The 125920-nt window shown below is 40.8% G+C and overlaps 8 protein-coding genes, 1 long non-coding RNA gene and 1 pseudogene across 27 annotated transcripts; 5 read left to right on the top strand and 5 right to left on the bottom strand.

Moving 5' to 3' along the window:
• The first annotated feature begins 21925 nt into the window (after positions 1-21925).
• On the top strand, positions 21926-30029 carry LOC103713774 (uncharacterized). Of its 8 annotated transcripts, none has more exons than XM_088713995.2 (8): positions 21974-22066; positions 22979-23035; positions 24015-24092; positions 24555-24596; positions 27243-27313; positions 28509-28558; positions 29197-29342; positions 29423-30029. In XM_088713995.2, exons 4-8 carry the CDS (start codon positions 24577-24579, stop codon positions 29622-29624), a joined length of 489 nt encoding a protein of 162 aa, XP_088570121.1. In that variant the 5' UTR covers positions 21974-22066; positions 22979-23035; positions 24015-24092; positions 24555-24576; the 3' UTR covers positions 29625-30029. The 8 variants fall into 8 exon arrangements, with proteins under 8 accessions (XP_038987274.1, XP_038987277.1, XP_088570121.1 ...); XM_088713994.2 differs by having other exon boundaries at positions 21976-22066; positions 22979-23040; XM_039131346.3 differs by lacking the exon at positions 22979-23035 and having other exon boundaries at positions 21926-22066.
• Positions 30030-31048: 1019 nt separating this feature from the next.
• On the bottom strand, positions 31049-39476 carry LOC103713776 (uncharacterized). Of its 3 annotated transcripts, XM_089928371.1 has the most exons (7): positions 38718-38968; positions 38497-38629; positions 37128-37231; positions 33309-33588; positions 33061-33205; positions 32832-32972; positions 31049-32699 (listed from the first exon to the last, which is right to left on the bottom strand). In XM_089928371.1, exons 5-7 carry the CDS (start codon positions 33184-33186, stop codon positions 31308-31310), a joined length of 1659 nt encoding a protein of 552 aa, XP_089784497.1. In that variant the 5' UTR covers positions 33187-33205; positions 33309-33588; positions 37128-37231; positions 38497-38629; positions 38718-38968; the 3' UTR covers positions 31049-31307. The 3 variants fall into 3 exon arrangements, with proteins under 3 accessions (XP_089784497.1, XP_026663007.4, XP_089784496.1); XM_026807206.4 differs by lacking the exon at positions 33309-33588 and having other exon boundaries at positions 38718-39476; XM_089928370.1 differs by lacking the exons at positions 33309-33588; positions 38497-38629; positions 38718-38968 and adding an exon at positions 37538-37652.
• A 4684-nt stretch (positions 39477-44160) lies between these two features.
• LOC103713777 (ras-related protein RHN1-like) lies at positions 44161-53599 on the top strand. 2 transcript variants are annotated; one of them, XM_088714628.2, is made up of 7 exons: positions 44161-44542; positions 49972-50049; positions 50141-50308; positions 51017-51065; positions 51822-51895; positions 53131-53224; positions 53325-53599. In XM_088714628.2, exons 2-7 carry the CDS (start codon positions 49987-49989, stop codon positions 53423-53425), a joined length of 549 nt encoding a protein of 182 aa, XP_088570754.2. In that variant the 5' UTR covers positions 44161-44542; positions 49972-49986; the 3' UTR covers positions 53426-53599. The 2 variants fall into 2 exon arrangements, with proteins under 2 accessions (XP_088570754.2, XP_008799023.4); XM_008800801.5 differs by having other exon boundaries at positions 44277-44538.
• Positions 53600-54340: 741 nt separating this feature from the next.
• Positions 54341-62665, bottom strand: LOC103713778 (grpE protein homolog 2, mitochondrial-like). Of its 2 annotated transcripts, XR_015974767.2 has the most exons (6): positions 62359-62639; positions 60436-60939; positions 60140-60307; positions 57134-57179; positions 56787-56915; positions 54681-54700 (listed from the first exon to the last, which is right to left on the bottom strand). XR_015974767.2 is itself a non-coding variant. In XM_008800803.6 (5 exons), exons 1-5 carry the CDS (start codon positions 62500-62502, stop codon positions 54605-54607), a joined length of 1041 nt encoding a protein of 346 aa, XP_008799025.4. In that variant the 5' UTR covers positions 62503-62665; the 3' UTR covers positions 54341-54604. The 2 variants fall into 2 exon arrangements, 1 of the variants encoding a protein (XP_008799025.4); XM_008800803.6 differs by lacking the exon at positions 57134-57179 and having other exon boundaries at positions 54341-54700; positions 62359-62665.
• Positions 62666-64937: 2272 nt separating this feature from the next.
• Positions 64938-69460, bottom strand: LOC103713779 (grpE protein homolog 2, mitochondrial-like). Of its 2 annotated transcripts, none has more exons than XM_026807207.4 (7): positions 69293-69460; positions 68958-69124; positions 67377-67605; positions 67102-67289; positions 66834-67001; positions 65832-65960; positions 64938-65244 (listed from the first exon to the last, which is right to left on the bottom strand). In XM_026807207.4, the coding sequence occupies exons 1-7, from the start codon at positions 69294-69296 to the stop codon at positions 65149-65151; spliced, it is 981 nt and encodes a 326-aa protein (XP_026663008.4). In that variant the 5' UTR covers positions 69297-69460; the 3' UTR covers positions 64938-65148. The 2 variants fall into 2 exon arrangements, with proteins under 2 accessions (XP_026663008.4, XP_008799027.4); XM_008800805.5 differs by having other exon boundaries at positions 69249-69449.
• A 6462-nt stretch (positions 69461-75922) lies between these two features.
• On the top strand, positions 75923-76287 carry LOC113463160 (uncharacterized). Its single transcript, XR_003386907.4, has 2 exons — positions 75923-76063; positions 76182-76287. It is a non-coding gene; the product is annotated as an uncharacterized LOC113463160 (long non-coding RNA).
• A 6292-nt stretch (positions 76288-82579) lies between these two features.
• LOC103713780 (putative methyltransferase PMT9) lies at positions 82580-90459 on the bottom strand. 5 transcript variants are annotated; one of them, XR_015974722.2, is made up of 8 exons: positions 89609-90459; positions 89319-89483; positions 89032-89214; positions 88326-88920; positions 84486-84598; positions 84158-84378; positions 83700-83763; positions 82580-83613 (listed from the first exon to the last, which is right to left on the bottom strand). XR_015974722.2 is itself a non-coding variant. In XM_008800807.6 (7 exons), the coding sequence occupies exons 1-7, from the start codon at positions 89882-89884 to the stop codon at positions 82974-82976; spliced, it is 1860 nt and encodes a 619-aa protein (XP_008799029.1). In that variant the 5' UTR covers positions 89885-90456; the 3' UTR covers positions 82580-82973. The 5 variants fall into 5 exon arrangements, 3 of the variants coding, with proteins under 3 accessions (XP_008799029.1, XP_008799028.1, XP_088570548.1); XR_015974721.2 differs by having other exon boundaries at positions 82705-83613; positions 84486-84601; positions 89609-90045; XM_008800807.6 differs by lacking the exon at positions 83700-83763 and having other exon boundaries at positions 82580-83280; positions 89609-90456.
• A 1640-nt stretch (positions 90460-92099) lies between these two features.
• Positions 92100-100658, bottom strand: LOC103713781 (O-fucosyltransferase family protein). Its single transcript, XM_008800808.6, has 11 exons — positions 100285-100658; positions 99872-99922; positions 99655-99745; positions 98116-98192; positions 96883-96971; positions 94589-94708; positions 93694-93810; positions 93317-93460; positions 93098-93221; positions 92795-92986; positions 92100-92622 (listed from the first exon to the last, which is right to left on the bottom strand). The coding sequence occupies exons 1-11, from the start codon at positions 100609-100611 to the stop codon at positions 92263-92265; spliced, it is 1692 nt and encodes a 563-aa protein (XP_008799030.4). The 5' UTR covers positions 100612-100658; the 3' UTR covers positions 92100-92262.
• A 4019-nt stretch (positions 100659-104677) lies between these two features.
• On the top strand, positions 104678-117011 carry LOC120112332 (25.3 kDa vesicle transport protein SEC22-1-like). 2 transcript variants are annotated; one of them, XM_039131353.3, is made up of 6 exons: positions 104678-104868; positions 109842-110074; positions 110692-110852; positions 110951-111097; positions 113273-113349; positions 116826-117011. In XM_039131353.3, the coding sequence occupies exons 2-6, from the start codon at positions 109887-109889 to the stop codon at positions 116907-116909; spliced, it is 657 nt and encodes a 218-aa protein (XP_038987281.1). In that variant the 5' UTR covers positions 104678-104868; positions 109842-109886; the 3' UTR covers positions 116910-117011. The 2 variants fall into 2 exon arrangements, with proteins under 2 accessions (XP_038987281.1, XP_038987282.3); XM_039131354.3 differs by having other exon boundaries at positions 116783-117011.
• Positions 117012-117387: 376 nt separating this feature from the next.
• On the top strand, positions 117388-121780 carry LOC103724115 (nuclear transcription factor Y subunit B-2 pseudogene; annotated as a pseudogene). The gene is made up of 2 exons (XR_015974574.2): positions 117388-119999; positions 120869-121780. The product of XR_015974574.2 is annotated as a nuclear transcription factor Y subunit B-2 pseudogene (transcript).
• Positions 121781-125920: the final 4140 nt, after the last annotated feature.

Below are 125920 nucleotides of genomic sequence, written 5' to 3'. Positions count from 1 at the left end.
TAATTCCTCTTTTCTACCTAAAAGAAATTCAATTGATATGTAAATATCTGGTAACTAGGCTTGATGGTTGTCCTATTACACACACTATGTATAATATAATTTATAATGATGAAAAAGTAGATGTCTAATACGTACAAGTTTTTATTTTTAATTCTCCTACTTCATAATGAACTCATCTTGAACTTGCATGTCTTTTTTAGTTCTAATTGGGCTATAATGAACTCAAATTTCGACTTACAACTTCCACTTGTATAAATTCTAATTAGGCTAGCAATCCCATGACCAGGCATTCGGCAACTACTTATCTTACTTTCCTTGGCAATAGTCCCATCTCACGATGAATTAAGAAACAAACCATTATTTCTCGCTCTTATGTCTAAGCAGAATATTGTACCATGGCTAACACCACATGCAAATTTCTATGGTAACGATACTTGCTATTTGATCTTGGTATGTCTCATCCATAGCCGATGCAACTCCATTGTGACTATTAAGCGATCTTACACATCATATCCAATCTGATGTTTCATGATAGAACCAAACATATCGAGCTAAACTACCATATTATTTGAGAGAAGCTACAAGATGATGTCATCATCACTTCTTTTGTTCAATCTCAACATCAACCAACAGATATCTTCATCAAACCACTTAGTAAAGTATAATTTCATATAATAATACATAAGCAGGATATTTTTACTCCATGAACACCAACTTATGGAGGAGCATTGGCAATCAAGTCAGGCATGCATGTCCTTATTTCTTGATAATTACTGGGATCCATTTTCATACTTATGTTCTCTACAGTTATAAGAATCTTTTTCTATATCTTTATTAGACAACTTAGACAAATATATGTATTTTCGTCTCTCTATAATTATCGAAATCCATCTCCATATCTATGCACTCTAAAGTTATGGGATCTATTTCTATATCTGTGCTACCTACAATCACGAGCAGTCATTAGGGATGCTATGATCGTGGAATTTATATTTCTAGATATTTTAGAAATTATAAAATTTATATTATATGAGATTATATATATCTAATAAATAGTTTAGACAAGATCAATTCAATCTTCCCACCTATTTTTTTCAAAAAGGGAAGGGTAATCCCATATTCAAAGTAGTAAAAAAGCATTTGGTATAGCCTAATAGCCCCCCATCATCGTCCGCAAAAAGGAGATCTAATTCTTCAGCATATATTCTAATTGATATATGAGACTTAGGTCACCACCGTACGTTCTTGCGCCCGCATCTCACGTGCCTGTCGCCCGTTGGAAAACCGGGTGCTACCGCACGGTCCGCACCTACCAAGCTAGGAGGAAAAGATCTGCGTAAGGAAAGAGAGGAGGAAAAAAAAAAGGAGGTCGCGGAGGACGATGGGCGCCCGCCGTTGTGGCCGCCAACTGTTTGCGATCTGCAATAGTTCCTACGACCCTGAAAACCGACCATCCGCCTCTCGGATCCCCCAGTCTCCGACTGCCTTCTTTTACTTCTCGTATATACATATATTTTTTCCCCCCCAAAGTCACGGCCCAACCCTCCCTTAATTTCTTTCTCTAGGAACTCCTCTTTCTCTCTGTGTCTATATATAGTATTATATATATGAATATATGTATGTATGTGTGTGTGTGTGTATATATAGTTCTAGCTCACTCCCCCCTGTCCATGCCCCAAGAAGACTAGCAGGTCTGAAGATTTGGACCGGCCGGTGGAGGAGAGGAGAGCAACTACTCCAGCTATTAGCCCATAGCCACTCCTCTCCATCCATCCTTATCCCCCAACACAAATCATCTCTCTCACTGCGACTCCTCTCCTCTTCTCCAAACCATGGTACGTATATACCATCTCTCTTCATGACAGGGATATCCTGTATTCATGTGCCATTTTGATTGAGTTTGACATATTCTCTTCATATGGTGCTCCTGGATGCAAGTTTTTTTTTTTTTTTTTTTTTAAAAAAAAAGATCAGGTAGAATAAGAATAAAATGGAAAAAGAGGCTTGAGGGAGATTTCTCTAAATATTATTGTCTGTGTTTGGGTGCAGACTCTTTCGCCGCTGTTTGTTAAATCTGTGATGAGGCTGGTGGGGTTGCTGGTGAGTCGGCCGGCGGCGTCGGTGACGACCATCCTCTACTACAGCCGAGCGCTGCCGAGGAACCGCAGCTTGGAGCGGCTGGTCCGCGTCGATCTGCTCGACGATGAGAACTACCTGTTCCATTTCCTAATCGGCATGCTGAGGTGCTTCTGGTAGAATATTCATCGGTGTCCTCTCCACATCGCATACTGGGAAGCTGGTGGCGATCGACTTAATTGTATTCGTGCGGGATGATGAATTCTTGAGCTTTAATTAAGTTCTTGTTGGGAGATGAAAATCCTGTATTCTTCTATCGTCTTTTCTTGTTTTCAGTCTTCCATACAGATTAAGCTAAATTGATTTCCTGCAAGCATGGCTGCTATGTGGGTTCTCTCCTTATTCTTAATGAGAAAACTGGTTGGTAAAGTGACAGTTTCTTTATTCTTATTTTATTTGCCGCTCGTTGGAGAAGTTAAGTAGACTGTGGGCGCCACCGTCAGGTGCCAACTAAAACATGGGGAAGAACCGAGGGACGGCGTTGGATACATCTGAAACCGGATGCGAGAAATTGCATGGCACAAACAACGGGGCTCCAGGAAAAAAAAAAAACATTAAAAAACCATTTCCTCGCCTCGATTTGGACTCCCATTGTAAATTCTTAGGATTTCGTGTGCCGGACTGATCTTGAAACAAGAACACCATTTTTAATTTAGTTACAAATATTCAAGTGGCACTCGTACGTAACAAAATGAGGAAGTCGCTTTTAAAAGTTGTGATTATAGATCCTCACAAAACAAATTAAATTACACGCAAAGTAGTCATTGTTGAAAGAGAGACTGCCTGATGGTAGGTTAATTTGTTTAAATATTTTTCTTTCTTTTAAGAAAAAGATCGTTAACTTTAATGCATCCAAGTAGAAGTCGCTATCCAAAAATTGAGTATTTTGAACAAGTGCACTTGTTACGTATGTACGTACCCAACACCCAAGAAAGGGTGAATACTGGATGTGTTTCTGTGAGGCTGCAGGGCTTGCTGCGGCACATCCTTCTTGATTTGTTGTGCATAATGTCTTAGAGAAATGGAGAATGGACGTATTATGGGGTTATCTAAGAAGCTGAAAATGAAACTATACATTGACCAATGTTATTAAGAAAAGGACGTAAGAAAAAAAATTTATCGGATGTATCACTTTAATCATACGTTGAAACTACTACTATTCATCATATCCAAAAATCATCCGCATGCATTGATCATATGCTTGTTTAGATATCAATTTATAATTATTACTTATTTCCTACTATATATTTATAGCTAACCTACCTAATGCCATATGATATCTCTCACATGTGTCTTCACAGATGAGAGGAGGTCGGTAATATCCAACTTACTAAATCATAAATAGACTGCAATCCAATTTAGAGGAAGTCGCTATCCCCTGTCAGTAATATCCCTCGGGCCTTGGCGAATCCATTTTGAAGTTTGGCTCAAAATTCAAGATGAGCACATCTCTAAGATCTTGGCTTTGATTTTTTTTTTTAATAACCTTCCAAAATAAAGGGGTCAGATTTAGTTCACCGGAGAGCAGATATGTCCCATAGATAACCGATCAAATATAGGCAAATTATAATCTATTATACCAAATAAAATGGTAACCAATTCAGATAGATTCTTCTTTTGTGCCCTCTCATTCTCGTGCTCTCTTCACACCCTTCCTCTCCTCTTTCTCTCAAAGCCTCTTTCCTTTTCTCTCTAATATTCTTGCCTCCCTCCCTCTCTCTAGATATATATTGCTCTCTTTCTCTCGCTCTCTCTCACATTCGTTCCGTTGTCTCATTCTCCCCCACGTATTCTCTTTCATTCTCTATCTCTAGACTCTCTTTCTCATGGTCTCTCTCTATATATATCTCTCGCTCCTTTTCTCTCGCTCTCTTACTTGCGTTCTTTTTCTCATTCTCTCTCACACTCTCTCTTTCTTTTCTTCTCTTTCGCTCTCATTTTCTCTTTTCTACTCTCTTGATATTAGTCTGCCAGAACCCATTAACTTGTCTAAAATACATCCTTCAGTTGAAGCGACGAGATATTAGTTCAACTGATACACATTTGGCATTACATGTGGAATGAGAGTCTCCACTTATTATATCATGGAAGAATCCAATTTATTAACTTCTTTTCGCCACTTTAAAAATAATATGTTAACTATGGAATAAAAAAAAAATTCTACATTAATACTGGAGAGATTATCAGCCTTTAGTACTCCTTTGTTGGACGTGTTCATGACTTCTTCAGTTTATTAATGACTCGCTTCTTACCCATTGTAACCATCAAATATTCAGAAATCTCAATGCATTTTTTCTCTCCCAAATGAGAGCTGTTGATGTTCCTTCTAACTTTGATGCAGCCATTACTGAACCTATTTCATTCAGAACCTGGAAATGGTTTGTGAATATCTCAAACAGCATGAGCTATTTGGTCTCCTTACAGCTGCACAAAATCCTGTTTATCCTGAATGACTGTCGGGGGTTGCTGACCTCCTAAACCCAGCCTAAGCTGACACAAACGGGGTTGGACATGGTTGGGCAGTGCCCAGACCTGACCAGGATGGGTCCGGATGTGATAAATGTGATCCTGAGATCAAATTAAGCCAAATCTATGATTAAGTCCCAAGGAGTCTGAGATATGGCCTGATTATATATGGGTCTTGAGCAGATTCAATGCAGGTTTAAGCATGAACATGGTGTTGTGTGTTTGTGCATGCATACATACATACATACATACATATATATATATATATATAGATCTTCTCATGATGTCAAATTACCATGTGTTCACTACAAGCAGGCTTGTTTACTCAGATATATGATAAAAAGGATTTTAAGCATGAAACCTTACTGTCATGCACTATACTGGTATTCTAAGTATTCAAACATTTGAAACTATTGTGTTGTCCTAAGCTATAAACAATGTCCCTAAATCACATTTTTTTTTTCAAATTGCTTTTGCTTAATAACTGCATTACATCTTGCACTGGTTGTTGATATTCAGCCAGTTTGACTGAAGATTGCTTGCTAAATATAGGCATTATTCACTAGCGTTCAAGCAAGAAACCTGGGAAACATGGATCCTCGACTAACCCGATACATTGCATAACATGATAATGTTACTTTACTCTCATCTTTCTCATGAATTGAGTTAAACTCCGATATGATTTTAGCTTCACCTTTTTTTTTTTGTGTATGTATGTGTGTTGATTCATGCAGATTAGTTTCAGATGAAACTCCAAAATTAACTTTGTTTTGAATCGGTTCATGCTGAAGCTGATGTGATTTAGTGTTGGACCCTGTGGAATGAGAATGATTAAATGGTCTTTTATTTTTTTTTCTTTTAATGTGACATCTGATCATGGTTGTTTAAGATATCACCACCCTTTCCTTTTCTCACTTCTTAAGCAGCTAGAGGCATTATTTAGCTTTTGAGGACAGTGCATCTATCATCTTTACGAAATGAACTACGGAAGTCATGGAATTCATGGCCCTTTAATTTTTTTTTTAAAAAAAAATATTATGCTATGTTCTCTTACTCAAATCTAATTTGTAATGAGACAAGCAAGGGATGTTCATCTATTCAAAAATTAGGGTAGATAAATTAGTTTGCTTGTGCATATGCAGTGTCCTAATGAAACATCTACAGGTAGTATTTTTATGTCAGATGCCCATGAAATCTCTTCTCAGCAAAACCCATGGTCTCAATACATAAGTTACCTTTTTCTAATTTTGTTTTATTGTTTATCTTTTTAACTTGAAGCAATTGCTGTGGTCCATGCGAATCTGGAGGGTTTGGACCACTAGTAACTCAAGTCTAAGTTGAATGTGTGAAGATCCTCACCCAGGCCTTGCACAAGCCAATACCCTTTCACGTAAACCTAGCTAGCCATTCCGTCTGGTTCAGTCTATAGTATTGATTGCAAGGTACCATGCTTATATTGTTCTCTGAAATGTCACTAAAATTTGTTCAGGCAAGGTTCATCATATGCAATATCCAATCTCTGGTTCATGTGCAGAGTGAGCTCCATTGACTGGACAATGAGATGGCACTAGAGAGGGCGACGTCAGGGTCACAAGCGAGATCTAAGGAGGAGGAAGAGGAGGAAGAGGGTGCATGGCGTCATGATTTGGGTAAGATTCAAGGAGGAGGAGGAGGAGGAAAAGTGTGGCATTTGGGTTGCAGGTAAGATCCAAGAGGAAGAGGATGGGTCTAGGGTTGCAGGTGAAATCCAAGGAGGAAGAAGAGAGTGGTGTCGGGGTCGCAGGTGAGATCCAAGGAGGAGAAAGAGGGTTTCAAAGGAGGGACATATCTTGGGAGAAGGGACGAAGCATGTCGAAGTCGCCGAATGCTGAAGAGACTCGCGGGCACACAGAAGGGAAAGATCGATTCAGGAAGGAAGGTTATTCTCGACTCCTCCAAATCTAGAGTTTCTCCATCGGACAGAAGATTCAGATTCCAAAACCTCCAACGTCCAACGTCCTCCCCTGGCTCCTCCCCTCCCCCGACGACGACGACCACCTCCCCTCCTCCCTCTTCTACCACACCCCGGAGATGCGCCACCCCCACTCCCGCTCCTTGACCCCTCACTCTGACGTCTACAGCTTTGGTGTCCTCCTCCTCGAGCTCTCGACCAGCAAAACCTCCTTCCACAACCTTGTCGAGGAGCACGGCGCCGACATCTCCTGGTGGGTCTGCTCAGTGCGCGAGGAGACGGAGCAAGGATCCAGTCTCCTCGGAGAACGAGGCCTTGGAAGTGAAGCTGGCGGCCTATGGGCCCCCCGATCTAGGGCTGCGGCCTGCGGGTCTAAACGGGTAATCCAGGTTCGGGTCGGATCTTTTGGTAAACGATCCAAAACTGACCAAAAATAAACGGGTCAGATCGAGATTGGGTTGACCCAGACTCGACCCAAAAAATAAAACGGGTCCAAATTTAGGATCCGATTCAGCCCCGCAGGTCCTAAAATTCGGGTCGGGTCGAATCACGGGTCAACCCAACCCATTTACAGCCTTAGCCTTGTTCGATAGGAACTCCCCAATTTGGTTACTTCTAATGGAATTATTGAACAAGAAGGATGCATTCTAAGTGCCTTATGTTATTGCAACATTTGGGCAAAAATCTTATAATAACCTTCGAGCAGAAATAAGATCTTTTGCTTGGGAATCAACTTTGCCCGAATTGAGAATCTTAGAAGAAGTAGGCTTAAACCTGATTTATCTCTTACAACAACGAAGACTCAAGAAAGAAATCATCTTAATAATTTGCCTGTAACGGCATATTTTGAACTTAAACATCAGTTGCTGTAACAGCTGAAAGGAGCACGAAAACTTTGCACGGATTGAGTGCGAAAACCGTGCAGAGGACTTTTAGGGCTCGTTTGGTTCGCGGGAAGCATTTTCCTTCTTAGGAATATGATTCCTGGGAAACAAATTCCTAGGAAGAGGATGCCTAGGAAAGTACTTTTGGCATGTTTGGTTGACCATGGAAAAGTGACAAATTTCCAAGGTGCTTATGTTTGGTTGGCCATCCACTTTCCTAGGAAAGTTATATATAATTCTTATTATGCCCTTAATAAAAATTAGGTTTTTAATGCCTCTTTAATGCTTCTTTAATGCTGAAAGGACTTTTTGGAAAAAAGTAAAAATGTAGTGATTCCCGCCTCATGGGAAAGTAACTTTCCCATGTTTCTCATGGAAAAGACTTTTCCATGAAATGTGGGAATCACATTCCCATGGGAATATAACTTTTCCTTCTCTCTCCTTTGAAAACTCCAACCAAACAAGAGGCATCTCATTACTTTCCCGTTGACCACACTTTCCCCCCTTCTTTTTCCGCGAACCAAACGAGCCCTTAAGCTGCAACATCGTTTATGGCTGTCCTCTGGTCTAAGACTCAAAGCTTCTATGGAGCACTGGCCCAATTTCATTTGTTTGTGCGGTTGCAGCCCAATTTAAGCTTCAACCTTGAGAAATTTTATCCTTCCATAGTTTTCTTTCTTTTTACTAAAACGAATGATTCATACATTTCTAGTACAGATACATTCAATAAAATTAAAAAATAATAAGTTTCGTAGCACTCTAGGCAGCTTCCTTCTCCAACCTACAAGATGCCCCCCAAGTGACTAGCCACATGTGAGGCTATCCAATCCGCGACCCCGCTTACCTCTCTGCAAATATGTTTGGCCTGAAAGGCCACCCTATCACTTATCATAGCCCAAATATCCCGAAACAGGATGTGACCCCTACCTTCGGTAATTTCAAAACACCAGGACAAACCTGTGTTCATATCGACTGCAGACAATTGGCTAAACTTGGTTACTAGTTTGAACAGGTATCTATGATGGCATGAAAACTATTGTTTTCAAATAACAGCATTATAACTATTATAATTGTTGGGGGAAATAAGATTTTTTTCCAAGTGACATAAATGCCCCTAAGAAGCCGTACAACTTCCGACCCCGGACGGCCGAAGTCGGCGTCCGACTTCGGAACGCCCGACCTCGAGACCTCCGGCCTAAGAAAAACCCCGATGTTCGAGGTCTACTCTTGTCAGCCACCTACTACGGCCGTGCGCCTCAGAGGTCTGGCCGAGGACCATACCCTGACGCCCCTCTGGCATTTATTACGTATGGTCGCTGTAACTCTCCGGCTTACTCCACAATAAATGCGGATCTCCGGCTTACTCCACAATAAATGCGGATCTCCGGCTTACTCCACAATAAATGCGGATCTCTGGCTTACTCCACAATAAATGCGGATCTCCGGCTTACTCCACAATAAATGCGGATCTCCGGCTTACTCCACAATAAATGCGAATCTCCAGCTTACTCCACCATAAATGCGCATGGCTCCTGTCATCTACGGACTCTCAGCTCTCCAAGGCAAATCAGCCCAGCAGAGTCTAGTCAACTATGATAAGTCTCCGATCTCGGCCATACCTCCGACACCAATGCAATAATTCGTCTGACAGCGTGCTAGTTCGGGTTATACGACGCCCTCACCGCCGACATCAGAGCAATGATTCGCCTGACCATGCGCCGACCTGAACAACATGCCGAGCCGTACTACGGCCTCGCCTTGTTACATCGCAGGTAAACCGACCCCCGCCTATAAAAGGAAGCCTTGGCCTCTCAGGAGGGGGGAAGATGGATACACTCTACAGACATTATTTATCTCCCTTTCTACACTATTTGCCCCCTCCCTGACTTGAGCGTCGGAGGGCCGGCGCCGGAAAACCCGGCCACCGGTTCGTGTGCAGGCACCCGGACGGAGGACGCCGCCAACTGACGGATCGCCGCTTCGCCACGAGGACCTGCCGCCCCTCCTCTCCGACCGCCCCAGACGGAGGACGCCGCTCGCCGACGGACCGCCGCCCCGCCGTGAGAACTCATCGCCGCTCCCTCTCCTCGACCGAAGACTGCCCCCGGATCCAATTTCCAGCAACAGTTGGCGCTAGAGGAAGGGCCCGAGTAGCAGTCATGAAGTTGAGAAGTAAGGGAGCCTCTAACATCTCCCGGCGTCCCCCGCAAAGCCCTGGACACTCTGTCCAGAATTCTCCAACTCCGGCTGACCCAGTTCCTCTGGTCCAGCCGGAACAGTTCGACGCTTTGGTACAGCAAGTCCAGGCCCTGGCCGCCGCCGTTCAGAGTTTGCGGCGCGAGGAAGCCTTACCTACGCTCCCCCCACGGGCTCAGGCCCCGCCGGAGTGTCTCCCCAACGGCCCGGTTTTCCCAAGCCAAAACTTGCATGGCTCTTCTAGAGCCAACAACGGAGAACGAGCTTCTCCCCGGAGGGAGTTACCGGGAGAAGGTTTTGATCGGAGACCCCAACTTTCTGAGGCAGAGTCAGCCCCAGATCACCGTGAGCCGGCGCAAACCACAGCGACAATCCCACGGGTGGGGGAGCTCGACCGGAAAGTTGAGCATCTGGAGCGTCAGATTGCGGCGCTCCACAGCAAGAAGGCAAGACAAGAGGGAGACTTTGAGTTCACCACCAAGTCCCAATTCTCCCGCCAGATCGAGGATGGGCCGGTTCCCGCGAGGTTCAAAATGCCTCAGGTGGAACCCTACAACGGGACGACCGACCCCCTCGACCACCTGGAGAGCTATCGGGTCCTCATGGCCCTACAAGGGTCCTCGGAGGCCATACTCTGCAAGGCCTTCCCAGCGACCCTCCGAGGGACCGCTCGGCTTTGGTTTTCTGGACTGAAGCCGAATACGGTGTCCTCTTTTGAGCAGCTCGGCAGGCAGTTCGCCACCAACTTCGCTGCCAGCCGGCGCCAGCGACGGACGTCAGACTCCCTCCTCGACATCAAACAGAAAGAGGGGGAGCCCCTCAAGGAGTACCTGGACCGCTTCACCGCCGCCACATGGGAGGTTCGCGAGCTAGACCAGTCGATGGCTATGTCGGCTCTGAAGACTGGGGTTCGCTCCTACCGATTCCTCCTCCATCGAGAAGAGCTTCCCGGCCGACTTCACTGAAATGTTGGCCCGAGCCCGGAAGTATGCCAAGGCCGAGGAGGCAGTTGCATCCAGGCGGGGGGCAATTGAGCCCGCCTCCAAGAAGCAGAAGAAACGCCGCGAGGAGCGCGGCCGACAAAGGAGCCGATCCCCCCGCCGAGAGAAGAACCTCCCCAGACTGAGAAGCCCGCCCCAACAGCAGAGGCGATCTCAGCAAAGGACCCCTCCTCGGCCGAGGTCCCCACCACGGCCTCGGACGTACCCGGGAAAGTACGAGAACTACACACCCGTCAACGCTCCCCGGGCCGAGATCCTGATGGAAATCGAGGGTCGGGACTTCTTCCGACCCCCGCCTCCTATGCAAGACACGGGATTCCCCCAGAATCCCAGGAAGTATTGCCGCTTCCACCGAGATCGTGGGCACGACACGGAGGACTGCTACCAACTCCGGGATGAGATAGAAGCGCTCATCCGACGGGGAGTACTCAACCGGTTCGTGAGGAACCGACCTGAGGAAAGGAGGCCGGCGGAGAATGTCGCACCAACCGAAAATCCGGGCGACAACAGGCCCATCGCCGGCACCATCAATATGATCGGGCGGGCCTCGGCAGGAACGGCCGCCCAGGGAGCACCCCCGAAGCGCCCACGTACTGGTGAAGCCATCTCGTTCTCGGACGAGGACTTAGAAGGGGTCGAAACCCCCCATGATGATGCTGTGGTCATCTCTATGATTGTAAATAGGTTTGATGTAAAGTGTGTCCTAGTTGACAATGGAAGCTCAGCCAACATTTGGTATTATCATGCCTACCAGAAAATGGGATTGACAGAAGGGCATCTCCGGAGAGTCAATGCCCCGTTGGTTGGGTTTACCGGAGATGCAGTCCCGGTTGAAGGTGAGGCTAGCTTCCTTGTCACAGTCGGCCTCGCCCCCCGGGAGAGCACTGTGAGGATGGACCTCCTGGTGGTCCGTCTGCCCTCGGTCTACAACGCCATCCTTGGGCGCCCAGGGCTAAATGCCCTTCGAGCCGTGGTTTCAACTCACCATTTGCTCATGCGGTTCCCCACCGACCAAGGAGTAGGCGAGGTCCGCGGAGACCAGCTGGTCGCCAAGCAATGCTACATGGCGGCCCACACAGTAAAGCAACCAGCCGAGGCGCCGGACCACCCGATGGGCCCTTCGCTGCCCATAGAAACCCTCGATGCGAGGGACACCTTCTGGAAGAAGCAAGTAGAGCCCGGTGAGCTCCTTATTCAAATCCCACTACAAGAAAATTTTTCCGAGCTAACTGTGCAGGTCGGCTCCGGCCTCGGCGCCCGCGAGAGGGATTGCCTTGTCAGCTTCCTGCGGGACAACGCTGACGTCTTCGCCTGGTCGCCTGCGGACGTGCCGGGAATTGACCCTGGAGTCATGGTCCACCGACTCCAGGTAAGGCCGACCAGCAGGCCTGTAAAGCAGAAGAAAAGAGGCTCTGCTCCGGAACGACAACGGGCGGCAGCTGAAGAGCTGGACAAGCTCCTCGGAGCCGGTTTCATCCGGGAGGTCTCCTACCCGGACTGGCTCGCCAACATAGTCCTCGTAAAGAAGGCCAACGGAAAATGGCGTATGTGCGTGGACTACACCGACTTGAACAAGGCCTGCCCAAAAGACAGCTTCTCCCTTCCGAGCATCGACCAGCTCGTCGACTCCACTTCAGGACACCAACTGCTAACTTTTATGGACGCCTTTTCAGGATACAATCAAATCCGAATGGCGCCAGAAGACGAGGAGAAGACGGCCTTCATCACCGACAAGGGCACCTACTGCTACAAGGTGATGCCCTTCGGCCTGAAAAACGCTGGGGCCACCTATCAGAGACTGGTCAGCCAAATTTTTAAAGACCAGATCGGCCGGAACATGGAAGTCTATGTGGACGACATGCTGGTAAAGAGCCGAGCGGCGGAACACCACATAGCCGATCTCAACGAGACATTCGCCAAGCTCAGAAGGTACCAAATGAAACTCAATCCGGCGAAGTGCGCGTTCGGGGTCACCTCGGGCAAGTTCCTGGGTTTCATAGTGACCCAGCGCGGAATTGAAGCCAACCCGGAGAAGATCCGGGCACTGCAAGAGATGTCGCCTCCTAAGACAGTTAAAGAGGTGCAACGGCTCGCGGGGCGGGTTGCCGCCCTGGGAAGGTTCGTCTCTCGATCAGCCGAGCGATGCCTCCCCTTCTTCAAGAGCCTTAAACGGCCGAAAAACTTCCGGTGGACAGAAGAATGCCAGCAGGCCTTTGAAGAGCTTCGGAGCCTTCTGGCCTCTCCCCCGCTGCTCACCAAGCCCTAGAAAGGCGAGGTCCTTTACTTATATCTGGCCGTCTCCCCAGCTGCAGTAAGCTCAGTCCTCGTCCGGAAAGAGGACAAGCTCCAAAAGCCGGTCTATTACACCAGCCGGGTTCTCAGGGATTCTGAGACCCGATATTCTAAACTTGAGAAGACCATCTTCGCTCTCATCATCTCGGCTCGGAGACTCAGGCCTTACTTCCAAGCCCACACGATAGCCATATTGACCGACCAGCCTATGAAGCAAATATTGCAGAGGTCGGATCGTGCGGGGAGGATCGCCAAATGGGCGGTCGAGCTCGGGGAATTCGACCTCGAATATCGGCCCAAGCCGGCTATCAAAGCTCAGATACTCGCCGACTTCATCGTGGAATGCACCCTTCCGGACGACCCCGAGAGGCCACCCGAATCCGTAGAGGAGGCCCCGAGGCAGCCATGGGTCCTGCACTCGGACGGGTCTTCGACCTCGGGGGGTAGCGGGGCCGGACTCATCCTCACCAGTCCAGACGGAGTGGTGGCAGAGCAAGCTTTGCGCCTCGAATTCCCGGCCTCGAACAATGAGGCCGAGTATGAGGCTCTCATCGCCGGGCTTAAGCTGGCGAAAGAACTAAAAGTGGAAGACCTGACGGCCTTCAGCGACTCCCAGCTGGTAGTGAACCAGATCCAAGGAGACTTCGAAGCTAAAGAGCCATCCATGCAAAAGTATCTCCAAAAGGTGCGGGAACTCATATCTACCCTGAATTCCTTCAATATTCAGTACATTCCCAGAGCGGAGAACCTCAGGGCAGACCAGCTATCCAAATTGGCAACCTCCCGCATGAGCGAGCTTCCCAAAGGAACAGCGCTCGAATATCTTCAGATCCCCAGCACGGAGGAACCCGAGCCCACCATGTGCATCGACTCCGAGCCGAGCTGGATCGATGGGCTCGTCTGCTACCTTCAAGACGGAACCCTACCTCACGATGAGATGGAGGCTCGCCGAATCAAGCGCCAGGCTCTCCGGTATGTCTTGTACGAGAATAAACTCTATCGACGATCATTTACTTCTCCCCTTCTCAGATGCCTCCGCCCCTCCGAGGCGGACTATGCCCTCCGAAAGGTCCATGAAGGGATCTGCGGAAATCACCTGGGGGGTCGGGCACTAGCCCATAAAGTCCTGCGACAAGGATATTATTGGCCTACACTCCAGAAGGATGCAACGGATTTCGTCCGGAAGTGCGATCGGTGCCAACGAAACGCCAATGTCCAGCGCCGACCCTCAGCTCTGCTGACCTCGATTATCGCCCCCTGGCCGTTTGCCCAATGGGGGATCGACATCCTGGGGCCCTTTCCCCTGGCCACCGGACAGAGAAAGTTTCTGGTCGTCTCCATTGACTACTTCACCAAATGGGTCGAGGCCGAACCCGTCGCCCGGATCACCGAGCAAAAGATGCGAGACTTCGTGTGGAAGCCCATAATCTGCAGATTCGGACTACCCCGTATCCTTATATCTGACAATGGTCGACAATTTGACAATGTTCGTTTCAGAGAATTTTGCTCTGAGCTCGGCATTGATCACCGTTTCACCTCAGTCGCTCACCCCCAGACAAACGGGGAAACTGAGGTAACTAACCGCACTATTTTGCAGGGGCTCAAGGCTAGGCTTGATCGGTCCAAAGGACAGTGGGTCGAGGACTTGTACAATGTCCTTTGGGCATACCGAACCACGTTCCGACTGCCCACGGGAGAGACCCCCTTCAACCTAGCATACGGCACCGAGGCCGTCATCCCGTTGGAGATCGGCCTGCCTTCTTCAAGGGTGGAGCATTACGACCCCGACACCAATTCTTCCCAGCTCAGGAGCAACTTGGACCTCGTCGAAGAGACAAGAGAGGTTGCCCGGGTCCGCATGGCAAGATACCAACAGCGAACGGCCCAATACTACAACTCTAGAGTCAAGCCCAAGCTCTTCAAAGTGGGGGACCTCGTCCTCAGGAGAGCCGAGGCTTCTCAACCAACTGAGCAAGGAAAGCTCGCCCCAAATTGGGAGGGGCCGTATCAGATCGCCCGGGTACAACGACCAGGGGCGTATAAATTAAAGTCCCTAGAGGGGACCCTGATCCCGCGAAGCTGGAACTCCGAGAATCTACGAATGTACTACCAGTAAAACCCCTAGGGGTTCAAGACAATCAGGACAATGGACTCAGCTTCCTTTTCGCAAACAATTCTTTTATCTTGATAGCTGTAATTCTCTTCTAATATTGGGTCGTCTGTGATCCTCAGATTTTCCGGCCGAAATCGGGATGCCTCGAGGTTCGACCGTAGAGTCCCAAACTCCCTCGACCTCGGGAAGAATCGCAGGACGACGAAACATCGACTTGGCGCGAAATTCCCTCGACTAAGGTCAGAATGCCCTGGTTCGTCGAGATGCCCCGAGACGTCGGGATGCCCCGGCCATAGGGATGTTCGAGACGTCAAGATATGAGCACGGTCCTCTCTGACCAGACGAGCTCGGCTCGTTCTCCATCAACTTCCACCTATGAGCACGGTCCTCTCTGACCAGACGAGCTCGGCTCGTTCTCCATCAACTTCCACCTATGAGCACGGTCCTCTCTGACCAGACGAGCTCGGCTCGTTCTCCTACCTCGACTAAGGTCGGGATGCCCCGAGGGTCGACCGTAGAGAACCAGACTCCCTCGACCTCGAGAAGGCGCCGTGAGGGGTGGAAAGGGTGGCTCCACCTGGGGCGCCACAAAGTGGACCTCCAAGAGCGGTCGACGATCCCCGATCCCCGAAGCGAGCGATCCCTCGACTAAGGTCGGGATGCCCCGAGGGTCGACCATAGAGAACCAGACTCCCTCGACCTCGGGAAGCGTCGCAGGTCGGTAGAGCGTGCCCAGACCCGCCGACTTGACGAACGATCCCTCGACTAAGGTCGGGATGCCCCGAGGGTCGACCGTAGAGAACCAGACTTCCTCGACCTCGGGAAGGCGCCGTGAGGGGTGGAAAGGGTGGCTCCACCCGGGGCGCCACAAAGTGGACCCCCAGGAGCGGTCGACGATCCCCGATCCCCGAAGCGAGCGATCCCTCGACTAAGGTCGGGATGCCCCGAGGGTCGACCGTAGAGAACCAGACTCCCTCGACCTCGGGAAGCGTCGCAGGTCGGTAGAGCGTGCCCAGACCCGCCGACTTGACGAACGATCCCTCGACTAAGGTCGGGATGCCCCGAGGGTCGACCGTAGAGAACCAGACTCCCTCGACCTCGGGAAGGCGCCTTGAGGGGTGGAAAGGGTGGCTCCACCCGGGGCGCCACGAAGTGGACCCCCGGGAGCGGTCGACGATCCCCGATCCCCGAAGCGAGCGATCCCTCGACTAAGGTCGGGATGCCCCGAGGGTCGACCGTAGAGAACCAGACTCCCTCGACCTCGGAAAGCGTCGCAGGTCGGTAGAGCGTGCCCAGACCCGCCGACCTGACGAACGATTCCTCGACTAAGGTCGGGATGCCCCGAGGGTCGACCGTAGAGTCCCAAACTTCCTCGACCACGGGAGGCACCACAGGTCAGCAAAGCGTCCACGGACTCGCCGACCTGACGCAAGATCCCTCGACCAAGGTTGAGGCGCCCGAGGTCCTACCATGGGGTCTGAAACTCCCTCGACCTCGCAGAGAGCTACAATTCAATAAAGCCTCGCCAAATCCTCTCAACCTCGGTGGGCGCTGTTGGGTCCGTGAGAAACCCGAGCCCCCCTTTAAGTCAAAATGACTCCGGAGGTCAACGAGGAAAGGAGGCAACCTACTCCACCATGCGAAGCGTGACTCGAAGAATGCAAGAGGTACATCCAACTAGACGCCCTCCTTGTTAAATTTTATCTACATATTGCTGAGCGGAATTCCAACGTTGGAGTCTTATCTCGCCCCAAAGTCGGGCCTCTCCAATGGGTCGGCTTAAGATCGACCCCCTAACTACATTATGCAGGCTCCGTTCGTCAAGTCTCCGCAATCTGTACGAAGGCTTCATAAATTAGGGCCCAACTCGGCTCTTCTACGTAAACTCCGACATCTAGCTGAGAAAGTGGTCCCGACCACGAGTGTATCAGCCAAACATGGATACCAAGGCAATTTTTGGAAATCCCAGCCTTGCTCACCGAGATCTCGGCAGAGTCCGAGAACGATAACTACGAAAACCTTCGATGACGACTTACTTATTAGCCCGCGCTCCCTACGAGGGGTTCGGAGTTAAGTTCGGAAACCCGACTAAAATCCCCGAATAGCAGCAGGCATAGACCTAGTCCGGTCATACTTGAAGGGCTAAGGCCCGACCTCGATGCCTTGGGATTTCCCTAAAGGCTAAGCGTGATGACTTCCACGATTCTTAGATCCGAGCTATGGGACTTAGAGGAATTTTCTAAAAAATCTAAGACTCGGACCTCCTCTTGGTCGGAATGACTGGAACCCGAGAAGGCTAAGACATAGCCCGGGAAAAGGGAACAACTTCGTTAAGCAACCCGAAAACTAAGATGTGAAGTTAGAGGTCGTCGAGGCAGTTAGCTAAGGCTCTAGCCTCGTTCGTAACAAAAAAGAAAGGCAAACACATAATGATGAAAGTGTTTTTCATTAACAGAAGGCCGAAGGCCGATTACAAAATTGGAGGTCGACCATTTAAGAGCCGACCTCGGATACAATGAAAAAGAAAGGAAAAATACGCTAAGTCCTAAGCGGCGGGAGCAACGTCCGGGGGGTCGTCCGGCACATTGATAACCTCATGATCTTCATCCGGAACAGGCTCGGGGTCGGGGGCAGGAGCTTCGAGCACCGGCTCCGGGACGGCGTCCACCTCGGCCGCTGGAGCCGCCTCCACGACACCGACCGCCTCGGCCACCCCCGTCGAAGGCTCGGCGGGGTCTTGTTCATATATTCCCACCTCGGATGTCAGGATGGCGGGAAGGGCTTCGACATCGGACCCCCAGCCCAGGTCCTCCCTCGGACGGACCGTCGAGAGGTCGTACTGAGGGCAGTACCGGCGCATCTGAGCCCGGAAGTTCTCGAAACCTCGGAGGAACCCGTCCACTGTCTCCTCCTCCAACATGTCGCGGAACTCTTGCGACTCCTTGAAGAGCTCCACGGCATGTTCGGCTCGCTCGAGTGCCCTCCTCTCCCGGGCCTCAAGTTGCTCGATTCGGAGGCGGGAGACCCCGTCCTCATACCTGAGGGCCGCGACCTCGGCCTCGACCTCCCCTAAGCGCGCCTCCGTGCCGCGCAAGGCCGACCTAGTTAGGGCGTGGGCGGCCTTCTCCTCCCCGAGCCCCTCCGCTATAGCGAGGCGCTCAGCCTCGGTGGCCGCCCACCGAGCCTCGGCCGCGGCCAACGCCGCCTCCAGCTCGGCGACTCTTTTCTTGGCCGGCTTCAGCTGTCGGCCGAGCTGTCGGACTTCTTCCCGACACCCGTGGGCGATGAACGCCAAGGTGTCGAGCTCGAGAATATGCTGAAAAGAAAGAAACGAGGGTATTGTGAGTTGAAAAGCACACAAGTACGCTAGTAACTCAAGGAAATTAAGAAGGAAGCTTACCCGGGCGGTGTTGCAGTAAGCGCTGCCAACGACCTCCTCCAGCGAAACATTCCGGAACACGGCCCGGTCCGCTGGAAGTACCGCACGCCGCAACATGGAGCGTGCGACCTCGGCATCCTGAAAGGCCGAGCTCCCCTCGGGAATAGGGGAGTCCGGCTCGACCGACTCCTCTCGGAAAGCCCGGGAAGAGCTTGGCACGACCGGGCCCGAGGTCCCGGAGCCGCTCGCTTCGGGGCCTCGAGCAAGCCCGGGTTCTGGCTGCTGCGGGGCCATGGACGACTCCCCCCGCTGGGCAAGGGGGGCAGGGCAAGGAGGGGCCGATGCGCCCGCATCACTAACGACCCGCTCCCGCCTCGGGTCGGCTGCAGGGGCCCCCGCCTCGGGGCCACTCGTGCCGGCTGAACTGGAGGCGCCGTCCGACCTCGCCCTCTTCCGGGGCTGGGGCCTAGCTCCCCCGGCCTCGGCCTCTCGCCTCCTCAGGCGAGAGAAAAGTGATGTGTTGCTGGTCGGCAGGCGGAAAATATCTGAAATCAAAATTTCGTTAAGTGTCAGACCAGTGACAGTAAAAGCAAAGAACGAAGAAAAAATAAAATAATGTAACCACCCTTACCCTCGGGGCGCGCCGAGCTCAGACCTACGCTCGCCAGGGCGTCCTCCTGCAGGAGCTCGGTCAGGTCGTTGCCCCTCCCGAGGGCTCGCACGGAGTCCAGGGTCCTCAGCTCCCTCCTCGAGGGCTCGGAGAGCTTATTGAGGGTCTTCAACCGAGGGTTCCCCCACCTCGGGTCGAACCCCCAAGGCGCCTCGGACGCCAGGAAGAAAAACTTCCCCTTCCACTCATGAATCGAGGAAGGGGCACCCTGGAAGAGTGACATACCGCCCCGAAAGGCGAAGTATAGCCACCCTGCGTCCGCCGGGTTCTTCTTTAACAGAAAACACCGGCGGAAGAGGCCTACCGAGATCGGGATCCCGTGCCCGAGGCACAGGGACAAGAACCCGATTATGGTCCTCCACGAGTTCGGAGCCAACTGCGCCGGGACGAGCTGGTACTCGGCCAGCAGCTGGCTCACGAACTCGTGGGCGGAAAAACGCAGGCCAGCCCAAAATGTCTCGCGGTAGACCGCGATCCGACCTGGGGGCGGCTGCGTCACCCTGTCCTCCGGCCCCGCAGTTTCAAGACGAAACCCGGGCTGGAAGAAGAACCGGGAGCGGATCAGCTCCAACTCCTCCCCCGACAGGCTCGATCCCACTTCCTCAGGACCCAAACCCATTCCCACAGAAGAACGAAATAAAAGTTAAAAAAAGCGGAAAATAGAAGCTGGGGAGGAGAAGAAAAGAGGAAACCCTAGTGAAAACAGGGTGAAAACCTACTGGACATCGCCGGAAATCGCTCCGGGCACCGACGACAAGGTTCGATTGAGAAAGGAAGCAAGGGAGAAAGGCAACAAAAATAAGAAGCAGCCAAACGAGACCTTTAGGGCAACCTCGAGGGGTTTATATAGACCCCCCTGACGGCCCAGATCGATGGGGTCGGTTTCCATCCCCCGATCGGGTTGCGCCACGTGTCGACCTCGGAAGCCGAGGCACCGTATTCACTCCAGATTAATAAATCGGGTACGAAATCGAAGCGTTGTCCCATCGGATCTCGGGGCCTCATCATGGGTCTGCAAAATCAAATCGTCTTGAGAAACGAGCGGGCGCTGCCCCGCTCCCCTCATTTAATAAGATCTGGGACACGTGGAGCCTCGATGTGGCCTCCACCTCTCCGAAATTGTGATCCAGTAACACGAAATCGGAAGCGTCCGACCTTGGGTCACGCCGCGTGTCCGTTTTAAACCCCGTAACGGCACACTCATTAATGAGCGAGAAGCCTCGATTACGGGATTGAGGCACCGCCTCGACGAGCTCGAGGACCCCCATCATTAATCCGCCGTAAGGCGATCCTGGCGATTCAAGAGACGCCACCTCCGCTTCAAGAAGCGTAATGATGCGAGCTTCATCATAAGCTCACCGAATAAAGCAGCCTCGAGACGCCAAAGGGCGCAGGTTTCACCATGAAAGCTCCGAGAAGCGCAAGGGGGCGGACGAGACTCGCCCCCCAACCTCAGTGACAGACTTTACTTCCCACGTCCGAGCCCACAAGTCGCTCGAACTCGGAAGTCGGGGGGTAGTGTTGGGGGGAATAAGATTTTTTCCCAAGTGACATAAATGCCCCTAAGAAGCCGTACAACTTCCGACCCCGGACGGCCGAAGTCGGCGTCCGACTTCGGAACGCCCGACCTCGAGACCTCCGGCCTAAGAAAAACCCCGATGTTCGAGGTCTACTCTTGTCAGCCACCTACTACGGCCGTGCGCCTCAGAGGTCTGGCCGAGGACCATACCCTGACGCCCCTCTGGCATTTATTACGCATGGTCGCTGTAACTCTCCGGCTTACTCCACAATAAATGCGGATCTCCGGCTTACTCCACAATAAATGCGGATCTCCGGCTTACTCCACAATAAATGCGGATCTCCGGCTTACTCCACAATAAATGCGGATCTCCAGCTTACTCCACAATAAATGCGGATCTCCGGCTTACTCCACAATAAATGCGGATCTCCAGCTTACTCCACCATAAATGCGCATGGCTCCTGTCATCTACGGACTCTCAGCTCTCCACGGCAAATCAGCCCAGCAGAGTCTAGTCAACTATGATAAGTCTCCGATCTCGGCCATACCTCCGACACCAATGCAATAATTCGTCTGACAGCGTGCTAGTTCGGGTTATACGACGCCCTCACCGCCGACATCAGAGCAATGATTCGCCTGACCATGCGCCGACCTGAACAACATGCCGAGCCGTACTACGGCCTCGCCTTGTTACATCGCAGGTAAACCGACCCCCGCCTATAAAAGAGAGCCTTGGCCTCTCAGGAGGGGGGGAAGATGGATACACTCTACAGACATTATTTATCTCCCTTTCTACACTATTTGCCCCCTCCCTGACTTGAGCGTCGGAGGGCCGGCGCCGGAAAACCCGGCCACCGGTTCGTGTGCAGGCACCCGGACGGAGGACGCCGCCAACTGACGGATCGCCGCTTCGCCACGAGGACCTGCCGCCCCTCCTCTCCGACCGCCCCAGACGGAGGACGCCGTTCGCCGACGGACCGCCGCCCCACCGTGAGAACTCATCGCCGCTCCCTCTCCTCGACCGAAGACTGCCCCCGGGTCCAATTTCCAGCAACAATAATGGTTTAAGCCAACCTCCATTATGTTATTAAACTAAATAACATGAAAAATACAGCGGTCATTATTTTCCATTGTTTCTGGTTATAAGGGGCCATTATAACATAAATAATGGTCATTATTTTCACTTATAACTTTTTTTAACAAAACAATATTTTTTACAAGATTTCTTGCCCCAAAATTATCTGATTGTATGGTCTGCAAACTATATTATTTTATCCGTTTTGCTCTGGGTGAATTTGGACCCGAACAAAAAAATAAGCCCGACCCGTTACGCCTGGCAGGGCATAATCTGATGTCCAACCAAGCTTCAGACTTCTCCGTTGGCTCTTGCCCTAGAAGAAGCAAGTCCGCCTTCTCTCCATCGTCGGCCGCCGCCGAACCACCTATACCACCGCCACAGGTACTCTCTCTCCCTCTCTCTCGCTCTCTCCCTTCCTCCCTTCCCCTCTCTCCCTCTTTCTGTGAGACCCTGGGACTGGGCCCGGTCCACTTGACCGGCCCAGCCACAGGCTTCGGGCCTCACGTGCGTCGCACGTGAGGGCGCGCGATGCAGGGGGATTCATCGCGATCGCCCGAGGAAGACGGAACCCCTGGGTTTAGGGCTTCTCCTCCCTCTCCTTTGAGGCCATCCGAGGTAGAGCCACCAAGCCCGGACTTCCTTCTGGTTTGGGGGTTCTTCCTCCTCGTTTTGCCGCCGATAGAGAGAGAGAGGGGGGGGGGGGGGCGTTGGGTCGGTCTTCTTCGGTACGGGTGGCCTTCTTCTTCCTTTGCCGCCGGAGAGGAAGAGAGGCGCCGGATCTTCGTCGGGGCGGAGGTAAGAGTCCCTAGCCTTCCTCTCCTCTTCTCTCAGTGCTTGGCCATGATGTGTTGTGGTTTGGAGTCGGCAAATCGCCGGATTTGGGTCCAAAACGGGGTGCTCTGCTTCGGCCCGTGTGCTCTAACCGCCGGCGTGTTCGCCACCGCCAGCCGCCGGGGGTGGCCGGGTTTGCTCCGCCACCTCCTACCGCCGTCGGGGCCGGCCACCGCGGCCGCCTCTGAGTTTGGCCGATAAGGAAGGAAGGGGGAGGGGTACGTCCCCTGTTTTGGGAGAAGAAGAGGAAGAGAGGGATCTTCTTCTTCTTCCTCTTTCCTCTCATTCTCCCTCTGACCACAGTGAGGGTAGACCCGAGCCCGAGCCCGTACCCAAGGTGCCGGGCACTTCTACAGGGTCGGCCGGGGGGGGGGGTGTTGGGTGGGTGGGATATTAAGATTTAAGTTTATATAGATATATTATGGTGAATTTTAAAAGAAAAATATAATTTTTGGATATTAGGTTCTGCGAGAAATTTGCAGGATTAATTGGATTTGTTGGATTGCGTTTGCAAGATAAGTAATGTAACCTTTTTCTAGATTTATCGAAAAATTTTTAATATTTTTTTGAGTTGAATAATTCTTGATTTATGAATTTGATGTATGGGTTATATGTATATTTTTAAAATATTGTATGACTCTGATTGAATGTATTTGCTTCTGATTTGGATTGTGTTTGATTGCTCCAACATTGTACCTTTCGGTTTGGAACATTGAACATAATGTGAGAAAAAATAATAACTTGAAATAGTTTCAGACTTGCAGTCGGGCTATGTTGAGGACCTTGCCAATAGAGACTAATATATTGGTACTGCAAGAAGATTAGTCGGTGTTCTGACCGTGCCATAGGATGATGTAGTTATAGTTTCTGACTGTTGAGTTGAATCTGATAAATTGAAAGAAATTAAGTTTGAGAAAATGTAATAATTTAAAATAGATTCGGACTCGCGGTCGGGCTATGTTGAGGACCCTATCAATGGGGGCTAATACGTTAGTACCGCAAGATGATTAGTCAGTGATATGACTCTGCCACAGAATGTTGTGGTCATAGTTCCTAACGATTGAGTTGAATCTGATAAATTGAAAAAAATTAAGATACAAACGATATTTGGTTTTGACACTGCATGTTTTCATAACTGAAATATGAAACAGAGAACTAATTGAACTTCGACCTGCCTATGTTGAGGATCCTGCCAATGGGGGCAGATACGTTGACAATTGACTGTCCTGAAGGACTCATCGCAAGAAGATGAGTCGGTGTTGATGACCCTGCCACAAGGAACATGTGGTTATAGTTCAGGGTCGACAAGATGAATTGAATATGTGAAAGAATCTCGAATCCATAAAAAGAATCTTAAGAATTTAAGAAATATTTGACTTATATCTTGGAACTGCATATATATTTATTTTCTGCATATTATTGCATGATTTATCTAGCTAGAGTGTTCATTACTTACTGGGTTATTTAGCTCATTATACAATTTATGGTTGTTTTACAGATTTCGAGAACTAGTCTATTGGAATTCCAAAATGGAAGAGCGACTAGAAGGATTGTGGCGCAAGCTATCTTAGATTAGGTTATTTAAGTTGAACTGTTATCTTGGACATTTATTATGATTGTTAGACATTGCAAGGTTTTGTTATTTTAAGAACTAAGTTTTGCATGTTGGTAAATTATTGTTCTGCGGCGTATTTAGAACTGTGAGACTTTATGACTTGAGTTAGTCAATGGAATAAGATTGCATTTATTTAGTTGAATTATTTTAGATTTATATAAATAGAGATGTTTGGTTAAGATGCCTTGCATGCTCGTGGGGAGAGTTTCCTACGGGTGTGCGGCGGTTGATGCGCTCGCGATGATCTCGGGTTGGGGGCGTGACACTTTCTCTCTCTCGTACCGGATCACCATGGCCATATAACAAATTTGTCAACCATGTGGCTGTGGGACTAATCTCGGCTTAACCAATGCAAAGTTCTTCCTTTCCGTTTGTCAAAATCTGTAGGGATCTCTCATAATGGAAACCCTTTTTTTTTTTCAGAGCTCACAAGGTGTTGGTTCCAATGGGATTGACTGGTTTAAGGTGAGTTCTTGTTGCTTCAGTCTATGCTCTGGTGTTGCTGAATTGATGAAGCACTGTATGTATTGTAGTCTACAAATTCCTTGATCTTAGTTCATGTTTATGCTCTCCTAGCTATCGTGTATTTAGCATTCTCATCACATGTCTGTGGAAATTTCATTTAGAAGAATGGTTAGTGCTAAATTAATTAGGGGACTTGGCTGTTATGATTTCATTGTATATACGTAGTATGGAAACTATTCATGTTGTTCTAAAACGTGGTCGCCTGGATGGCCTTCTTAGGCTTGCACCTTACTGTTTTGCATTATGTTTTAGGCATGGAGGATGAGATCGATTTATAAATTAGCATCGGATGCTGCCCATTCGTTACTTACCTTTGACTTACTCTGCCTTCTTTGATATGCTTCATACATTGAATTATAACTATTGCTTTAGGTTTCTTCTTATATTTATTAGTTTGTTTTGATACCAGATAACATAGGCTTGGGCTTTTCCTCTGGTCATGTTTTCTCTTAGTTATAATACTATTGTAGTAAACTTGTTGCCATGCAAGGTTATTAACCATAAGAGATGGAACGATCAGATCTGAATGTTTGTGCTGCATGACTTGCAGTGATGCTTACCCCAAAAAAAAGACCCCAAGAAATATCTTATCAATAATAGTCCAGTGAAAACTGATAATAAGGTAACTAAAAGGTGCTGGGATGAAGAAGGGTACAATGTTGTACAACTCAGGATAAATTGCAGCTGCAGGAGATCTCTGAAATCACTATAATAAAATATTTCCTGTTTAAAGATAAAAAGTAAGTAGAATATTACCTATTCATTTCTAAACTAAGACCTTGTATCCAAGGACTGCCGAACCGGTCTAAACCACCCGATTCAGACGGTATCGAACCGACCTGGTGCGAAACCGGATTGGTCCATCATTCATATTCGGTTCCGGCTTTTAACGTCCGGAATCAATATTGGACCGACCGGGACTGGTCCTTTACCGGCCGACTCGGTGCGAATCGTCTGGTTCGCACCGACTCAATCCGGTTTCGAACCAAGTTGGGTATGGGCCACCTGCCACTGCCCTACGGGTTCGGTCTAGTACCGAACCGGTACCAAACTGTATCGAGCGTCGATCGGTACGGTTCGGTACCAGTTCGGCGGTCCTTGGTTGTATCAGATCCTTAAGTCAACTTTTTGGAGAACACTTTCAAGAGTTGATAGAAATCACCTAAAGTGACTACAGATCCAAAGGTGAAAAACGTTTTTTACCTGTCGCTATAACAAATAGCTGAATGATTAAATGTTCTAATAAGCTGAAATGTATTAGTATGTTTTTCTAAACTGTATATTTACTAGAATATGTGTAAAAAAGTTTGACTTGATATGCAAGATATTATAATGCAGTTCCTAGAAGAGCGAGAGCTGCTAGCCTACTTGATATATTTGATAAAATAAGAGAGATGACTAATCAATAATGATAACCGTCCGGCCTTATCCCAACCATTTGGCATTGACTTGATGGATCTTTGTTCCCCAAGTATTCCTAAGTGAAACTACTGCATCTGAAAAGAGAAATAATAGGTTCAAGTTAGAAATAAACTGAAGCAGTATCATTTATTAACATGAAGCAGTATCATTTATTACTTCAAAATTTGATCGTTAAATTAATTGGACATTTTGTGTGCATCTATGGAGGTTCCTAAAAGAATCATAAAGGCAAAACTATGAAACTAAAGCAGTTTTAGCAATCTTGTGTTAATTGAACAGATTTACATAAGAACGACTTAATCTGTTGACAGGATTTCACGTCATATTTTAGTTTTCAATAAATATTGTAAACTGGTTTAAGCATCTATAGTGCCGTAATTAGGAATTATGAAAAATGATTGTTGTGAGGCCTGGAGCTAGCTTTCCAACAAATGGATGCATGCACTAATCAATATGCATTCACCTATGCCCTCAAGAAAGGAACTGGTCCATAACATGAAAAGAATTGGAAACTCATTTGCACCAGTTGCTTCCCTGGAATGAAGTCCACCTTCAAGCTTATCTTATAATCAATAAACCATAAAGGAATACTGCAATTTGCATTTGGTTAAACTGGATAATTTTGATCTGCCCTACATATGCACTGGATAAATAGCAGATAAGTTATGGTGCATGACCTTCTCATTCACATAATGTTTTTGATGATCTAGCATCCCTGACAACCTAAAATAGAATTCACTCCTTGCTTTGTCATAGTTTCATGTGATTATCATGAATGTTATTATTCTTTTGATTTCTTTTAAGTTCTTTATGAACTCCTTGAAGACTGAGATTCTTATTGCACATAGTTTCATAGTCACATAATACACATATAACTCCAGAAATCCTTGATTTCAGTCCCATCTCCACAGAAGTAATCCTTCTCCATTTAAATTAGCACCTACAATTTGTGTCCCTAAAACAATCCCTTACATATTGATCCATTCAAACAACAGCATACATGTATTTTTCCTTATTACATATTGCTGTCTTGTTTATTTATTAACATCTTATGACTTACCAAGGTTCACTTATTGAAAAATTTCAGCTGCAAAGTTAATCCTGCATATTGCAGATATCCTTTGTTTAATGGCTATTTTGTTTATTGTGGATTTGCTTTTTCAGGCCTGATTCTGAAGGGAAAGAATCCAAAAGCTTCAAGCGCAAAGTTGAAAAGAAACTTAAGTTTTATGCAAGTAAGTTTGCTTTTTCATGTGCACTTCTTATGGAACAGATTGCTAAACTATATTGTAATTTTTGTTCGCTGAAAGAAAAAGCATGGTAAATTGGTTGAACCAAGGAAAGGACATATGAAGTAGATAATTTTGGAAACTATGTGATATTCAAATTCTTGAGCATCTCAATGTTCCATGGCCTAACTTGAAAACATAGGAATTTCTTTTTCTTATGCCTCAATAATTTCATTGACACCTTGTCTTCCATGTTGGTAGAGAGCTTTTTGTTAAAGCTTTTCATCTTAAGTCCCTTTGTAAAGTTGGACCTGCTTTATGGTTTAATCAGCTATGTTTGGACATTTAACAAGGTGAAATTATCACCACAATTACTTTGAGGCGATTCCATATGGTTGGACCATGCTTTCAAAAATTTGACAATTAAATGGATCACATTTTGTGCCCAATACTTTTTGGCCATTATTTATGATATTCTTAGATGACTTATATACACATCCTTGGGGTTGGTGATCATTGGACCATACATGGTATAGATTGGTCCATTCTCATGCATCATTGACTGAGTTTGGCTATTTGGGCCATCATATATAAACCATTCAACATGTTTTCCGGTTGACATCATGTGGATAACTAATATGGGAATAGAGTAATTTGTTTAATGTTGATAATAGCACTAAAGATTTATACTTTCATGTACATTTCATAATTGCATATATTGTAATTCTCTCCTTTCATGTACATTTATGTTTATCCTCAAAATACTAGTTCAAGCTCTATTTCGTGCCATCACGAAATTTCCTGGTTTGTGGTTGATATGGTATGGTACCGACCAAACTAGGCGGTTCGATTTGGTACAACAACCCCAGTATTTTGAACTATAAATTCATGAATAATATTATTTTCCTACTTTATTGTGCAACGAAAAGTGGAATTGTATATAACATATATTGGTGGAGTTTTCTTAATGCTTAGTTTTTTTGTCTTTGTTATCGTTGCTCTTTGGTTTTGGTTAGTATTTTTTATTTTATTTTCTTTCTTCATATTTTTCTTCATTTTGATGGTTGCTTTTCTTTAAAAATATTATAGAATTCTGAGAGTTGTTTCACTTTGATCTATCGCAGATACGCAATGCAAAATCCATGTTTTTTCCTTTATTTTTTTTCTCATATCTGACTATAACTCTTATCTGAACTTTCAGAAGTTAGAAATGCTGTAGTTGCTTTAGGTGCTAAAAGGGCAATCAGCAAGGTAATATTACTTTGCCTTCTTGATTCTTGTTACTTTATATATTTAATCTACTCAGAGATTTTTGCGTCTCTAGTAATGTTCGAGGTATCTAAGTTTTTGAGTTTGATCATCACAGTGTTTTGAGTCATAAAATTCCAAAATTTGTTCAGCTGTGGTCACCACGCTTGCATCAGAGCTTATTTTGTTTACAATTTCATGCGATCTATTTTCTGTTTCCTTTTTCACAGTTATTTTCAGCTGTGCTAACTTTTTATTTTACCTTTGTTTGACTTTTTCTCAGTTATATAGACAATACATCATTTATGATTAGTTTTTATTTGATACGTTGGTTTCTTTTCTTACCCTCACAGAAGCATTCAATTTTATATCATGTATATTCTTGGACCTTGTTATTCTGTTTACATCATCTTGATTTCCTGAAATGGCCACTCAAGTCAATTAAGCTGTTCTTTGTGAGCTCTACATGTACTGAGGTGCTCGCGCTCTACTTAAGCACTAACTAAAATATATCTGAAATCAAACTGTTTGCTTGTAAATGATGTGATAAGACAATGGGATGCAACTGATAACAATTCTATTATTCGTCTTTTTGAAACTTTTGTGAGTCAACTGGCAAATGAGGATGCTCATTTTTTCAGAAAAAGAGATTACGCAGCCAGCAGAAGAAGTTGAAGGCATATGACCTGTCAGCCCTTTCCGAGTTTCTTCCAGATTTGAATGCCGCCAAGCAGCCTTCCAGAGAAACCAGCTTAAAGATTAACTGCCAGACTAGGCAGAAGCTAGTGTAAGTATTCCTGAACTTGTGTTTCAAATTTCTTTTATTCTCTTTTGCCTTTGGTAGATGATGCAGCTTTATGTTATCAGGCAAAGGGAAGGTGCACAGTTGAAAGCAGTCCTGAATGATCCTACATTTCAGATTGATCCACTCTCTGCAATTCATCAACATTTACAGAGAACTCAGCCTCCGTCAGCCAGTGACCAAGACAAAGGTTCAGGGAAAACCAAGAAGGCCAAGAAAAAGGGAGCAAAAAGGTCACTGTCGGCCCCTCGGTCTATGGATTTCTGACTCTGCAGTTAGCTCTCAGGCGCCTACCGACATCCATCACCATCTTCAAGCTCACCTTCATAACCAGCTTTACCCATCTTGCACGGTTTTGTGACTTCTGAAATTGCTTTGTTTTTGTGGAAGCTGTACATGACTGAATGACGAGACCGGAAGTTTTGATGGTTATGAAAGTTGTAGAATAGTTTTGAAGTACCGAGCGTTTTGTTTAAATTTGTCTAGCATATATGAGCTGGTACTGTATAAAAAAACTACATGTTTTGAGTCCATCTTTCCTTTGGTGGAATAGAAGCAAGTGATGCACGATCTGATCCTTAAACGCTGTTTCCTATGCAGTTCTACCTAATGGTTTAATTTTCTATTCTGTACCAACATTGCAGCTTGACATTGGGGTAACATTTTCAGCTATTTCTTTTCTTTTATTATCAGCATATAGAGTTATTGTGCTGGGCCTTCTCTTTTTTTGGAGTGATTGGAGGAAAGCCATTATTTTATACTCAACGATGCAGGTTGTTGCCCTTGGTATTCTGGAGTCCTGAATTTATCCATGCGTCCCATCTTGATTATTTGGCATATCAATACTCAGTACGCCATTCATACTGGATACCGGTACTAAACCGATACAGTATGTTTCGTACCGCTCGATTTAGCCCGATACGACATAACAAGAGACCGGACCGAAGCCTGTCTTTCGTGGCTTTCCGGCAGCTCTCCAGCCTTACCTCCTCCACATGGTGGCGTTGGGGGATTGGCATTCTGCTTGTTTTGGTGTAAAGCTGCCGCCTCGAGCTTGGGGATGGTGAGGAGGAGGAAGGTTGTCTGTCGGTTCTTGGAGGATGCCATGGGCGTAGAACGAGAGGCTGAGGGGCAGAGTTAGAGGGCCCTCTTCTGCTGCTGCTGCATTGCTGGTGTTGGGAGCTGCCGTCTCGAATCGCTGCTTCCAGCAACAGAGAAGGGAGCAGAACAGGTCGGCGAGGAGGACTAGGAGAAGAGTAAAGACCAGAGCGAGAGGCTCACAGCCAAGGTCAGCCTTCTCATGCTCCTCCCTCATCTCTCCCTCTGAAAGCATATATAGAAGCGTTTTCCGTCGAAGGTGAATGCGAGGCAGACGCGAAACTTGGGAGTCCAACTCCGCGCGCAGCACACGGTCACCCTGCTCTTCTCTTCCTCGTGCGCCGAGGAAGGGAACAGGGGAAGGCCACTCTAATTATTAGTTTTAGGTGAGGCTCGCTTACGCCAACAGCGATCTCACTAGAGACCATCTTCCTGCAAGTAGAAGAAGAAACGGCATGCCTAGGTCTGAATGAACAGACAAGACGTAGGTATAAGACTAAGAATGATCAGGGCAATGAATTTCGAGCAAGTCATGAACATATGCAACACTGATAATTTTGAGTATAAAGCAAGTTGACATGTAGCTGGCAGCATACGCACAAAGATGAACATCTGAATTGTGTAGGAAATTTAGAAGGAACACCAATGCAGCAGTGTAATCTGACATTACATCAACAGTTTTGGTTTTGGACCTGCTCTGAGTAGGGAGGGATTGGAGAGAAACAACTAGAGAGGGCAGGAAGCACCTGTAGAGCGAACAACATGCTGTGTTACAATGGAGAAACCATACCATCTAAAGATGCAGTGAGAGAAAAAAAAAAAATCTCCGCAGATCAAGTATTGCAGATGCTCTCAAGATCTCCTCAAGGCATTGAACTGAGCAGCCAACTCATTGTAGTTCGGCAGCCTCGGATGCACATGCGCACCATTAGGGCTCAACATATCAGGCTGCATAGAAGCAGCACGAGAATGCATTTTGACACCTGCTTCTGGCTTCGTCAGTTCAGGGGGAAGTGAGCTACTTCTGTCAGGAACATGCACAGACTCTCTCAGGCCAGGACGGATTTTATCCTTAATCTCATGCTCGACATGATCCACAGGGAGAGCCTTGCTCCTTATTCGTATCTTGCTGGCTTCACTGGCCGTACCTTTCCTGCTGTAGTGTATCAGAAGCTTATCCATGATCATTTCCTCCTCATCACCGCCTCCATCATATGCTGTAGCACTTTTCCTGCTCCCATGTCTTCTTTGGCCACTCGGGGTTCGACGCAAGAGCTTGCCATAATCAATAGCACTGTCCATCTCATCATCCACTGGGGGTCCTGGGCGCCTCTCCATAATTTTCTTCTTATTAACATCACCTGTAACTTCATCACGGGTGGCAGTGCCCCTCCTACCTGTATCACTTCCCCTACCACCTGGGGTTTGAATCATGATCTTCTCTTCATCGATGGTACTGTCAATAGTGTCGATGGCTCTTGGTTTGGCGACCCTCCTCCTAACAGAAACAGGCTTCAGCTTCTCATCAACAAACACTCCACCTTCCAGATCTTCGCTGACATCGTACCTGTCATGACCAGTGATTTTAGAATCTCGAATGGCTTGATCAGGGTGGGATGGGTCATTGACTTTTAATTTGACATAGGGTGGACGCATATTGATCAATCTGCCATTATTCACTGGTCTCACAGGCTGCCTCTCTAGACTAGTATAATCTTCTTCCACCTCTTGCAATCTGTCATATATTAAGCCATTGCTGTTCTTTTCGTCATGAGATTTGGTGTATGGAGGAGCCATCTTCGCAGCTTTACCACCCCTTGAAGATTTCTTCATGTCAAATGCCTGCTCATCAGAGACAATGGTATCAAGTGCCTCTTGACCCTTTCCTGTCCGTTTATGAGCAACACCATCTTTAAGCTGATCATGATTATAGGTTCTATTCTGACTTCTTCTGGGTTTAGCGTATGAAGGAACTGCAGCATTAGAGAAGTCTGGTTCCACATTCTCTGGTTCATCGGCGATTACTTTTCTAGTCCTCTCCATAAGGTCATGAGAGAAGCCGTCTTTGAATTTTGTAACAGCATGAATATCTTTGGGCTCCTTCCGCACTTCTTGTTTCCACACACTCACATGAGCATGTTCATATTTTCCCTTGGATGAAATCTCCTCCTCATCTCCATTAGGCAACCTGGTTGAAGGCTTCTGACTTGCACTGTGGCGATGCATACCATTCTTAGGTTGGTCCTAGAGTCAGGGAAATAGTGAACCAATGAATATATCCAGCACTTTTTATAGGAGGCATAGTTCTGTATGAACCAAATATAAACGAAAGTGTTGCCAAAGTGGATATGAAACAATATGTGCAATGGAGCTTACATATTTAGGTGCATATACATTAGACAGTTTGCGTTCAAAAGCACTGGAATCCCAGGTTACTGAGAACTCCTGAGCAATATCTTTCATCAACTGCAGCTTCTTTTCCTGGGAGAATGATTTCTTCTGAATTTTCTCAACAAACTGATAAAAAGAAATCATGCACATCAGACATAGAAATAGAACTGAAAAAGAGTTGGATGTAGTTTAAGTGAGCCACACCGTTTAGTACCTCAGCCTTGACAGATGACTCCATATGACTCCCATATCGTTCTGTGAAAATACGTCTGAGATCACATAACTCTGGCAAATCTGAAAATCTGGCTGCTGCAAAAATTAGAGTTGACATAGGTTCCATAGCTTCCTGTGGGCATTCCCTGTTAAACGACAAATGGACAGATAAGTTGTCAGTCTGCCATTATCATAACCAAGAGCCAAATAATAAAGAGAATAAAATAAGAATGACCTTCAAGTGACCACCTTTAAAACATGTCGGACTTTTGTTTTATGAACTCGTGCCTTATTGGAATTTTAGAAGCAAGTGATTTGTTAAAATAAGTGCTCTGGTAGTGAGAGATGCATGGTACATAATTGTAAACAGTAAAGATTACATATGCAAGATTGAAGTTAATCAATAAGCTGATACTCCAACCAAAAAAAAAAAAGTTGCGGTTCCTCCTTCCTGAAGGAGATTTATGAGGCCTCAAAAATAGGTACACAGCAGAATTACAATCATCTCCCACCTCCATTACCACTCAACCTGGAGCATCAAAGCAACTGTGATGTAACATGTGGCAACAGATCATAGAATTCCATGTACAATAAAGGATATTGAATGAATGAATGAGTCCACCCTAGACCATATAATACAATAAAGTATTGAAGTAATCACTGAAAGTATAAAGCATATGCCATGAAACATAGAGAGACGGGTACTTCGGTGAAGGAGAAAGATTTGAAGATGCATTTTGCTATAGAGGATGAATCTTGAATGAGAACAGAAAGCAGAACAGCATTCTTGTTGCCAATCAAAACTATCTATGACAAGATTTTGTATTCATATGAAAATTAGCAGTATTTGCACTGGTGTAACTTTAGGCATTACTGATTTTCCTTTGAATTTTGATTTTATCATAATTTCATAAATAGCTTGCTGGACTGAAGGGCTAGATAACATCTTTCTTCTTGAGATTAGAGTTGATTATAACCATGGAAAAATCAAAGATGCAGAACCACATAACATCAAACAATGCAAAACAATAAACAAGTTGCAATGGTGGCGGCCATAGTTAGCTTTTGTTGATTCCTCTTTTGTCTACTAGATTGGTTTCATCAGTAAGGGCAACCGATCAATTTCTTCTCTTGCAAATAGTTCTAGTTAGCATTCTAATCTAACATTCTTCCAAATCACCATAGAAATACTGAATGTTTGTAAAGTGCTCTCTCAAGTTGCTAGGTCAGACCAAGCTACTGAGAATCTATTTGGAGAAAGTTGATAGGGAACCATCACCGTCAGGGCCTTCAATGAGACAATCTAGCAATCCTGTATATTGAAGCTGAATAAGGATGGTCGATGTTATGTGAACTAGAAAGAGAATAAAGGTTCAGCTTATATACAGGACAAGTTCATTAAGATCTATCCTAATATTGCAAATGAAGACTGTATTCAATAAATGTAAAATCAAGTCAAATAGATAACTAACATATATTGGGTTTCTTAACCATGTACTATTAGAACCCTATTTCTGAACAAAGTTATCCTAAATGATACTTATGCTTATATATACCCCTTGCTCATGTTAGTGTGCACATATTAACCAAAGCACAGTAGTTTAGAAAGGAAGATTTTGAGGGACAGTTCATCCATCTCCTTCATTTGTGCAGTTTCCAAAGAATATGCAGATGTTAAGGTCTGATTTACATTGCAGACCCTTTCCCTTATAGCTTATGCTTTTGGGGTTTAGTGGTAAGGTAACATGGTATCGGAGCCAAAAGTCATGGGTTCAGATCTCCATTCAAGCCAATTTTACCCATTTATTTTCTTAATTCTTTTCTTCTCTTGACTCGTTCCGAGTTGATTCCATTCTCGACTCATTCTTATCTTGAAACATTCTTGACTCATTTACACCTTCACGTGAATGGTCCGGGATGCAGGAGCGTTTAGGCCTGCTAACATTATTGGCCCCTCCCTGCTCCTCCCTGAGCAACTTAAGCCTTTTGAGGTCTAGTGGTAAGCTAATAACAAAGCCATCTGACAGTAGGGCTATTGCTTCCTGCCATTTTCACAAGCTGCCTTCATACATAAGCTCTAGGAACACATGAGAAATAATAATTGATAGAAAACCCTGTGACTGAATATTTTGCAAACATATAACCCTCTGGCCAATAGATTGAATCATCAAATAATCAGACCACAAAATAATTTCTACAGCTGGACTAACTGTTGTGTTTAGACCTTCTAAACCATCCCACCTTTCAATGACTTTTGCTATCCTACCCTCATAATTGTGCTGCCCTCCACCAATACAGCTCATTGCCGTAGTTATCATGGCCCAAATCACCACTAACATTCCCCAACCCACCCTCATTTCGAATATGACTACCATACCACTATTCACTTTCACCATGATCACCCTTTGCTATCCTACCCTCAATGTTGTGCTGCCCTCCAACAACACAGCTCATTACACTCCATTGCCACAGCTATCAGGGCCCAAATCACCACTATCGCCTCACCACTATCGCCAACCCACCCGCACTCTGACTACCACTATTCTGTCACCATTCACTATCACCATGATCACCCTTCACTGCCAATACCTTTTCCATGGAACCCCTTCACCATTGTCGCTGCCCTTACCTCAGTGCACCTATCCATTGTCGTTGCCACGGATATGCCATCATCATTGAGAACCCAGCATGACACCATTACTACAACCTCGGTATTGTTTTTATGCAAACCTTTCCAACACCACCACCACCAAAAGATAACAACTCCATCCCACAAGGGTGACCAACTGACCATGCAAAACATGGTGGCAAAGTTGTAACATAAGTGCTGTATTGCTGAGAAAAAATTAGGGTCTACTGTTAAACACAAAAGAAGGGAGTGAGTTATAATAAAAAGAGCTGGGCTAGTCTTTTTGATTAGCATAACATTTGTATGCTTGTTTCTTTTCTGGTTATAGATCATAATCGTTCATTTTTAAAATTCCTTCATGTTCCATTTCTCTGGTTGAGCCACTTACTACCTCCAGCCATGGAAATGTCTACTGATTATCTTTTTTTTTACCAATTGTAGTGCAACAAAACTAAGATCTTCTTGCAGCATTCTCATGATAAGAAGGGGAATACATACATATGCTGTTAAAGTCGATAAGAATAAGATGAACTCCAAACTTAGAGAAATAAACAAGTTTATCATAACAAAAGAAGTCAAACTTATCGACTCTTAGCTCCATGCTTTTACAATTCTCTCTGAATTGATCAGACTTCAAGAAGCTTCCCCAAAACTCTGTTCAATCAGTTGGTTAGCTAGTAGAATTCCCAAAATTTTGACATAAGATGACCAGATAATTCAATCACTCAACTTATTTCTAGTCACCTGCAAACAGTAATAAATTCTAATGTTTTTGATACTTCAAACCTACCTATTAGTCCTAATTGCCATAACGAAACATTACAATTCTACTTATTCAGCCAATACATTCCCCCCTTACCATCTAGTACATCTAACCCTTTGGGATACTCTCATCCCAATCCCACAATCTTTCCTCTTTGTTCAACTTATCATCCTTTAAATCTTCTCTCTAGAAGGAGGGGGGGGGGGGGGGGGGGGGGGTGGAAATCTTCATGTGGTTTTTCTCATCCTCTGAACCTAAGATCGTTTTTGGCACCGACACACCTTACACCTGACACCTGACTCTACTAAACTTAACACTCTACTCCTAAGATGATTACAAACAACTTTCAAGTGGTGTTGTTAGATAACAGTTAGAATGTGGGGATAGGCTTGCTAGAAAGGTTGCAAGAAAATATTAATCATGATCCTGTGGTGCATATGTAGGAGTAACCAATTTTAAGATTGCTATAATCAGCTCATTGAGTGAGACAGCTAGGCTAGAATTTCTATCATAATGTCATAGATTCTGTTTAACCGAAAAGTGTATCAAAATATGCAACGTTCAATGTAAGTAGTGGCAAAAAGCTGGAAGCAAGAAGTAACTTGATCTAAAAGCAATCCTAGCAATCAGTGAACATTTATTATGTCGGAACTGAATCCAGTAAAACCGTGGATACCTCTGTTTTTGTAAGGTTGAAAGCTGCTTTAAGATACTTTCGCAGAATTGCTCAATCATATCATAGCAATATGTGTGATTTATTTCCACAATGAGAGCATCAATCTGTTACAGAAAAGTACAACCATAAATTTTAAAAACATATTATAAAACATATGAAACAGATAGCTATGAAAATAAATGGAGGAAGAAAATGTCATGGAGAAGTCATTTTCAATAATAGTAACATAATTCATTTAAACTATCAGTGCCCATACTGCAAAAAGTAGCAAAGCCAAAAGCAATCAATCGTACTGCTTGATTTTTTTTAAAAAAAACCTTTTATATTTATCTCAACCTTAAGAAATAAATACATATTGTGACCTTGTAAATCAAGTCATGCAAGAACAAATTAAAATTTCAGACTTTGACCTGAATTTCATGCAACCCCCCTCTCTCTCTCTCTCTGTGTGTGTGTGTGTGAGCCAGCACAAGTTTGGGAAAGAGAGGCAACCACCATCGAACCTACAAGTCCAATTGGTGGGTTGGATGAGCTACCTTAGTGGAAACTCAGCCATATACTTTTAAAAGTCAAACAGTGTACTTATGATTTCCCAAGTTTGAAGTCATTTCCATCAGCTTCAGCAACGTGGCCTTCATCGGTATCCAAGACAAGCCACTCCAAACCTTTCGCAATCTGTCACGATCTTGAGACAGACACTGGTGGAACAAGGTAATGAAGTTGGGTCAAAATTAATTTGCCGTGTAATAGTAATACTGGTACTACCTAATCCACCTGCAAGCAACCCCACAAGCCTCATCTATGCACTGCGATGTCGGATTACAAAACAACTTCATAAATGAATCGATTTCGAAATTCAAACTCAGCATACGCCCTAACTCTTTTACCATGATGTCTGATTGAAGAAAATCGCGCAAATTATATACATTCTATTTTGCATTTGCTCAAAGGCAGAGGCATTCAATAGGCAAGAAAACAAAAAACGTTTTTTGATGATACCTCTGAAATGTTGTTTGTTTGTAATTTAAGAAATCACAATGAGGGTAGATCAATGAAAAAGGGAACGGTGCTACAAATTCTCGTCAGAATAGACAGAGAGGAGAGGAAATTAAAATGCGAGAAAGGAGAGGGCAAAAAATCTCCTCAAAAAGGACAGCTTGCATTACATCTTAGCTGATTGAAGGCCAGAAATCGGCTATAGACTAAACGCCCCCTTCTAATAGCTATTATTGCTATTATTATTATAGCTGCATTCCAGGCATCTTTATTTCTCGAACCGAGAGGGTATCCATAGTCCATATTAATTTCACCTCCATTACGTAGAAGAAAGAGCGAGAAGCAAGAAGGATTAAGAGCAAGGAGACCCAACCCGGCCGTAGGCGTTGTCGTCGCAGGCACTGGCGAGGAGATCGGCCACGTCCTTCTTGAGGAACCGCACCATCGCCCTCTTCTTGTTCCCGATCATCGCTATCCGAAAATTTATGCACTTTATCGCGTGCTTGCTGCCAGCCCCATTAACAATCTCAGACCAAGAAGAACCAGATAACTATCAAAAATTGAAGAAGAAGAAGAAGACGTAAGAAAGATCACCATTTGTTAGAAAATTTCCGGCCGAGCAGGTTGTCGAACATCGCTTCCTCTTTTTTTTCTCTCTCTCTCTTCTTCTTCTTTTATATGTATATGTCTATGTTCGTATTTATTGAATGAAAGAATGGAGAGAAATGAATAGAGAGAGAGAGAGAGAGAGAGAGAGAAATGTATCAGGGTGGCGGTGGTGGTGCGGCTACCATTAAAGCTGCGGCCGAGCCAACTCTTAACTGAAGAAAGAGAAGGAGAGAGACAGGGAGGGCGCAAAGGACGAATTTAAGAAGAAGAAGAAGCTGAAGAAACCGCAAGGGCGACGCCCACGGAAAAAGTGGCAGTGGTGGTGGTGGGGGGTGGTGAGCTGTAGAAGGCGAGGAGACAGATAGAAAAAGCAACGACCTTGATATATTAAATTCAGCAACATTAAAAGAAAGACCTATCCAAAGAAAACGGAAACACATACATAAACTACAGCAAGAAAGCTGTTGCTTTTATTACTTTATTCATTTTTTTTATTTTTATTATTAGCCAATCTACTTTATTCGGCTAAAGTTTAAGATATGTCCGGAGAATTCTAATTGTTAAAACGAAACATAAATAAACTAAAAGAGAGGACGGCAATGGAGCTGCACACCGATCAATAACCTGTATCTTATATAAAACTTTTTATAAAATAGTGATAACAATAGCAATATTAATAATTAGGGGCGAGAGAGAGAGATATCAAACAAATCCATTAATACATCAAGAATCATTAATATATCTGGAGGTGAAGTTAGTAGGTGAGTTAGTTAACCCCACTTTCTCTCTCTCATCATTCCCATTGCGACGTTGACACAGCGTCTACCACTCCGCTATCCGCATCCACTCATCCACATGACCGTTTGAAGTCGTTTTCCGAAAGTACCCCCGATGTCTCCAATTATGGCCGGACGAATGGGAAACCCGGCGAGACGTTGCTCGGGGCGTTTTAGGAATTCGGTGTAGAGTTTTCATTTCTCCCGAAGAAGCCGGCGGCCTGACCGAGGCCTTACCGACTATAAATAAAAATTTGAACGTGGGGCGTGGAGCGAGTGGTGGTGTCCGGTTGAGTTGAGGGCCCACCACTTCCGCACGCTCACGGGATAAGACCGACGCCGCAGCCAACGGCAACGTTGCTCTGTGTCCCCTCGTGGGTTTAGCTTCTCCGAGGAGAGCAAGGAGAAGCTTTCGATTGGATCGGATGAGCTACATCTGGACCTTAGAATCCATGAATGATTCCACTTCTTTTTCCTTTTTTTTTTTTTTTTTTTGTGTGTGCGCGCACCGTTTCTTCCTTAGTTTAACCGCAACGAAGCATATTCGCATTGCTTTTGGCGTGGAACTCCTGAGCTGGATCCCATCGGGTCACATGATTGTCCTAGGTAGCTTAGGAGGCAAGAGAACTAACTTATCACAGAGTCGCCCCTCGGAATCAATAATTATGTCACCCATGCCTAGGAATGCCAATATGGGTGCAATTGGGACGGTTCGAGTCAGATCATGAGTCACTCTGATCTAACCTAGATTTTTGTTCGGATTCTAATTTCGGATCCAAGTCCAATCCAATAAAAAAACGGTTCTGATCAAATTGGGTCAACCGCTACAATTTTAATCCAACAGGTCATTCAAATCAGGTCGGATTTATGTATAATCTGGATCTAATTCGAGTTTGGGTCGAATCGGATTCGAGCCTATACTTTCTTTATATACCGAATATCTAATTTTTCACACCGAAAAGCAAAGTACATGTCGCTTGATGTACAATTTACAAAATTGGACTTTATTTCCTAGAGGCTCATAAATCAAAAACAAATAAATAATATTTCAGTGATTCAAAGTCGTACAAAAACGTTGATTATAGCTTGGCATGGAGAATACATGGCCTCCAACGGGACAGCCTTGGGTAAGGTCAATCCGGAGTCTTCACCCATGTCCACCTCTTCTCTGCCAACTCTTTTCCACTCAAAAAGTATTGGATCAATGTCCTAAGTGCTAGACCAACCTCTCTTATTGCAAGCCCTTCCTTTGGGCACCTCCTCCTCCCCATTCCAAATGGGATCATCCACTTCCCTTCTTTTTTCCCATTCTCAAATCTTTCTGGCTTGAATTTTGCGGATTCCTCCCGTGTCTTGGCGTCTCCATGGATGTAGTACATCTCAATGGTATGATTTATTTTTGAGAGATTTTCAGCAGCTAAGACTATTTTTCTCAAAAAAATCATAAGGCACCCAACCAACCGGTTCAAGAGGATATTCTGCAGCAAGTTAAAAAAGAATCAAAAAGGAGAAGAAGGCCGGCTGCCAGTAGAAGTTGATTCGGTGCACTCGGACTTGGATTAATTTCATGGGGAACAGCAGGCCCCAAATCAAGCTGACTCCAGACCGCCACGTGAGAGCACGAGCGAGCGTGGAAAAGAAGGGGGGAAGAAGAGCATGATGATCGTAGACCGAGTCTCCTCCGCTTCTCTTCCGCCGCAAATACCGCACGCTGATGATCGATTCGCAAGCGAATCATGATGAGAGGGGCCACCGTTAACTGTCAGAAATATTAGCCTACGCTGCACCATGATTTAGCACCAATCTTGGTGTCACGCAAAAAACGAACAACAAAGAACGTACAATCTTCTTCCACGTGTCTACCATCATTTCTGCTAACCGTCCCCCAACTCTTTCCACAAGCTCACGGATGTGACAAATATACATACTAAAACATGTGAGATGAACCCTTTTTCTTTAGCTTTCGGCGTGGGAAAAAAAAAAAAAAAAACTTTATACCCTGTCATACTTTCAAAAATAAAGGTGCACTCTTTATGCCATGAAATATGATAATGATATGTATAAAATACTGTTTCTATTTTATTTTTGGTTTTAAAAATATTATTTGATTTTTATGCCCTGCTGATCGTGTATTAATAGAAAATATGATTAATCTTTGCTTGTTCCGTAAAAAGCTCTTTCTCATTTTATTTTATTTATTCATAATATTTTGATATATTTAGTTTATCCATTTTATTGTTTTTTACTTGAAAGATGTTTAAGGGCTAAAATTTATATTCTTATCTAACTCACTAGTTTATTTGATACGTGGATTGCTTGCTTGTAGCTTGACTTTTTATTTGCTAACATTATATTTTAAATTTATTTTTATTACATATTTATTTATATTTGACATTATTCGACAACCTGTATTTATTTTTTTTTAATTTCTATGAGTCTGCTGTCGATGTGCATTTTCTGAATTGCTAGTATCATATAAAATCTAATAGAAACATAGGACCACCCCTAAACTTAAGAAGCGGCAATTCTGTATTAGATTGCAATTCGCAAGTATTTATTGAATGAATCATAAATAATTCATGAATAAACATCGCCGATCTTTCCATATTTTTGAACATGAAAATCTTTCAGAGAAGCCAATGATTAGATCTTCTATTTATTCAAAATGTATGCGACCATGGTGTCCCATCGCGCGTACATCATCAGATGGTCAGACGCCTGCATTTCAGACGGTCAATTTCACCCAGTCGTCCGTGGAAAGGGCCGAGGTCGCACAGCCAAAATTTCTTTGAATGGCCACAGCCATCGAAAGGACCAGCATCATGAGCCATGAATTCAAATCCTTCCGCGGATGGACCGTTCTTGCATTTGAAAATCTGAAGCAGTCCCATCCAGAGGAAAACCAGGGGCGGGCACCGTTCCTTTTGTACCAACCGTACGTGCTTTCCAGGCCCTCCTCCAAAGGAACCAGATTCCCCTGTCCCAAGCCTTTGTTGAAACCATAAGCCAGGCAAAGGAACGGAAGCCTGCAAAGCTTTTGTTTCGTTGTCCTATTGGTCCAATTATCCCTCCATTTGTGGGGCACTATGGGCTGATCACAAAAGGTTCACGTGTTATTGATGAGGTCTTTACTTAGTGGGTTGGTGGTAAATCCTATCATGTGAGGTTGTCCGTTGCTGAGAGTTGGAGTAAATGGGTTTGGGTACGACTGGCATTGGGCTCGTCAGCTTGTTCGGCTGTTCGGTAGGCCTCATGCAGGATTTTAGTTCGTACCACCATCATATGAGTCTGGATTTCTGGGGGAAAGCCATTGCATAATCGACCGACCAACTAGTTCGGGATTTCTAAGTTGGAGGATGAGTACATCGTATTTATCTTCATCCTGTCCTATGTCACGATGGATCCTTGAGTTTTGTTCTCTCCATGAAGAGCATAGCTGTTTTCGATGGTTGACCACCATATACGAGCTAGGCCCTTTTGAGTTCTGCCTTCACGAAATGGACTTGTTTATGGTCAGAGAGATGTTTCCAATCAGAATGGTTGTCGATGGAGGTAACGCCAGTCCTAAAAAGCTACAAAATCTAGCTTTCCAAAGAAGTTCTCTACTCCCGCTCTTCGCGAGATTTTGTATTTTGATGTTCTTGGGTGCATTCGGACACGTGTTGTTTGAAGCACCCGTTTTAAGCAAAAAAAAAAAAAAAAAAAAAAAAAGAAAGAAGAAAAAAAAGAAAAAAAAAAAAAGAAGAAAAAAAAGAAGTTCTCTACGTTCGGATAGAAAATTTCGTCGTATGCATCTTTATCGGACTATTGATTTGGGGTAGGATTGCGACCACTGATAGTTGCAAAGCGGGATGCGTCTGCTGCTCGGCCACGGTCTATTGGAGTTGTTTCAAGGCTTCCATCACCTCAGTCAATTAGGTCTCAAGCTCGTCAACTTTGGAATTGGTATTTCTGCTAGTTGGATCCACAGCTGTCGAGGTTGATAATCGAAGCTGAGCTTCTTAAAGATCTCAGCCAATCTTGAGGTGCATGCAAGGATCATGGACGACTGGGGGAGTCTTTCTTGATTGTTGGGACTTGCTGGCTGCTGGCTTCTAGTAGTGGAACAACACTGTCAGAAAGTTTCGATGGCGAGCTTGTGGCAATCGAAAAAGGTACCGACGGTCATCATTTCGGATGTTAAAATTATTGTAGCACCATTGATTGATTTGTGATTGATTGTGCCAAACATAGTCGGCCTGCATAAAGACTGATTGTGCCAAACATAATCGCACTTACCAAACTTCACCTGATTAATTTGTGCTTGATTGTGCCAAATATAGTCGGCATTACTAAACTTTGTCAGCCTCGTAGTACTATCTAAAAGCTGCTCCTATACATTGTAATTGATAGGCAGAAATACAATTCTCTTCTCTTATTCTTTTTTTTTAACACGGGGCATCGATTGGCTAGTGCCGATGAGCCTGATGGTGATAGGGTAGTACTATACAACCAAAAGCTCCAAAGGGCTCATGGAGGCCGGTGCCGTGCCGGTATCCTACATACATCTCTTCAACGCACAATATTATATCTAGTTTCATTTTAAACGATTGCACAGAACTTTGTTGTCGTTTCCATTGGATAGGAGCGAACCAATACGAGTTTGCTGCACCAATTGGCGATGATTTCACAGGGACATTGCATTCTCAGCCCGAATCGGTTTCAAACGGGCCTCAGGCGGCGGCCCATAGCGTCAGGGCAAAGTTACTCACGAGATAACCTAACGGTCAATGAAGAGCGAGCGTGCGAGCGAGAGACGGGATGCGGAAACCTACCATTCCTCCTTCGGAATTACCAAATCAAATTGCCGACGATCTTCTTCATCATCATCTCCCTCTCCTCCTTTGATTCGTCTCTCCTCTTGGTTGCTCATCAGATAGTTTTCCTCTCTGGAGGTCTGATCATCTCGTATAATTTTCCTCTCTGGAGGTCTCATCATCTCGTAGCCGCCCACCAGGATGGGAAGCAGCAACAACATACAGGCCAAGCTGGTGGGTACGTCTTCCCTTTTTTTTTTTTTTTGTGAATTCCTTATTTGCATTCGCCATCATCATCATCATCTTTGCCTCTTCTTCTATCCACGGATCGAAGAGGGTTGTATCATGGGAGGAGAAGAGTCTTTCTCATATCAATTGCTATCCTTTGGAATTGCTTATGGCGTTTTGGATTCGATTACCAAGTTTTTCCTGTATACATGATTGCATCTCCGACTGGTGCAACTGATTTCTTGCCTCGGATGACAAAACTTGTCGATCCCTGGATCTGCGGGGGCGCCTCAAACTTGTTAACTTCTTGCCTCGGATAAGCCGAGCTGTTTATGTTAATACCTTTTTTTTAGCAAATGTTTATGTGAAAATTGATGCAAACTGAAAATGTCATGCAAAGAATAGTTTTCTTTATTTATCTATAAATAAAATAATGAATCCTCTATGTTTGGAAGGTGAGATCTCTGTTCATGCATGAGTCCTGTCTGGCATTTGCTGTTGAGTTGTAACATTGGATTGTGTGGCGGGGAAATTCATCCTCAGACGTTTAATAATGCTCGGTCCTGATTAGAGTAATATGCATGGGCACGTTGTCATGTTACCTGCAATGCTCAGCTGGTTTCCAAAACAACGTACTACCATGATCATGTTTTATTCGCTATAGCGGGGGCTCTATCCATAAGATGAGAGAAAAAGGTCGTCCATGTACGCTAGGATTACTATTTGTCTTGACTTCAAATACACAAGAATACCAGCACTCTGGAATTCTGATTAATTCAGTTTTCCTAGTATTGGAGATTATATATCAGAAATCGAATACGGGTAGGCGTGCTTATCCTGCATTACAGATATAGCATGTTAGACTTTTCAGAACCAGAAGAAACTTAGTTTACCATCTTTGATTTGTTTCCCAGCCGGAGATTATCGAACTTCATATTTTTGTCTGCTTTGTCATGGGAATTATCCCACTTGGATTTGTCCGTAAAAACCAAACCCCATCAGAAGCTGACAGCTGAGTTCAGCGCAAAACCAGAGACAAGTAATAAGCCCATGGAATATCATAAGTGGTGGCTGATTACCTCAAAAGGGCAATTTCACTAAATGTAATATCAGGGAGCTGCATACATACTGCTTGAAGATCATGTCCACCCCTATCTTCTTTCCTCATTCTAGACATTGTTTTATATTAGGCGAAGAAGGAAAGACAGACAAGAAAATTGAGAAGGATGAATGAGAGGAACTGAAATAATGGCCAAAAAAAAAACAAGACTGGTATGCAAGGATCCAATTTGGTTTCTTTGATTTCACTCTTCTTGATTGTACATTCCATCTCATCCCAAAAAGAAAGACATTCGTGCCCCAGCTAAGCTCATTCCATGGCATAGATTAAATGAGTCTTGATAGCATCACTGATTTACTGGATAGGTAGCCCTACTATTCGTTCTACTTCTGTTATGCATATACAACAATTCTGCAGTGAGGCATTTCAGAATTCAGACATTCAGTGAAAGCTAACTGAGGTTCAGCAAGAGTAATGAGAATGAAAAAAGTCTGCATGACTCCTTCAATTATGTTTAACAGTAATAATATATGAAGGCATCAGAAGGACTATGATTTGATCGAGAGATAGCCAATACTCCCCATTCTCTTACTTATTTTGCCTCTCTTCTTTCTACTTCTTGTATCTTCTTACCTCTTCAAAAAAACTCAAGTTTATCATGTAATATTGGAGAATGGATTGTGTGCTAGTGATGCATTGTGCTCGTACTTGGCACGTATCAGCACCATGACAGTGCCGCATGCTGCAAGCGCAGTCTAGTTTGTATTCTCCAGCGCAGATGACAATCCATGTATTCGAGTAAGCTTGAGATCATCCATTTTGATTGTGATGATATTGCTTCTTTTCGTGATTCTGTTTACAAAAAACTTTATCGCTGCATATTGCTCGAGGTTGTTGACCATTCTTCTTCCAGCTTCTGTCGACATTATCATATCATACTTTTAGTCCTACCTCATCACCAACATTGCATACTCATAGCTTTATTCGTAAGTTTTCTTGGTGCTTTCCTATGATTGTGACCTCTCAATAGTAGCTTTCCACCCTTTGGTGTTCTTGCAGATCATATAATGAGAATGTTGACTGTTCCAAATCTAGTTCTACTTATCCCATAACTGCCTGCACTCCTCATTTTGTGCTACTCTCTTTATTGTATACCTTATAGTTCACATAATAAATGACCCCCCTTCATTACGTGACAATGTTGAAATATATGCATATGAAGAACATATGCTGATGAAGTGACTAATTTTCTGGGGCATGAGATAATTCACTATTATTTGATTTTGTGTTTGAAGGCCTCATTATTACATTGTCTGTGGACTAATCTTATGTAAGCACCCAATGTGACTGGGCAGCCACTTTGGATAAGATTTGGTTCGCTCACATGTTGAATGATTCATAACAAAAGCTATGTAATATTTATGTACGACATCAGTGAAACAATTTGTTGAGAATATTCCGTGCATTAAACTAAAACTATTGGTCACAGAGGCGGTTTGCTAGTATGAGCACCTTATGTATAGATAATTTATCAATTTTCCCATTATTCTGCTAATTATACATAAAGACATAAACAACAATTGTTAATCAAAAATTATGTCTTCAGATGCATGTGAGAAACATCTAAATATACTATTCTTCGTCTGACATATGATAACAGGCTTCTCACTATTTGTGCTAGTGTCCCAATTTCTAGCTTGCATTGCTATTTGTCTATCATGTGCAGGCTTTTACATCTTAATCCTAAATGTTTTCATATTATTTTACCAACATAGCATGCCAACTCCTATGACATCCGCACATAATGTAAAAATTTCATAGGAAATTGTAAAGATGTTATAAAACTTATAAGACCAATTTACCCTGCATTTGTTGATTACATAATGTTGATGGGTGCAGCAGCTTATATGCTTTATGAGAAGCTCTTTAACATGTGTTGTTTTTCCATCTGAAACGAATTAGTGAAACTCTTGGCCTAACTAGCTGACATAAAATATCAGACTCAGTATGTACTTGTTACAATATGTTTGGAAACTGGCCCTATCCCTCTGCAATTACATGTTTTATTGTCCAACCATTATGTTTCTTTTTAATGTATAAAAGCAAACCAATAGCTGCAAAAGGTGTTGATTGAAAGTTGATATCTATAAATCCATATATCTATCTTGTTAGCTGGTAAATACATTTTATAAATATAAACTTTTTAACATGTTCATGTGTGAACGCTCTTTTAGTTCGGTGAAAACATTTGCATTTCAAGTATTCTTATAGTATGGAGTCAAATCTGTACAATCAAGATAACATTTGTTGAGTGTTTCTCTAAACACATTCTATATTTATGATCAAATTTGCTTGAATTTTTTTCTACTCTTTGTGCACATTATTTATTTATAACATGATATTTTTTATAAACTTTCAATTTAACTATCTGTAAAGACAAAAGGAATTCAAAATGCTTAGTTCTTTGGCTGGCTGTAACTGCTATGAAACTGTAACTGTAGGTCTTGCTTCCAATGTTTCTTTTCCTAAAAGGAACTGCCTTCCATTAGTTCATGAGGTCTTTCTAAGTCAAGCAATGGGCAGGAGTTTGTCAAGCTTTCCTAGGAAAATAAGAGACCATACTTCTATTATAAGTTGTAGAACTTCAGAACTCAGAAGTATCAATAAGTGATCCAGTTTCCTTTTCTAGCATATACGTTTCATCTAGGATAGCAGGATCCTTAGTTGTTTAGGTTACCTTAGTTATCTGATGTTCATCAGTGGTACTCCATAACGGTAAAAAAATAAATAAATCATATGGTAGTCCTTTATGTTCATATTCGTATGTATGTAAAAATAGTAAATGCATTGTCATGTTTGCTTTCCAAGGACAATCGAGATGTGTATCTCATATTCCCAATACCAGAACACACACTGTTCTTTTTTTTTTTCTTTTTAACGATCAGGATAATCCATTATATTTCTTTGTTCTACCCTCAGTTGAAATTTGGAGTCCAATACCCACCCTAAGAATAACCTTCAGATCCTACTTTTTTTCTGAACTTAAAACCTGCCTTGGAAAAAATAAAATGAAAAGACTTGTTAAAAATTCCCATTCATTATGTCAATCTAAACAGATCTTTTGTTTATGCTTAGGAAAGAATTTTGCTTCTCAATTAAATTAGAGAAGATAATCAGATGATATTGGGCTGGGAAATCTATTACCAACTGAATAAAGAATTAACTCAAATAACTCTAAAGTTGTTAAAATCTGTATGCCAAATATTGATTGCATATACAAATTGGGATAAATGTCCTTGAGCATAAAATATCAAGGTTTGTTTTTCTTTTTACATGTGCATATTTTTGCGTATAGTTTTCCTTACTGTAGATGGCTTTGCGGCTTCATCTTCTAAAAGTTGGGTGGTATTGTCTGAAATGATAGATTGGCCCAACTTCTCAGTGACAGAAAAAAGTGACTTTGCAGTTTGGTGTTTGCTCCTCATGCATGGATTAATTTATTCAACTGAAGGGACTTCTTTGACTATCTGTGGTGGGTCGCTTCTACATATTTATTAGTAGACAGCTTCAAAGCTAGAGGCGACTTCTTGGTGATTTATATGCTCTAGTTGGTAAATTGTTGCCTAGATCATTAGTTGGGTATATGAAATAACATCCTAAAAATAGAAAAGCAAAGAGTGGGTTCTTCACTCTTCAGTAATAAGAAGTATGCAAAGGTTAGGGGTGCAGTCTTTAGTTATGAGTGGGTATTCTGAACTCTAGTAGCATCAGTTGGATCAGAAGGTTCAGGATATACTATATAATTACAGTTGCACTTTTATCATTTCTACTTGTTTCTCTTGTATCCACAACCTCGATGAATGTGGCCTGAATTGTTTACTTTTAAACATATGATACTTCGCAAAAAATATAGATTTTCTTAATGTTATGTTCCAATTCTGTTACATCATTCTTTAATATTGGACTAAATGCTCAAGATCGCCCTGGTTCTTGTTCACTAGCCACCAGACCCAATAGCTTACGCTTTTAGGGAATGAGACAGCAACGTATATCAGGCCTTAACACCCGTCCATATTGGCACCCCAGACCGTGCACTTAACAGCATGAATTAGCCAAGAGAAACTTAAGACAATAACTGAAAGCAAGTCAAGAGAAGAAAATGCTCAAGATGGTAAATGGGTGAGCTAAAGAAAAATTGATTTCGTGACCTCTAACTTTGATACAATGCTTACTAACTACCAGATCCCAAAAATTTAAGCTGTTAGGAAATGGGTAAACAATATATACCAGGTCCTAACACTTCTAAATTAAAAGGTGCACTGTCTAAGTGATTTAGTATTGCATATATAGTATATGAGAGACAACTTTTGTTCATCTAGGTGCTTCTTGGGGACATGGGCACAGGCAAGACAAGTATAGTGCTGAGATTTGTCAAAGGCCAGTATTTTGATTATCAGGTTTGTTTCGGTTCCTGTTTTGACCTGCTGCTATGATTTATTTGTATATAATTGACAGTGAAGACATACCTGACATTAAGTGTGTCTCCAGGAATCTACAATTGGAGCAGCCTTCTTCTCTCAAATACTATCCCTGAATGAAGCAACTGTAAAATTTGATATATGGGACACTGCTGGGCAAGAACGGTACCATAGCTTGGCTCCCATGTACTATCGTGGTGCAGCTGCAGCTGTCGTCGTGTATGACATCTCCAGTGCGGTAAGTCATTTACTAAAAATTTGAGAACTAGTGCCTAGAAATCAGATCATTTCACCACTGATATCAGTTTTAGAATGCAGAAAGCCAGAAGCTAATATATGTATGCTTTTGTTTTAAGGAAAATCATTATGATATTTTTTTTGTTTCCTCGGAGGAGTGAGATCAAGCTGGAATTGTTTTCTTTTCTTAATAAAAAAAAAGAAATGTTATAGTGATCTTGTTATTATTTCCATTAATGATCATCTTCATCAACATTGGTATCAAAATCAGTATTAGTATTAATATTAGTAGTAGTAGAACATGTTCTTTAAGCTATCCTCTCTACATCCACCACATGTCTATCTCAATGTTCTCATCTCTGAAGCATTCATCTGCTGTGCTTGGAGCATTTTTTTAATCTGCAACATTCAATTGATATCTTAATTCTTATTATGTATTTCCCTTGCTCTTTTAATGGTTTGTGGAGATCAAAGATGCCACATCTCCATGTCACCAACTTGTACTTATTCAATTGGATATTTCTTCATTTACTTCTTCCAGCTTTTGCAGAATAGAAATGATTGTGTTGGGGTATCTCTTCATGAAAATTTTGGGGCCTTGTTTAAGCAGAATTGATGACCATTTACTTAGTTATGATATCTATTTACATTCATACTGTTTTCATTAATGGTTACTTCTGATTTGAAACATCTGTGTATTTTCCTCCAGGATTCATTTGCTCGAGCAAAAAAGTGGGTTCAAGAACTTCAAAGACAAGGTGACTTATGGTGATTTAAATTATTTTTGCTTTCCGACCTGCAATTCTGGATATGTAAAAGCATCTCAATTAGTTCAATTCCATACTCCACTAACTAGTGGTTCATGTTTAATAAAAAATTCCTATCTAAAGCTACACTTCTATTTCCACCTGTAATTTGGATATGGAAGAGCATGATCACGTTCATTTTGTTTCATATTCCGATAACATGCTTTTCTGACACATTAATAGGAAAAATTGATAGCAAATTTCTTTCAATCCTCTGATACACACCCACATACATACATGCATGCATGCATGCATACATATAAATACATACATATATATTATACGCGCACACACACGCGCGCACACACACACACACATATATATATATACGACTGTCAAAGAATTTTCAAATAGATGCAATTTGTCTTTTGCAACTTGCTCTTGGGCTGTGTGCATGCAATTCTGCTGTTTTAAAATGTTTTCTGGGCCTTAAACATTTAGAACATCAATATAACTAGTCATTAATGGAAATTACCCATCCTAGAAGATAGGTCAACCTAGTTGACCAGGATGCCTAATATATAAATATAGTAGGAAGTAAAGCTAATCATCTTGTATCTTTCATGGTTGTAGATATGTCATCTTTAACATTCTCGAATTTGTGCACATACTGCTAATATTACTAAATTTACCTATTTATGTTCACTAAATTAGTTATAATCTTTCTGTTAAGTACTCCATTTTTAATGGTAGTTGATTCCATTCTAGGGAATCCACATTTGGTGATGGTATTGGTGGCTAACAAGGCTGACTTGGAAACAAAGAGGCAGGTGGATAATGAGGTATATAGTTTTGACTCTTTACTCTTCTTGACTCTAATTTGTTCTTGTGGTACTAGTTGAGTTCCAAAGGAAGCAAGAACTACGATGAAAAAATGGTGCTTAAAAGTGCTGACTGGGAACCACTGGAGTTTGGGTTTTACATAAGAAAGGCATCCATAACTTTATAAATGATTAACAACGAGAACTGACCTTGGTGACAAGTAATATTATATACCACTCAGTAGATCTGCACACTAATTTTTGGGTCGTTGTTTCATGAAGCACTCTATTACTTTAGAGACTTCTGGGCATATCTATTTTAATGGGCTTTGTAAGAGCCTTCAGTTCAGGTAGAACAGAAATCCAAGATGTTCTGATACTTGGAGAATAACTATTACGCCAACTAACAGGAGCTACTCATAGCACTTTTTGGAGAGTATTGTAGAACTGAGATTAATGCAATCACTTCAATCTCGAAAAAAAGTTAGTCCGAGTGAAGATCAATCATCAATATGCCTTTGGTGGATAGGTTTAAAAGCAAGATTGTATTTAGCTTTTAGCAGTCTTAATAGTGTTCGCCCATATGTACATTACAGATGATTTTGGTGTCTTAGCACTGTGCTGGTGCCAGTCACACTATTCCATTCCAGTGGTTTTTGAATCCATGGTGTTCAGTATGATGAATTATTTAGAAGTAAAACAGCGAGCCATGTCTTCTGTTGTTTCTTAGAGTATTAGCAACCGAAACTAGTTTCTTAGCCTTGCAAGTCTTACTAGTTTCTAAGCCAGTGTTTGAAACATGGACATGACTGGTTTATATTAAAAAGGCTACTTAGTTGATAAATAAGGACATCCCGATGCATGAGGATCCTACCATTGCGGGTCTAGGGAGCGTTAAATATGCACAACCTTGTCCCCTCATGCAGAGCGGTCGTTTCCATGTATATGCCATCTCTTTTTTAACATGGCTCGATAATAAAGCATGCATGCAAACTTGATGAAATGCCGTAAGGAAAGCAGGTTAACAGAAAAGAGTGAATGCCTTCCCATCCATGTAATCATATTAGAATGGATATTCCAAACTAGCCAATGAATGGGAATGGGAGATACCACTTTTTAATAGTCTTTCTTGTAATGTGTATTTAAATGTTGAGAAGTCATTGTTTTGTTTTATGACATCTGGAGGACCGCTACTGCATCTTTTTAATATTATGCAACAATCAAGGACAGCATGATTCTTTTTGACTACATTTCAGGAAGGCGAGCTATATGCTCAAGAAAATGGGTTATTTTTTATCGAGACTTCAGCGAAGACAGCACAAAATGTCAATGAGCTCTTTTATGAAATAGGTATGCATGATTCACAGCCTTATTCTTTATATATGTAAATAAAAAAGAAAATTTTTTGAGTCTGTAGTGCTGGTAGCTGACTTTGTAACTCTCTCCACAGCTAAGAGACTGGTGAAAGCCCGACCTGCACGCCCCACTGGGATGAATCTGCACAATGAAACCCAAGATAGGAGAAGAAGGCTGTTTTGCTGCTCAACATAATTAGTGTTTGAAAGACTAAATAAATAACCTTCTCTCCTACTTTGGCTGGTCCCACTGCTTCCGTTTGTGACTGTCTCATATGATCTGGAATACTTGTTTTTTAAGCAGCATTTCTAAATTCTTTCTGTGAAATTCTTGGTAATGAACATCTACTGATTCTGCCCGCTGTATCAATACATGCTGCTTAAGTCTAAAAGTTACCTGCCATTTGGACTGATGAATAGCTCTCCTAACAACAATCTGGTCCAAGAATATCAGCTAGGGGCACCAAAGAAATGCTCTAGAATTTATAAATGCACTCCATATTTGTATACATGTACACACCCTTATGGTCTAATTCCTCGACAAACCATACGTCATCCCAGCACCACTCCGGTTGCCAATGGACCAGTAGCACTCCCACCAGCAGCGTTTAGGCATGAGACATCCGATCTCCTCCTGAATCGAACATGCTCCAACCGGAAGAGAGCCCAATGAGCGTTGCTATGTAGGTGAGATCCCCCCCCCCCCCCTCTTTTTTAACCACAAAAAAAGGGGGAGAGAATAAATTTTAGCATATTTATATAAATAATTTGTCTGCATATCCATTTAAAACCAATACAGTTGAATTTTAATATCTGATTAATGTGTTGGCATCCACATTCATTAACTAAAAATGGATAGAATACAGGAGTGTCTGATCCATATCTGTTCAAATTTCAGCCCCATCACCAAATCATCACCTCCATCTTGCTATGCAAATTGTTTTTGCAAATTGTTGCTGGTCATAGGGTCAAAATTTATCGTAGAGATAACTGGATTAGCTGCTATCCATTTCATCTAAATCAGATTTCATATTGATATGATAAAAAAATGTGTTAGACAAAGGTCATTCATTGTTATGCTGGTTTCACCCTGCATCACTTCTAAATGTCATTTGCAGTATCAATGTCATGGTCTAATTACTCTCCATTCCAAAGAAAAAGTACAAAATTGCAGATCTTTTGTAGTCCACATTCTCATTGTAATATCAACAGTTTCTTCCTCTTTTTTTCAAAACAAAAGCACCAATCGAATTTCCAGGCTACCCTAGAAGGTTACCAATTTGATCATGATAAGTTAACTCGGATTTTGCTATTGGTTATAAGGTTACACAAAATATCAGATAAGGCATATCAGGAAAATTGGGCGGAATACAGCTCATGCACTGGAACTTTGATCTGTCTCATTGCCCAAGGCTTGAGTTACACCAACTTCAGCGGGACGAAGGACACGATCGTATATCATGTAACCAGCCTGCGATCACAAACAAAATATACAGATGGTCAGGAACCACTTCAGCAAACTCATACCAAATCAAACATATGACGAACATGCTTTAAAGGGTGATATTCAAAGCAATCAAATGAACCAAGATGAGGAGAAATGGCTAATTCCTAAAGAACTTATAAGCACCAGACTGAAAAATCAGAGAAAGGAACTGCACAGTAGTTACCAGCTACATCCTCATGGCTCCCTATTAAACATGGAGGTGCAATCAGAAAAAAGAATACCAATTTGGCATTTTGAACCATCAAAAAGCAAGGACTGATGCCTATAGTACTTTATTCTACCGTCAGACTTCAGAATTTCCACAACAGAAAGACCGACACTTAGTGAAATCAAAGATTAACATATTTGGTGGTTAATGCATCAGCTCTAGTTCAGCACTTACAGAGAAAACTGACGAATATAGTCCTTTTCATTTTGAATTACAACCTCCGATTGAAGACACAGCATAATTGCAAGTTACAGCAGATTTAGCCTCAGAGTGCCAATTTGCAATTTTTAGCATGTAGAGTGACATACAATGCCCAATTTGTATATAATTCACATACATTACCCAGACCCACTGGATTAACCTGAGGTACTTGTCTCAACACAAAAGAATACGATTACAGGTACATTTGATTTCTAGGTTCTTCTTTATTCTTATAAAAGCTTCTCTTCAGCCAAAGCAAGCTTCTTCAAGTCCTCAAAAACTACCATTGAACTTGTCTTGAATCACCCTACCTCTTTTTTAATTATTCAACATAAAACCAAGGCCCTCTACTTATGAAACCAGTTAGTTTTTTAGTGCTCATAAAAGTACCAAGAAAAATGGGCTTCTACCACTTTATCCACTATTAGAACCCCTCCGAAGCTCCCATTGTTAGACATGTCTAACTTTGTTTTATAAGTCTACCATGCATCAGCCTTAAAGACACTGGCTTCTACTAAATCATCTGATGTATCTGCACACTCTTTTATTTATTTTTTTATTTTTTTTATTTTTTTTGGGAGGAGGGGGGGTACATGCACACCCTCTTTATTGCCTGTCTTTTTAACTCATTGCCTTCATGTATTTCCCCTGAGCTTCACGTGTAAAAGCCATCATGGAGCATGGCAAAGCCACAACTCTGCTTCATCTACTACCCTCCAAACCTAGAATAAAATTTTGGACCTATAACTCCAGTCTTATTTACAATGACAATGGATAACAAAAATTGATGCTTTAGGGCATTTTTTATGACAATAAACTATGACAAAGCTTCATTTCCATTTGTATTAAAAGTTAGAAAATTATAACTTCTGTCAGAGAAAAAGGCTTAGGAGCAACAAATAGATAATTTCATTTGTGTTAATAATTATATTGGCACTAGCCAACCCCACATATTATGATTATAGTAAGAAACAAGGTCAGCCTTTTTTTTGAGAGAGAAAGGAAGGGAGACCAACTCACACTGTAACTACCTAGATTCAAATACCTGGAAATGCACAGACCAAGACTCGAATATAGAAACACTAATGGCTAAGCAGACGGGTGTGATCATTGGTGCAAGCCCCAATTCACAGAGATAAGGTCAGCCTTAACACTCAGCAACTTGACTCAGAACATTGAAAGATTGAAGCAAGCTAGATAGATGAATAAGGCTTTAATTTACGGTGACAGGTATTGCCATCTATATTCTTATAATCAAAAAGGGGGGACTAAGAGAAAATGGTATGATTATTATTTATTTAGTGCCGACCTCTGCATGCCCTAGCAACATGAGTAGGACCTCCATGCTAAATTTTTAGCACATATGGCAAAGTTCAAATGTTTAATACTATGATGCTCATTTACCACATACTGGTCTTCTTCAAGATTTTGGTCAATCTCTTGTTTACTCTCACACTTCTCCAGCGTAGAATAGCAGCTGGTATCAATTATATTCCAATTAACCCTTGTATAAATGGCTTGACAGTGCACATGTTGTGCATTTCACTCAATTTACAACACAACACATGCACCTGCATTGGTATACAAATCATACTGCCAAGTCAGCTGCTTCAAATTAAAGTACATGTATACAATGCATACCTTCAAAACAGCAGCAACAGTGCCAGGTCGTTTTGAAGCATCAGGTACTTGGAAAAGTGCAAGATGCTTGTTTGGATCAAATTGCTCATTTATTGGGTCATATTTCTCCACCCCAAACTTCCTAAACACCTGAAAGAAGAGAATATAGATAAGCCACTAAGCAATAAAAAAAAGATCTAATGCACACATCTTAGTAAAAACAGAATACTTGGCAAATCTTGGTCAACATCAAATGATTTTCTATCACTTCCATAGAGAAATTTATTAAACACGATCATATAGAGATGCATGAGAATAATGATAACATATGACAACTCGAAAAAAAAGCAAGGCCCATAATGTGTCACCTTTCTTCTGAGCGGGAAAACTCCAACACCAGAAACAAATGTTAACCTGTCCAAATGAAATTAACTTAAAATATCCACATTGTAAATTAAAACAGAGCCAGACCTCAAAATTTGTCTTTGAACAGTGTCTTTCCACTTTCTGTATAAGTCAGCAAAGCAGAACCCAACAATTTACTATCAGACGATACATTTCAGATAATTTTTTTTATACCGATAAAACAATGAGCTGCTCTTAGTACTTCAATTCACAGAGATATGGCATCTTTCCATCCAAAATACCTAGATGTTGAAAAATTCAATTCTTAGAAGCATGCAGTTCCTACGGCACTACATTCAGTCCCATCCCTTGAGAAATAAATGACCAGCATTTTAAGTACCAAACTGTACCAACCGGTACCGAGCATACCATACCAACTCAATATGATAGTAATACTTGTACAGGGACTTGGTATGCCCCCATCATAATGATGCATGGTAGTATTTGCCATGCCGACTCCTATGGTTTACCATGCATCGCTATAAGAACGCATTGAAACATACCATAAGGTACCAGTACAGTGCCAGCAGCAAGACATAAATCATTGGATGATATCATTCTTGGAGGATAGTGTAAGCTTCCATGCCCAAAAATCCATCTTGTCAAGTCAAGCAAGCTCTTATCATCTATATATCTACTTAGGCATTGCTTGATAGTAGAACTTGTCAAAATGCCCAGGCAAACCTAGAAGATGGACCTAGCTTATTGCTCAAGCACCCTGGCAATTGACTCAGTGATAAGACTTCATACAAAACCACTTGACAGATTTTTGAACTGCTTCAACTGTACTATCATTATGTTTTCTAATATTTCAATAATTGAACTTTTCTATGTGCCTTTAGACAAGTACAGTGAATGTAAACAAATAAAACTACCTCAAAGATATATTGTAGTTCACAAAATTTTAATATGAGTAAAAAACAAATATAATTGTTGTCCTAGATCATGTAATAGAGATTGCTTAGCATCCTTATCCATCATGCTCGAGGCCGGAGCTTGGGTCTAAGACATTAAATGGAAGGCTTTTTGTCACATTCATGCATGTAAAGATCTAACTTATACATACACATATGATTATATATCTATATGATTTAGATATTCACACACATGCAACACATATTAATGTGTGTTATAGCTAAAGTTAAGCTTGCTTGGGTGTTCTAAGGCAAACAAGTACAGAAAAGCAAGGTCCAAAATGAAAAAATAGATAAAGAAATAAAGTTTGAAGATGGCATCTTTGTAATTGGCACCTACAGAAAAAAAGGTCATGGCATGTCTTCTTTAGAAAACTAAGTTAGCAATACTCTTTGTAGTCAAAAGCAATCTTAACAACATATCCCTTTGCATGGCAAACTGGATGCCTAACGACTCCCATGTGATATTAAGGGACTTTCGATCAATATTCTGAACCTGGTGAACCCAAACAGAACCAGTTGGCGGGTCCCGAGTTCCGATTCAACTGCATGTCAACCATTTTAGTTAAGCAAAGGAAAAGCCCCATGCCCCCCCCCCCCCCCCACACCATATTTTCTTTCTCCACTTCTCAAAGCACCTACAATCTAATCACCTCACATACCACCTCTCTGCCCCCCCCCCCTCCCCCAACCCTCCCCTCGTGTTCTCACCCCTCTATCAAACCCCCTCCCTGGCTCCTGTTTTCTCCAATCCACCATCGAGGCATGCATCTGATCTATCATGGTCTCATTACCACTATTCCTAAATCAGAAAACGGACAGGAAAATCGCAGGATCTAAGCCGCTTCATCTCAAAGATGATGATATTAGGCTTTGTCGCCTCAAAGACTACAAAGAAACGACCTTCATGCTTTTGACCTTGCAAAATCCAGCTCCGAGGCCTTCGATCCAGCAAGATTCAGCCACCTGGACACTGTTGCCAGAAGTTTTGACACCACCCAGATCCAACCATGACCCTTCTTGCTTGATCGGCCATCCTCTACCTCCACTCATGAGCCTACCCATTTGATGAGCCACCAAAAACATGGTAACCTCTGTAATTTGGAGGAACTAATCTACGCTATAGAAAAAGAAAAAAATCCAAATCAGAGCCCTTCCCCTTCTTTATTTTTTTTTTCCAAAATTTGGCTCAACCCGGGTGGGTGGAAGGTGGGTCGAATTGTTCCGGGTCGAATAGTTCAACTGTGTAAGCCGAGTCAAATAAGATATCAAGAATCCTTTTTTTGGATGACACAACCCAGTATATGCTATGTATGACAGGTCAGCTGGGTCTACAGGGTCTATAAATATTGCTTTTGACAGCTTAATAAAGAGAAATTTGTGAGAGTAAACCTAGGCACAAGGTATGGTCGCTACATTATGATCTAGGTGTCATGGGTTTGAAATATGAAAGTAGCATTTCAGAATTATATTCCACATAAATAATTAACCGCACGGCAAGTTACTATATTCTACATATCAAGCCTAGGCAATCTCTAATTCAACTTCCTGATTTGGATCTTGAACCCCCATCTTGACCCCTCTATTACACAAAAAAAATATCATACGCCCAAGGATCTCAAGGCCCTTTCCAGATATTCGCAACAATTTATAAAGAAACCAACATCAAACACCTTCACACTCAGACCACGCTGCAACTTTTAATTTCATTAATCCATCCAGTGAAAAAAAGATAATTTCATTTGCTTGTTGTAACTACGTCGACAACAATCCAGGTATTTACCACCATGGTTACAAAAAGGAAGGGGGCATGACATATAATGTCATAAATGCTGATCAATATGTAAGAAAACTCTATAGCGATTAGAGACCAAAACATGAAGATTTTCATTATTTCAACAGAAAAATAAAATATGATTGCCATAAAAAGCGAAAATGTATGGTGATTACCAACAGAAAAGGTAAAAAAATATTTGAAGCTTCTGCTCTAAATAGCCATTTACTAAATTTGATCAGCAATTTCTGTATAAGCAAACAAATTCAGGAGAATATTACCTCTGAAAGTTGTTTATCAGTCATCTCAACACCCTCGAGGAGAGTTTTAAGGAGAGGGATGGCTCCAGCAGAGTCTTTGGATGTGTCAATCTTCGAGAAGCTTTCCTTGACAACAGATGAAGCCCTTCCCAGATTGTCAGCAACATCTAGTAGGCTCTTGGCAAAGTTCTGTACGAAATTTTTTGAAATGCAGGATATTGTAAGAAACATATCTAACAGATACAAATCAATTATAAAGGAAAAATAAACATATCAGGAGTATCTGTATTGGAAAGGGTAAAGAACAAAGATTATACTTGTATTGCAAATTTTTTTGAGTTTTCTGCCTCGCGCTTTGTTCTGTCTATAACATTCTCCATCTCAGCATAGCTGCGTAGAACTTTATCCTGCATTTTCTCAACTTCCTTGTGTTTTAACTTCAGCGACCCTTCCTTCTCAGCAACTAGCTTAACCAAATCATCATATGATAGTTCAAGCTCTGCATCTGAATCAGAAAATGCAGTTCGTTTGACGCTCTTCCTCCTCTTTCTATTAGACTTGATGTCGGAATCGCTGTTTTCAGAAATAGGACCTGCATCTTGTGTTGGTTCTTGAGCAGTAGAATCATCAGTAGCCTCAGTAGATGCATCATTAGCTCCAACTTCTGATGTATTCTGCGAAGCATTATCATGGTCCACAGGCTGGTTTCCCTCCTTCTCAGTGGGTTGTGGAGATGCCAAGGATGCAAAGCCAAATCTTTGAAAGGTAGAACCTGTGAGAGCTGAATGTCTCAAAATTTGACTCAACTGGGAGGAAGCATGCTGGAATAGGAGGGGGAGGGGGAGAAAAAGAAAGATACTTTAGGAAGTTGCAGTTGTAATAATGAAATTCCAAAATGTTAAATAAAAACTCAAGAATGAGCAATATGACAACCACTGTTACCTTGAAATTTCCATATAATAGCCTTAACGAAGATTTTGACTAGCATACTACAATGGCATACGGCTAAGAAATAGTTCAACCACTTCAAAGAGTCATGCTTAGCAATTACATTGTCTAGATAAAATTTATTAAATACCATGGAATGTGCAAGTTTTCATCATAGCATCTAGTTTACAGAGGAGTTATCCGTAGTGTAGTGGCAATTGGCATTTAGTATCTCTTAGAAGTATTAGAAGCCTCTTAAACAGTGTTGACTACAACTTCCTATCAAAGAACATTTTTAGCCTTGGTACTGAAGGGCTTTAGATGTTACTAATCCATGAAGTGTGGAAAGTGCTATGCATTGTGTCATAAACTTTTCCTTTGCAGGGGCGGTGGTGGGGTGGCTGGATAGGTATTACTTATGTTTTGCTCATTATTCATGTTTATGACCAACTTCAGTTAAATCATCTTTGTCATCTTCTAAAACATGTGGCATTGATATCTAAATCAATTGTAATTGTGTATGAAAGTCAAACCTATATATCTGTGAAATGCTTACAATGACAATAGATACAACTTCCCATATCTCCGCAAAATGCTACGAGCTCTCATACCTACTCCTTGTAGAGCCACTAACTTTGACCTTATTTTTATTTGGATAAAAAGCCATAGCTTCTCTTTGCATATCCCATACACAATCATTTCATATGTCGTCCTCTTAGCAACTACAAGATTATTCCATAGCAGAATCAGGTGAATTATATACAAATCCCAAGTTGTCCTCATCATATCGTGATCTATGAGCTTCAGATAAAAGCTACGATGCAAACAATGCCTAACGAACAACAAAACCAAAGAAAAGGTATAGCACGACACCCTGTCACCTCAGTTGTTTGTCAAAGTTACTAAATATGTGCATTGAGACATTTAAAATAAAAAGTTCTGCATGAAACTATTTTCCTCACACCCTTTACATAGGCATAGCCATCAAACAGGAATCTAAAATTATACCAAGATAACAGAAAAGGTCCAAGACAAAGGGAAGAGAGGTTAACAGAGAAATTGGAGGCCCAGAAAATAGAACCCTAAACCCTAATAGCATGAAAAGATAATATCCCGTCAAAACCAATCTACGCTAAATAACTAACATCTAAAGCTCATTCATACGCATCCCCTTGCTCAAACCCTTAAATCCAAAAGCCAGCAGATAACATAAAATTGACCCCAGTAGAAGAGGACACCACGAGATCATTTTTTTCCTCTGTCCAGAGACATGAAATAAAAAGAAAAGAACCAAAACATCAGAAAAATCTCACCTTGACAGAAGAAATCGTGGGCAATTCACTCAGAGAATGGAAGCCAGTGGAGAGATTCCGGAGCGACTCCGGCTGAGAGGACGCCAGGATCAATCGGTAGGCGACGGTGCTCCGAGAAATCGACGAGAAAACCCTGGAAGCCATCCTCTTCCTCGATCAAAAACCAAAGAAAGTGAGGGGAAAAAAAAAATCCACCGGAGAATTCTCAGAGGTGGCGACAAGGAGGCGAGGCAATGGAAGAGAGCTGCACAACGTGAGACTTGAAGCGAAAGAAATCGGGGCGGAGGCCGGGGTTTCTCGACGCTCTAGCTTTAGATGTCGTGCAAGATTTGATGTCTATCAATCCGAACCGTCCATGATATTTCCACGGTCAGAATCTGTTCTTACTCTGTGTCGGGCCGCCTGCTCGTAAATTAGATTTGCACGTTGTCTCAGAATAAATCCAACCCGCCCAACCCAATCCATGTATTAGACGCTCCACCCATAGGTGTCTACCTTAAAAACTGCTAATTAACCTGATTTTAATTCGGATTAGGTTCCAATTTGCAAGAACTGCTATTCCTATTTCAATCTGGAATAGGTTCCAACATGAAACCATGGCTTTATGAGCAACTAGATTTGACTAGGCTATGATCCAAGTTCTATCATAGGGCCCCAAAACTCTTGTCTAATCTCCTGTTTATCCTATCCAGGTATTGCTAGGTACCGGTTCGTATTAACTTTTTTTCTTCAACATATTCCATATAAAATGCAGTCGTCAAGCACCACCAACTTTAAGCTTGTAAAAGTAGACAAGTAATTTATGATTCAACATAGAAACTAGGTTTTTACTCATATAGCGAGTCTTTTGGATAGTAATATAGATGTTGATAAGTTTGAAGGACATGATTTGATTTAGGACAGAAATGTTATTCATGATAGGGAAGCATATCTAATTGATCACAATGATGGTGTCTAACCTTGCCATCTTCCCTTCTCATTGCACACGGTTACTTTAATTAACTTTTATTTCTCCTGTTCCATGTAACAACCATGAGCTGGTTTTGATAGTCGCTATACCGATGTTTAAAATTTGCATTTTGGTATAAATAACGAACTGTAGAGAGACGGATCAATGTCTTATTTTCCATATTTCATATAGTGTTCATAGAAAAGTTATGTACTCATTATATAACATTAAATTTAGGTCTAAGCATATCAAAAGGCTAACAGACGGACTCGCCGCCTGAATCTTATTTTCCATGTCTCAATGCAGTGACGACACAGCTGTTGTATAGTGACCATATGGAATAAGAAATATGGAATTGGTTCAAATTTGCGTTTGGATATGGTGACCGCAAAAACATGTTAGAAATATAATGTAAGACACAAACATGAAATTCAATGGTAGGCCAACCATTTGTGGATCATTTATTACTTGAAGACTCCATTTTTGTCTTTCCCCATAGCGATCACAGATCCATTTTAGGGCCACCATGTGAATTATTGGAAAATACATTTAATTATAGTTTTTAATTATGATTCATTCACTAAATTAATATCCAAATTTCAAGTTTTGATTTAGTAACTATAGAACCATTATATGGTCATTATAAGAATATGAAAAATAAAATTTGATGAGATTTTCTCGTGTTTTATTGATAATAATAAAACCTAAACTTTCATGCTTTCATATAATGATTATGATCGCCATAATTGAAAGAAAAATTCAATGATAGGTCTCCCTAATATAATAAATTTTATATTTTATATTTCTCTAAAATAACTACACAACCGCTCTACAATCACTATATGAGACATAGAAATGATATTTATTGAGAGGTTTCCTTAGGGTTAATTTATTAGACTTACTTATGAACTTCAAGTTTCCATATGGTGGTCATAAAATCATTTCATATCAATATGTAAATCATGAGAAATAAATTTAATAGTGGATATTTATTTACCTTATTGATTGTATTAAGTTTCAAATTATTTTCAAATTAAACATTCTGCGGCCACTATCTAAGAAGTGAGAAATAAGATTTGATGGTAGATTCCCTATAGTTCATTAAATATATTAAAACCCAAATTATAAAATTTCGATAGTGATCATAGAACTATTCTGGAGTGATCATATGAAATGTAGTAAACAAAACTTAATCAAAATAACCTTCTATATTTTATTTATTATATTACGATCTGAAATTTGTGTTTTTAGATATTGACCACATAGACAATTTATGGTCATCATGTGAAACATAGAAAATGAAATTCAGTAATAGGTCGATCGGTACTTGATCGATTGTAATAAGATATAACTTCAATTTTTGTATATAACAACAAAGAACCATACCAAAGTCACTGCCTAAAATATGAGAACTTCTGAAATTTTTGTGATCACTTCATGAAAGAGGACCATAACTACAATTAAGAGCTGAAAAACCGGAAGAAAGAAAAGTGGATAAGATGAATCCACGGAACCCCAAATCAAGGTGAGATTTGAGGATACCATTGTTAAGCTGCTTTAACTGTTTATCACTTCTAAATGTCATTTGCTGTATCCATGTCATGGTCTAATTGCTCTCCATTCCAAAGAATAAGTACAAAATTGCAGATCTTTTAAGTTTGATTTGTAGTCTAAATTATCATAATAATATCAACATTTTCCTTTTTTTCTCTCAAACAAAAAGCACCAATCAAATTTCCAGGCTACCAACTCGATCCATGATAACTTGGTCTTTGCTCTTGCTTATAAGGTTATACAAGATATCAAATAACGCATTACAGGAAAATTGTGTGGAATACAGCTCATGCACTGGAACTTTGATCTGTCTCATTGTCCAAGTCTTTAGTTACACCAACTTCAGCTGGGCGAAGAACGCGATCATATATCATGTAACCAGCCTGTGATCACAAACAAAACATGCAGATGGTCAAAAACCACTCCAGTGAGCTCATACCAAATCAAATCTATGACAAACAAGCTTTAAAGTGTGATATTTCAAGCTATCTAATGAACCCAGATGAGATTAAATGGCTAATTCCTAAAGAACTCAAAAGCATGCAACTCTGAAAATTCGAAGGAACTGCTTAGTAGTAACCAATAGCATCGTCATGGCAGATATATAATCAGGAAAAAGAAATATCATTGTGACATTTTGAACCATTAAAAACCATGGATTAATGCTCATAGTACTTTATTCTACCATTAGACTTCAGAATCACCACAAGAGAAAAACCAACAATTAGTCAAATCATAAATTAATATAGTTTGGTGGTTATATGTATCAACTATGATTCAGCACTTACGAGAAGACTGATTGAATATAAAGTCCTTTTCATTTTGACTTACAACCCTACAACTAAAGACAGTATAACTGTACTGGGTGCATTTCGCTCATTTTACAACATAAAACATGCACCTGCATTGCATATAAATCATACTGCCAAGTCAGCTGCTTCAACTTAAAGTAAATGTATAAAATGCATACCTTCAAAACAGCAGCAACAGTGCCAGGTGGTTTTGAAGCATCAGGTACTTGGAACACTGCCAGATGCCTGTTTGGATCAAATTGCTCATTTATTGGATCATATTTCTCCACCCCAAACTTCTTAAACACCTGAAAGCAGAGAATACTGCTAAGCAACAAAGCGGATCTAATGCACGGATCATAGTAAAAACAGAATAGTTGACATATCTTTGTCAACATCAAATGATTTTTCTCACATTTGAAGACAACTTTATTAAACACAATCATACACAGAGATGCATGAAAGGAAAAATCAGAAATAAACATTAACCTGTCCAAATGAAACTAACTTAAAAGACCCACATTGTAAATTAAAACAGAGCCAGCCCTCAAAATTCATCTTTGAACAGCGTCCTTCCACTTTCTGTATAAGTCAGCAAAGGAGAACCCAACAATTTACAATGATGCGATATATTTCAGATAAGTTCATTTTTGCACTAATAAAACAATGAGCTGCTCTTAGTTCTCCAATTCACAGAGATATGGTATCTTTCCATCGAAAATACTAAGATGTTGAAAAATTCAACTCTTAGAAGCATGCACTTCCTGCGGCATTACATTCAGTCCCATCCCTTGAGCAATGTAGATGACCAGCATTTTAAGTACCAAACCATACCAACTATTACCAAGCATACCATACCCAACCCAATACAATAGTAGCACTTGTACAGGGACTTGGTACGCCCCCATAATGATATGTGGTACTACTTGTCGAGCCGACGTGCTGTGATAAATACTGATTGATATGTAGGGGAAAGTTATAGCAATTAGAGACCAATAAAAGTGCATATTTTCATGATTTCAACAGAGAAGTAAGATATGTTTGCCATTAAAAAGCGAAAAAATGGATGATGATTGTCAAAGAAAAAGGTAAAACATACTTGCAGCTTCTGCTCCAAATAGCCATTTACCAGATTTTGTCAGAAATTTATGTACAAGCAAACAAATTCAGTAGAATATTACCTCTGAAAGTTGTTTTTCAGTCATCTCAACACCCTCGAGTAGAGTTTTCAGGAGAGGGATAGCTCCAGCAGAGTCTTTGGATGCATCAATCTTCAAGAAGCTTTCCTTGACAACCAATGAAGCCCTTCCCAGATTGTCAGCAACAACGAGTAAGCCCTTGGCAAAGTTCTGTATGAAATTTTTGAAATGCAGGACATAGTAAGATACGTATTTAACAGAAACAGCCATGAATATTTGTATTAGAAAGGGTAAAGAACGAATGATATACTTGTACTGCAAATTTTTTAGAGTTTTCTGCCTCACGTTTTGTTCTGTCTATAACATTCTCCATTTCAGCATAGCTGCGTAGGACCTTATCCTGCATTTTCTCAATTTCCTCATGCTTTAGCTTCAGTAACTCTTCTTTCTCAACAACTAGCTTTACCAAATCATCATAGGATAGTTCAGGCTCTGCATCTGAATCAGAAAAGGCAGTTCGTTTAACACACTTCCTCTTTTTTTTATTAGACTTGGTCTCATAATCATTGTTTTCAAAAATAGGACCTGCATCTTGTGTTGGCTCTTGAGCAGTAGAATCATCGGTAGCCTCAGTCGATGTGGTATTAGCTCCAACTTCTGATCTATTCTGTGAAGCATTACTCTGGTCTGCAGGCTGGTTACCCTCCTTCTCAGTTGGTTGTGGAGATGCCGTGGATGAAAAGCCAAATCTTTGAAAGGTTGAATCTGTGAGAGCTGAATGTCTCAGAAATCGACTCGACTGGCAGGGAGCATGCTGGCATAGGAGGCAGGGGGGGTTGCAAAAGAAAAGATGCTTTAAGAAGTTGCAGTTGTCATAATGAAATGCCAAAATATAAATAAAGACTCAAGAAAGAGCAATAGGACAACCACTGTTACCTTGGATTTTTATAACAAACTTCAGGAAGATTTCAACTAGCACACTAAAAGGCATTAGGCTAAGAATAATCCAACCATTTCAAGAGTCACGTTTAGCGCTTAACATGTCACAATAAAATTCCTTAAATACCATAAGATGTGCAAGTTTTCGTCACACCATCCAATTGACAGGGGAGTTGTCTGCAGTGTAGTGGCAATTGGCAAGAAGTGTCACATGGAAGTACTAAAAGTCTCTTGAACAGTGTTCTAGAAATGCCAATCTGAAAACTCTAGAAGCCATCCTCTTCTTCAATCGAAATCAAGGAGGAAGAGAAAAAAATCCAGTTGAGAATTCTTGAAGGGGGCGAGGGGGCGGCAAGGGAATTGAAGAGAGGTGCAAAACGTGAGCTTTAAAGAGAGGAAATAGAGGCCTATGGTTGGGGTTTCTTTCCATTTGGACGAACATGCATAACGGGTTAAGCATGCATTCCTCTTATCAACTGATTTCATCAACTAGGCAGCTCTAGAGTCCAACATTGGTTTTTCTCCTTATTCCCCCCTTCACCTTCTGGGCTCGTTTGGTTCGCGGGAAAAGAAAGGGGGAAAGTGTGGTCAACGGGAAAGTAATGAGATGCCTCTTGTTTGGTTGGAGTTTTCAAAGGAGAGAGAAGGGAAAGTTGTATTCCCATGGGAATGTGATTCCCACATTTCATGGGAAAGTCTTTCCCATGAGAAACATGGGAAAGTTACTTTCCCATGAGGCGGGAATCACTCCATTTTTACTTTTTCCCAAAAAGTCCCTTCAGCATTAAAGAAGCATTAAAGAGGCATTAAAAACCTAATTTTTATTAAGGGCATAATAGGAATTATATATAACTTTCCTAGGAAAGTGGATGGCCAACCAAACATAAGCACCTTGAAAATTTGTCACTTTCCCATGGTCAACCAAACATGCCAAAAGTACTTTCCTAGGCATCCTCTTCCTAGGAATTTGTTTCTCAGGAATCATATTCCTAGGAAGGAAAATGCTTCCCGCGAACCAAACGAGCCCTCTATATCTCAACACTTACAATCTACTTGGAAGTTCTAGAAAGCATATGACTGACAGATAAATGTTAATGCAACAAAAACGTTCATGTCAGTTACTCCCATGAATCCAAACAGACACGAAATCTACAGACAGCATAGATGCGGTGCGCAGGTAAAAATCCAGCAAGGGAAGCATAGACGCATTGAAAAATCTATCCATACCTGCTTGGCCTTGTAGCCGAGGTGTTGCGCCGTGTCGGGGCGCATCGGGCTGGCGTCTCGGACGATGGAGTGGAGCTGCCGGTACTCCCAGCACCTCACCCGCTGCAGGAACCGCATCACGTCCGGCTGCTTCTTCGTCCATAGCTCCGGTACGTACTTGTATGGCCCTGGATCCCCCCCAGACAAGTTATACGAATAAAAAAACGATACAGCTAACGAAGAATCAATTCTGAAACCCTAAAATCCTATATCCAGATGCAGTGAATTCGACGAATAATTGATCGATCGAACCGTTCGAAGAGTCGAAGGAGAGGAAACGAGGAACCGAGGCTCACCCATGGCTCCGAAGAAGCTCTCCGAGGCGTCCTGGGTTTAGGGTTTTGCTCGGGGCAGACGCGGCTCCTCGCAGGAGGATAATCGCAAGAGAGGTCTTCGAACCAAGAAATCGGGACCGTCGAATTACCTAGGTGTAATCCGACCCGTTTGTTTCTCGTTTGAGCACCGTCTCGTATTGATGCTCTAGCTTTATATGTCGTGCGCCAGTTTGATAACTTGCGCAAGCACACATAGCATCGATCGGAGCCGTCCATGAGTGAATCTGACCCGATCCAACCCATTTCATGGTAACCTATTTGAGGCTCCACCAGTAGGCGACTAGCTTGCCTGATTCATAGGTAAAAAAACTGCTAGCCTGATTTTTTAAGTCAGATTAGGTTCCAACATAAAAAGAAACCTTGATTTCATGAGCCCCAAGATTTGGCATCCAAATTCTCTTATAGGGCTCCAAACTATGCCTGGTCTTCACTTCTGTTCATCGAAATTAATGTTTTCCTCAAAATATTCTATAGGAGTCATTGAGCTCTATGAAATTTACTTTAAGTTTAAAAATAGATAAGTAGTTTAGGGTTCGATAAAGGATCTAAAATTCCGCTCATATAGCAAGTCCTTTAGCGAGTAATTTAGATGTCAATAAGATTGAAATGCCATGAGAGGAAAACATAACTAATTGATCATAATGGTGGTACTAACCTTGCCTTCTTCGTGTAATAAACTATAGAGAGTCCTATCATTAAATCTTATGTTCCATATTTCATACAGTGTCCAACAGGATAATTATGTACTCCTTATATAATATAAAATCTAGGTCTAAATATATTGAGTGACTGGTAGAGTGACTCGTCACTTAAATCTTCTCATTATAGTGATGATGGAATCATTCTATAGTCGCCATATGAAAAAGAAGAAGAAATTAACAGGTCCCTTTATGGTTTTATTGTTTATAATAATATCTAAATTTGTGTTTTTATATAGTGACCATGAGGCCATGTTAGGAGCGTTATATAAAACATAAAAAAGAAATTTAATAATAAATCAACCATTTGAGGATCATTTATTATATCAAGACTTTAATTTTTGTCTTTCTACATGGTGATCACAGACCATTTTGAGGTCACTATATAAAATATTGAAAAATAAATTTAATTATTGATTTATTTATGATTCATTCATTGTAAAAAGATCCAGATTTCCAAATTTGATATAGTGACTATAAAAATAAAATTTGATAAAATTTTATCATAGTTTATCAATAATAATAAGGCCTGAAATTCATGCTTTCGCATAGCAATCGGAGATTATAGAACCATCGAAACATCGAAAGTAGAATTCAATGATAAGTCTCTCTATTATAATGAGATTCAAATTTTGTATTTCTATAAATTACTATACAAAGAATTATAGAAATGAAATCTATTGATGGTTCCTTTGTTGTTCACTTATCATACGTTGTCCCGGAGACTTCGCATTTCCATGGAGAGATCATAAAATCATTGATCATTAAGTAGATTGTGAGAAATAAATTTAATAATAGATATTTCTTTAATTATTTGTTTGTATTAAGTTAAGGGAATTCTAAGACCTAGTGGGGAAGATATATCTAATCGAAGTAAAAAAAAATATATAATTCTCTTCTCATGGCGTTATTTAGAAAAAGGGGAGGAGAAATCAATGGTTGAATTCATAATTTTTTAACTGGATGAGGATCAGGATGACGCCCCTTTCATCCGCCGGGTGGCTCTCATCGGACACGTGATGGTCCTCTGGGTTACACGTGAGGATCATCACGAGCAACGCCCCATCGTTCCCACCGTGGTCCCCACTTTCTTGATCCACGTCTACATTGTGGGCCATACTGCGTTCCACCCGTCCGCGACTCCCCTGACTTTGCCCGACCACTTGGACTCGCGTGTCCCTTTCGAGTTAACTCGGCCTGTCGTCGGGGTCGCACCGAGGCCCATTGGGCTGACCTCTGATTGAATCATCCATCCCGTCCATAACGGGCTTAGATTGTATCTTCCGCGTAATTGATCTTCGTTTGGATCGCATCATGCATGGACCTCTAACCAATCCAAACTATTTCATTCATTCATCGACATAGATCAGGAAGTGACCATAGCACGATCCAACGGTGCAAAACCTTCTTTCGTGTGAAAGATACACCCCCAAACCGTTTAGTTGATGGTTGTTTTGCAAACTTGTTTTTTATTAGCTTGTTAGTGGTAAGTCTATATTTGTAATGAAAATACACTTTCCGAGATATTCATGCCGATTACTTTAGGGTTCGTTTGGTTGGGGTATGCTAGATTACAAGATAATCTGATGATTCCTAAGAATCACTTATCTAAAAAATTATTGCAGGGGAAAAAAAATTACTATTTTGTTTGCAGAAAAATTATAATGAAAAATGGTATCGAAAAAAAAAATACTACGTTTGGTTGAAGATAATCTTATATAGGAATACTGCTAAATTTCTATCAATACCCTCGAATAAATAAATCAAGTAATAAAATTTTTTTCTCGGTTCATTTGTTGACTATTTATGGACCTTCACGTAAAAACTGCTAGTATTGGCTATTTAGAATACTGAAATATATTTAAATGAGTTAATAAATATTTTAAAATTTATTATACACATATAAAAAATATATTTTCTTATTATAACTAAATTTTAGTATGTTGTGGTATATAAATAAATATATTAATTACTGGTAAATCCTTTGTTAGATTTATTGATCATTAATGAATATTTGTTAATTATTTACTAATAATTAATATATTTAATATATTAAATATATATCAATATATTAATATAATATATATTCATGTAATTAATATTAATTATGTAATATCACTAATATAATATTAATGCACTATAAGTGAGGTTATTCCGTCAAGAAATGACAATTTCACCTTCACTCGATTATTCATGATATGGAAAAACAAATATTGTCCCCCCTTTAGTTTTTTTTTTTCCATTCTTTTTTAGAAAAATAGATATAGGATCTACCATTTATTTTACCATATTTTTCATTCATTTTTTTGTACCAATCATAAAAATCTAACATCGGATTTATTTTTCTATAGTGGATTATCCTCAACTAGAGAGGCCCTAAAAAATAATCCTTTATGTAATTAATTTGCAATAATCCATTGGTATTTATTTTAGTTGGAAAGCTTACTCTTTTGTGGCGCTTTAATTAACACTTAACAGGAGTTCGCGTCCTTTCAAATTTGGGGACCGAACTCCACGGTTTGATTTGCAATCACGGATTATGGGTAATCATCGCCATCCGTACATCGCAGGATGATCCCATGTACATGCAGATCATGTTGCATCACAGGCCATCTTGCAATACATGGACGGCCGTGAATCGTGGAGCGGGACCATCAAGTTCAGGATCCAAACCTGAGAGCATCGAGACGCGTTGACAAATACCCCCGGGGCCTCCATTAGCCTTTCCCTTCATTGTATTCAAACATCCAGGATTATAATTTAACTTATGCATGCAGTAATAAATTAAGAGAAAAAACAATTAGAAATTATAGACTATTTTGTGTGCACCACATCACCCATGTATCCAGCCAAGCACTAAGACGTATTGGTACGGATTCGATCCATCACGAATAGTTATTGGTCGGATCATATCTAGGCCGGCCTAACTATGGAGCAACACGAGCAAGAACAGACAAACACTTCCTTATATAGTAGATTTGATAATGCTCATTGATGGCGTGCAAGGCCATACTGATGGATGCAGTGCATGCTATAATTTTTCTTCCTAACTCCCTAGTTGGTCATTTTATCTTATTCCAACCTTCAAATAATCTGTAGCTGGAGTCTGCCAGCTAGTCGGCTGGGAGAGAGAAAGAGAGGGACAAACGAGACCGCAGATTGGATTGTTGCTTACGTGGCCAACCATGCAAGGAGGTATGCTGTGGATGCCTGAGGAAGAGTTGTTTAAAGTACTTCGAGATATTTTGTTTTTTGATTTTATTAAGCATGTTCCTGCTTAAGAAGAAGAAGAAAAAAAAAAAAAAAAAAAAAAAAAAAAAAAAAAAAAAAAAAAAAAAAAAAAAAAAAAGGGGGAGGAGGATGTATATCCGAAACAGCGTTTGTGTGGACCAAGGCTTTTTGTTGTTTTTGGTGAAACGGACCAAGGCGGCCTTTGGACCGAAGGGATCCACGTGTCGTCACTATATATGGTGGGTTGGAGAAGAAGGAAAGCAAAGGTGGAAGAAAGGAAGCGTGGGGAGCAATGGGAATCGGATGACGACCCCTCAAAGGCGACGCCCGGCTTCATAATTGCCACGGCTGTTAGGAAGAGGAAGAGATTAGAAATTTAGAATCTCATCTCCATCCATGTCTCGCAATTCTACTCCCACACGCGTTTGCCCGCAGGCTTTGTCAAAGTGACCGAAAGAGGATCATGCTATGGAGCCCAAACCTAGGCGACTCCTGTCCTCCTTTGGGATTCCTGTGGTGGGAAAAGCTTTGGCCAAAAATTGTTACTTGAGAACATAACGAGCGGCGGGCCAAACTTCACCATGCTCAGACTCGGTGTAAAGATCCGTAACGGATGTATATTTAATTCCACATCAGTTATTTACTAGATAGATCTTAAATACTTATACATGATCAAAAAAATTAAAATAATAATTTCTTGCTAACTATTTTGAATTAAAATCTTGAATTGTTACATTCGGCTTGATCGAGATTTGAGCCAAAATTTTATTGAGCCAGGAACCAAGCTGAGTTGCTCAATTGTCAGCCTCGGACAAAATAATTCCAGCCTTTTTATTTTTTAATGTTATCTTCTGCTTTGATGCGTATGCTCTGGCCCACTTGTTTGGCGAGACCACATATTGATGCTGTCTGTGTCGACATCTGAATAATTTTTCTAGGTCCACATATTGAACCACTTAAAACCATCAATTATGAGTTGCTCATTCTAAAGATACAGAAATATAACTAATTGGGTTCAGAAAAACTTGATAGTAAACGCTGCATTGGCAAAGATCGAGCGTGTCCTTCGAACATAAAGTTGGCAATCTCCTAGAAAACCATATGCAGGCAAAATTGTATATAGATCCTTTTTCCCCTATCCAGGAGGCAAAAAAATTTCAAGCCAAATCAACATTAATGTGCTCAAGTAGAATTAATGACTAAAGATGTAGAATACGAGAGGACTATTAACTCGCACATGTGCTTATCTGGGTATTACACAATGAAAAGTCCTGTACAGAAAATCCAGCATATACATTGATGAGGGATAAAATGGATCGTCCAGCCCACAACAAAAGGGGCGCCCAATAAGCACCGACGCCGACCAGGCGTGTCCTCGGTCCGGCCTAGAATCAGCCCGACCTCGGACTCCGCCGAAAGCTCCCCGACCTCCTGTATTCGCCGACTTTTCCGACCAAGTCCGGGGCGTTCTCTCCAGTAATGTGCCCCGACCCTTGAGCCCGGGGCACTCCGCCTGGCGCACCTCGAAATCCGAGGTGCTGGGCTAACCACACCACTCATCAAGCCGACCTCATCGAATGCATGATGCGACCTCTCGACGTGCTCCGCCTCGCCAACGGCCGCAACCATGTGCGCGCCCATGCCCTTCTACGTGGCCGTACGTTGCAATGCCACTACGCCATGCTTCACTAGCTGGCCCACGACAGTCAAAGGACAGCTCCGTGACTACTCCAGCCATACCCTGCTACGTCTCTTACCATTCTCAGGAACCGGAGGCACTGCACGCCACCGGCTAGCTCTAGCTGCGCGCCATCCGACTCAGAACCATTTCTTCTCATGATGAAGGCGAACAATGCCTCCATCACCTGGGCCTCTCTACGGAGACTATAAATAGCCCCGCCAAGTAACACCAAGAAGACCCTTTTTTGAGAAAAACCAAATATACACCTCCCCAACTTAATCGTCAGAGGGTCCTCACCGGAAACACCGGTGAGGCTTTGTGCATGTACTCCGGCATGTGGGTGGCGGATCTTGCCCTCTTTCCTGACACCTCGGCGGCTCTCTCCTCTAGCATGGCATGGTCACCCTCGATCTAGGTTTGAACCACAACACACATACGTAAACTCAATACTGTACAAATGCATATACTTAGCAATAACATGAATAAAAACGTCTGGTTACTTAAGAAAAAACATTTAGTAGAATTTTCTGAGAAATAAACAGACTAATAGTATCATTTTTCAGATACTTAAGAGTGGATTATAATTAAGTTGCCAGCCTTGAGTGACAGGTGCTTCCCTAAATATCTTTTGGATTTAATTCTTCTAGATCCCAACCAAAAAAAAGGATAAGTACCCAATAAATAAATAATCGAACTATATCCCAAAGATGCCCACTAATTGTTATTTTAGAAAATAACAAGGATAGGAATTTCCAATCTAGAACACCTTTCCATATAAGGACCCAAAAAGAGAGCAACAAGGAGAAAAGGAGAATTCTACAGCCTTTACCGCGCCGACCGGCTCCGGGAGAGATGGATTCCAGCGGTACCGCGGTGGCCTCCTCAACCGAAAAGACCGAAGGAAACAAGAAGGAAATCGACACCAAGTCCCTGACTTCGCCGAGGGGCGGCGGCGGCGGCGGCGGTCAATGCCTCTGCTCTCCGACGAAGCATGAGGGCTCGTTCCGCTGCCGGTTCCACCGCTCGCTCTCGTCAACCCGGATGCGCCGCTCCAATTCCGTGCCTTCAAGTGCCAAGTCCACCACCAGCTCAATTATTTCCAAGCCCCTGGAGACTGCTTAGGTGAGCAACTTTCCTTCTCTTCTTTACCAAATTCCCTCCACTCTGTCCTCTTCTTTGTTTATATGGCTTCTTTTCTTCTTGCTTTTCTGGCTCGCCATGAAACTTCATCTGTGATCAGCCCTCTCCCCGTGGTTCTAAATCTTTCTCAAAGCCTGTAAAAGATGGAAAGCTCTGCGCTCTTGTTATCGTGTGAACGAATAAACAAAGAAGTTTGATTGTATGTATCTGCTTCTCTCTCTCTCTCTCTCTTTTATATTTTCAGAACATCAGGATCATGTTTTTAGGAATCGGTGATACCTCGTAGGTGATTAATATTACGGTTGGGAAGATCTGCTTGATACTTTCTTGCAATCTTCATCGATTCAAGAGCAGTGTCCCAAGGATTAAATCAAGTAATATTACTAAATCCAGTTTTAGAAAGATAAAAGGATCCAAATCACTTCACCAGTAAATTTGTTCTTTTCTCTTCTTTTTTTTTTTCTAAACTGGGGTCCTGAAAGGCTCGACGTTTGATGCGACCGCATGGTTCTTGCACGATATGTGTGCGCTTGGGCGTCGGACGGTCTTATCCATATACTTTTATTTATTTATTCTGTAGATATATTATTGGTGACGTGGGCCGGGCGAGATGCTAGGGCCAGCATCGTACGACCACCGACTTCAGCGCTCGCAGGGAATATAATAATAAGTTGTTGTGAGTTGATACCTAAGTTGTAGATAAGAAATTTCACCATTTTTATTGTTCTGCATTAATTAAGTAACGAGTGCTCTTTGCCTATTCGCTTAGGAAATAAGAAAGGGAAAAACATAAATAAGCAATAGAGGTGGGGGAAAACGTTCTTTATCCTTTTCCCTTTAATAAATAAGAAATGAAGCGCCAGCTAATAACCAAGCACATGCATATACAGTAAAAACTATGCGGCATATATTTAATCCTGTATCAATTATCCAATAGCTAAATTTTAAATATTTATATGAAATAAATGATATCTTCCGACTAGCCATTTTATATAGATCCTATGTTGTAACAAATGGTATCAGTGCGAATTCAGCTTATAACCTATGTGAACTAGGAAACATTGCAGTATGGATCTATAAGGGTTGACCACGGGCCGATCGTGGTACTTGTGATTAGATACGTGTGGACGAACAGTCGTTTAGCTACGTATTCCTACGAGATGTCACCCGAAGAAAAGCCTGACAATAAAAAAATTTGTCCTCTTTTTGTCAGATAAGCATGAATTTGCCGATAAGTATCCATTGGCCGAGTTCGGAAGAAACATAAAAACCTACAAGGATAAGTTAAATTTAGCTCCTCAAAAATAAGGAAAAAAGGAAAAACAAAAAGGAAATAAAAAACATCACTTGGAGTGGTTTAACTCGAACCGACCAAACAATTAAAGAATGGCTCTTCCTTTACTCTTCTCAAGGAAAGAAACAAGCATTGTCCTCTCCTTGATATTGTACTACTGCATAATGCATGAGATACTACAGTGTTAAGAAGAAAACGAAGAAAAAGAATCAGATGCAGTGTCATGATGAAACAAGCAGAAATTAGAGCTTAGGTTTAGAATTTGATCCCTGAGATTGCGAGAGCAATCTTGACTACTCAGATATAGTAAGATTGTTATATCTGCTGCTTCCTTAAGGATCTGTAACTTAATGGAATTGATTTCATGAAATCATTTCAAGGCTCGCATTGCAAAAGATCCACCTGCATGTAAAATGTATAATAGGCTCATAATATATCCAACAAGGCTGGTGGCATCTCTAACTATTATAGAAGATCGATTTATTTCAAGAATATCTTAGACAGATGGAAGGACTGTTTTAGTGATGCCTTGGATGGCTCAAGTGATGTTGTTACATTAGAAGATCCGATTATTGAGGGCTGAAGTATCAATACCAGCCATTCTAGTACCTTACCAGTATGCTATGTATGGACTAGGCTGCGGCGATGCATACTACACCTAACGACATAACAAAATTGAAGCGCATACCGTGTACTGATACAATAGCATACCAAGATAAGTACCGGTACTCTGTGTATGGAGTAACAGTTCGATCAATTAAAGCAAATCGTATTTTCTATTTGCAAGTCCCATAAATGATAACTGCTACATATTTCACAAACCCTAGATAGTTAATCAACTATTACTAGCACATACACTGTTGACAAACCTCCAAGATTAACTAAACAATCGACCAGCTCCTCTCTATATGCACGTAGTATTCTTAGAACTGAACAAAAATTAAGAACGACAACGATGAGTACGACCACATTGAATTCATACCTGCCCAATTTAACTACGCGCAATTAATACCACCCCTCGAATGTTCGAGAATGACTCTTTTTTTGATAGCTGCACAACCATAAATCTGCACATACGCGAACATGCGTTCACCTAGATTCTCGAACCTTCACATTCAATAATAAATGCATCATTGAGAAATGCCTATAAAAATCAATCGAGGGTTTGAAAGCACAACCAAGAACCAGAGGCCTTGGCACCGGCCATTAGACCTAGAAGCCGAATGCCCAAACATCATCCATAATTGGTCCCCGCCAAAGAGGGTCCAATCAGAGCTATCATCATCATCATCATTATCAATGTTCTTGCGATCATAATCTCATACCTTTCTTGAGGTCTTTCTTCTTGATGTTTAAGTATTGGAGGTTCAACTTCTATGAAACAACTACATTAATTTTTCATAAAATTGTCTAGTCGTCTCTATTCAGTAGTTCTTCTACAAACGAAGTGACGCCCAATTCCCCTAAGTTCACGAGCAGAACAAAGAGCAGTGATTTATAATTCAGGATCTTTTCCCAACTGTTACACACGCACAGACACATTCCCCCCACCCTAAAAAAAGAAACAAAAAAAGGTTTTAAACTAAAAGTGGATGGCAGATCTATTTGTGGATTTAAGAGGATGGTAGATAAGTATCCACAGAAAAAAAGGGGGAAAAAATTTCTTGTCACCCTAATGATGTCTTGTTTACTAATTTATAAATAGCAATATATGAGAGGACCACAAACAATTTCTACGGGCATCATTTCCATAAACTCTATGAAGCACAAACAATTTGGTCAACTCTTAGCAGCAAATGCCCGGTTAAAAATCTCAAAAAAGATTTGCTAAACCATCGCCAGCTCCTTTCCACATAAAAGCAGCGTATGTACAATTTAACAAGCATATGAAATCAGCATCCAGGAGATTCTACTGTATCCAATTCATATCTATCCAATTTAGCTGCGCATCATTATCACCACCACCGGAATGTTCGAGAATGACTCACTTTTGGCGGCTGCAGCATGGGGCGTATCCAGGGGAATGCATGCACGGCCGCGTGAGTCGTGGCTGCCTGAAACCTTGGTGTTGAATGCGTGCGAGTGTCTCGAACCATCCACCATTGAATGCATCATTCAAGAAATTGCCTATAAAAAGCAGGCCAGGGCTCGGAAGCTGATCGCAAGAACCGAAAGCCTCGATTCGAGCCCTAGAGCAACCCCGATGCCGTTCTCGTCCGGGCACCGGCACGTCCGGAGCCGACCGGAGAGGGTCCGACCGAGGCCTTCAGCGCCGTCGACGTCCGATACCACCCATACCTAAAGATGCCACCATGAAAGGGCATCCTCAGCCTCCGCCTTTCTCGCCGCCAAAACGGGATGGGGATGGTGAAGAGGGAAAGGGGAGGGGGAGAGGAAGGCGCGAGGAGGAGCCGGCAACCGGACGTGGTGGAGGAGAACGTCGGAGAGCTGCCCCGCTGATGCCGCAACCTCGACGCGACGAGGGTGCGATCTAGCCGAAGGACGTTCGATTGCGGACCACGGAGGGGCGCAGCGGTCCGACGACACCGGACGAAAGATTTATTATTTCTGTATCTTTTATTGATTTTATTTTATGTTTTATTATATTATCGCACAAAGGGAATTCTACAATTAAGCAAAATTAATATAAAACTTCATATTATCCTGTGCTGTTGCAAGGATGTCTGAGATTATTCTTGTCAAAATACAACAATCTCAAGACCGGAAAATGAATTTAGAATATGAAGACGAAGCGATCGAAGAGGTCTCTTGTAGTTGATATTGTTGTTTTGAAGGATTTATAGTTGAAATTCATCGCAGCTGCATCGTCAAAAACTGTTTTCTATCGAGATTAGAGGCGGTAATAATTGATCCGATCTGAAGATCTAACCCAATCTGATTTGAATTTGGGTTTGGGTCGAAGATTTTTTAATTGGACCGAGTAAATAAGTATTAATCAAAGTTTTAACCTAACGTGGATCGCAAGATCGAAAAATCATAGAGTCATGATTAGGTGGCCATTTTGTTGGGCGAAACTATCAATCTCCTGCTTTAGCAAAAAAAAAAAAAAAAACTATCAATCTCCTCAGCATGCATGATGATTGTGATTCGCTAAAGAGATAAAGCACTTGTAACCCATAAATAAATAAATAAATTGAGTGAGAGCAAGAGAAGGAGAAACATCAATAGAGAGAGAGATTTAACTCATTTAAGCCAAAAACCAAACTTGAACATGAGCCACGACCACGCCCAAAACCCGACTCAAAGCCAATCGAAGAAAGTGAAGGCACTGTACATTGCCAACTCGGTAAGTGGGCACCCAAAGGAAGGGCACATGTTAATATGATGGCTTTCATGGAGATACGGATGGCAAGTTGAAGATAGTAAATAAAATAGACTGGCCCTAACAATTCACAGTGAAGTCTGCCATGGCGATTACCAGGAAACAAGTTTCATAACAGCAAACAGAGAGAGACGAACGGACATGTTCGGGCAACCAAATGCTTCAGTTTGGAGCAATTACACCTCAGGATGGTTTGGTAATGTCAAGTCGATCAAATTAGAGAGGCATGAATCCTGAGAATGTCCAAAAGCATCCAGGGCAAGTAGATGGACAGAACAAATATTGGAACCGCAAGGCAAGCTATCTTTTTTAAGTCCTAAAGAAAATTCTTGCAGAAAAAGTATGAAATCAGAAGACCGGAAAGTCTTCTTTGGCAAAAATAAGAAGCAATAGTTTGCAACAAGAATGAAATTTCCAACACCTCGGGGAAACATGGGGAAAAAAAAAACTATAATACGATTAAAAAAAATTGATTATTGACCCAAAAGATGCAGCTTTTCGGAAAAGAGGCAGCCTAGTAAAAAGGAATAGCTAAACAGAAGCACTCCATGTTGCAGTTATAAAAATAACATCTTAAATAACAAATTCACGTTTGGAATCTCACAGCCACTGACACCACAGCAATAGCATCAAGCTAGTTCATTAGCAAAAGTAAAACTACAAACTAGTTTATTCTATCAAAATGTTTCCCTGTTAAGAATGCATGGCCTGGATAACAAAATAAACTCAATGACAACATCTCAGAGTATAGATAGACATAAAGGCTATATTTATCTAGCATAAAAAGGTCATAGGATTGGACCATAACAGAGTACAACACAAAAGCAGCCAGACAAAACATACTGTACTTGATAGGAAGCATAAAGCTCTAGTTTGCACTACCACCACAAAGATGGAGGACAGAGTGAAGGGCCAGCGAAACTATCCTCAAGTTGCTTTCCGGCATTAATGAATGCTTCTGATTTGGTGGGATGTCCTTCTTGTCCTGTATCTTTGCCTTCCCATCGTCTATAGTATCGAAACTCTCCATCTCGTGGGCGTATTTGTCTTGCCCATGAGCGTCTTCACAAAAATCTGCACCCTTCCACGAAGACGCATCCCGCGAAAGGTTTTCCTTCCTGAGCTGCCAGCCGTGCTTAGAATAATATGGTTGATGAATTTTTTTTTCTAAAAATAAAAAGTTTATTTGATGAATTGTTAGCCGAACTCTCTGAATTTCATGATACATGATAAACACTTTGAACCGAAAATTTGCCTACAAGAGACGGAATGCCGTATAATATGATCTTGAAGAAGATGAGTGCTACAAAGAATTTTGTAATAAATTCAGCATCAAGAAGAGAATACATTTGTGAATCAATTGCTCGTCCCATCGCTCCCAATTCTTGTGAATCAATTCACTCGTAATTTCCTACTTGCCAATGAACCCAGACCTTCATCTTCTCTAGTATGACCAGGAGAAGCTTGCAATAGTGAATCAAGAGAAAGGCTCACGCATAGAAGCAGAAGCAAGTGCACCACCCCGTCCTTACGTTGGAACATGCAGCTGTGGGCTCCGTCTTTGCATTTCCTTTCATCAGAATAGTGTGCCATAGCCCATAGTCTGACACAGGAACTCACCCAATCCTCGTAACAGATGGCATAAAAAACTCTAAAAGAATTTCCTACTGCAAAGCTGATGCAAATACAATACAGGAACAAATAACTTTCGATGCATTTGTTTGAAGTTTGAACACAAATCTTTTACTAAAAGAACAACAAAGAAAAAACAACAAGAATAAGCAGTATTTGAAGTGTAAAACTCAAACATGATTATCTTGCCGCGATATACGACTTTCATAACAGAAAACAGACATGTCTATTTTGTTGAATGATAAATAGTACATAAACTTTCAACTGCTACAATATCACCAATGGAAGATAAGGAATTGAGTTTTGGTTACACTTTTTGTTACATTCATTATATTACTACACTACAGATAATTATGAGAAGTTGACAAGCACTGCAAAGTAATATTATACACTTGAGCAATGCAGCAACGGTTACAAAACCTTAAGGCTGTAAGATATATAGGGAAGCAAGGCCCTTTTCAAACTTAGGCAGCCACTCAGTCTCTGGAAAACCTTAAGGCCGTAAGATATATAAGAAAGCGCTTCGCGTAACTTGGCCTCCCACCCAGTCCCTGAACATGAACAAGGGAAAAAAAAAAAAGAAGGAAAGCAACATGTTGACTATGTCTTAGACACTACAATATTTAATCACCCTCCTTCCACAACTTCTTCCTCACAATCAGAACCCTTTCTTCACCTGAAGACAGAGCATCAACTTTTGGTTCCACCTCCGACGACCAGAGATCCCATTTCAATGATGTCAAGAACATCCGAACATAATTTATTACAGGAACTTTGTCTCTGATAATGATGAAGCCAGAAGGACGCAGCATCCGGTCCATCTCAATGAGAAGATCCTCCAAATTACAACCTTGTTTCTCTATCTCAGAGAACAGAAGCCAGGCATGAAGAAGATCATAGGTACGTGGGTATGTAGAAAAGGACTCACACCTGCATTTGGATAACAAGAAATCATAATTAGAAATGGCATGCACTAACAAAATACACAAATGAGAACTTCAATTCTCAAATTTAATAACTGGGAAAACCACACAAGCATTTGAGAATTGCACATGGCATGAAGTTGAAAATGCCCAGACAGGAATTATTTATAGAACTAATTTGATAGATACAAGGAAACATGTCTAGAAGCATAATTCATGTCTGGATACTTCCCTCGTTCTTTTGAACAGAAATAACACCACTACGGTCAAGTACTTCCAGATGTTTTGAATTTTCTTTTCATTGATGAAAATATTAACATTTGCTTGTGTCTGTGTATTCCTATACAATATGAAGAAGAATATCGAATGTTGTTACCATAATCAAAATATTAAGTAAGACGAACAAAATGATGAAAAAAACCAGACCATTTGAGCAAACTTGTCATCAGCTTAGATTTCTTTTTTTTTCCCCCAGTCATATTGAAGGAATCTGAGTAAAGAGAAGCCATTCATCAGAGCACAAAAACTTGATTCTACCTATACTGAAACCTATAGGTCTCAGATCTTCAAAAGTCAATTTCTTGTTTTTAGGCATTTTAAACTCTAGTAGACCATGATCAAAATTACATATCCTTAATTTTGCATTTGTAGAATTGATGCTTCTCTGTGTGAGTGTTCATCAGTGTTGCTTCAAGACATTGTGATTGCATATAGACTCACAATTTAGTTTCTTAGAAAATCATCAGGTTTTATCAGGTAATTAAAAATTTCAGCTAATTTATCAGGTTTTGGGACAATAACTACCATATAAATATGTTTATTTTGACATAGAACAATATAAAATATGTTATTAGATCATTTTTCTTTCATGCACAAATGCATACCAGTCATGAAGAGTCCCAAGTAAACCTCGATCATAGATGACTTTCAGTTTGCTAGATTCATTGACAGGAACAACGTTCATGACCCACACATCTTTATTTGCAAGGGATGCTGCAAATCCACCAAGGTTTGCCCTCATATCCATTACATTTCTAAAAGAATCCTTTGCTATCTGAGAGTTCATCTGCTTCCAATACTGCATTACTCTCCAATGCCATATTTCCTGCATAAAATGATGAAAATCAGGATCAGAAAATGAAAAGTGATGGTTCATGAATTATTTTAAAAACACAAACAAACAATTGTAGCATTAAATCATCCTGGACTTACATTGTCTTCAATAAAATTCTCAGAACTGATACCAAGTTCCTCCAACCGAGGTGGCGGTGTTGTAAGCCTCTGTGGCCATGGAACCAGCTCACTGCCTTTTGCTCTATTCACCTCTTCTCCAAATTAAAAAAATATATATTTCATAACATTAGAAATGGTAGGAATGGAACAACCATCACAAAGTTTTCCCCAAAAAATTTCAACAAGTACTCAGTATGATGGCATTAGAGTGTTGATGAGTTGGGCCCTGTTTGGGATTGCTGCTGATAATAGAGCTTTTCGAGCTTTTAAAAGCAGAGCTTTCAGAAAGTAGAGCTTTTGAAAGTAGAGTTTTTATAAAAAGCTATTTGTTGTTTGATAACTATATTTCTAAAGTGCTGCGAAACTTTAATATATCTTTGGTAATGAGAAAGTGCTTTTGGTATAATAAAATGACAATAAAGAATATTGCATAGCGTTGCATAGTAGAGTATAATACAATATAATATTACATATTATCACATATTAAATTATTATTATTGTTATTTATATTATTATTATAATATAGTGTAATATAATATTAAATACTATAGCATAATAATAGTACAATATTACTACAATGTAATATAATATTATTATAATCATATTATCTTATATTATCATAATATAACTATTATTATTATAATAATAATATAAAATTATGATTGTAATAATATGTTATATTATGCTTATAATAAAATCTAAGAATATATTATATTATAATTATGTATTACTATAATAATATAATATATTATACTATTATAATGTAATAATATGATATAATATAACAGATTACTAATTAATTATTATATTATATTATATTTATAGTATAATAATATATTATGATATGATATGATATAATATAAGATGTAATCATGAGATTAGTTGGCGAGTATTTTAGTCATCTGAAAAATTTTATTAAAACCAAAATAGCTTTTTGACATTGGTCAGAAAGCACTTTTGGGAAGAAGCTCCAAAATCGAGCTTTTTCTAAATAGACATTTTCAACTTTCTGGCAAAGCCAAAATAATTTTTTGATTTTTTACTAAACACCACTATATCATCCAAAAGTGCTTTTGGAGGGCCAAAAAGTGCTTTCTGGCCCTCCAAAAGCTTTGCCAAACGGGGCCTAAGAATGATAACATACAGGATAAGTAGTCAACCTATGCAGCTGGTCCACACCACCAGGCAAAACTATAAAGAGCAAGACGAAGAAGTTTTTATAAACATGAGGAACTAAATTCATACAAAATCTCAGAAATCAAGACAACTGTACCCATTCTATGTATAAAACAACTCTAAAGGCAAATCTAGTTTTGGCGAATAAGAGCTTCACCAGAGGAGCTTAGCATGTTTTTACAAATTTGATTACTCCTCAAGCAACTAACCTTAACCAACAAGCATACTTGTTTGGTTTAGCTTAATTTGCAGCTTAACCATCCGTTTCTATCAAAGTCTGCCTGGAAGTGTCCAAGAGCAACTTGATGCATGCAAGAATACAAAAAGAGCAATGAGCCAATGAAAGCCATCAGAAATGAATTCTGATGGGAATTTAGTATTTTTTGTTGTTGAAGTCCTGGTGGAGGTAGGGCACTCTCTACTTGAAAGAGATGAGTGAAATGTAACAGATCGTGACAAAAAGGACAGCTAAGACATCTTTTCTCTTTTTCCCCTTTTTCTGAGAAAAGGAGGGGCAGGTACAAAGCCCTACTTTACTTTATTGGGTGTATATGGAAACTGCATTACGTCTCTAGCATCGACATTTAGAGACTTACCAACTCTGAAATTGGCACATATGGACATAGCTAAGACATCCAATTAATCTTTTACATATTCACATAAAGTAATATCATGCAGTTCACAACAGTCAGTTATGTGCTTTACACGAGGGACAGCTAGAATGTTGCATCCTTACTTTCTACTCTGTAGAAACAGCCACACCCGACACAACTGCATACCTGAGCAACAGAAACCAACATGTATAATGACCACACAAATCATATCCATTCGATGTTCTGCATTCTCCTTCCTCATTCCTTTGACTCTTTTAGTCCATACTATTTATTTCAATGTCTGATATACGCGAAATCACCATCCACTCAATTATTATTTCTAAGTCAATTCAACTTCAAGTGAAATCCATGAAGTATCAAAGTTTTCTTTGCTTAGAGCTACTGATTTCATTTTTGCTTTAATCATCAATATTTGACACTGCAAGCTCATCATCATACATTGCCAGCAAATTTAGACTGCAAAGTAGGACAAATATTTTGTGCTTTATCCAAATCTGGAATCCTTCCTTATTGTTCCTCACTGATTAATCATTAAAGTAAAATAAAATAACAATAATTTGGAGTACATCCATATGTTTATAGTTTGAATACAGAGGATAGTATAGGACACCTAGACAAAAGGGCATGCAGGTGAGAAATTAGGAAGATGGAATTACCTTCAGGAGAAATTCTGTTAAGAAAATAATGAAACCATTTGAAGTAACAAGTTGTGGTAATAAGTGGAAATATCACATTGATGCAAGAATCACCATAATCATGACCAGTACACTCTTACCAAAAAAAATGACAAATACGCCTAATCAAACCTACATGTGGAAGCAAGTCATTTTTGCATTGTGCCCTACTAAGCACTGTCACTTCGCCAACATGAGCCTTTCCGGATCTGTTCTGACAATTTCAAATGTAAATTCTTGTATTTTCCTTCTTTTTTTATGGTCCTCCTACACAAATGCAAACTTTTTCCTACTTTGAACTTCATTGCATGCTATACATCCTGCTGATGGGGTCTTCATCTCTTTATCCATTGTTGATGCAAGTCATAAAGCTTTCTTCTGTGCACTCAATAAAACCTTATTGTTTGGGTTTTCTCTATTGCCGACACCTCAACCAGTAAAACATTAGCAGATATCAGTCTGCTATATAATATGTGGGATTAATGATTAAGCTTACACTTCCAATCCTGAATACCCACCCCCCCCCCCCAAAAAAAAAAAAAAAAAAAAAAAATCTAAATAAGTCTTGGCACATGACCAAGCATAACTCAGAATGGCATGGCATTTGCAGCTACCAATACTCTAATCCATGACAGCAATTGCCAGGCAATCTATGATAAAGTTTGCGCTTTAGAATTGTTTGCACAAAGAAGAAGATTATGAGGCATGTACACGTCGAAGATTTATCTAAGGTCTTGGTTGATAGAGTTGAAATGACATACAGTGATCTGAAGCAAACCAGACACAAGTTTCTATCACATATATTATATAGATATTGCATTCCAACCACGTGTTAATTACAAATATGTAGAAGAGGATATATAACTTACCCAAGCATATTCACGACATGGTTCTCATTAATGAAGACGAGAATAAAAGAGTCAATAGCAATGAAGTTTGAAATATTTCAATTTCTGGGTTTCAACGTGATATTAGCCCTCTACCAAGAGCAATAATATATTATCTGATCAAAAACTGCACTACTCCAGTCATGCTACCTTGTTGTCACTGATAATGCATGCTTTCTAGAGAAAGTTATTTGAAGATCAAACACTTGATGCTTATGTGTAACAAGGCATTCCTTAACATAAAAACTCTGCTGAAATGCAGATATAATTTGAATCGGATTTTTGAATCTGTCAATGATCAGCATGAACTCTTGGGTTAAAGTCAGTGGCACAACTAGAAGCCCATGAGGGTGTACCATCTGTCAGTTGCTGACAAGATAATGTTTTCATGATAATCAATTTATGTTGTAAGATTGAGAGATATTTTAGGAAAACTATCAAGTTATACCACATAACTACTCTACTTACTCTTAGAGTATGGCGTGATGCATGGCTTCATGGGCACATGCCAAGCTGCATCAGGGTCGTTGTCAGAGCTACACAAAGGAGGTATGGTCCCAGGATCTCTCCTTGAGTAGCACCCATTAGTCAAAGGCTTGGCCCATATCACAGTCTGATTTTTCTTCGAAGCTATCCTCCAGCACATCCTCTGAACGAGATCACTCATTGCTCTCCATATCCTTCTATTCTTCTCATCTGTAGCATAAGCCTCCGGCGAAGAGTACACAAAGTAACCCCCAGGCCTCAACACCCTATCCAGTTCCAGCAACAGGATCCCATCTCTCTGAAGCCAATCGATCCTGCACCTAGAGCAGTGTGCTAGTTCAAATGAGCGACTCGGGTATGGCAGCCGTTTGGTGCCCAGCACACCGAGCATCGAAGGTATCCCCCTCTCAAGTGCAAACTGAATCTGGTTCTCGTGGACGTCGTTGGGTGCAAGAGACATTGCAATGATGTTATGAGAAAGAAGGTACGCGCCGAAGCTTGCAACCCCACAACCAACATCGAGGGCAGTCCGAATGTTCCCTCCATCGCTGAGGTTATCATTTGGGAACTTGAGCATCTGCAGTTTCAAACAGAAGAGTTTAATCATGTGCGTCGTGATTCTTACAGCGAACACAAAGAACAGAGCAAAAAGGAGGAAACTTTAAGACCGGGCGAGGCCGTCTCATACCTGTGCAATGTGGGCGATGTACCTGCCAGCCCCGAAGTGGAAGTGTGTCCCGCCACCAGGGAAGTTGATCTTGTCGCCATTGACCACCATCCACCTCTGATCAGACTTCTCGCCAGCAAGGTGAGTGTGGGGCACGTTCACCTTCCACACCTCATCCCGGCTGGCTGGCCATCCTATCGCAGTCTTTTCGGCACATAAAGATCAGGTTTCGGGAAGCAGAGGGGGTGAGCAAACAAGAACGAAAAGAATCGAAGGGAAGAGGAGGAATCGAGAAATGGAGCACTCACCTTGTAGCCAATGGGAGGAGGGATAAGGCAGTTGTAGCGGCGAGACGGGGGAGGGCAGTGGCGCTCGTAGTGCTCCATCAGACTCAAATTGAGCTTCAGTTTGAGCTGGTAGATGAGATTCCGATCCAGGCAAGGTATCAGCTCAGAGAATCTCATGTCGCAGACCTAATTTTTATTTTTCGACCCAAACCCACCGGAAAATGGCATCAAGATTTCGATTTTGATAACAGAAAGAGATGGAATCATGAAAAAGATGAGATCTTTGACGTGAGCAGGGAGGAGGAGAGTACGGGAAAGGACTTGACGACGAGGTCGGCGGCATCTCCGGAGAACGACGGAGGGTCATCGTCCTCGTCAGAGGCGGCGGCGATGAAGCCCCGGAAGACAGGGTCGGAGCCGTCGGCTGGGTGGTGGCCGCGGCGGCGAAGGCCGGGGGCGAAGGAGGTGCCATAGTAGAGGCAGACGACGCCGAGGGAGACGATGAGAGCGATAAGGAGAGAGGAGAAGAGCTTCCGACTCAGGAGAACGCCCTCGACGTTGCCCCTCTGCTGCTGCGGAGGCTTCATCCCCTCCTCTCAGTGTGCGTGTGGGTCAGCCTCTTGGATCCAGCCGATACCAGAGGGTTCGAGTTGGGGAATGACAAAAGAAGAAGAAGAAGGGGAGTGAGATTTGATGGAAACGCGGAAAGCAATAGAGAGAGGGACAGGGGAAAGGGAATCAATGGGCCGTCGTGACTCGTGAGATGGGTTCGGGTAAAGACCACTAGCTTCGGCACTCGGATCTTCATCCGCTCCGTGATTCGTGCAACTACGATCTAGAGGGAGGAAAGAATGGGGTTAGGTGCAGTTGGCCCCATCCCTCCCATTCTCCCAGTGCCCCGGCTCTTATTCGGAACGGGACGGTGTCGAGCAACCGCGACGCGGTCCGTCGCCTGTGCCTGAGAGCTCCCGAAGCCCGCATCATGGGGACAGGCGGCGAGCGGCGGGCGGAGGAGTGGGAGTGGAGGAGATCTAGTAGAGGAAGTGGCGGAGGGATTCAGGCCAAAAGAGGAAACAGGGTGAGGGCGAGGGGTTCGATCTCGTAGGTCATGGAATATAGGTGTCGACAGAAAAACAGAGGAAATCCAATAGCCTACGCCGCCAAGGGCCATCAAATGGTGTTTCCTTTAAAAAAAAACCGACCAAAATTTTATATTATATATATATATATATATATATGGCAAAAAAAATTATAAGATAAATTAGAGCTGCATGCAATAATTTACAAAATTTATCATAAAATTAATTTTTATCTAATACTCTAACTCATAACTTCACAAAAAAATAATCAAATCGTTAATCATAAAAAAATCCAAATACCCCATGTTTAAAAAATAATTAAAATATTTTCATAAGGATGATTTAAGAATAAAAAATATATATATATTTTTAACAATTTTATTTTTTTATATAAAATAAATAATTTTATTAACATTCACTAGTTTAATTAGATTTAAGTATAGATTGTAAAAAGTATTAAATATGAGTGCAATAAACATAAATTTTTTAAAAAAAATGTAATTTATTTTATATATATATATATTGCCTAGTTCGTAGGTTTCGTTATTATTTTTTTTTTTGTCCATAATTCCTGCAATTTTGCCGGTTGTTTAGCTGCGCTACCAACCTAATGCTGCCATGCCAGCCCGTGAGTGTGCAGACATCGCACTTGTCTTTGGCTATTTATTATGCTGTTGCGTTCAAGTGTCGGTTGTTCATGCATCAATCATCGACGTGACCATACACGGCCGGCAGTGCATGACAACAATTCGGTGGACAACCGTGCAATCTAAATGGAAAAAAGGACTTTAGGCATGGCCAGCTCTATGAGTAAAATATTAAAAGGTCAAACGTTTTTCATTAATTAAAAATAGATGATCGAATAGAAAAACAACAATAGCCCATTAGCATGTGACAATGCCTTGCATCACAAGTCGTTAGCAATATCCGCGAACCAGCCCACAGGTGAAGTGATCCAAGCCCTTTATTAGCTACATAGTCTTCCAGCCCACAGGTGAAGTGATCCAAGCCCTTTATTAGCTACATAGTCTTTTACTTGATTGCCCATTTTCGAAAATATGATCATCCTACCAAAGTGAAAGGTTTAGAGAGCAAGGATGAACGATATCGTGATGTATTAGTCAAATAACCAATTGTTATTTATATTTGTACTATTTAATAGTTATGATGTATATAACATAACTGGACGTCATTACAACCATCATCATAATGACCATTATTGCAGTAAACAATGATCATTGTCATGGTCATAATGGCTCTCACTTTAAACCTTGTATCTTAAACAGCTGAAAGTGCAAGAGAGCAAAAACAAAAATTGATTTAACATATACTTTTTTTGATATAAAAGGTTGGATTAGAACTTTGTTTCAGTTTCAATTGAGAATTCGCATTATAATGTACCATATTTCATATGTCCGCTAAACAAATGAGATTACCATCCAGCGCTTTCTTTGGATCGTATCATCCTTTGGTGTTCGGCAAGATGATGGGTTAGATCATAAATTGTATAAATCACCACGCTTCTCTGATTACATAAATCCAGCCGAAACCCTTGCAAAATGGAGGGCGAGCAAACATCCAGCTCAGAGGAAATTTGTTGCATAACTCCTGCTAAAGGTAAGATAAATTAGAACGTAAAGTAAGCGATCATTGTCAAGGTGCTGATTATCAAAAACAAAGAAGTGATGCATCAGTCGCCTGACAGGAGGACAGAGTCCAAAGGTTCTTCCCTGCAAACTAAACTTGGAAGTGAAAATTGATCGAAAAAGGTAGACATGGCAAAGGCCAACAAGTAGAGAACAGAAACAAGAAAACAAAGTAAAAACACCTACAAGTAATCACAACTAGGATGTAACAACATAATCACCAGCAGCAGCAATTCTGGCTCATGCCTTACACATACAGGGAGTTAGAGGGTTCTCCCATATATCATAGTTTGGGAATGTTTCCTCTGGAAGACCAGTCCGTGTCTGGTGCGAGATCACTACGTCCTCCACAAAGGCTGCCCAGCCCATGAAGGGGTCCCCAAATGATTTGGACATTAGCCCCTTGTCTGGCTTTATGGACTTGAGCCGGTGACCCGTGTACCGACGAGCGCCAATTATCAGCTTGGCAAAATTACCACCATGGGTCATAACAAAGACATCTGATTTCAGGCAGACTAAGAAATCCAGGGCAGCTAAGCTCGTTACATGCTTCCTGAAATGGTCCAATTCCTCTTTGTTTGCTAATTCCTCCTTGGTAACCTGCCAATACCCAAAAAGGGGGAAGCTATAAAAAATAATTGATGGAACAAGCAAGACAATCATGCAGAAAAGCAGGGACCTTCCTGTTGAACATAGCCAGAAATACCGTCCTACGAGTTTTTGTTCTACAAGAGTCGACCAAATATAACAGTTGCAAGGAAAAAGGTCTTACCAGGTTGGGGAACATATTTCTCAGAGGAGCCATCCTGTTCTTTCCACCATACACTTGTCCAGAGGCAACATATATCTGTGTCTCTTTAGGATATCCCATTGCCCGAAGGATAACAGCCACCTCTCCAGGCTCAAGAGGGCAGCGTCCTTCCTTTCGCTTCTGCAGTGCTAGCTGCCAAAGATGAGACCCATTCTGCATATGATTACAATAACAAGCCAGTAATCAGATTTTTTCTCTTCCTCTATTCAATTAAGCTGCAAGGCCAGCACGCCTTCCTATTAAAATTTTAAAATTCTCAATCACCTTATACCGCCTTGGCCACTCCTTCTGTCTATATGATGCCATCATAGCTTTCTCCTCTCTTGTTCCAACAAAATCACAGAAGGAAAGGCCCACCATTCCCTTCTCAAATCTCAGATGAAGTGCCCTATAAGGAACAGAGCAAGATATTTACATTAACGATAACAGCCTGTAGATCAAACAAGTTGCAGCATATGCTAGACAATCTAAGTTATGGTTTACATGTATGGATTTAAACTGCCAGTACGATTCCTCATCCTTGCCGCCAATTTATCAGCCATTTCTTCAATCTCAGGTAAAAATTTTAAGGCATGATAGTTGACCCTGCACCTGAGCCTGTTTATCTCAGGTGGAACATTATCATACCTGTAAAGTTGTAGACATGTCAATCTATTGTAATTGGACAGGAATGTGATCAGAAGAATACCACTGTGCAAAGCAGCATGGTAGCAGACAACAATGTACTTAAAAGGAAATTGCACATCATTCAACATTATTGGATGCTGAAGGGTCTAGTTGTAACAAGTGCAGGCATGTAAGGTAATAAAAAATGGCATCAAACATGGAACATCGGATCTCTGTCAGCATAGATGACTTACCCCAACCTATCAACAAAAGGCTTTAGAGCCATTATCTTCTTCTCTTTGATCCTTGGAAGCACATTGTCGATATAGAACTGTGCAGATGCATACTTTGGGATGTTTTTCACTGTTCGCCTGCCATGAAGACCTTACCAGTTCAGCATCATAAAAACCTAACTAAAATATGTGCCACTGCTATACAGGATTCACCCACTGTATGTATCTAATGTAACCAAAATGACCCTATAAGAAGGGAAAATGCATCATCTTGAGAAAACAAGAACCAAAAAATTGACCTCCAAGTGACCTTTAGAGAATAACTCTGTTACCAACCGTCCCGATTTGGACTATATTTAGCAAGGTTTAGAAATCAAATGTAACCACAAGCAGTACGAACAAGCAAGAACGGAGCTATTTTGTGCAGGAGTGATTATTGAGAGTTTTGGTTATCCTGTTCTTTTTTATCTGCTCTCAAGTGAGGATGGTCAGCTTGATGCACATCTTGAGTCTGAGTATACTTCATCAAGCACAGTAGAGGAGGTACAAAGAGAAGGATATTAGCAGAATTGCCATGCCCTCACCCTCCTTAGATCTGGCTCATTGATAACTACTGCTGCTATATGTTATATCATACCGAGTTAAATATTATAACACACAGAGTTCATTTATTTGTTATTATGTATTACGACATTGATCGCCAGTATTACTTTTCGCTTAAAATTGAGGAGTAGTGTATAATTTGAGTTTTGAGATATAATATGTTATGTTCACTTGCAAAAGTTATATAATAAAAAATGAGGGATTCATTCGATATATATGATTTTTTGGGGTACTACTAAATAACTTTTCAGTTAGAAAGTAAAAAACCTTCTGTAAAGAAAATCAACACATAAAAGATAATAAGGCATAAGACCTTATACTGGTGAAAAGCTCTGCTTTTTCTGTAAACCAGTCAGGAATTTCTCGTACAATACGCACATCATCCTTCAAGTATTCAATAAAATGGTCGACATCAAATATATCTTCAAACTTCCTGCACAGTTACATATAAAAAATCTAAGCATTAGAAACCTATTTATGGATGACTGACAGCATAAATGAAAATGACGACCACATGTGTAAAGAAAGAAAATGTAATCAATTACAAAAGAACCATCAGCATTCAGCACGCAACCAGAACCTAAGATTAATAAACCTGATAAAAGGGTAACTATAACTTAATTATGTTTGTCTTGTTGATTTACTGTTATGGGTGCTTCTTGTTGCAGGGCATGTTACCTTGGTGAGCAACTGATGGAATACATTATGCGAGGATGTCGTCCAAGTTTTAAAAATATGCCACACAAAGTGATAATGGATTGGAAGAGTGTCTGCAATGATTATCACCTTTATTAGAGACTTGTAAAACCTGCTCAAATGACCAGACGGTTTCATGTTTTGCAAGTTGTATTTGATGCTAACTAGGTCTCGCAATGGTTTCCTAGTGAAGAAGATCATCAATCGAGGTCTCAACTCAAAAATTCCTCGAGGTGCTTGCATTTTGCTAGACAAGATATGAGTGCTACCGACTGAAAAAAGTTACATGGACAAGTGATGTAGGCATCAAACATCTAGGTGTCTAGAAGAATCTGACACAAAAACATCAGAAAATATGACAGTAGGCCATGATTATATCTTATAGATGTGTGAAAAATTATGCTCAGATGTACTAATATAATGAATAACATTTGGACTAATTGCTCCGTACTTAGGCTTGATAAAACCTCGCTAAAATGTTGTCTATTTAAGTGTTGAAACCTGACTCACCCCTGTCTTTCCTATTTCTCCTCGTGTTTTTGGTTGTGTTTGCTTTGTTCATGACTTGAGTCCTCTCGGAAACAAACTTGATTATAAGTCTTGTGGACATTACAACCTTCACATACAATTTTAAAAGTTGACTGTAGTAGTAATGACATCATGATTTAATAATATAAAATGTCAAGGAGGGCCATGGAGCTCACATTTCCATAAATCCAACACATTCATGCTAGCCATCATTTTAGTAGTAAGGTGGCCTATTTTCTCAAGTGTTGGTGTGTAAATATGTACAATCAATTTTCAATGTAAAGTCAACCTTCAATCATCTGGAGTAGAGTTCCTAGTCATGGCACCTCCAAGCGAGAGAGCAGCTCGACATGAAACCTAAATGTCTTGTTGACAGGAAAAAAAAAAAAAACCTAACTTATTGGCTAAAAGTGTAAGCACTCACCAACTGAGAGCAGCAGGTCCTTAGACCTCAAGCTGGTTTAGACAACGAAGGAAGAAAAGCAAAATTTGATATAGGAACTGCATTGACCTATGAGGGTCAATATTATAAGCCAACACAAGCTAGATAAAACACAACAACATGGTAATATATTAAATAAAACATATACCTTATCAAGAAAAAAGAAAGAAAGAAAGAAAGAAAGAAAGGATGTACTAAATTTCCTACAACCACCCTTGCAAAACAACTTAATAAATCTTATGATGGTAAATGAAAATCCTCAAAATCGCTAGACAACGTCTTTACCCCTGTTTTAGGAAACTAAAGCAAACAAAGAAATTCCAGATAATCATGCATGATATAATCAGATAATGAAATAAAAGAACTTATAACCCAAGTAGCTCTCGAAGACCAAGCAAACAATAGCTTACCAACTCACTTGAGATGGATTGGGCCCCAAGCATATGTATAACCACATTGCCTTAGGGCTTCCATATCATTGGTGTGTAGAAGGTGGAATTGTGTTAAGTATGCAGGTTACGATGACATAAGCTCACATTCAGATTACTACTTTGTGGGAGATTTTAGGGGACCATGGTATCCAGATATTGAAGATAGCAGAAGTTTGCCATATGTAAGAATTCTGACCATAGAATTGTGGTCATGAATCGACCTGAATTGCAACAGCCATCAGAATTGGTTTAACCCTTAACATTCTTCTTCCTTTTCTATTCTATTAAAAGTTATTAGTTTCCTGTTTCACTTTCCAATGTCTAACTCATTCTAGTAGTATCAGTGACATAGCTTAAAAATACCCTGATGATCAAACGAAGATGTATTTTTTTCCTTCACTAAATTAGAAAATGCATTAATACCAGATAACAGAGTCCAACAAAAACACAAATTGCAAGTGCATTATTGCAGGAGTGACAGAGATAAAAATATATCAAAAAAAATCTCACGTCTGATCTTTCCAGATTTGATCTTGCTTCAAGACTGGCAAAATAAGAGTTGCATTCATTATTTTGGCAACAGCAACAGCATTGCATATCTGCACAGAAACCAGGTATTAGAACACTAGACAGTTTCCCAAAAATCAATGTTTAACATAAAAGGCAAAAACCAGGGTTTAGACGACATTGGTTTAATTAGAATACTGCAAACATTTTTCAGAGTCAAGTGTTCAATGGAATGAAGCAAATGAAATGCAACTGAAATTACTGTTCAGCCGAACCCATCAGAAAAGCATAAAATGACATGACCTAACAAGTGTGCCATCAAATGATGATGTATCTCCAACCTCCTAAAATAATATTCAAAACTTTCTTGCACTTTCTTGCATGGCATCCAAGAACATTACTTACTGAAGTGACATTCTTTAATTTAATAAAACTCTCGCACAGTTTGAACACCTAATGTTAGTTGTTTCCATGATCAAATGATACAGGAAATTGTCACATTCTCAGCAAATTCAAAAGATGTAAGAACAATCCAACTGCATGTATTAGAGACAACTAGGGTATGAAATTGGGAAGCTATAAAGAAGACATGAATCCAATGGCAAGTCATAATTTCAAGCTGAAAACAACTCAAACCATCATCCCAATTATTGTGTTAAAATAGTCTGTCTTCATGTTTTCAAGACATGGTGATGAAGTGATTCTTCATAATTTTAGTCTTAAAGGTGTTAGCGGACCATATATAAGCCTATTAATCTCATAGTGGGCTATAATTTAGCTATAACTCACCAGTGACAAATGCCCTCTCATTCTTCATCTTTATGAAAATAACTAAAATTGTGTTGCAATCAGGACCTTACTGTAACTGCTGGATGTCAGAACTAAAACATTGTCCAATTCTAAGCTGCCTGAACCGAACATATGGTGGGATACTCTAATGAAATACTGATGTAAGCATGAATTCATTAAACAGCAAGATATATAGTATTAGGAAAGCAAATGAATGTGATTTGGCCATATACTGCAGTGTTCTATACAAAACTTGCATGCTTGATCAATTGGTTTCATTAGCCTTCCTCAACCAAAGCTGAAGAAACCAGAATAAAAAGACAAGCTACTTCAGTTGGCAAAAAGCTCGAGGACATTGTACACATTGCCACAAGCAACTGTAGATTATCAACTTAGAGAAAACCGAAAAGTCACCAAAATATGTAAGTCAACATAATGCACACATACAGCTATACGTTGCTGGTTCAAGCCGCCCTCTGCATGAATGAATATATAGCCAGTGGTTTCATTCTCGGGAGGAAGATCTGCGAAGGACAATATATCACTAAATGCCAAGATATCGTACATACACAGAAAACCAAATGCAAGTACCGGACATGTATTGCAAACTTATAGTCTATGATATGACGAGACAGAAAGTACCATATTGACTTATTGACAAAAAAACAAATGATCCCAAATCACTTCCTTTCACTGATACATACTTGTGAAGCAGTAAATTTGGTTTCATTAGCAACTTCCAAAGACCAGCTGAAAAATAACACACATACTGAAAAACAAAGGAAAAGACACAACAACTTGCCGGACACAAGCTAGCAACTTAAAGGCACAATGGGGTGTTTTATGTGGGTGTATACCGTATATATATAACTTGATATAACAGCAACATGCATGCATACGCATTTGCAAATTAACATGCTATATACGGCAATTGAAAAGGCGATTGCAGAATGAAGGCAACCAGAGAGCAACATAGTGCTTAACCAAAAGGCAAGCATTTAGGCAGATCCTAGGCAGATGTACTGAAACAAATAAAAAATATTTAAAATTCACAGTTAATTACTTACAATATCATATCAGAATCAGCTTTAACTCAAGTGGTTACATCCAACAAAATCAGTGCATACTATGTTAGATTCAAGCTTATTTTTGCCCAGGACTGAATATTTAGATCTTAACTTCTCTTGGCCATTAATCCTTCAAATTTATAATGTTGCTAGTACTATTCGTTCCTAGTATTCGTAAGATTGCCCTTGCACTAGAATGGATAAAGGCAGCTGCCTCCAGCAGTTTTGCACCTGAGGGATCCATGTAATTTGTTGAAGTTTCACCAAGAACTCCAAAACTGATCCGAGAACATGGTCGCTTTTGAAGTTTCAACCAAGACTAACTTATAAAGACAAATTCAGTGGACATATGAGATACCTGTGCCCTTCTTTGGGAGGTCAGTTCGTTTTTAAATGTTAGAATGTTCTTTTTTTTTTCCACATCAAAGACAGATTTTGCAATATCATAGAAGATTTGGAAGCATTGCAGCATTGAGTTTAAAGAAATTAAGAAGGAAGCATATTCTTTGGCACAATAATGGATAGCCTAAACTTCAAAACTCATTACCCATACATCCTCATTTTTCAGAACAGAAAGAAAAAATGTAACAACATTTTTGACCTGAAATTTCTTATTTTGATTTATTATTTTTCTCTCTTTTTTCTTTCCTAATTCTGGTTGATATTTTATTACAGTTTCAACAAAAAGTACTGAAACTAGGGCCAAATCAATTGAAAGTGCTAGGACTGCCAAAAGTGAAACTCAATCGGAGAGGTAAAAATCAATATGGACCAAGTTTCGAATCTTAATATAATCTATGCAATGATATCTACGTTGGAAGAATGAAGATGAAATTTGCAGAATGAAGATGAAATTGGAAGAAAAGGGGGGGCAAGGGGGTGCGGGGTGTGTTGTTGTTTGGTATGACTCTGAACTTGCCTGAAATCCCATTCTCGCGGCGCTCAGCACAAGGTTTCCATGAAGTAGTAGAAGAATAGGGATTCTCCCAGAGCGATGGAGGCTCTTTCACCTGTTACAAAATAAAATTTTAGAAATTAGACACAGACAAATACATGGTGAAAGAAGGGCTAAATCTGTTTGTGGAACCCAATCACAAGAGGTGAAACATCTCCAAGTATAGCTCATTAAAACTCACTCGGGGGCAGCGAAGAGCAATCCCATCCTTATAGCATAGGTAAGGCGCATTCTACAACAAAAGCGAGAAAATAATTAACAACACAAGTAATTGAAGTGAATTCTAACACTCAACATGAACTGCACAACTGCACAAGGGCCCAGTGGCCGCACCAATAATTTCCGAAACAACTAGAGAAACAAGAAATCCAGATCGAGCAAGGAAGTGCAAAAACGGCTCGATAAAGTCTCCCAACGCATAATGTCAGTACACCAACGAACTCCATTAATTATCCAATCTAACCAATGTAAAATTTTGTATTGAATTGGGGTTCAACAACTCCAACTTTTTCTATCCCTACTTCTCATCGTGTTTTCCGCCAGGAATTATCCAGATTTAGGTGACAAATCAAGTCAAGAGAGAGAGGGGCTCACCAGGCGGCTCCAGAGGGAAGAGAGCAAGAGGATCCCGGCAAAGAGAAGGAAGGCGAGGAACGCGAGGATCCAGTAGGCGAGCCTGGGGTCCTCGAGTGAGAGAAGGGATCGGAGGGGAGGGGGAAGGTGTAGGAGGGCGGAGGCGAAGGCTCTGTGGTGGTGGGGGTCTTTGTCCCGATCGCGACCGCGGGAGGAGGAGCGAACCGGGGCGGCGCCACCATCGCCGGCGTCAAGGGCGGCGGCGAAGGGGTGGGTGGGGTCGTCGCGGTGGGCGGGGGAGGAGACCGCGCGGGCGCCCATGGACGCCGAGTGCCGCAGCTCCGCCATCTCGCACTACTCTTGAGGGGCCCGCCCCCAACGCCCGAATCCTTCGAGTCTCCAACTATTTCTAGCATTCACCGACTACTAGCAAACTCGTCTCTCCCCCTCCCCTTCCCCCTCCCCCATGCTGATCTGCTGTAGTTGTACGGCCGAGTATACACCGGAAGAAGAGATGGCATGATTGAGATCGGACGGCTGAGAGACTGCAGGGGCTCGCGCGGATGCCCCTCCACGGGACGCCCCACGCATTTGGGTCCAACCGTAAACACGCCATCTTGGTTGGTACCATCAGGTGGGGATCGGCTTGAATATCCGGATCTTAGGCAAAAAATCATTGTTTGAAAAACTAAATTCTCTTCGCGCCCTTGAAGCCATTCTGCGGTGACGGAGCCTCAAACTATGATTAATGAGTTTTACAAGAAATATGAAGGATATAATGCTTAACCATGCATTGTATACAGAACAAGCTACAGTCTACATGTCATGCGAAAGATAACTATTTTCTCTGAAAGTTGGAGTGCAGAAATACTTCCCCTGAGGAGAGGAAAAAAAAAGGAAAAGCAAACAAGAGAAGGGTAGAGAATTCGAAGATTGAGAGAAGAGAAAGAAAAGAAAAAAATAAATGTATTCATTTTTAACAAGATGAAAATAATTTAGGAGAGAAACCTCTTTGTTTCTTTTCTTAACTATCTAAATAAAGGATATTCGACCTCTTCGCTCCTTTTTATCTCCTAACCAAACAACGTTTCTTACTTTCTTTCCTATCTCCTCTCAAATTCTTTCAATTTATTTATGAAAGGGTTGAGTTCACTGTTTTTGCAACTTAGATAACAAGTTTAATGCGCTAAGAGTTGTTAAATGGTATCTACGTCCAACCCTCCATCAATTATCCCCACCCGCTCCCCATCTCTTGGTAATCAATTGTTCCATATGGCAACTCAATACATCCTCATAAAAGTAGCATTAGAAAATCTATAAAATGTCCAAAAGAACATAAATCCTTCAATCACATGAACCTTGCTCTAAGATCCTCTTAAAACGCTAAAAGAGAAAAATTGTTTCCTTATTTGGCATCACGACTTTCTATGATATATCAAACCTAGTAAATATAAGATATTGTAGTCTACCAGACCACACTATGATACATTTTCTGATGCTGGTTCGTAAGTACTTCACACAACCAGTGACATAGATATATTTTAGTGGCATACCTAGCTTGATTCAAGAATAATACTTTATCCTAGGCCTGCATAATTAGAAAAGTTCATGACATCAAACTTGGCAAAAGAGTTTCCCACTAAAACGTTAATGCAAATACACCACATGAATAAATAAATTTAAAGGATTTTGCCCAAAAATCCTCGAAGAAAATACACTACGAATGACTAGTATTTGAATGCATAACTCAAACAAGATTATCATGCTGCAAATAGCATGCAAGTTTGTTAAATGATATATATTTCATAAAATTGTTAACTACTAATATCATCAATAGAATATAGGGATTAAGCTTTGGTTGCATATTTTTATTACCTTCGATTATATTAGTGGACTACTGATAATTATGAAAATTTGACGAGCATTAAAAGAGATGGTTGCAAAACCTAAAGGCAATAAGATATGCAGGGAAGAAAGATATTCTTTTAACTTAGGCTCCCTCTCTCAATCTCTTGAAAACTTTAAGGCCCTATTTTATTTAGGGAAGAAACTCCTTTTAACTTAGCTCCCACCTAGTTTCCAATAACGAACAAAAAAGGGAAAAGGAAAGCAACATGTTAACTATGTCCATATTCATCGAAATATTTTTTTATCCATCACCCACAACTTCTCTCTCGTGATCAGAACCCTATCTTCGTTTGAAGATAGAGATTATTGATTTTACTTCTAAGGACTAATGATTCTATCTCAATATTGTCAAGCAACTTCGAACATAGTTAATGACAAGAACTTTGTCTCTGATAGTGACCTACCCAATAGGCCACAACATTCAATCTCTCGACGAGCAAACTGTCCAAATTACATCCTTACTTCTTCATCTCATAGAACAGGAGCCAGCCATGAAGTAGATCATTAGTGCATCAATATGCATAGAAGGAGTTGCATTTGGATTTGGATAATAAAAAATATAGATATGAATGGTACTTATCTACACCATATGTGAATGCGACCAATTCTCAATCAAATAACTAGGAGAACAAAACTTGGACAATAATTGCTCGCGAACTAGTTTCCTAGATCTAATAGTCAAGAAACATGTTTAGCAACACAATTAAGGATTTGGATATTTTTGAGACTTGGTTCTTTTGATGCTAGTTTAGTCCCATATCAGTTATATATTGAATATATTTTGATATTTATATAGGGCTAAGGAATCTAAATAACAAGGTGTAGATAGCATTTTTGGTTAAGGTCCTGAGTTGTTACAATCAAATTAGGTATCAAAATTCAATTTTGATCATAAAAAGAGATACAATCATGAACTTTGAGATGAGTTGAGAGAAAGGAGAATATAGGATATAAATGGGGATCTAGCTATGTGTTGGCGGAGGCCTGAGGGGCCGAGTCAATGTTGGCAGAGGCTTGAAGGGCCGAGTTAATCCTGTCGCCTGCCAACGTGGATGCGCTGGAGGAGTAGGGTGGGTTATACCACTAGGAGGTCCCTGAACCCACTGGCGACGCCCTGTCGGAGTCCGGAGTCAGACGAGGCTTGGTCGGAGTCGACTCGTGGCGCTATAGGCCCCTGCGCTAGTTTAAAGAAATAAAATTGCGCCTTCACTAATACCTGCGGATTTTGGTGTAATGGTAGCGCTTGATCCTGATAATTGGTATCAGAGCCATAGGTCTCGAGTTCGAAACTCAGGCATCACGTTAGAAGGGGGGATTGTTGGCGGAGGCCTGAGGGGCCGAGTCAACGTTGGCGGAGGCCTAAATGGCCGAGTCAGTCCTACCGCCTGCCAACGTGGATGCGCTGGAGGAGTAGGGTGGGTTATACCACTAGGGGGTCCTTAAACCCACTGGCGAGGCCCTGTCGGAGTCCGGAATCGGGCGAGGCTTGGTCGGAGTCGACTCGTAGCGCTATGGGCTCCTGCGCTAGTTTAAGGAAATAAAGTTGCGCCTTCACTAACACCTGCAGATTTTGGTGTAATGGTAGCGCTTGATCCTGACACTATGTGAAGTCAAAGTGTATGCACCGGGGCAAACAAAGTTCTCTAATAAAGCTACAAAAGAGATAGGGATGTTTACAAGCAAGAGAACTTATGGCCTTATCTGCTATGCCTTAGGTAGGTATTTATAGAGGACCAAAGAATCCAAAAAATATCTTATAGCTAGCTTTTTTTGAGTGAGGTTCTGGGCTGCTACATACCTGCATTTGATATGGCCTTGCAAATCACATCAGATGAAAGGGATCTTTTAGGTCGCATAAAAGTTGACACAGAGTTGCACTATAGCATGGTAGAGCCACAACACTAAAGTAACACTTGCAAAGAGCTTCAAAATTCAATAATCTTTATTTTTGTTAAAAGAGAGAGTTACAGGGTTACTTACAATGCTCCAAGACCCATACAATGATGAGAACTCACCGAGTATCTCTAGAATTTAATTGATAATCAAATCACTTCACCTATAATAAATTCCTAATTTAGGATTGTTTTGGATGTAGAAAGTAGGTATGACAAGCTATGCGTCGGCGGATGGATTGAACAACCCCCAACTACTATAGGATCGATTCTAATTTGACTCGTACTCAAAATTGGGCATGAAGACAAGAATTCTTTGGGAAATGAGTTTGATAGCTTACTAATTGCCAATAAATTCTCGTCTGATACCTTTTATTCTGTCATCAAAATGGGCACCTGATATTCGCCAGGATGCTTTGTTACTATTCCTTTGGTATTGGCTTGGCGGAGCCCGTTCTAAATTGCATGATTGGTTGTACCTCTGCCGGGGCGGGCGGTTGTCCGGAATATGGTATACCGGTGCGATTTATTTAAGGATTTTTACCTTCTCATGGTGAGTAATTATTGCAGGAATTTTAGCACCACTGTATACCATATCCCAACTAATTTAACCCGGCACAACTTATTTCAGCCCCCAAACGCCGCTCCCATTTATTTTCTCCAGCCGCTGCTTCTCCTCTCCCTCTCCCTCCCTCTCCTACTCCCTGGCCGATAACTTCGTCGAGGAGAGTTCGAGGCCCGCCATTTCCCGATCTCAACGAAACTCATACGCCCAGTCGACCTTCGTTGCACGCCGAGATCGCAGGTAACGATTGATTCCCGCGATCGCCTCCCAATCCTCATCTTTTTCCATGCGTTTTTCAAGCACGGGCTGATGTTCATGTGATTCACCATCGGCTTTGGATTTCCCGAGATCTCTCGATTCCGACAGTTCTGCTTCTGTTGATCGATTGATGTATTGGTCTGGGGCCGTCTTATGTTTCTTTATGGATTCATTTTTCATCTGGGTGAGGGTAATAGATCTAGGGTTTGGCGATTTCGTTTCCTTATGTTTCTTGGCGTTATTTATCAAAAAAAGAAGCGTGATAGGATTCGAATTTGGACAGCTGATGGTAATTCGTTGGCAGTTCGACTTATGATTATTCTTAGAAGTTTGGTATTGGCTTGCTTCGACATGGCTTCTTGACGCAAATTTCTTTTCTTTGCTTGTTTTCTTTTCCTATAGCTGCTATCTAAGATATATGGATGAATGGGAAAACCAAATGATCTAGACGTCATTTGTTTATGAATGAGGATGATGGGTTCATAGGGCTTTCAATTTTCTGGACTGTAATCTAGAAACGAAGATTTAGAAATTCACATCTGTAACTTCAACAGAGTGCGATAGATTTTCTCTTTCTTTTCTTCCCCTCCTTGTGCGATCGTCTTTTCCAAGAGTGGCAGATGATCGTAATTATGATTACAAAAACTGTAGTAATGACTTACATATATTACCCTACTGATTTGTGAAGGTAAGGTCTAGCCTCGCTAGCCTAAGGAGTATTTCCTGATGCTTTTGAAATGATATATGATGGAAAGTGATGGCGGCATAGATTTTTGTTGACCGGAAACCTTGCAACTCTAATTGCATAATTTATCTTGTAATTTTTATTGTAGCTCATTATTTTTTCTCATCTTCTCTCACGTTGTTCTAGTAAATGGAAGAGTACCTTTGCTGTCATCTCTATACCCATTTGTACTTTTGAAGCTAATCGAAAATAGAAGATGCAAAGAAAGCAATGAAAACATAATATGTAAAAATAGAAGGTAATGTACAAAATTTCCCCAAGAAAAGAAATGGAAGTTCATTTAGCTTTTATTAGTTTCCTATCCATATCAACAAGTTATGTTAAATTCCCCTTATAACCATTAAATTGTGGATTGATGCCTTTCATAAGATAATTTTTAGAGCAAGTGTTAAGATGATTTGATTCTGAAAACCTTTATTAGGAGGAAAGGAATAAACATGAGTGTTATTCGACATGCAATGTGGCAATAAATTTGGAAAGTTAGGAACCTTAGATTTTTTTTCTTTGTTGAGGCATCGAGGATAACATATGGTTACCTTTGAAAAAGTTATTTCTTTAAAATTCTGTCCACTAGGCCAGGTAACTAACTAGAATGTTTGCTAATAAGATAAATTTGATCAGCATCAAGATGGTAGATAACATGCACATCAACAAGCAGTTGTCTACCTTTGCTCTAACAGTACTTATGCTTAAAAGATCTAAGGCTAGGCTACAAAATAAAAAAATTAAGAATTAAGTCTTGGAAGTTTATTAAATCAAGTTTTATTGGTAATGATACCTTTATTGGTACCTAACTGGCACAGTATTGGTATGGTCTTATTATGGGTACTGACACTCTATACGGGGTCATATTGAGTATCAGTTTCCCATTAGTATGGCTTGGTATGCACGATGCAGACCGACACATTGCGGTACTGAAAACCATCTTTTTTATAGACATTCATGATATCATAACCTAAAATCTAGTATCGAAACTTGGTCAGAAATCAAACTTTGCAAGCATCATCTAGGTGACATCTTTTTCTTCATCATCAAAGAAATTTTAATCAACCTGGTAAAAGAAATTTTAATCAACCTGGTACAAGTATTTTAATCCGCTCACATTATGGGAGAAGATATTCTAGTTGAACTTGCCTGTTCTTTGTGCGAGGATCTAATCTAGTAAGCCTAATCATCAACAATATAGCAGATCAGAATTCTTGGGGCTTTATGCTAAAGCTCCTTTCACTAAAGTTCAGCCCACCTATTTGAAGATTGGTCTATGATCTGAGCATAATCCTAGGTTTTTACATCCTTTCTTCGGCTCCTCATTCAACTATCCTGCCTTACCTTCTATGCTTCATTTTTCTTCTAACTATGCGTAGTGAGAGTTGTGTGGCTGAAACCATTTGGCAATCCTGATCAAAGAATGCTGCTCCTAGGGAGTGAACCTTGTGAATCTGAGACAGGACATCAAATTAATTGCTGGTACTATTGTTTACTGATGATGGAGCCTCAAGTTGAATAATTTTAGGGCCCAAAAACTTGTAGTTTGTAAATCAACTTCTTTTCAGTAAATAGTAAAACAAATCCTTCATCATTGAGAGACATTATGGTTAACTTTTGTCTTTTATTAGTATAGATTGTACTGCAATATCTCTCAAAGTTGGATTCAACAACTTGTTTTTGGGATATGAAATGGTTGACTAAAACCTGCAATATCTATGGACATTGGATTTGATAACTTGTTTTTGGGATGTGATATGGTTCGCTAAAACCACATTGTGTGGATATGGGTGCTTGAAATATTGCAGCAAATATTTAAGCACAACAATAGGTGGGAATATAGAAAGGCCAGTACAAGCCGCAACCAAGGTGCCTACATTGGATTGCCTATGCGGGTGCCTAAGGGCTACCTTTGTCTTAGCTGGGCTCCTCATTCACTATTATCAACCCCTTCCCTTTTGGGCAGGGATATATAATGCCACGTTAATTGGTTTATTGGATGCATTAATTTTTTGATAATTTTTCAAGTCAAAAGAATTTATTCCAATAGAGAAAGAAGTTGAGTCCATTTATAAGATGTGCTCATAGATACTAATTAATGCTTTAACCTGTTATGTTTTAAGAAGCTTCAAATTCTTTAAATTACTTAACAGGAAAATCATTAAGTAAAGCATAAGTACTTAAATAAAGATTTTATTATTTCATAACTTAGGTAGTTGACAATCTTGTGAATTGGGGCTTGCCCTAGAGGTCAGACCCTTCTGCTTAGCAATCATAGGTTCTAGGTTGAAGTCTTGGGTTGTGCGTCCCTAAGCATGTGGACCTAGGTAATTATAGTGCAAATGAGTCTCCCTCCTTTCTTCTTTAGAAAAGAAAAGGGCAACCTCACATTAATCAATATGTTGTTCTTTGATGTGCATTTTATGAACTATATATGACTATATACGAAAACATGACTTTTATTAATTTTTAAGATTTTTTTACTCAAGCACTCATCTAACCATCTAATTTCCTTCTTACGCCTTTGAAGGGGTCAATGCCTAGGACTGCCTAACTGATTTGACAACCTTGGAATATATTAGGTTGTGTTTAGATGCAGAATAAAATTTGGACGGATAAGGACAAGTTATACCGTTTTACCATAGATTGTAGAGGGATAAGGCATATTCCACCAAATAGGGGATTTTGGTGTTTGGTTGAAAGCATAAGTTGAGAGAGAACAAAATGCATTAAATTTCATGAAAGATTTGGATTTTATTACAAACACAAGAGCGAATAAGGGCAAAATGGCAATTAGGGAGAATAAGATTCTCCTATTTAGGTGGACAAACAACTTCCCCTCCACATGTAATTTTCTATATTGTCTAACTAACATTTGCTGAACCGGTACTAGGCTCGTACCGGTTGGTGACCGATTTGGTATGGTATGGGTTCATATCATGCTGTTCTGGGGCGTATCAAAACAAGGAGGGAGGTGGAGAGGAAGAAGGGGAGAGGGAGAGGGAGGGAGGAAGGAGAGGGGGGGTAGAGAGGGGGTGGGGGAATCTTATCGGCGTGGACTTCACAACGTCGAAGCAGCAAAGGAAGAAGTGGGGGCGCCAGCTCCTAGAGGTGGAGATGGAGGGAGGGGGGTGGGATCAGGTAAGGAGGAGGCCTGCTTGGTGTGGCCTTGGCGGAAGTAGCAGACGAGGGATCTGACTATGGGGAGCTTGGCAGTGGGGCTGGTGCAGGTGTCAATGTGGAAGATGAAGAGGATTAGGGTTTCCATCTGAGGCTAGGGTTCTTGAAGGGGCGGAGATAAACGAGGATGAGGACCATATGTTCTATGGCACGTTGATCGAGCAAGAGGAGACGTCAATGCGGAAGAGGAAGGCCATCATCAATGCTGGCCGACTGTGGACCTTGAGTGAGGGAAGAGAGAGAGCCTCAAAGGCTCTTGAATCGTTAAATCACGCAGAGGGGAGGATTATTATAACCAAATTGAAAACACTTTTTGAATATTCCAACTTAGCATCGGTTCGGTTCGGTACAGGTTGAACCACCCGTTTCGGCAATCTTTGCTATCTGACAAAGTGTTTATTTCTTGTCAGAGGATAAGCAATTGCTCCCCCCCTCTCTCCCCCCAAAAAAGGCCGTTTGGATGGAATAGGGCTGACTTACTTCTTATTGTGTTAGACAACGAGGTATACTAAACCTTCATTATTGGTATAATGTAACAAATCAGCATGTTCAAGTATATTCCCAAGACTGTCATAATATGATCACAACGACTGTCATAAACCTGTCATTATTAACCCAAGCACATGAAATTTGACGGGATGAGCTATACACACATTTTTGATTACTTTATTTCAATAATTTTGTCATTTCTCAATGGCAGGCCCATCCCCTCAATGGCAAGCTTAGACTGCTTCTGAATTTTGCAATTCATGCATGGCAATCACCGTCTTGTTTTTTAGGTCCTGGGACACTAATGCACAGTCATGCAAATCAGAGTTTCTAGCCCCTGAGAACTCATGATGCTATCTTAGATTACCATCCCTGCAACAAGTAAATGAGTTGGTGCTATCAAATTAACATGTCTTATTTGCTCAATTTTGCCTAGATTTGTGCTATGAAGTAAGAATCTCTTGTTTTGACACTTGTATCAGTTTCAGAGCGGCAATATTAATCAACTGTTACATCCAGATTCTAAACTTGTCAATGTCTGCTCCTATTTATCCAGGTGGTTTTGAAAGAACAGTTGCTTCAGTTCTTAGTTTAAGATAAGATGGTGAAGCTGACAATGATAGCACGCGTTACTGATGGGCTTCCATTAGCAGAAGGGTTGGATGATGGCCGTGATCAGAAAGATGTTGAATTCTACAAACAGCAAGCAAAGCTTTTGTTTAAGAACCTGTCTAAAGGACAGCATGAGGCTTCAAGAATGTCAATTGAGACTGGTCCTTACTTTTTTCAGTATCCTCTGATGTGTGCATTTCATTGTTTTACACCATCTAATGGATATGTACACTATTTATGGATGATAGTACTAAATTTTCTGTTTGTGTGATTGGATCCTGTTGATTTGCAACTTGTTTAAAATTGAAGTCATTTCCTTTTGGAGTGTTGTTATTGGTTGAATTATGTTTTCTGTTATCCTAAGAAACATGTTTCCATTGTAATTTTAGCTTCTTTCAAATTTCTAAATTTTTTAGCGAAAAGATAAGTTCTTTCTGATTGCTAAATTTTCTACCCCAAAGACTTACGTGAGTTGGGAATCAGACACTCTTCATGTATTTTTTTCTTTTTGAATGAGTATATTACTTGAGATGGAAAGATAGCATTATGAGAACCTTTGATCCTTTTCAATATCTTCATGCCTGTAGAAGTTCTATGGCACATCGAAAAAGCTTTGCCGTAAGAAGTGCTGGACCTTTAGTATATTCCTCATGAATGGTACTGCTAACTTCAGTTTTCTATTCGAACTGCTGAGCAGCCTGATTGATTTATACTCAATATGATGGTTATATATCACTTGTTTTTGCCACATAATGTTATGTCATGTTTCACTGTTACCTTGACTACCTGCACAGCTATATCATTGAAGGTCGTGTTTGTTATTTGACAATGTGCGATCGTTCTTACCCCAAAAAACTTGCTTTTCAATACCTAGAAGACCTCAAAAACGAGTTTGAGAGAGTCAATGGGAATCAAATTGAAACAGCAGCAAGGCCGTATGCTTTTATCAAGTTTGGTATGTTCTGTTCATTTGCACTCACCCGTTGTTCGTTCGCATGTTTAATTTTTCATTATTTCAGCTGCTTTATTGTTTCTTTATATTTTTCTATGAAGATACATTCATACAGAAGACCAAGAAATTGTACTTGGATACTCGTACCCAGCGTAACCTTGCAAAGCTGAATGATGAACTTTATGAGGTCCACCAAATAATGACTCGCAATGTTCAAGAAGTACTTGGTGTTGGTGAAAAACTTGATCGTGAGTTTGAAATCCTTTTGTTTCTTTATTGCTCTACATATAGTCATTTTGTTAAATTAGTGAGTTTTAGTTGGTCATAAGTAAATGTGCAATAGGATTTAAACATATTATCCATGGGCGGATGTGGCATTGCATTCGTAACATACCATGCATGTATATTATCCATTGACGGATGTGGCATTGCATTCATAACATACTATACATTTTTTCTTTTTAAACTGATTCATTTCTTGACACTTTCTGCTTCTATACAGTATATCTATCGGCAATCTCACAGTAAGGCAATTTATTTAAGCTAAGCAATTTATGTAAGCTATTTACTATATTGTTTTTCAAGAGAAGATCAAAGTTTTAACTTGCATTCTAGATCTGAGTATACTTCTTTGGTTGCTTGATCACAAGAAAAACCTCATATATTAATCTTTCAAAGAAAATCAAAACATTACAGCCAGCAAGTTCCATAATTCTTGTATTTCTTATCACTTTTGACATTGTAAGATTTCTCAACTCCTTATACGGGATATCCTGATAACTCGATTTGGTTCTTATGAAAATAAATTACTTTTTTTTCCCTTACCACTTTTGACACTGTAAGATTTGTCAGCTATTTATGTAAGATATCCTAACAACTTGCTTTACATAAATTGAAATAGTTTTTTGTAGACCTTACAGAAATACTTTTTAGGGGTGTATTTGGTGTTACTTTGTTCATGTAACAAACTAATTCTACGTACACATCCATGGAATTATTTAAGAGACCACCTCTTAGAAATATACATGTTTTAGTAACACTTTTTTCTCTGGGTCATGTTTATTGGATTTTTTTTTTTTTTTTTTTTTTTGCAAAATGAGTTAGCGGGAGGGTTTAAGGTTACTCTAGACCTGCTTTAGATGATATTTATGGGGTTCAAACTTGAATCAGAACTCAATCTAGGCACATGATCATGATTTGGCTGGTTCAACTGGACTTGGTGTTGGTTGAGTTGGTATTTTGCGTATCTAGCTTAGACTTTGGAGCAATTTTGATTAGTTATAGTTGGTTTTTGAGAGCTCTGATTCATATTTTGATAAACCTAAATGTAGTTCCTCTGATTCATGGAATTATTTAAGAGACCACCTCTTAGAAATATACATGTTTTAGTAACATTTTTTTCTCTGGGTCATGTTTATTGGATTTTTTTTTTTTTTTTTTTTTGCAAAATGAGTTAGCGGGAGGGTTTAAGGTTACTCTAGACCTGCTTTAGATGATATTTATGGGGTTCAAACTTGAATCAGAACTCAATCTATGCACATGATCATGATTTGGCTGGTTCAACTGGACTTGGTGTTGGTTGAGTTGGTATTTTGTGTATCTAGCTTAGACTTTGGAGCAATTTTGATTAGTTATAGTTGGTTTTTGATAGCTCTGATTCATATTTTGATAAACCTAAATGTAGTTCCTGTTGTTTTTGAGTTGAATCTGAGTCAATCAGGGCCTCCTGCACCCTTGCGCCTCATCTTATTAACAATAAAAATGAAACAGTTTTTGTAGCTTCTCCCAAAGCCATTAATTAATTGCATAATTTCTTATGTAAACTTGCCTTTTGCTTTGAAATTCATAAAAAATCAATAGTTCTAATTATGCCATACGCACCTGACATATATGTGTACACCTTTACTTTGGATTCTAAAGTAAACGTGAACAAGGTCTACTTTGTCATGACACCAAACTCGAACTTGAGCTTTTAGTACTCCAAAACAGCGCTTGATAACATTGTGCAAATATGAGCTGTAGTTAAACAGCTCCTCCCTTTTAGTAGGATTCTGTGATGGCCTCCTATAGTATGATAGTATCTTAGATGATACTTCTCTCCGTGATATGGTGAGGAAATCTCACATGTTAGTGTACCCTGAAATCAGGATAATAGTTTTCTATTTCAAAAACATGATTCACTTAATTACATTATTTATTCAAGTCATTAAAATAGAAATAATATAAGATAATATTGAATTACCTTTAGGGGGTTAAGGAAATTTAGCCATGCATTTTCCATTTTAGAATACCCTTAGCATATTATTGTTATTTTTTCAGAAAGCAGAAACTCTTTATTTCTTAAGTTTCAGAGAGGGTTGACTTAATATATAGTAAACATTAAGCATTTTTTGTTAATATCTATTAACGATTTGTCCATGCAGAGGTCAGTGAACTGTCAACCCGGCTGACATCTGAATCTCGCATCTATGCAGACAAGGCAAGAGATCTAAATCGGCAGGTAAAATTAACATGATTATACATCTACATCTCTATCTACCGTGAATTTATATATATTCTAGTATTTTGTGCGAAGTACTTGGGCTATATCATTGTGTTTAAGGTTTATCAAACTAAATTAGTTCAAAATACCGTGATGGTAGAACAACTTTCAAATATTCACACCAACAACAACCATTCTCCCCTTCCCCGATCCACCCGAAAATTGAAAAAAAGGGTGCTCCCTCAACCAAATGATGACACTTCTCATATATCTCATTAAACTCAGATAGCATTCCACTCCAAAAGAGAGCCAAGATTCACCATAAACCATTACCAACCTGTCACTGACATGATTGATTTTCAGTTTTCCAATCCACCAAAGCATGCCACCACTATTGGAAAAGCTAGAATTTGAGAAGTCTTCACCACTAGCTAATTGATTCTCTCTGTTAAACAAACACAACTTATTTTAACAACAACGAGTGAGAAGTAATAATTGGTTAATTTGAAAGGACATCTTGGGGAAAATTACATATTTACATAAACATATTTAATATTAATAAGCATGAAGTTTCTTCATACATTCTTGAGCAAAGAAGTATTAAATAAATGTTACATGAATTAAAAGTCTATTTCTGGAAGTCAAGACTGGAGATAGAAAATTCTCTAAGCGATAAATTTTGTGTTCATTGTGAAATCTTTATGCTTGGAGTGTGGACTATTAGGGTCTGGAATCCTACGCTCCAATAATTCAAAAGAATATGTAGAATTATTGGTGATCACATTGGCCTTTAGATACACGAACTTTGATTCTCCCAAATAACTCTATGCCGAAATGATTGATGGATGCTCTGAAGAACCACAAAAGGGGCTTATTGTAATTTTACAAAATTCTTCCATCGAGTCTTGAAGCAAATATATGTGCCCTTATGTTTTTAAATCAAAAGTTTTGATGAACACAGGAAAAATTTCTTCCTTTGAGACTTTGGACTATATCACTGAAAAAAGAAAAGACTCTAATCTGAGCTGGAATCCTAGAACACTGTTTTCTGTAATATGCAGTCTGATCAAGGGGAGAGATTAAATTGCAATATGATAATATTTTTGAATTCAGATCAAATTTGTCTATTTGGAACTGCATCTCAGTTCTGAGAGCGAATTATACCTCCTTTTCAGTAGTTCTAGAATATGTTTAACTTTTGAGAATTTCTAGAAGAAAACAATCTAAGAATTATTGCATGTTATTTTTGGATGTTTGAATATACTCTTAGAATTTGTGGATTGAACTAAATATCATGTTAACAGTTTGCCTTTAATTACTTTATGATTTATATTGCTGTCCCATGTCATTAGTTTATGATTGAGTTTGCTATTTAGTCACTTAGGCATCCTAAAGTTCTTATTTATGTAGAGCTCCTTCAGTTCAAATAAAGTCTGTAACATAGCCCAAGGACCCCCAAATAAAATATGATTTACATAGTTTATGCTGTGCATACAAGGCTTGACTGCCTACATGATGAGGTACTAATATGCTGTGCATACAAGGCTTGACCGCCTACATGATGAGGTCCTCTGTGCCCTAATTAAGATGTTCAAAATTGAGTATATGGGAAATTTCCAGAAGAAACCATTTCACTCTTAAGATAGAGAGGTGGACATTTTGATGCTGATCTACAAGATTATCCTTGCCAACCAACAAGTCTTGTCCTACCAATATGGGGTTAGGTTTTAGGATGGATGTGGACAGATGAAGTTTAGGGATGCAAAACATCTTATATCTAATCAATCATTCCGTGTGTCAGGGACAAACAGAAGTCTAGGAAAGAATGAGAGTGAGAACAAGATGTAATATATATCGGTGTTTGATTGCATACTTCTCTTTTCTCTATCCAAAGTACATGGAGAATGAGAACCTGCAAGGGAGTTGGAGTATTATCTGGAAAAATATTTGTTATCTTAATTTAGTGATTTGTGATTCAAAGATGCAGCAGGCTTATGTGATTTCCACTTATCAGTGGCTTTGATTGACCAAACTGTGGCATGATCCTGGGGCAATTCATTTAATGAAGTTTTCCAATTTTTCTTTGCTTGTTCATCTTATCAATGCCTTTTAGTGTTAAAAGTTCCTATGATGTCAGGAATCAGGATTTGAAGTGTTAGAAGTTACATATTCCACTATATCTGCAGTCTCTTTTTTGGCCTGTTCAAAAGTATGCTGGACATTACTTTGTGCTGCGAGAAATCAGGTTGAATGTAGTACATCTGAGGCTGAAGGATGTTTGGTTGGTCTTCAAAAACTTGAGTAGCTTATATGTTGTGATCCTAAGGATTCTATGCATAGAAAGATCTTTTTCCTAAGTGGACTCTGAGAGACTATAGCTTTATGTCACAGTAAACATAAGACAGCTAATAGAGAGTTCACCATATTATACAAATGGAACTAAGATATAATTACTGTGGTTCAGCTTTTGATGCCAAGTTCATAGTGATTTTGCCTCTAGTATCTGTTAGCTTTTAATTGAAAGAACGGAAGTGAAAAATTTGTCGAGTTACAAGTTCAATCAGACAGCAATGGACCAATGGGTGACCTAGAACTGAGACGAGATTGCAAATTGATGTTACTATAAGTTTGCTGCTATGTATTGTGCAAATATTCGGATGACACAAAAAGCTTCCAAGTCAAAGTCAGATGTAGAGTAACAGATTATTAGTAAAAATGTTAGACACTGCAATCGGGTATCAACAAATAGTGTTGTTATAATCAATATTTTTCTGCTCCATCTGTCTTAAGCAAATTAATTCAGAATTACCTGAATATTGCCCACAAGCCTACTAGTGTATTAGAAGACTCTCCTAGGAGAGGGTCTAAGGAGTTCTCAGGAGAAACCTTATGCATGCAACCTTCTAGCATCCGTTCCTTGATTTAATTCTAAAGTGCTTCGTACTTATGGTACTCATTGGAACCCTGTTGCTTCTTATGCGGCAACCCCGGTATTTACCTAGTTGTATGCATGCCAGTGTAGGTGATAGGATTCTCTTTTTTCTTTTCTTTTATTTTTTCGATAAGTTTTGGATGGAAACTTGATTCTCCTCATGCACACGCAGAACATTGTTGGCCATTGAGTATTGTTATCATTTTCGGTAGTGATAGAATCGCATTGCTTCAATACATAATGGGTTGTTGGCACGTCCATTGATTGCTATGCATACACTTCTCCAATTTGTTTCTTTTCCCCAATAGGCATCATGTCTTCATTTTTGAAGATAATAATTTGTAAGTATTCTTCTAAACGAAGTATTTATAGTTATTTTATTATCAATATTATCATCTATTTAACATGCATTATGTAGAATAGCAGTGACGCATGGGTTGGTAGCAAGGGACCAGATAGGCATAAGCATGCTATGTGCTTATATCTTCTCCTTTTTTTCTCTGTTTTTTCTCTCACTAGTGATAAATCTATAGCTGATCTGGGATCGTGATTCATGCACCAGGCTTTGATTCGGAAGTGGGCTCCAGTTGCTGTTGTGCTTGGAGTTGTCATGCTTCTTTTTTGGGTCAGAAAGAAGATATGGTGATTCCATGTATTGAAAGAGTCAATTGTGATTTTTGTTCATCATATACAAATGTATACATTGCCAGCTTGATTATACCAATGTTTAGATGTTATTTTGCAAGAACCGCTAGACAAGAAACACACCTGGGTGCTATTCTTTTCACCTGCCATTAGAGTAGAAAGGAAACAAATCGGATGATGTGATTAAGCGCTGCATATATTAGTAGAGAGAGTACTAGTTATTCAAATGACATGTTTTTCCAGAAAAATTAAAGATAATTGCTTGTGGTCTTCCTTTATGAAGGCAGCCTCCTCCATATAAACTGATGAGGAAAGGCTTAACCTTATGAATAGCACCAGGATTTAATTGTCCTGGTTATATGATTGAAGAACCTTGATGAACGTAAAGCTATCATGAAGCATGGGCCACAAGAGGGTCTGTATGAACTCTAAGCTCATGTAATTGTCAAATTTTTGTTAGTTGGCTGTCTGTTCATTGCTCGAATCTGCTTATGTTTAGAATATTTATCAATGATTATCAGTTTTAATGATGAGTTCGTCTATGTCATCAAATATTAATCTTTGATGATGAAAAATGTTATATTGTAACTGAAATTTTCAATTTCTTGTGACAAACTATTGATGCTAAATGTTTTGCTTTTGGTGATCAATATATTTTTATTACCAGAAGTATATATTCAGTGATAAGACATGTTTCATCAGCATATACATTTAGCGATGTACTTTCCATGATGAATGTTCTGATGATTTCTTTTGTCACTAAAGATTTCTGATGATTAAATTATTTGTTTGTAACTATTTTTATCATGGTGCATAGTCTTTCCTGTTGTAGTCAGTTATACAATGATGAAATCTTTCATCTTATTGCTTTAGTTTTACTTGGTAATTTTCTATCAAGTGATTTAAAGTATTTAAAGTTTCTTAAGAAAGAACAGGTCAAAGCATCGGTTATTATCTACTAGAACATATTATAAATAGACTCAGCTTCTTTCTCTTGGGGAATATATGCCTTAAAGAAAAAAATTGGTTAATGTTCAATAAATCAATGAACAAGGCAAGAGAGAGAGAGGGAGACACAGCAGCCCCTATGTATCTCCCTAGGCACTAGTTGGGTGCTCGGGCAGCCACGTTGCCTTGGTGGGTACCAACCAATATCCCGCTTCTAATGGTGCAGTCTCCTCAGTCTTTTTCACCCCCTCTTTCACAATTTGCATGATCTACAGAATGAGGCTCCAGGAGTGCTCAGTGGTCTAGTATGTATCGAATCTAGTCGACGGCAGCTTAGTGTCAGTTCTATATTGGCTAATAAAAGAGGTATTTCAGAGGTTTACTAGTCTAAGCCTGTTCTTTTTTCAACAACTTTTAAGTTTTTAAATTGTGAGTTCATGACAAGTAATATTAGAGTCAGGTTTATTGTGCATTATCACTTTATAAAGGTTCCTGATTGAGCGATCCTTTGATTGAGTAAGACTTGGGTGGGTGGATCCTTCTTTCTTGAGGAGGAGCCAACAGGCCGTGAGATTGGATGGTAAAGATTGTCGGAGTCCCATGTCGACTAATAAACAAAGATACGATATGGGTTTATTAGCCTGAATCAGTATTTATCAGCATTTTTTTAACAGTTTAAGCTTTTGAGTTGTGAGTTCAGGACACTAGGAGGCCTGGGTGTAAATCGAGAGCCTGTGATGGAATTAGAGAGCGAGGCAGAGTGAAGGGGAGCAAGGGAGAGTTCATGGGGAACCGACGATTCTGATAGTTTAGACTGTTCTTTATTGGATTGGTGTTCTAATAATATAGATAGAATAGAGTGGTTAGGAGAGAGAATCAATGTTCTGTAGTAGGCTCAGTTCATCAGGTCTACCACTGCAGGGCCTAATCATAGTCAAAATCTGAATTCAGTTCTAGCTATTTCCGCATCTCCTAATCAACTTGAACAACAAATACCTATCCCCTTCACCCCTTTTGGCATTATTAATGGAATATCCTCAACCATTTTACAAAAAATGGAGAGATCTAGACCGATGGGCTGCACATTTGGCTGGAGAAGAGCCAAAAGGAGCGAATCTAGCTGGCGAGCAAGTGGAAGAGAAGAAAGAGAAAGAGATCAAGGGGGATAACAAAGTTTCAGTTGATCTGACCTATAAATTTTCTCATGTCTTGGATTTGGGATGATCCTAATCAACCGAAACTTCCCCGGGTCAAAAGTATTTCTGGATCAAACAAGCCCCAAAGGTGTTGGCGTTGTCAAATTTGTGCCGTAACATTAGAGATATAGCATGAATTTAGCGAAAATGTGCCATCTCCGTTCCAACAAGTTGAATTCAATTTTCTGCAACTTGCCCTCTGTCTTTTTTTAATGGTTATTTTTCTTAGGAAATAGAAGGAACAGTTTGGTATGTCTTCACGTTTTGAATTTTGATGCCCGTGGTTGACTTACATGGCAATCTCTTATTAGGCGGACTCGGTCGACTGCATGCCGCTTAGTCCGGCGAACCCGTACCTTTCCAAGTGTTTATAAATCGTTCTTTTCGAGGGCTTATGGTAACGAGGGAGGTTTCCCATACCATGCATACCAGTCTACCACACAGTAGCATCGTGTGTGAATATTGATGCCCATGCTTTCTCCTGGATAATATGCCACATGACTCCTCCATGTGGTCGAAGCACATTGAACCATTCGCGCCAGCTTCGTCATGCATGTTAGTCTACTACACGATAACTTCTCGTGTATGCTGATGCTGCATATCACCACTTTAGTCCAGCGCCAGAATACCAAACTCTCTGCATGACTTGTTTCATTCTGGCACGTCTATTGATGCGCGGTCTTCGCCAGTATCACGAGATCAGAGTCGTTGAAATCGTCCAAGTGTTTAAAGATTGTCTGTTCTCGAGGACTTCTTATGGTAACGAGGTGTGTTTTTATGTACGAAAAAAAAGAGAAGACGAGGTGTGTTTTTTTTTGTCGTTGTCTGCTAGGCTTTATAGTTCGGGCTTCCACCTCTCGTCTCACACTAGCTTTTCAAGGCTGCTAGGGCACGCGTCTCACCTCCTGCCCCGTCGTTGCCATCGCTAAGCCACCGACTCCGGCGAGGTATGGCCGGACGCCACCACCTCCTCTCTCTCTCTCTCTCTCTCTCTCTATCTCTATCTCTCTCTATGTCTCCCCCCTTCCCTCCCTACAATGGCCGTCGTCACCCAACCATCCCCACCACTGCCCTCCTCATCTTCTTCCCCCTCTCCTTCTCATCAAGGATCTCTTCTTTTCTTTCTCTACCATTTCCACCACTAGTTACATTAAAGAATGGCTAATGGTGTGGTTTGCTCCATGGAAGTAGTTTGCTTAATGACTCTAAATCCGAAAGGGTTAAATTTTGTTCCCTTCACGCACAAAAGGAGGGATTTTTTTTTTCTTCCGTTTTTTTGTTTCCATCAGAAAGTAAAATGCGAGCCATGTATATATGGAGTTTATTTGCAATATAGTTCTGTTCTAAGTTTGAACTATTCCCGGCAATTGAAACGTTGTGACCAGTCCAAACTTAAGTATATTTGATATGTATCCACTGCTGCGGGTTATATGTAATATATCGATAACTTCCGAACTTTGAACTAGCCCAGGCACGGCGATTGTGGGGATTAGCTCAGACTTAATGTAGAAGGAAAAAAAAATTATATGCAACATCTCACTTTAAGAGGGCTTGTCATGCCCTAAATTCTTGCTCGAGTTCGAACCAGTCTCGGCATACACGTCGTTCGCCGGAAATAGTTCAAATTGCCGGTCATTTGGTACATATTTTCATGGAAGGTCCACGATATTATTATATATTTCAATGAGAAACGGATCCCTTGTCCTCCCTCTCATGGTCTCTCCTCTCAAACTTCAGTTTCTGTGTATGTTCCCAATACGATCTCTTGTTAGTTAGTTCTATAACGTGCACTCACTACCAGTGATAATTAAACTAGAATGGCTGGCTCGGGTACTGGCGGAGACCACGCAAATTATGGTGGCTCAACTGATGGGAACCCGGCGGCGGCGGCGGCGGCGGCGGCCGCAGGCCAGTGTGCAGTACGGGAGCAGGACAGGTTCATGCCAATTGCCAACGTGATCCGTATCATGCGGAAGGTGCTGCCAACCCATGCCAAGATCTCTGATGATGCCAAGGAGACGATCCAGGAATGCGTGTCGGAGTACATCAGCTTCATCACCAGCGAGGCCAACGAGCGGTGCCAGCGGGAGCAGCGCAAGACCATCACCGCGGAGGATGTCCTCTGGGCCATGAGCAAGCTCGGCTTCGACGACTACATCGAGCCTCTCAGCCTCTACCTCCAGCGCTACCGTGAGCTCGAAGGCGACCACCGCGGCTCCATCCGTGGGGAGCCCTTGCCTATCATCAAACATCGCAGCCCCAACCCATCCGCCGATGTCGTCGGGGCCCCGCCACTCTTTGCGCCGCCGCCGCCGCCGCCACCTCCGAGCTTTGTTGTCCCACCACCTTCTGGCCCCCCTCACCTCAACCATCTCTATGGTGACGGTGCAGGCGGCTATTACTATGGGATGTATGGTGGCGGAGATGGGTCAGGGGCAAGCACATCCCAGCAGGATCCACCGATGCCTGGCTTCAACCATTCCTATGCTCCCTACAAGCAGTAAAACTAGCTAGTATATACGTCCCGGAATGTAACGGTAGCATGTAGGAGGCATCTAAGCGGAGGGAGGGATGAATTGGTCTTGGTCCCAGAAAAGAGAAGGTTGGATGAGCTCGGATTTGATGATGTACTTGGAGTGGAGAAAGGTGTACGTGGTTCTTGGCGTTTGGTTGTGAAGGGATAGGGAGGCTAGTAATTAGTAGGGAGTGTGGCATTGTTCTTTTATCAAGGGTTATGAGTGGAGAATGTTAAGTTTCGACTTCGGTAATAAACCAGCATCTCGAAGTACTTGCAGCATAAGTTGTTGCGAGGAACAAAGATGGCATGTGTGCTTGCGAGTCCTTTGTCTGATCTCTTCTTAATCGGTTATCTGTTCTGGTCACTTAAGCGAAAGTGGCTTTTTCTTTTTGGCTTATTGTGCTCTGCAAATATAAAAAACTTGATACGTGTTTTGCATTGTAGAGAATGGCTATGATCCCCCAATCTCTTTTTTTTTTTTTTTGTTTGTTTTTTTTTTCTAAGAAAAGTTCAGTAAGTCGATGGAGAAATATTGAGTTAAGGGAGACGCCTGCGTTTCCTAGTCTTACTTACAGACACACCATGCTTCTCTTACTTTTATTTTATTTTCAATTGACTGTCTTTCTCAACTTATCACGCATTGTCGCCTTATCACACTTGATATTCCAACTAATTGCCTTTCTCGCAAACAGCATCTAAGCACAAGTGTGATAATTGAATGCGGACAGACCTATTTCTTTAACAAAAAAAAAAATCTAACACTGAATTTTCTCACTGGCTATCAGGCAGATGGTATCTGAGTGTGCTGGAAAATCAACCAACAAGCAAAATCATAATCCACAGCCAGCCTTAATATATTTATGTCGCCTATGCACCATTACATTAATATTTATTTGCATAAGTTTTAAACTTATACATGGCTGTTTTTGATGAGACTGATCTTTTGCTCATTCCTGTTTTTTTTCAGAAAATGCAAAAGATCTTAACTTATGGAATTCATTAAGATCATGATTCTGTTATATTGAAACATAAAAACTGAACATGGGTCAACAACAACAATAAGGGAAGAAAGTAAGTAATCAGGGGAGAGAGAAAGTAGAGTTGCAAACCAAGAACAGGCAGAGAGATGAATTTAAAACAGATTTAGTAAAGATTCTAGCTATTATTCTCGTTTTGTTTAATTTAAATCATAGTCATTTTTGAGAAATTACAAGTTTCTTTGGATACATTCTTACATTAAATTTATAAATGATAAGAGCATATAAGAGGAAAAGAACTTTTTACACTTTAGGGGAAGAGAAATCGGAAGTGGAAATACATGTGGCACCACTGCAAGCCACCACAACTCATGCAACAAATCTCAAATATGGAAATCAAAAATAATGTTGATAGAGTATGCATTGTGAATGCAATAAAGGTTATGCACAAAGATTTCAATGCACTGCTTAACTTCAAATTCAGACAAATCTAACGGTACCTCTCTATCAAACTTACAATCTTATGCAACATGCTACAAAGTCGCCGTATTTCTTTTCACTGCATTTCCAATCTAGTACTTGTTATGGAGCCTGCTCAACTGATAATATTATCACACCACATGGACAAACTAGAATTTGTAATTTTGGAAAAGTAATTAACTATTATCTTTTACAGTTGTTAGCTACCATTATATGATGATAATAATTTAGTTTCCTCCTCCATCTCAAACAAATTCCTGTCAATTTTTTTTGAAAACATGCAACATAGCTATTAAATATTATATAAAGTGACAGCAAAAAGTCAATAATACATTTTTGAGAAAAAAGTGAGATAATATCTTTGATATATTGAATTTATTGATACATGCTATTATGACAATAAATAGAGAACTTAGAAAATGTCATCAAATCAAGATGTATAATGATCATAAGTTTTACATGATATTCTTAGAAGGGCATTCATACAGTATGAAGCTAAAGATTTTACATGATATGATAATTTCTGATAATAAGACTTCAGGATTACTCCAAAAGTATTGATTAAAATGCTTCACATAATCTTAGGAAAGTATATTTGTCTATACCCAATGTGTGCACACGTGGTCACGCATGCGGGCACATGTCCATGCGTGTGCATGTGTGGGAGAAAAATAGAGGTTTTCATGATGCAAAATAGGATATGGCATATTCAATGCATGTGAGAGGAAGTCCCAATACCTATGATTTAGTTAGGAAATGATGTAAAGTATGGAGGGAAAACACCTGTAGAAAGGAGTATATTCTTTCTTTTTGTTTAAACTAGAGTTTCACATGTGTATTGCACATGAGAGCTATCACGGATAGGGCTGTTAATGAGCCGAGCTGCTCGGGCTCGGCTCGGGCTTGGCTCGGTAAAAGCCCGGCTCGGGCTTGGCTCGTTAGTCAAACGAGCCCGAGCCCGAGCCCAATATGAGGCTCGTTTACACCCGAGCCCGAGCCCGAGCAGCTCACGAGCCCAAACGAGCTCTAGTCTCCCACTGAAAAATTTTATTTCAGCACTATAATTCATAAAAATCTGACCACATAGAGAAAAATAGCCTGTTATCAAGTCCGAGCCCGAGCTCGAGTCCGATTACGAGCCCGAGCTCGAGCTCGTTCTGGAGCTTGTAATTGAAACGAGCTTTACGAGCTCAAGCCCGAGCCTTTGCTTTGCCAAGCGAGCCCGAGCTCGAGCCCAATATAGAGCTCGTTACCGAGCTCGAGCCCGAACCCGAGCCCGAGCTTCTGTGAAACGAGCCGAGCCGAGCTCTCCCAGGCTCGGGCTCGGCTCGGCTCGTGAACAGCCCTAATCACGGATATAAATAATCTAATATATTATATTTTATAAAGTATTATCTTATTCAATAGATAATATTGATACATTATATTTTGAATATATAGTTTATGCTAATAAATTTAACATGTAGGAATATATTTTTTCCACCATTACTCAAGCACATAGTCAACTTTAGTGGTAACCTCGCAGAACATGATTTTATTCCATTTTCTAAAAATTCAACATCAATTAATTAGAACTAAAAATACCAAGTCCAAGTGAGTTACGAAAATGGACGGGAATGGAAGATGATATCTATTCTGACCTTCCATCCTTGTAATCCAAATCTAGCCTTAAATTAAAAACCCTACAGTCCAAATTCCGACCTTCCATTCTTGTCTTCATGTATCTACTCCATCTGTGTAATGCGTGTTAAGCCCTCCATGCCACTCTAATGACTTTCATATTGAATATATAAATTCATGTAGTTAAGCTTTTATACATCGGGAGAGGAACAAGTGAAGTGCTTCAAAATTAAAGTACGTATACCAAAATTTATTAGAAGAACAAAAATAAATAAATAAACAAATGAACTTACACACATATATTTAGCTTCCATTTCCAAGCCTAGGGCTAACCCTTTTCACTTTTGGCAGTATCAACTGAGGTTGCTTTGCGAACATGACTATTTTCACTTTTTCTGGACCAAAGTGCCCCCACCATGTCAGCCTACTTTAACCTTAGAATATAGAGGGAAAGGGATAAAATGATCCGGCGTATGTGACATAAAATTATGAAGAGAAAAAGATTCAAAAATAATAAAGGGAGAAAGGAAAAAAAGCACACTTTTTATCCTGCCATTTGCACCACCAATCACCAACTGCCACTCCACCGCGGTCTGCCACCTCTAGCAGTCCTCACCATCATCCATCGCCGCTCACCACTACCTCTAATCTCGATGTCCATCCCCCATCATCGAGAATCTCCAACACTACCCTCCATCGCCGGCAATATCCACCACTAGCCACTACCGCCGGCAATATGCACCACCCTAACGATCTCTATCACCGTCTTCCACCATCAATAAGCTCTACCACCACCTATCATCACTGGTGATCTCTACCATAGCCACCGAGACCAACAAACTCTGCCATCACCCATCATTAACCACGGTCTCCGCTATTCATTTATATATGAAGCCAGATCGAGCTTGCCTTGCTTATGTTTGAAATAAGGAACAAGAAATAAGAACTAGAGAGGGTAAAAATCTTCAGTTCCATGGTTTGCTGATTAAACGTGGAGATGGTTCAAATCAGACAGAAACATCTGCAATTTGTTAGGATGACCATTAGTATGCAAAAATACAAGGCTTGCTTGTCAGCATTTTAACCTGCAAAGCTCAGATGCATTATTAATTAGCAAACAGAGACCCGAAGGCCGATATTAAGTACTTTGAGAACAAGATGATGAAGCACAAGTTGCACCTAAAACAAGTTAACAAAAGCTGTCAAATTTGTTTCGTTTGAACCCACAACAATTTTTGATGCTAGTGTGTCTTTCGCAATAGCACCTTTGGTA

The sequence above is a fragment of the Phoenix dactylifera genome, chromosome 18 (assembly GCF_051530095.1).
Source record: "Phoenix dactylifera cultivar Ajwa chromosome 18, Ajwa_hap1_PhDact_Kaust_v1.1, whole genome shotgun sequence".
Classification (NCBI taxonomy): Eukaryota; Viridiplantae; Streptophyta; class Magnoliopsida; order Arecales; family Arecaceae; genus Phoenix; species Phoenix dactylifera.
The sequence above is the reverse complement of the archived record's forward strand: the minus strand, read 5'-3'. Positions and strand labels throughout refer to the sequence as shown.

What these genes read in the sequence shown, in the direction of transcription:
- LOC103713774 (XM_039131346.3), top strand. Translation starts at nt 24,577, where the DNA reads ATGGGATTGACTGGTTTAAG. An exon ending in CTAAAAGGGCAATCAGCAAG is followed by an intron (nt 28,559 to 29,196) that starts GTAATATTACTT and finishes TCATTTTTTCAG; the next exon opens with AAAAAGAGATTACGCAGCCA. An exon ending in CAGACTAGGCAGAAGCTAGT is followed by an intron (nt 29,343 to 29,422) that starts GTAAGTATTCCT and finishes TTATGTTATCAG; the next exon opens with GCAAAGGGAAGGTGCACAGT.
- LOC103713776 (XM_026807206.4), bottom strand. Translation starts at nt 38,758, where the DNA reads ATGTTCGACAACCTGCTCGGCCGGAAATTTTCTAACAAATG. An exon ending in CGGAAATTTTCTAACAAATG is followed by an intron (nt 38,630 to 38,717) that starts GTGATCTTTCTT and finishes TGGGGCTGGCAG; the next exon opens with CAAGCACGCGATAAAGTGCA. An exon ending in ATGTATATGCACCTAAATAT is followed by an intron (nt 32,700 to 32,831) that starts GTAAGCTCCATT and finishes CCCTGACTCTAG; the next exon opens with GACCAACCTAAGAATGGTAT.
- LOC103713777 (XM_008800801.5), top strand. Translation starts at nt 44,506, where the DNA reads ATGGGAAGCAGCAACAACATACAGGCCAAGCTG. An exon ending in TCAAGAACTTCAAAGACAAG is followed by an intron (nt 51,066 to 51,821) that starts GTGACTTATGGT and finishes ATTCCATTCTAG; the next exon opens with GGAATCCACATTTGGTGATG. An exon ending in AGAGGCAGGTGGATAATGAG is followed by an intron (nt 51,896 to 53,130) that starts GTATATAGTTTT and finishes ACTACATTTCAG; the next exon opens with GAAGGCGAGCTATATGCTCA.
- LOC103713778 (XM_008800803.6), bottom strand. Translation starts at nt 62,502, where the DNA reads ATGGCTTCCAGGGTTTTCTCGTCGATTTCTCGGAGCACCGTCGCCTAC. An exon ending in CAAAAAAATTTGCAATACAA is followed by an intron (nt 60,308 to 60,435) that starts GTATAATCTTTG and finishes AATTTCGTACAG; the next exon opens with AACTTTGCCAAGAGCCTACT. An exon ending in CTGTTGCTGCTGTTTTGAAG is followed by an intron (nt 54,701 to 56,786) that starts GTATGCATTGTA and finishes TTGTGATCGCAG; the next exon opens with GCTGGTTACATGATATACGA.
- LOC103713779 (XM_026807207.4), bottom strand. An exon ending in AGAGCCAACACAAGATGCAG is followed by an intron (nt 67,290 to 67,376) that starts GTCCTATTTTTG and finishes TTTCTGATTCAG; the next exon opens with ATGCAGAGCCTGAACTATCC. An exon ending in CTGAAAAACAACTTTCAGAG is followed by an intron (nt 65,961 to 66,833) that starts GTAATATTCTAC and finishes CTCTGCTTTCAG; the next exon opens with GTGTTTAAGAAGTTTGGGGT.
- LOC103713780 (XM_008800806.6), bottom strand. Translation starts at nt 89,884, where the DNA reads ATGAAGCCTCCGCAGCAGCAGAGGGGCAACGTCGAGGGCGTTCTCCTG. An exon ending in CATCACGCCATACTCTAAGA is followed by an intron (nt 84,602 to 88,325) that starts GTAAGTAGAGTA and finishes TTTAATTTGGAG; the next exon opens with AAGAGGTGAATAGAGCAAAA. An exon ending in AGAATTTTATTGAAGACAAT is followed by an intron (nt 84,379 to 84,485) that starts GTAAGTCCAGGA and finishes CATTTTATGCAG; the next exon opens with GAAATATGGCATTGGAGAGT.
- LOC103713781 (XM_008800808.6), bottom strand. Translation starts at nt 100,611, where the DNA reads ATGGCGGAGCTGCGGCACTCGGCGTCCATGGGCGCCCGCGCGGTCTCC. An exon ending in CTTCCCTCTGGAGCCGCCTG is followed by an intron (nt 99,923 to 100,284) that starts GTGAGCCCCTCT and finishes CTTTTGTTGTAG; the next exon opens with AATGCGCCTTACCTATGCTA. An exon ending in GAGCTTTTCACCAGTATAAG is followed by an intron (nt 93,811 to 94,588) that starts GTCTTATGCCTT and finishes TCTTCATGGCAG; the next exon opens with GCGAACAGTGAAAAACATCC.
- LOC120112332 (XM_039131353.3), top strand. Translation starts at nt 109,887, where the DNA reads ATGGTGAAGCTGACAATGATAGCACGCGTTACTGATGGGCTTCCATTA. An exon ending in GTATGCTTTTATCAAGTTTG is followed by an intron (nt 110,853 to 110,950) that starts GTATGTTCTGTT and finishes TTTTCTATGAAG; the next exon opens with ATACATTCATACAGAAGACC. An exon ending in CAAGAGATCTAAATCGGCAG is followed by an intron (nt 113,350 to 116,825) that starts GTAAAATTAACA and finishes TTCATGCACCAG; the next exon opens with GCTTTGATTCGGAAGTGGGC.